The following is a 138,105-nucleotide window of genomic DNA, read 5'->3' on the forward strand; positions in this document are numbered from 1 at the left end:
CTTTCGATTACTTTTTCCAACCTATTTTTGCGCCCCCTAAGGTCGGCGCCCGGAAACACATGTCCCCCCCCCTGCCCCCCCCCCCTCCCCTCTGTAACTAGCCCTAGTTCAGGTGTAGTCGCTTTACTTGTTTCCATTCAATGAAGAATAAACTACACATAAGCTTAAGCCTTTCACTTCCCCCCTCCCAGTGTACATACCACTGCCATCACTCTCTGCATGTGGATGGAAACACTAGCAGATGTAGCGAGAACTGATTACTCCAAAGACTATCATGTAAGTCTCAGGCAAATTCAACACAACAGACAGTAGTTATCAACATTTTATCACTCTGCTTACATCACGTTTGGGAGTTCAGATTTCTTTGTCTGTTAAATAATGTGTTGTGTCACTGTTTTCTGAAAGTTTTATTAACGCAAACGACAGAAGGAATACGCAATAAGCTTATAACCACCTTACATCCTGTCGATGTGTTTTCTATATGTAGTTTCTATTTATAGGCATGCACATTTTTATAATTTTTAACGGAATTTTTAAACAGAATTTTGTATTATTTCTTATTGTTATTTTTAACTAAATGTTGGCAGAATCGATAATATGGCGACTATCAAGTAGGTTACAGGCACATAACCTATTCATTTTTTGTTACGTTATGTCTTGCTAGTGGTTGTTTCGTCTCATTTTATTATGTTTATCGTCGTTACGTCCCTTGAGTGTTCAGTCTGTTTAGGGTTAAGTGTTGCTGATGTTGACTTATGCAGCAGTTAACTAAAGACTAAGCTGTCTGTGTTTCAGAATAATGTAACACGGTTGACTCATACAACTGTGTTTGTTTAGGTTAGGTGATGTAACAATTATAATTACATTTTTTTTTCATTAGTGCCAAAAAAAGATAACTTTTATCCACATTATATGACAGCCCTAACACACGTTCTCACATTAAAGTTATTCAGTCGGTACACCTATTTACATTCAACGACGGATGTGTTCCCGCAAGCCTAAGAATATAACTTCCTCCTACCAGTTTGATAACACTAGTTTTACCGCCCGTGTGGACGACATAACTGGCAGTTTAGCAAGCCGTATGCATTAAACTTATCTCTTTCAAGTCTCAGCCCATTTCAAGAAGCCAGACAGTAAGTTTTCACAATTTCAATGTATTGTTTACAACGTGTTTGTGAGTTATGTGTCTATTAATTCAGATTATTTGTTGTGTTCTTGCTGTCTTTAAGTGGTCAGTCAATAGATATTGCCACACTTTTAGAGGTTGCGGTAGGAAGGGGGGGGGGGAATTTTAGGAAAGGGACTCTTTGATCATAAACGCTGATAACTCTATTTTAATCGTAATGATTGTATTGGTTAAACTGATATTCAGTCGTTATTTAACGTATTTAACATTACTACTCCATTGGTTTCCAGGCCATGCCACAAGTTTCTAACAATACCGGAAGGTTAATGGTTGGATGGATAGTCATGTTTGTAGGATTAATCCTCCACATAGTCGGTCAGGCCATGCCCTACTGGTTCAGTAACTATCTCGATGAATCCCCTACAAACTTTGGATTATGGCAAATCTGCGATAGTTTTCGCTGCGTTAGGATAGCAATGGACAGTGCGGGTAGGTAAATGTTTTCACAGTTTAAGCTATGCTATCTGCTATGTAAAAGTATTTAAATATTCACCTTAATACAGTGTCCTACATGTAACGTTGTGTTGCAATGGCTTGTATAGAAGACAGGGTAATGTAGGCGTCACACTTGCGATACTGCCGTGTTAAATAATGTATGTGATGCGGGAAACAATACGGCAATCTAATAGATCGTAAATTAAATTCCATAGCTCTCTATACATTAAAGAATGAAGTAGAGTTTACCTGTTGCTAAACTTTTTTGAAGAATAAGTCTGACGAGAGCTTTGTCAACCCATCTGTACTAAACCCTGGAACATTTCAATCACTCATGTTACCTGTCTCTAAACTCACCTGGGCCAACTCTTTCAGTGTGCACAGAGTTTCTTCCAGGCATCTCTCCCACCCCCCCCCCCCCCCACCCCCGAAAAAAGTCTACCCCCACCCCGAACGAAACGGAATGTATATAGAGAACATATACTTTCACCAGTGTCCACCCCCACCCTGGAACATGTTGACCGCCCTTCCCCCCCCCCCCCACCCGGAAATTTCAAGTGTACCCCCCCACCCCATCGGAGAAAAAAGTCTGGAAGAAACACTGAGTATGTGGGGTTATAAATAATGACATTCGTGTTGGAAACATAAGCAATCACATTGAAAACTTTTTAACATAATCATAATACAATGTTAACCTACCTACCAAATGTGTAGGCCTACATACATGTTTTCTCACAAATATTGTGTGACAATGTTCTCACATACATTACATGACAGTCCTAACATCCAGCTACCATGTCTGTCGAGCTGCGGCTGTGATAGGAATTATATTAGGCATCACTGCAATGGTCATGATGTTTGTCTATGCGTTCAAGGAACAGCCCATCTACTCCTTGATATCGTCAGTTATTGGAGTCTTGTCTTGTAAGTACCCGTCGGTATTTGAATTTGAAAAGAGTATTCTATAAAATGGACACAGGCTTTCTTGTTGGTGTTAGATAATGTTTTTATTTTCAACTTAGAAACATCTATTTCACGATAAAATCACATCATTTATAATGTTCATATCATAGTCATTTAGATCTACCAGTTCATTTATAAAATAGAAATCAAAGCTAAGATCTATTTTAAGCATAATTACTATTATAGACTATGTTAGTCTATTTTCCTTACCCGGTTGTTTCTGACTTAAACATTTAAAATAGCATTATATTACACACTTATAGATTTATTTTTCTTAAGTTCGCTTAGTGATTCCGTTTTTATCGTAAAAGCTAAATAAAAACAATTCCGCGTTAAAAAAGGATATTTTGTTTTTTCTAAATAGTGCAACTTTATGTGGGGGACACATACAATCAAAGAGACATGTGTTGTTTTTTTCAGGCGTGTTCATCGCTGTGTGTGTCAGTGTGTGGGCGACACATGTGTTTGATACATCCGGGGACTTTTCATACTATGGCGCCTCGTTCTACCTCAGTTTGTTTGGGGGTGTTCTGTTGCTTAAAGGTAGCCTGTGGGTACTTCTTTTCTCTTTGGGACACTACCGTTGGGCATATCGGCCCATTGAATCATATTAGCCACATGGGATATTGCATATTATGGTGACGTAGCTGTACATTTGGCTATGAATTGATTGATTATAATTCTATTTACATCGTAGTGTGGTATAGAGCTACGTCATATAATACTGTCTTCGATCTTTTGTATTTATATTTCTGCTATATTTTTGTTTTTATAAATGATATGATGAAAAATGTATAGTTACATTTAGTTTTATTGCATAATAAAAGACGCATAATTGTTTTAAATAACGATGTTAAAAATACTACTTGCAATAAAATAGTGTTATTTTTTTCAATATAATCAATATGAGCCACACCGTGTGTTAATGGTGATTTATTGTGTGGGGTCATACACATATTATGTAATAAATAGTGGTGAATACTATTGAATACGTGAATACGTTGGGCGGATGATATGTAAAAAAAAAACAACTGGACATAAACCCGCTGGACATAAATCAGTGGACATATATTTTATGGAATCGACAATATAGATGATGTTAAGGAGTTTGGAAAGTGAAACAATTTTGAAGTTGAAGATATATTTTATTTTACAAAGTTATATTAACAAGCATAGTTGTCGCCATTATGATCTCAGCATATGATGGTATGGTGTGGTCAGCACTATGACCTCAGCATATGAAGGGATGGTGTGGTCATCTTTATGACCTCAGCATATAAAGGAATGGTGTGGCCAGCAATATGACCTCAGCCTATGATGGTTTGGTCAGCACTATGACCTCAGCATATGATGGTGTGGTCAGCACTATGACCTCAGCATATGATGGTGTGGTCAGCACTATGACCTCAGCATATGAAGGGATGGTGTGGTCAGCACTATGACCTTAGCATATGATGGGATGGTGTGGTCAGCAATATGACCTCAGCATATGATGGTTTGGTCAGCACTATGACCTCAGCATATGAAGGGATGGTGTGGTCAGCACTATGACCTTAGCATATGATGGGATGGTGTGGTCAGCAATATGACCTCAGCATATGATGGTTTGGTCAGCACTATGACCTCAGCATATAAAGGGATGCTGTGGTCAGCACTATGACCTCAGCATATGAAGGGATGGTGTGGTCAGCACTATGACCTCAGCATATGATGGTGTCGTCAGCACTATGACCTCAGCATATGAAGGGATGGTGTGGTCAGAACTATGATACTCAAGGGGAGGTCGAGTCGGTAAAGCTCATGGTCGCTAAACCGAAAAGTCTCGAGTTCGAACCCTCGGGCAGATGAGGCTCGTTAGCTGGGGACAGCCACTCTTCTAGGAGAGACAACTCCAAAATCAAACAACTGCTGGTTGAACAAAGGCTATGAAAGCAAATCCAAAAAGAAAAGCAGGCTGAAATCGGAGTCAATAGCCTCAATGGCGCATAACCAGTTGACACGTATTGTGGTATTGTAATGTGTATGAAAGGTGAATACATGGAACGGGTCACTGCGTGTGTGTATGTATCATGTAGTGAGACGCGAGGCCGGGTGTGTTGACGTGTATGTTGTTGTACGGAGTGAACGAGGGTACAAGGGAAGCGACTGGTCGGGTGACAGTGGCTGTGTTGTGAGCGAGAGAAAGGTGGTGTGTAGCGATGAATGCGGAGGACAGTTGAAGGTTGAGTGTCAAAGCAGGTAGGTGGATTTTGGGACTGGAGGCTCGGATGGATAGAGAAATAAAGAACACTGTAATAGCCTCAATCGTGTTGTGCTTTCTTTGAGATTCAGACGCCCTCACACGTATCCTTAATTGTGATGGAGGTGTGGTCGAGTCGGAAAAAGTGCATGGTTGACAAAATACGAAAAAAGTCTCGAGTTCAAACCCTCTGGCAACACTAAAAATTAAGAACAAAGAAGACGAAGAACTATGATGGTCTGGTCAGCACAATCCACATGATACTGAACAAGAAAAAAGTGAACCTTGCTGAACCCAAAAAGTAAATAAACACATGATAAAGTATCTCAGGTGACTCCTATTTTGAAAGGCATTTTTAAATTAAATTACCTGGAGTAACGTTGTCGACAGATAAAACGTTGGATGACAGACAGGCAGCCAACATTCTGTAACAGACAGGCGAGGACATGTAGGGCGTGATGAGTTGCTCATGACATGGACATTGACAACTTACTCAAGCTGGAGTGTTATAATTAATTGTAAACAACATGTCGAATATTATGAAAAACAAAAATCAGCTAGTCTGGTAAGTGGAAATAAACACAATTGGTATGGGATTAACAACAAAGAAAATGTGTTTATTATTAAATAATGGTGTCCTATTAGTTATAACTAAAAATAATGGTGCCTTCTAAGTGACAGCAAACACCATGGTGTCTGATTGTATACAGAAAGCACATGATTTAGTGAAGGCGTCATTTATTTGTTCTGGTTAAATGTGAAACGATCACCATAACATAATTTAATGAAGTTAGAAATGTGAACTAGTAAAGTGATCTCATTGGAATTTTGTTATATTGTACAAGATTTCTTAAATTTACATGTTATGAAACTAATTGTAAATGTTTTCCTCCGTTTGTTTAGTCCCTGCTGTAAACAAAACATCGTAACCACTGTCTCACACCGTGTGTGTATGTCATATAAAAACAGTATTACTCATCTTCGTAAAACTAATGGTACGTAGCATCGCCATGTAACACAACACACAAGTTGAAGTGTAGCCGCTAAACCTGTTTTGTAATTCGATGCAGGTATGCTACATACAATCACAATCCTGAGCGTATTACTTCCCCCTTGTTTGTGTGGGTAAGACTGCCTGTAAATAGGTAGTCAAAACTGAAATTAACTATTGATTGCAGACTTCTGGAGTGAGTATGTCATGAAAGAACTTTTAATTGTAAGCTCTATGCCACAAATTTTATAAAAATATCTTAATAAATAAAAAAGTTATGCGATTTTTAAAAAAGCAAAATTTGGTAAAAAACTGATTTTTAAAAAGTGCCATTTTTGAGAACCCATATTTTCTAAACTAAATAACATAGAAGTGTAGAAATTGGTAAAGTTACTGCAAAGTTTGTAATATATATGCCCAATTTTTTTCAGTTATCTAAAATGAGTCTTTCTTTTATTTTTATAATTTTTTTTTTTTTTTTTTTTTTTTTTTTTTTTTTTTTTTGCTTTGTACATAGAATAACTCTAAAACTATTTTGTAGGTAACATTAACAGGAATAATGTGTTCATTATTTTCAAAAATCACATGAGTTAAAATATTATTAAAAAAAAATGCCACAGTTATCTATAGCAGGAGAAACAGAATCAAAATTTAGTGGAGTAATGTAATGTAATCTAATAAAGACGTGATGCCTACAAGTAATGCAGCAGTTGCTGCTACATTCAAACCTATTGGGTTGATAACTGCTTTGGGGGAACAGTTTTTAAAACGACAACTCCACATCTTTGTATGTCTTGTTTCCCCCAACCTTGATCTTGTGGAGCATCAAGAGTAAGTGATATGTTTTGGGAACTGTAGTTGGGGGGGGGGGCTTGGCCTTCTTCCCTTCCCTTGTAAGGAAAGTTCTGGATAGGCCACCATAAATGTCTCCAGCTATGGAATAAATAATTGATTTAGTGATTAAATAAAATATAATTAGATTTACTACTAGCCTATTGTGTAGGCCTACTATTTATCCTGTGACTGTAGCTGGAAACATGAAAAAGCCTGAAAACACCTTTTTGTTAAAAGAAATTTATACTTGATAGTATATTTTGAACATTAATTCTATTGAATGAAATATTCGTTGTTTGTGCCACAATGGTTGAGATATCCAATGATGAAGATGCCATACTGTGGTTCTCAACATCATATAGGACAACTTAACTGTCCTTCAGTGTTACTATATACATATAAAATAAATAAATAATGAGAAATACTACTAGTACTACTTACACTTACAACTAATATAACATTTAAAACTAAGTCACAACATGTACAATCTTGTTAAATTGCACCACCATCTAAAAATTGATCTGGTACATTTTATCAAGGAGACTGGCGCAGACCATTTCACATTATTCAGCAGGGAAATCAGAATCAAAGTGCACAACAGAAAATTAAAAATTAATCACATTAGTCCTTAAAATTTAGTGTCTTTTGTTTTAAATAAATTGATAAAAATTTATAGTTATTACAATTATAAGTTTCTTTTGTGTTTCAATAATATTTTATAAGTATTTTACCTTCGTTCCCTGTAAATAATTGAGTTCGTCCACATAGTAACCAAAAATGTCTGGTGGCCATTTTGAATTTGTCGATTCATAATTTTGACGCGATAGTCCAGATAAACTGTAGTAATACGACCCTATCATTAATCCCATTCGATAGATTTTAAAGAATTAGTAAACACTAGCATCTAATAGTTAAGTGCATCCATATTTTAAGTCCCTAGAATGTCCTGAATTAAATAGCTTCACGTTTAAACACACCATGTGTACAAGCGTAGTTCACGCGCTAAAACCGTGGACTAGTAGGGTTCAAATTTACATTAATAACGTGTGCTAATTAAACCAAACTGACATTCAAACTTAAAATTCATTTATTAAAATGGAAATGAAACTTTAAAAATGATACTTACAACTTGTTTGAAGGCTCTAGCAAGGGTAAAATCCGTTTAGCATCATCGGTCGTCAACCTTTAAAACCGTTCGGCGAGCAACTGACTCGGGGCTGAAAGTTGACTCGAGGGTTATATGCTTATTGAGGGTACGGCTTCGCGACCGTAAATCAGAAAGACTTGAATTTACAACACAAAGTAGTTATAAAAGTGAACTTTACATCGGTGTAAAGATTGAAACAGAATTAGTTTGTTTTCGTGTATATATCGTCATTTAAAGTTTAAAAACTGATTTTTTAAAATGAAATAAGCAAGTTATTTTTTCAATTTATACATCAAACGATAGACTAGAATTCGCTCTTTAAAATGACATTAAGATTATGCTTCTACGATGCTTCGTCGCGAAGCCGCAACCAAATGAAACAGTGTGGGGTCGATCGGTACACGCAAAACGGTGAAATTTGTTGACGTAACTGATACTTTTCAAACAAATATAAAACACATTCAAACATGTGTTACAGATATAAAAATACCAGATTACGACAGATAAAGGCTTAAACTTTATTGACATATAATTTTTATTCTTATAGGACAACTAGAAGTAGTGAAATTTTATTTTTGAAAACCGCAAAAACTGACCCTAAAACGCACTTTTTCGCCAGTTTGGACTACCTACTGTAAAGTTCTTAAATCGAAGACACGATTGACAAGTGAAGCAGCTAAAACCTAGAAATACATCTTATAGAAGTGTACGTTTACACACTAGACAGTAAGTAGTAACAAAGTAGTTATTCTCCTTTATTTGCAAAATCCGCTTCTGAGTCGGACTTACATAGGGTCTATTAAAGAGCTAAATGTTTATTCTATTATATGTTTTCATTTATTCGACTGTTGTTGAACTAGAGCTCAGTCGGCGATATTTTATTAAAAACTTGGATGCACGGGATTAACTTAGTCATTACGACTAAATAGATAAATTAGTGTACACAGCTGATAAACTGGAAAAAGTGACCAAACGATCTGAACAATGGTGGAAATTTTATTTACTTCTACACATTTTCATAACATGAATTCTACATACTTCTCATGTTAGTAGACGATCTTATATAAATCTGAAAAGTTTGACAGATGATCGTTCCTTTCAAAATTAAACCGTTAAGCTACAAACACAAGCTCTAAATATACGGGACGATGTTACATTATTTATAATGATTGAGAGGTAAACACAATGACAAACTTAGTTCCGAATAGGTGACAACTTTGTCTAGCGGATAAGCATATAATAATTATTGCTGACTGCAAAAGTTTTGAGTTTAGACCCCCGAGGCAATGACTAGGGTTACAACTTTTTCTAACGGACGAGCCTATGATTGCTGACTCAAAAAGTCCTTAGTTCAGACCCCAGGGCTGTATGAAACAACTACCTATCTAAGCGAGGGGAAAATTAAACAGCTTCCGCCTTACACTGTTCTCGATTAGACTGATGCAATGGAAACAAACCCAGAAATAACAGCAGCATAATGAACTTAATGAGACATATAATTCATAACATGTTAGCACAAAATACTTGTTTTGGAGGAAATCTGCTTCAATGTTAATATTATGGACACACTAGAAAAAAACTAAAACATGTTTATTTTAAAAAGACACGGAATTTGTTTTGATTAAAGACGTGAAATACGACTTGCGCTAAATAATGTGATTCTGTTATTTATTCAAAAAATTGTTAAATCTTGAACGGAATCATGGCTTGTGAGTCGAGGCTATTGGTGTGGTATGTAAGGAGTCTTAACCTGTCACATCGTTAATGTTCCATAGAAATAGTAAAGAGCATAACGTGAAAAGAGCTATTTGTCATATTATTTTGTTGTATTATCGGTATCCACATTAAGTGTGGTTCAATTTCGGAATACTCAGAAATGTGAGAACAGTGTTTTGACTACTTAAGAAATATTTTTGTTTCATTGATTGTTGCATCATTGAATTAATGATTCTTTTTGTAATTTGCTTGACTAATATGGTTTTAAGCTATGAAAAAATAATATTATATTAATGAAATCAATATATTTCATTCATTTTTTTTGTTTAAATTGTCTGAGAATAAAAAATACATCGCATTTTTTTCTTTTTTTCAAATGGATTTAATTTTTCTGGAGGTTAGATTCGTATACCAACCGCTACCTTCATTTAGACATCGATAAAATGCTTGGTAATAAAGTGGATACGTTGCTACGACAGCTGCAACATGTCACTATAGATAAAATACTAATTCAGACTCTTTGCCAGGCTCGATCGCCAACACCGCATAAGCCATTTCATCTATTACTACATACTAGCACATACCACCATTCTCACCAGCAGAGCTCAATTGACCGTCTTACCTACAACACGTCATGCCGTTGTATAAACCAACATTCTAGCCATTGTATAATGGCTGCTCTCAACACGTCCCAACCAGCAAGCACCACCAGACTTTACAGCAAGTGAATGTACTGCAATGTACAAGAGTTGGTGACTCCCGAAGGTAAGGGCATGATACGTTCTTGTATCACTGCTGTCGGGATAAGCTTTTGTATCACGGCTGTCAGAAACTCTCAGTTCACACGTTATAAGCTTGACTTTATTCAACTTCTGATAACTCACTGCTATATTATTTGAAATAAAGAGGCTATTTACAATGAACTTTTGTTTGTTCATGTAGCTTTTTATAAATCGACTTTGTATGATCATTTTTTACTTTACCCATATATGGTTAGCATAGTTTCTTCCAGACATCTCTTCGGGGAGGGGGGGGGGGGGGGCGACCCCGGAAGAAAGTCTGCCGCCCCCCCCCCCCCCAAACGAAATGGAGTTCATATAGAACCCCCAACCCCCCAAAAAAATTAAGTGCCCCCCCCCACCCACCCACCACCACCAAAATAAAAAAGTCCCTCTTGGCCTCCACTTGTTCTCCTTCTAAAATAGGTTTACTGGCAAAAAAATTATAAAGTGTGTCATTATGAAAGCAAAATTAAACAAAATAAATAGCACATACGGTTGTTTTATTTTGTATAGCTTTTTTCGTCAACAAACCGTATAGGTTTCAAATTATTACGTTAATTAAAATAGATCTATATTGTTTTGAAAAATAGGGAATGGAAAATAAAAGATGTAAACAATACTATTTTATTTAACACTAAAGTCCACATATACCCTTAGAAGTGTTTCTTTCGGACATTTTATTCAGGGAGGTCGAGATTATGGTTGGAGGGGCGGGGGGGGGGCATTATAATTTTCAGGGTGACGGCCATTTTTATGTTACTGTAACATCACACAATAATATTTTATATGTTAAAATCACATGCATTCAAACCAATTTCAAATGTGGACCTAGATTTCTAGATCTAGAATCTTGACTAGATCTAGATCTAGTGTGGAAAAATGAAATAACTAAACAGCAATCAGAGCCGCCGTCCAAATATTTAATTATGTTGATATATTTAGATTTAGTTTGATAGCCATACTCCCCCCCCCCCCCCCACCATCACTTTTTTTCATAACGGGGAAATTTTTTGGCTATTAATAGCTGGGGGTTTTCCAAACAGAAGTAATCGGGGAAAGCCTTTTTAAAGTTCAAGGCAGTGCGAACACAAGTAAGAACAAAACAGGTAATTACTAATTAGTGAATTAGGCTTAGGCAAAACTAATTGCAATATATTATTCGACAAACTTAAACAAAATGGCGAATATATTTATTTATAGTGCGAATCACTATTTAATTTGAGAACTTATTAATATAGGCCTAAATTAATACTATTATTAGACTAATGATTATTATTTAATAATTAGAATCTAGATTCTAGATCTAGATCTAGTAGAATCTAGTAGTACTAGTAGTCTAATGATTAGATTAGCCCCAAAAATATGTTGTTTTTTTTGTATTATTATTATAATTAAAAATAATTTTAGGCACTAACCAATTTATTAGTAATATTTTATTATAATGCTTAGTTACTTACTACTTAGAAGTTAGGCCTATCCTGAGGCTATAATAGGCTGGCTATGTCTATCCTTTTAATAATTAAATTAATTTGTTTGTTTTTTGTCAGCATGGTTAATCAATAAATAATGTTAGATCTAGGCCTAATTTAAAAAAACAAACAAATGGATGCATAATTAAATAATTAATCATTCATAGAATTGCTTGACTTTTATTAAACTTTTTTTAAAATTACAAATAATATGAATTTCTAGGAATTTTGGCTTAGCCTACATCATTTACTAGGTCTACATTAAAACATTTGATTGACAAGTTCCAACAGAACTACAATAATAAAAAGAATCTAGATTAGATCTAGTCAAAAGTAATATAATAATGTATTGTTTGTATTTAAAATTTGTCTATTTTTCAATTATATCCCATCATGTATAATACTGATTTTGAAAAATATTATTAATTATTATTAATTGATTGTTTTTATTCTTTTTTTTACTTAAGATGAGACATCTATTTATTACATTGAGTTGATTGAGGTTATAATATAACTTTTTTTCCCTTAGCTATGAACTCATGCTAAGACATGTGAAGTGAAGAATGTTGTAAAAATTGAGATTTGCTTGTTGCATACTTTTAATAAAACTTGTAAAACATTTAAAAAATGGATGAAACAACGTTGGATCACGTGTACTTGAAAAAATTGAAGCCTAGATTTAAAGAGCTTTTTATACAGTTTATCATACCAGACAATGTTCTTCATGTGTTTCATAAATACAACAAAGACATTTTGACAGACATTGATCTTGTAAGTATTTGCTTAAGCTACAAATAGAATAATAGTGTTAATGAATAGTAGTAAAAAAAATTGCATTATTAATATTAATAACGACCCTTATACAGTATACACAGTTGCTATTTGTCAATAAAATATAGGCTCTACTAAAAAATAAATCTGACCTTTAATATATCAGTCTGTTGTAAATCTATCTTTGATAATACTACATTTTAAATGCATAGAGTTATTGATATTGATACAGAAACAGATATGCCAATTAATACATGTAATTATTTTTTTAAAATCTATTTCTAAAAATCATAGCAAAACATTGCTGCTGAAACAACAAACCATGGTCCAATAGCAGGCAGTATTTTACTATTTGAAAGACTTGTGTTATACAAGGGCTGGTACCCATGTTTGTTAAAAGTTCTTTATGATAGAGGAGTGTGTTTGTCTCATGTAGCGCAAGGAATGGAAAAGATCAAAGGTATAAGAACATGGCAAATTTAGCATTATTTTTAAATTGTTTTTTTTTGTGTGTTGCCAATTTATAAAACCAATGCAATTAGAAATTAACATTGATAATACATATAGAAAAACTGAACTGAGACTCATGGTGTTAAACATATTATATTATAGGTTTACTAGATGATGAGATTTTACAAGAGGAATCTGATGACCAGGTAAAAAGATTTTGGCTAAGATACAAAAAAATCTTTCTTTTTATTAACAATATAAAAATTCCTAGTTTTACGCTTGTTAATGTTGCTTTAAATTAGAGTGCAAACAAAGATAAATGGTTGGCTGGTCTGTCTTTGTACACCAGTGGATTGACCAGAGTCCTGCATGTTCCTCCAAACACAACAAATTTAAACAAGTTAAAAGGTAACATTTTATTTTTAACATAATGAAGAGATAGAGACAAAAATGAGCAGTGGGGTAACAATCCCCATTCTTTTCAATTATAATCTGATCACTTTTAACTTATCCATTATGTCACCAGAATAACACATTTCATGTTACCTATTTATAATTGTAATTACCTAAAAAGTAAAAAAAAAATTAATTATTGTCTATTGCTGACTACAACGCATTAACTTAAATATAGTAAACTTATTTTAGGGTTGCAATTATGTGAATAGGAAAAAATTAGGATTTTAATTGTGTTTGTATGTACAAAGATTATGTTCTTTGTGTGAAGCTCTGCTCTATAAATTTTTTAAACATATTTTCTTCCAACAGTGGACCCAGTTCTAGAGAAAAGATTACTAAAAAAGAAGGTTGAAAATGGTAGGTAAAATTACATGTTGTTTGCTTTTATTAATCTCATTAGCATAATGTTTTAAAAAGTAAAGTGGATAAATGTTAACATTAGTCATACGATATGGATTCACACATTGGTTGTATATGCTGTAATATAGAAAAAATTCAGTTATGTTTAGCTTGTTTTTATAAATAAAATGTTTTTAAGCACATAATGTTGTAGTACACAATACACATATATATTTCAAACAGTCATCAATACAATTATTATAGGCCCTGAATTGATGCAAGTTGGTACTACACAATAATGTTATAAAATGAATTTTATTTTGAATTGCATAAGTTTATTAAGGGTGTTTTTTTTAATAAAATAAACTCCAAATGCATTAAATTTATGTAGGCCTATATAGCGAATGATTCACATACTAATTGATTTCCAAACAGAAAGACTCCAAAAAGAATTAGATGAGGTAAAACAAAGTCTAAGGGAACTTAACCAATCTTATGAAGAGTTACAACAACAGACAAACTCAGTTCTGTCAAGTGATGTGGGTAATTAAAATAAAACACTGTTAAAATAAATATTGATTCTCTAAAAATATATGATGATTAATCTAGACTCATTTCATACTATTTTATAGCTACAACTTAAAAAAACATAAAGACTAATTCTATTTTTTTTCACTAAATAGCGCTAACTAATACATACAGCCATCAGATCATAAAAAATGTATTCACTGTAAAGACTTCTCGGAAGAAGCTTCTACACTTCAAATCACAATGACCTTATTAACTATGCAATGGGCTGAAATAAAATACTATTAATAGTAGCCTTTTTAAACCTATTCTTCTGACAAAACTATAGGTACCGCTTTGGACAGGGTGGGGGTTGAGGGTTCATAGTATAGTTATAGAATATCTAGTAAAGAGATTTAGTCTGTAAGCTGAGTTTAGAATTCTTTTTTTTAAAACTTATTTTAATAGCCTATTTAAATCATCTTAATTTAAGACAACACATAGGCCTAAACCAATAAACATTTAGATGACAAGAAAAACCAGGCAATTGTAGCACATGTGCATCCTCTTCTGGCTAGAAATGGCCTAAAGACTTTCCTAAGCTTTAATCCTGGAAACATTGATGCCATAATAAAATTTTATGTATTCTTGTATGTTTATTAGAATAATAATAAAAAAACCTGACAAGAAATGGTTCTGTAGGCCTATATTTGAGCAAGACACTATTGATTAATGTATGATAAAAATTATGTATATCTCGCTGATTAAAATTAAAACATTTTTTATGATATATAAAAAGTGTGTTATCCATCTGATATGTTAATAGCATAGAAATTGTTAAAAATCTAGTAAATTTTATTCTAATATAATTTGCTTATTAAAAATAGAATACTTTATTAGCAAATAAAATAATAATATAAAATTATTTTTAGTTTTTGAAAAAATTCTCAATAGATATCGCAGAAAAGCAGCAAGAACAATGCAAAGATTGTAAGGAAAAGCTCAAACAAAATGGTAAGGAAACTAACAAATATTTTTATAGGCTATTTGTAAGATGTAAGGTTCTTTTGATGAAATGATATAATGAATGTGCTTATTGTGGTGATGTAATGTGTATGAAAGATGAATACGTGGAACGGATCACTGCGTGTGTGTATCTATCATGTAGTGAGACAAGAGGCCGGGTGTGTTGATGTGTATGTTGTTGTACGGAGTGAACGAGGGTACAAGGGAAGCGACTGGTCGGATGACAGTGGCTGTGTTGTGAGCGAGAGAAAGGTGGTGTGTAGGAATGAATGCGGAGGACAGTTGAAAGTTGGAGTAAAAGCAAACAGGTTGATGTGGCGTTTTTAAAGAGAAATTAAGGATACTGTGATACCTAGCCTCAATCGTGTTGGTTGTGTATTCGTTGAGGTTCTGACACCCTCACACTTATAATATATAATTTACATAAATTAATTTTCTTTTGTTATATCTTGGTTTGAAACTGCCACATTAACAGTTGTAATTTTATAAATTATTAGCAATTTAAAGTGGAGAACACTAGCTAATGAGTATATTGTCATTGTTTAACTGAACAGAGAAACTAAAAAATGAACTAAAACAAGCCAAAGTAGTGCAGGTTGACTTGAAATCATCTAATGAAGAGCTGTTATTAGAGAAAGGTGAGAATATTGATGATTTATAATATATATATATATATATATATATATATATATATATATATATATATATATATATATATATATATATATATATATATATATTAAAAATTAAGTTATTAAAAATGGATTAAAAAACATGCCTATATCCCGAGCTGCAATCCCACTTTGTTTTATATAAGTGCTTTCTGTTTATATATGTCTATAATAAGCTTTGCAATCATTTACTAACACAGTGTAAAAAGTGAAATACTTGATATTATTCCAATATTTTTATTGTATCACATGGTATTGTTGTTCATTAGGAGAGGACAGTAAGTAACAAGTAGTTTTCTGTTTAATGATTTGACTGTGATACTTATTATATTTGTATAAGAAAGCATGCTGTCGAGGAACGACAGGTAATGCATAAGTTAAATTTTAGAATCAAATTATAAAGTATAAGTTGCTGCTTTAAACTAAGCTTAATATTAAAGTATTGCTGTTTATTTTTACATTTTAAACACATATGTTTCAGTTATCATTTGAATTTAGACATGGCTATATATAGCTGAAGCAAAGCCTTGCTGATAAATGCTTGTATAGATTTATTGTTGAATAAAAATTAATAATGAAAATTTTCTATTTCTTGAACGAAAATGCTACATCAAAGCTACTAAAGACCCCATCATTTAAAGATCATTATTAAGAAAATTGTATAATAAATTATAATAAAATACTAAATTTCACTTCAACCAGAGGCGTAGCGACCCTTCCCGGCGCCCGGGGACAACCTTTCGATTTGCAACCTCCCCCTCCTTCAAGATTTTGATTTGCACCACCCCTCCCCCTCAAACTTTCGATTTGCACCCCCCCCCCACAAGATTTCGATTTTCACCCCACCCCTCAAAACTTTGATTTGCACCCCCCCCCTCAAGCTTTCATTTATATTTTCCAACCCATTTTGGCGCCCCCTAAGGTCGTCACCCGGGGACATATGTTCCCCCCCCCCGTTCCCCCCACCCCTCGCTACGCTACTGACTTCAACAACTTTATTTCTAAAGTCAGTAGCTATCTAAACTATAATTTTTTTACCTTTTCAGTCTAACACAATAACTTTACATACTTTGTCTAATCTCTCACTCATTACCTAGTTTGATGAGTATGTGTGAGTGTGTGGGGAAGGGGGGGGGGGGGAATCTGACAAAGCATGTGAACAAGACAATTATTACATCTGGTTACAGCGTGTTGGATAGTCACTCTGTCAATTTAAATTAATTCCGTATTTAATCATGTTGGATTAGTCCAGATTATCACAAGTATAAAATTTACATCAGTTGTCTGTATCAAATTGTTCTTGTCGTTTTATATATCTAGGCTTATTTTCTACCATTATGTCAATTTTTTTATTATTCTCAGATAAAAGTTAATGTTTACATTAAGTACCTTCTACATCTCGTTATCTTTGATTCAGTCTTATATATGTATCTCAATTCGCAGAAGTCGACAGGTATATGATACCTCATATAATCTATCTTTTTGTTTTGTTTTTTTCTTTAGATTAACTAATTGTCTAAAGATTAAAATTAATATATTTATTTTTATTACTTGACTAATACAGAGGATCTCCATATTAAAAACAACCTGTTTTAATAATAAACTAATTATTTTCAATTGTGATTGTTATTTGTGTTATGTTATGAAACCTAGTGGTTGCATTCTTCAGCCAGGGGGTCGGCGTGGTCGAGTCGGTAAAGCTCATGGTTGCTAAACCAAAAAGTCTCGAGTTCGAACCCTCGGGCAGATGAGGCTCGTTAACTGGGGGACAGCAAAATTAAACAACTGAAGCAATCCAAAAAGAAAAGAAGGCTGAAATCTGAGTCAATGGCCTCAATGGCACATAACCAGTTGACACGTATTCCTTAATTGTGATGGCCGAGTCGGCAAAAGCTCATAGTTGATAAATTCGAAAAAGTCTCGAGTTCAACCCTCTGGCAGATAAGGCTCGATCCCTTCCAACACTAAAAATTAAGAACGAAGAAGAAGTTCCTAGCCTATGTTTGGGTATTATTTGTAAAATTTTGTTATTTTTTTAAATTCTTTTTCTGAATTAATATCATTACTACTTCAATACAATAATTTTTCTATTACAATTAAATTAATTGCCAGCAATTTAAATTTGCCAATATATTATAACACATTTAAACCAAACACAAATGTAATAGAATATTAATCCTATATTAAAACCTTTACCCCTATTGATTTATTTTTGTAATTCTAACAGAGAAACAGAAGACTGAATTAGACAAACTCATGAAAATGTATAATGAACTTAAGGTGTCCCATGAAGAGCTGAAACAAATAAAAGGTTGGATTTTTAAAAATCATGTTACTCATATTTGCGCATTATGGAATCAAACTATTTTGTGCTTTACACAGTCTATAGCTAGTGTTAGAGTACTATATGAATATCTTTGTTTTTTATCTATTTATTTTTCTCACTTGATATCATCAGTACTTGTATAACATATTTTCAAAAATGTTGCCCATAGTTAAGATGTGATATTTATTTATTGTGTATTACAAACCATACACAAGTAGCATAACATTTGCTCATGATATATTAAAACTTACATCCCTGATGTTTCTTTTGTGCAATCTTAACAGAGAAACAAAAGACTGAATTAGAAAAGGTTACAGAAATGTATAATGAACTAAAAGTGTCACACCAAGAGTTACTACATGTGAAAGGTTGGGTTTTTTACTTTAAACTTAAAGTTTATTAGTAAAATATATTTATCTAATATAGGCCACAGACTTAAGTTAAGCCAAAAATGTACATTTTAAACCTCTGGTTGTCTACTTCCCTTCTTACATTACATGGGCAGAGAATAGAATGTACCTTTGAATATTTTAACCCCTGACCCTAAACATAACCCTAAGAATCACTAGATAATGTGAGGGTTAGGTTAGTGTTATAAAATGTACTAGGTGGGAAATGGGGGGGGGGCAAATGCATAGCTAGGTGAGGGCAGGTGGACTAGCTGCCTCGGGCGCCGACCCTTAAGGGGCGCCAAAAGCTGTTAAAAAATAAAGCTAATTTTGTAAGCTGAGGTATTGAATTATACTCAATGTGTGGCATCAAAGCAAAAACTAGTGACTGGTAAAAATCGCCACGAACCTTTTCATTTGAAGTGGGGCTTTTTTACTAAGGGCGTAATTTCTCAATAGAGAGAGAGAGAGTAATAATGGATGAAATTGTGAGGGGCGGGGGGGTAATTGACGGATAGGTATTGTCCTAGACCCTTCTCACCCATTCCTCCATAACTGACAAAAAGTAATATCTTAATGCACCTCTTATTTATGATAATAGCAGTAAATCAGTAAAAATGAAGAGCCAGATTCGCTAAATTATGAACTGCACTATTAAATAATAGTCATCTGTATTCATATCTATCCGTCTAACGCAATATAATGCGAAAATGACCCACCTTCAGTGCAGGATTGACACATAAGCCAAACAAGCCATAGTGTAAGTCTCCCACTTTCACGACACGTCCTATCAAAGACCATTGTCTGAGTGAGCAATTGTCAGATAAGTTGCAGCATATTTTTCATAAAGGTTAACTATGATGACCACAGAACAGCTTCAGTAACATATTATGTGATTAGATACTGTGGCTCAATAATTAACTGCCAACTAACAGTAAAAAGTAGAGTTCCCTTTCCAAACCTGACGGTTTATGGGGCAAGTGAAGTAGAGTTCACTTGTTTATGCACTTGCGATCAGCACTATGCCCAGCCGCCTTTACTTTCTCTAACGTTAGATACCCATCAGAGTTGGGTAGACTCAGGGACGGTCTACTGACTTGAACCCGGATTCGAACTCGATACTTACGGGTTAGCAGTTCAGCTCTCTACCGCTAGACCACGACGTCCCATGCCAACTAACAGAACAGATATATATTTGACAGCAGTACTGGGAAAATATTCATGAAGTTGTAGGAGCTGTGGGCAGTCATAGCTATTGTAGAAGAACGTGGTTTTCCTATCAGATAATATAATTAAGCTTGTGGATGTACGCATAATGATAATTTCTTGGATTATTCTAATTTATAGGGAAATTCAATCATCATTTCATCAGCCATTCTACTGTTGACATTCTCTAAAGACAACTCTTAAGTGTGCAATGTTTTTACAAGCTTTTAATTAACTCACTTCCTCTGTCTGTCTTGACGGAAACGCAGGAGTGAAAATTCGGACAGTTCTACTTGACCGATACGATTCACAGTTGGCACGTGGGTCAAGACATGAAGACAATGCAATCTGAAACTAAATTTGACTTAATTGGATGCCTAATTAATTTTTTATGAATTAATAAAAATTTGGACCGAATTAGTAGGCATGTCTAGCCAACCACACCACACGCGTCATCACCTTCAATAGCTGCGCCATCACGTAATGGCTGCGTTCAAAAACCATTGCGCGCCTACTGAACGTGATGTTCAGTAGGCGCGCAATGGTTTTTAGTCATGTAACTCTATTGTAAATAAAACATGTAAAGTACTGAAAAAAAAATCATAAAAAACGTTTTAATAACAAGCTTTTATGTAATGATGCACTAAAAAGTAGAAAATAAATTATAGACTACTATTTAAATAACTATAAAGAAAAGCGTGGGTGTCTTCCTTAACATTAGTAAAGGTATCCAATAGATACAAAAGTGACCCACGCTTTTCTTTATAGTTATTTAAATAGTAGTCTATAATTTATTTTCTACTTTTTAGTGCATCATTACATAAAAGCTTGTTATTAAAACGTTTTTTATGATTTTTTTATCAAAGTCCAGATGAAAGGCTATATTATATTATTATAGCGTATTGATATTATAGAAAAAGGCGAAAAAAATATCCAGCTTTAAACATTTTCAATATAATGGAGGAGTTTGGAATGATGGCGCATTTTGCCAATATAATAACTATATATATAGGCCCTACATATTATTATGTAGGAGAAGCAAAATTGATAGTTCCCACCCCCCCCCCTGGAGTCGCAATGGGTCGCTACGCCCTTTCCTTCCTTATAATTTACACAGGCTCTCTCAATGTTTAGTCGCACTTCATCCGCTTGCGATTTGTTGTTTCTAAGTACATTTTCAAATTTTATTTTAATAGAAACAATTCAAAAGGAAACTGCTGATATAAAGGAGCAACTCAACTTAGCAAAAAAGGCGAATGAAGAACTCATGAGAAAGGTATGATTTTAGATTGTCTCTATTCTTTTGGTTGTAAAAATTAAAATGAATCGTTATAGTCAATATTGTACTAATATATATATATATATATATATATATATATATATATATATATATATATATATATATATATATATATATATATATATATATAAGTATGCATATACAGTGAATGGATCACAATCAGCTTGTTAAAGGAGGATGCAAGTATTTTCTTTTAACTTGTATATATCCTTTTCTTAATAGATGAATTACTAAAAATTATGTCTAAGTGGCATGAAGTCATGTACAGTGGACTGATGTGAATGAAACAAACAGCCACATATTGACTACAGCAGCAGACTAATTGATATTTATCTAATCAAATATTTTAAAATATTGTTTTTAAACGTAAATGTAATTCCCATTATATCTTTATAAAATCATTTCAGGTATTTGCTAAAGATTTGAATCTATTAATTGTTGGTAAAGACGGAGCTGGCAAGAGTGCTTTAGGAAATTCGATCCTTGGACGTCAAGCTTTTGAATTATACCACAATTATAGAACACGCGTAACCAATGATTATCAAATAGAATATGGTGAATACAAGAACAGAAAATTAATGGTCGTAGACAAACTTGGTCCATACACGAAGTTTGATGAACCCTTTAGAGATTTAAAGAAGTTGACTGATCAAATAAGACAAGCTTTGACTATACAATTTCAAGGCTACAGTGCACTCATTTATGTTATAAGATATGGAGGTAGATTCACAATGGAAGATGAAGATTTTTTTAAAGCGTTAAAAACTATTTTAGGAGATAACTGTATAAAACAGTTTGGTATTCTAGCAATAACATGTGGAGATTGTTTTGAACTCGATTCTGATGAAACCAACATTACGTTTGATAAATGGTGTCGTAAACAAAAAGGTCTTTTAAAATATCTAATTAAGGAATTCGAACAACGCGTCGTTTTATTTGACAACAGGACACGTAGTGAAACAAAAAAGGAAAGACAGCTGGACCAGCTGATTGCATTAGTTGATTGTTTACAAGCCAAATGTAGCAAGTTCACGGCAAAAGATTTAACACCTACCTCAGGCATTTGTCCCATACATGGTCCAGATTATTGAAATGATGTAGTAGCTGTACTGACATTGTACAAAATTTCATCTCCATCAGTCAAGTATTTTGCAAATTATGGCATGTGTAAAAAAATGTACAACGTGTCAACATAGAGTAAAATGTTAGTAACCGCTTATTTATATCATGCCATTCTGGAATGATATTTACTATGTATTAGAATATAACAATCCAATTGAAGAATAAAAAATTCATAAGAGATCTAAAAAAATGTTAATTAATTTATCGACATCAACACTTTCCGTAACAGACTGTGTTTGGTGAATTGTATTTGGAGTAAAACGTGTGTGTGAGTTGAATACCTGGCCAACGGAAGAGAATGCGTGAGCGATCAATCACTGTATTTTGCATGCTTTTTGGAGATCGCTCACTGACTGTAGGGCCATATAATCGGTGTAAATGAGATGTTCGGGGGGACCACTTAGATGAATGCTAGTGGATGCTTTGTGAGTTGATGGTTAGGACTTGGAATGTTTTGATTGCTGAATGAAGTGTATTCCTTATGGATCTTATTACTGTAAATAAAGTTGGAATATAAAACAACAGTTGATCGTCTATATTTGAAGACATAACTCACAATAACATCGAGTTGCCACATGAAACAACTAGGTATCGCTACACTTTCAATGAAATTTTATTAGGCCTTTAGTATAATGAACCCAGATCTGACTTTTTGACCTATGACTATGGGGTCATCCATTATCGATGTCACGTATTTTAATAATTTATACCTCACCCCCTCCCCATCATCACTAAACTCCAAACCCCCACCCCCATCCAATTAGAAATGACGTAACACTTCAGTTACTCCCTCCCTCACACAAAGAGCGAATTAAAATTGTTATGTACAACGTACCTGACTACTTCAAGCTTTGATGGGTACCTAACTCACGTTAGGAAAAGTATAGGAGGCTGGGCATAGTGCTGACAACATCATCCCTTCATATGTGGCAGACAAGAAACAGATTCGCTCTACTTCACCTGCTCTATAGATCGCTATTTTTTAAAGTGAACTTGGCTTAACTTATATCTCAACAATCTAGACCAACCAAAATGAAATTTCTAAACTCTCTCAACATTATGTCACTCCGTCACAACGTCTCTTCCCACATTGTCCCCGTTTTCTTAACACAGTATCTTTTGTATTTTTTAACACAATTCTTCTAATACAAAACTCTCCCTAACAAACACACTAGTTGATTTCACTTCATAACAGTTCACACATTTTCTGGGTTAAAACAATGGAGAGCACGGATTTAATACATTTAATGACTAATATTTCAATGTATATCAGCTTTGTGGATTAATATACACCGTCATTAAACAACAATATCAATTCTAATAAGAAAACTTTTATGATAAGTAAAATGTAAAAGTTAAAATGTATGTATAATTGGGTCTACGACAAATTCCATTGTCACATTCGGGCAAGTGTCCATTCGGGCATTTGTCGCATTCGGGCAAGTGTCCATTCGGGAAATCGGCCTTCGGGCAAACGGCATTCGGGCAAGTGTCTATCGGGAAAACGTCCGGCTCCCTGTATAATTAGTTTGAAAATGTAATTTTCATATAGTAATTGCGTGCAGTATTGTGATCTTCATCAGAAACATTTACAACCTATGCTTCTATGAAACGTACGCAGGGTTTGAAAACACTTTTATATATGTCTTGATAAAACATCCTGAAAATTCTAAGATTTCTGATAATGTGTACCATGTAAATATGCTCATATTTGAAAAAAGAAAGGGATTTAATTAGTTGAACATTAGAATAATATCGAAAGTTGCATTAGCTCCCTTGCCATAAGGTAAAGAAGAGAAGATCATTTTTTTACTTTTATTTCATTAGACGAGTGAAAACATTGCCGTATATTCATACATGTGTTATATACATGTATACATAGTTACATATATTTATTGAATTTTTAGTGTCCCTTAGTGTCCAAAGTTTTAAATTATGTTCTTATCAAAGTTTAAAGCCTTGTTTTGTTATTACAGATGCAGTGTTTTCATTGAATTAAATATTCCATTCACTTTATAAATATAATTCACATTGGCTTTTAGTTAGTTTCAATTCAACAAAATGTGTGCTTAGATGAATTTGGCTTGAGGGTTATCTTAATATTTGGTTTACTTCATATCTTTTGTAATGTTTAGTTTGCAAATCTCAGAAAGTTTTGCAAACATTTTATGATATCCTTATGATAACGCATATTAAATATTTGTCCACATTTAAATTCAGATATGTTAAGGTTTATGTTATGCTAGGGTTGATTTTACAATATATTTTCAAGATCACGTGTAAGGAAGAGTTGACACACTGGGTAGGTTTATGTTTAGTATGATTGCGTGCCTGTTAGTTTTTTAAATATCTTTTTTATTTTATGTTTAATATTTAAGACAGATGTTTTAAAGTTAAAAAAAAAAACATTCTTAAACGTTATATATACACACGATTTTTTAAATTTACTTTTGTTCAAGTAAAAAATGCCAAGCTTCTTCAAATACAAACTGTAAGAAATTGAATTTTTGTTTGTTTGAAATGGTACGTGGTACGTGAAATGGTACAGGTAAGTGTTTCCGGAACAAATAATGTAGGTTTTCGGCAAAATACTGTACTTCACTTTTGGGTGTAAATGTACAATTGTATTTAACCACAGGTGAACACAGGGCCATTGACTAAGCCTGAAGTTGTTAACTTAACTGATCAAAAAACTAAGAAAGGTAAGTCAACTGGGCCAGATGGTATCCCACTTAAACGGTCCCATCTGCAAGAGCAGAAATGCTGCTAACTAGTGCTTAGGGTTTGGGACCAAGAACAAGCCCCTGTCAATTGGAAACTGGGATATTTAGTAATCTACCAAAGAGATGGTGAACTTTCTCAATACAAAACAGTGGAAAAAAATTATGCTATTATCTGCCCTTAGCAAGGTACCCACGAGAATTATACTTGAGAGGCTGAAGAAGGTCTTGGACAAGAAATTAAGACCAGAACAGGCAGGCTTTCGCAAGAACATAAATTAACAAATGCCTTCGTCGCATATTGAACATCACGAGGCCTAAAAAAAAAATACCAATGCCGAATTGTGGAGAAAAACTAGGGAAGAGGATAATAGGTATGCCAAAAAAAAAAAAAAACAAGAAAATTCAGTTGACAGTGAAGCAGAAGCACCCAGAATGTCGTGAACCCAACTTGAAAGAATTGCCCAAAACTGAGTACGATGGAGAGATATGAGGGGGATCCTCATGAATATAGATGATGGTTTTTTAACCAATGAGTATAGAGGATTAGGTCGCAGAAGGAAGTCATTATTTAAAAAGAAAACTACATAATTTTAAAAAAAAAATGTACATGATTTTAGTCGGAAAAAGATGATTTTGACAACCTGCAACCTTTCGTTTATCGATACATGAGCAGTTAAGCCGTAAAACTTCTATGTTTTTTGAAAAAAAGGTGGAGGGGGTATTATTATCCTGGAATGTTCACATTACTATATAAAATAAATCTTTTTAGAGAAATAATCAGTTGAATTCGTTCAAAAATTAGTTAAATTCGGTAGCCTCCTTTACCTTATCAAACATTTTATAATAATGAGGTTATGTAAAGAAGTTATTTTTAAAATAAAATTTTATATCATATACAAGTATAAATAATAATAATGTGTCTGTTCAATTTATTTTAGTTGCTGCAATGTTCAGTATGTTTGTTATCAGAAGTGTGAAAAGCCACAATACATAACATTTATAAATAGCAATTTTAAATACACATATCTAATTACTTATGTTTTACTCACTTAAGAAATTTAAGAATTAAAACTAATTCAAAAATTGTCAAAAAATGTACTTGAGTTATAATAAATGAGTTTTACTATAAGCATGACGTTCAAAAATTATGCATGTATCATATGAAAACAACATTAGTCTACGTAAATGTAGATTGTTTAAATCGATTTACTGCACTTTCTGCATTTTCTTATTAGAATAAAAAATAAAATGTATTTTCCATATATTTAATAAAGTTTCTTTCACGCATTAAAATTCTCCAACATGTCTTCTAAGGATGAAGAGAAATAAACCGTGCTATGTTAATTATAGTTCATTTATTGTTGTTGTTTGACTGCTTAACAGATAGGCCTACAGTTTTGAATTTAAAACGATACTTATCAATAGTAGAGTTAGGTTTCGCAAAAAACGATTTCTATATATTTTGGAAAAAAATAAAATACGATAATTGAGACAGAATCATTTAATTAAATGTTTGTTTTGTTTCATTATATACAATGTTTTAATTGCTTTTGTCATGTATTGTTTGGTTGCCTTTATGTAACAAACATTGAATTATCAGAATATTACATCTATAGTTGTATTTCGCTGATACAATCATTCAATTAATAATTATACAAATATTCAGAAATATATAGACATCCAAATTAAGGATGCTGCAAGCCTAGTTGGCATACCGACATCTAAACAAGTTGATCACCTTAGCTAACCCTTACAAGGCTGCACTCGTGTATAATGCCGCTATACATTTTAAAAACTCGTGTTGTGACACGTTTTACACTGGCGCGAAAATAATTATGTAAGTAACATAAAATAAAAATCAAGTTTAGACTAGCTCGATTCGGCCAAGTAAATTTAATTATTAAAATATATTATTCACAAGGTCGTCTTCGTTCTGTTATGTGACTTTGTAAATACGTTTGTCATTCTTAACGCGCTGCACAATAAGATTTTGTTCCAAGACATTTTATGATTGAATAATTGTGTGTTTACAGATACGGTAACCAAAGCAGTGGTAATGTGACTTGAATGTTTAACTCAAGGTCTTTGTTCGACACATTCACACCATGGCACAACACTCATAAACCTGTACACAAAGCAAACTTTAAAATATATGACCCGTTGCTAATAAAATAAGTTTAGGCGAGCTTCATACTTGGCCCAAATAACACAACATTTCAAGTGCAATCGTTTCTTCAAGGGGAATGAAAATCATGGAGTTATTTAGAACTTGTTATCAAGGGCAGTAATAAAACAGTGTATTGTAAACGTGTTCGCCCCGATACGTTGATATACGATTCAACTTGAACAGCCCTGTATGAAAAACAACTTGTTATTACGTCATACACCTGTCATTTAAAAACTAAATTTTTAATGAAAAGCTGCCGCCTCAAAAAAATTTTTGTTGTTACATACCCAAAAGTAACCATTAGATAAAAGTGTATTAAAGCTTATTCTTGTAGCGACATGTTTTGCCCTGGCGGGACTTTTAAAACTTGTGAAAATGAACATGTCAATATTATTTTATCCTAAAAGATTTCCTAGTAAAGGTGAGTCAAGTCGGATCATGCATAATAAACAAAAAATTTAATTTAAGCACAACCATGAACTAAATGACTTTGCAAGGTGATTTATTGTGTGTATAAAATTCGACCAATGAAATATTTATAGTATTGAATAGCTCATTGACATATATGGTAACTACAACAGTGGTAACCATATACGATCATGCAACCTCAACATGATCGCGCGAAAATGACAAACATGACACAACGTGTTGTTTTTTTATTTTTAATAGGATTTTATACAACACGATACTTATTTCGCATTAATTAACATAATAATATGAATGTTGTGTTTGTGTTGTGTTGTGTTTGTGTTGTGTTGTGTTTTGTTTGTGTTGCGTTGTGTTTTGTTTGTGTTTTGTTTGTGTTTGTGTTTTGTTTGTGTTTGTGTTGTGTTTGTTTTGTGTTGTGTTTGTGTTGTGTTTGTGTTGTGTTTGTGTTGTATTTGTGTTGTGTTGTGTTTATGTTGTCGTTGTGTTGTGGTTGTGTTGTGTTTGTGTTGTGTTTATGTTGTGTTGTGTTTGTGTTGTGTTTGTTTTGTATTTTTGTTGTGCTTGTGTTGTGTTTTGTTGTGTTTTGTTGTGTTTGTGTTGTGTTTGTGTTGTGTTGTGTTTGTGTTGTGTTTGTGTTGTGTTGTGTTTGTGTTGTGTTGTGTTGTGTTTGTGTTGTGTTTTGTTGTGTTTGTGTTGTGTTTGTGTTAGGTTGGGCAACGCCGGTTATATGATGATCACTAAACACACAGGTAATGGTCCTTAACAGATAGGTTTTTCACAGAGGCCATAGCAGGGCCTGGTCGGGATGGCTATTAACTACTAAATCCTAGACTAGTTGAGACACGTTTTACATTGGCGAGATTAATATAACAGAAACAGATTATATGAGCACGTCCGTACTGGCCTATGCTATAAAGATTCATAAAACAAAATCGTCACCAATAAGCTCTTTAAAAAAAAAAAAACATTTTTTTTACTAAAGTTTAATGTTTAACTCAATGTGACATTGAAACTTGATTTAATTTCCATACAGAATTTGCGTAAGGTCGAATTGATGTTTAATGAGTTTTTATTATAGCGCCGGATCACGTAACCAAAACAGTGGTAGCCTGATATGAATATGTAACACCTGCAAGATCGTGCTAAAAATGTTAAACACGATACAACCTGTTGACGCACATAAGAAATCGTTAGATTAATCAATCTATATCAAATTTATTACACTGCCGAAGTGCTAGTACGATTAACGCTTAATAAGTGGCCTAAATAACTTATAACATTTCAAGGGCATTTGTTACATGAAGGTTACTGGAAATCACGGAGTTATTTATAACATGTTGTCAGGGGCAGTAACCAAAACAGTGACTGGGTGATATCACAGTGTAACCTCAACATGTTGCACTGAAAACTTAAATCATGATTTGTCGGATACAGCCCTGTGTGAAATACAACGTGATTAAATGTCCTCTAACTGTCCCCAAATCTTTAACAAAATTAAATTCTTAATTTAGAATTACGTAAGTTGAGCTTGGATGTGTATTTTTTAATTTTAAAAATGATAAAATTAATATTTAGTCACTTTTTACTTAAATATAACGTTAAATTGAACGGTTCATTAGTTATACTAAATCGATATAACGTAGCCGTTGTCCAAGCTTGTTCAATGTGTCTTTATAATAAGTAAGTCTGTCATTTAATTTGATTATGTGTATTGGGGTTGGTCATTTACTCATACACATTGAATGCTTCAAATAAATATCAATATAATAGCTAATTTTAGCTACACACATGAAGGCACCAATTAACAAGTATTCTTTTTCTTTATTCTTAATTGTAATGTTTGACGGAATCCCCTCAAACACTATTAAGTATTACTTGTCAACTTGTTAAGCTCCATTTGACCCGTTGACTCCGAGTTTGGCTACTTTATTTTCTGGATTTGCTTCCATCGCCTTTGAACAACCAAGAACAAACTACAAGGCAGCAGTTGTTTGATTATGAAGATTAATCTACTAGATTGGTTGCTGTCACCAGCTATTGATTCTAATTTGGCTTGCGTTTCGTATTTGGACTGCTTAGTTTAACAATCGAGATTTGCCTGCCTGATCACACCGAGCCCTATAGAGTAATTGTGTTAAAGCTTGCTCGAGTCTCGACGTGATTTCTCCTGGCGGGACGTTTAGAACTAGTGCACGTAAACAGGTAAATATAATTGTATGTCAAAAGATTTCTTTAAAAAATCTAGTCAGGTCAAATTGTGCAAGATAAACAAAAAATTTAATTCAAGCATAACCTTGACCTAACGACTTTGAAACTTGATTTATTGCGTATATAAAATTTGACATAATGCTCATTCATAACATTGATAAGCTTACTGACTGATTTGGTAACCAAATCAGTGGTAGCCATATACGATCATGCAACCTCAACATGATCGCGCTAAAATGAGAACCATGACACAACGTGTTTTTGTATGATTTTCTACGTGCACTTTATATAACAGCATTAAAATTCATATTAACATATTTATGTAGACTGCTATATGTGATGTTTTGAATAATCTTTCTCAAACATTGTTCAAAGTTAATAAGAGAAGAACTAGCATTAAATTTAAAACTAAAAAGTATGAAAAATGTAACGGAAGATGTAACATCTCTCTAATCTATAAATAAAGCAAAGTGGTCAGGTGCCCGATAGGGCACTTCACGGCGCCGCAGTTGTGTCAACTTTGGCACGATGGTGGTTGGGGCAACAGGACACGAGGGCCGGTGACGGTTGGCCGAAAATCCACGGAGAGGGGGTCAAAACCGACCATGACTGACCTGCGCCTTATATGGGCTATATTACGAAAAAAACTTTTGCCGAACGACCCCCCTTGATATTTTGTGAGGTGGTAGGAGATTGCCTAGGGGTGTCAGAAAAAACTCGGCATATTTGGGAAAACTTCGTAAAGGGGTCAAAACCTACCAGTTGTATTTCACTATATAATCTTTGTATTTTATGGGAAAAACAGGGTAATTTCAACAAAGAGTTCAGGACACTTACCTTTTGTACATCTAGCTAATTTTTGGCATGCATCTAGGTAAATGGATTGGCCTTTTAGGAAAACTGTCGGTTAGACTCAAAGCCCTCGACGAGGGCTAAAACATGACCGCGAGTGAAAATCTCCTTATTTGAGCTATATAACGAAAAAATTCTCGCCGAACGACCCCCCCCCCCCCTGATATTTTGTGAGGTGGTAGGAGAACACCTAGGGGTGTCACAAAAAGCTCGGCATGTCCGGAAAAAATCCGCAAATGGGTCAAAACTGACCAGTCATATTTCCCTATATAATCGTTGTATTTTATGGGAAAAACAGGGTAATTTCAACATAAATTTTAGGATACTCAACCTCTATTTATCTGGCCATTGTTTTGCATGCACCTCTATACATGACTAGGCCGTATGGAAAAACTGTTGGTCAGACTCAAAGCACTCGACGAGGGCTAAAAAGTTACCGCGAATGAAATTCGCATTATATAAGATATCTATAAATAAATTTACGAACGATCTCCCTAATATTTTGCGAGGTAGTAGACCGACCCCTGAGGATAATAAAAAAAAAACATTATTCCCGTCGGAAAAAACCCTTAGGGTCGTTAGATTTGTCAAGATGATGTATTTTCTTATAATTAATTGTTTTGTAAAGAAAAAGTAAACAAAGACATAATTCATTCGTTAAATTTTCAAGGGAGGTAACTTTTTAAAAATAATTATTTTTCAAACAATTGTATACTATTTTAAACATAAACAGAAAATGACGAAGTATAGCATTTGTTTTAGTAAAAAATTAAGTTGTTAATTAAGTTAAGTAGCCTAATTAAATAAGTTAATTAATTTTAAAAGTCAATGTAATATAAATTATGAGATATACTCTTCATGGAACCTCTGTAGTTCTAATTCCATTTTAGTCATGCATTTCGAACTTTCCAATATTTTCTCGGAAAATGGACTGTAAACAACAAAGAACAACAACAACATTTTCTCTAAAATTAGCAACAGTTTTAATTTAAGCACTCCACACCTCCGCCGTCACTAAATAGTTAAGTATTCAATTCTCAAATGTTTTTGAAAAACTAAGCGAAGCTAGGTAGTATACCTAGTTTAAAATAAGTCCACATGAAAAAGATTAGCTGTGTTGAGTATATTCAATGTACATTATTTACTCATCCAATTTGTCAACATTCATGTACAAAGGTTTTAAAATGGATGTAATTAATCACATCATTTTTTTTCGCTTGAAAATAATTTGAAAATTTTATTGAAATAAACACAACTTACCGTTAGGCATACTAAATTGCAAAAAAAAATGTAAAGTAATTGTCTGTGTCTGTATAATTGTAACGACACAACCTACATACATGTAGTTTCAAAGGCGGAGATCACCATTTACTAGTTACAATCTTTATTACATTGTCTGCCAAGGTATACCTAGTTGAACTAATGTTGTAATTTGTTTTAATTGGATTTTTTTTTAAACCCGATCAGGCCAGAATTGAGTATCATATGTTCGTATTTTGTGTTTGTATATATAAATATAAATATAAATATAAATACATATATATATATATATATATATATATATATATATATATATATATATATATATATATATATATATATATATATATATATATATATTACAGGGGGGGGGCAATTTTTTGCGGGGTGGCCGTTTTTTCAAGTTACGCCACTGATCTAAAGTAACGACTCAATGCATTTAAAACCATTGCGATCTTCTTATGCAAAGATACGACTGTTTTGAAAAGATTTAACATACCCAGTCAATACAGCATTGTGTGGTAATCTACTCACCATTTATAGTTACTTATTTGACAAAAAAGAACATAATTTATTAATTTTAAAGTTAGAAATGTTTGTATTTTATTTGAAGAACAGCTATGGACTTAAATTTTTTATTACTTCACATGGTACCCACGATAACAGACAAAACAGGATACTAAAAATATGTCAAGACCGTGCGTCAAGCAACCCATTTGTCAACTTTTGAAAATATCTAGCTCTTCAATACCCAAGAAGACACGCACAAAAAGAACCCTTTATTCGAATGAAAAAATTGCTTTAGCCAATTGATTTACACATAACGTATAATTTTGAATTTCTAATTCATGCAACATGAATAAGTTTATTTTCGGAATATGGTTTCTTTATGAGCAAATCATATTTATTATCTAGTATCTTTGGGCAAGGTAATCGTTATAGCGGTTAAATGATTTTACTAAGGGACCTGCAGTGGTAGGCGGGTTGTATCCAAGAGGCCCGAGGAATTTTAAAAGGAACCCTCCAACCCCAGATAATAATTTCAGTTGAATTTGTTTTTTCCATCAAAGCCAGAATTGTACACCTTTGCATGAAGGAATGGTAAAATAGCAAAATTTTAAATCAATACTCGAATGGGACTACTACAGCACCGTTCCTGGTGCCAACGAGAATTTTCCTCGGTAAACCGGCAGACCTGTCTAACCCGGGTGATCTGTATGTGTTGAACCAGCAAGTTAAGTGGCTTATGTTTAGCCTCATAAATGTTAACATAATAGTGACATTGAAACGTTTTATTTGAAATATTATCGTTTACTGGACATTTCTTGTAAATGGAGATGTTAGGCTTACACTACAAAATTCAGCAAGGGGAGGGGGAATAAATAACTACACATGTCCGTAGGGTGACGCCTAAGGTTTTAAACTTCATTATTGTTGAAAATGAATAAAAACCAATTAAGAACTACATTTATTTATCTTTAATTTGATATCAATTTTAATTATCAAAATAAATCAGTAGTATAGAAAATGATTTTTGAAAAAAAATGTGTTTGTTTTTAAAAGCTACGATGCTATCTTTATATGGTGGGTTAGGTTTTGAGGAGTGCTGTTGTGACGCGATACACCGCTCAGCACACATGTGTCGTCTGCTGGAGTTCTTCCTGTACAAACACAAGTCGGGCTTAATAGCTTAGTGTTGAATATTGTCTCGATGGAGTATGTTTTTAATGATTATTTTATTACGGCACGACATTTTAATTTCTATCTGTTATTCTAAGCTTTGGGGATGTTAGAAAATTATGTCTATGCAACAAAATGATAGTTACTACGCTGTGTAGGCTAATCAGCGAAATGAACGAATATACCGTAGATGGAAAGTGCACTGCAAGCACGAAACATTCGTCATTATATTCTAATCAGTATTGTTTGCGAGTTAGTTTGATAAAACTAATTAAACTATATAGTTTTGAAATGACCACTCAACTTAGTATAAAAAAACGATAAGGATTATTGATCTTTTTCTGACAGCCTTCGTTACCAAGGCAAGTTTTAAGAAGTAGGTCAAGCGACAACCATCAACGTAATCTTCATACACATGGTAAAAAGAAATTCTAATGAGACGGGGGGTTGCCTCCTGTACGTTTATTTGAACACGTTCATAAATTTAGCACTTGGTTTGTTTGTTTTTTGGAGTAAAAATTATTTTCAATATCTGGGATTTCAGAAGCGATATTGAGGTACATTTTTTAAACTCCACCTAAATTAACATAACTTAATTATGTGGTGGTTTCTATGAAGGTCATCTGAGGTATATTGTTATCGGTAAAGACATCTTCAGTGTGTGAACCAGTCCCTTCAACCCTCAATAATAACCTTTACCTACTCAACATTTTCTATTTTATGAATGTTACCAATAGTGTTGCTCTTTTGTCAGTTTAGTTTTTCAACGAACAAATTAAATTAGGATACGATTTCTAATGTTTCGTAACATGCAATATTAAGAATATTGTTTTAATAGCTTATCTAGTTTTACTCATTTTCTTATTTAAATACAAATCTAAAAAGCGAAATTCCACTACTCGCATGTATCAGTTACATTAACCACCTCACCAACTTGTGCACAAATGTCTGTACAATATACCTGAAATCCGATTCTTAAATATAAGGTCAATATTTGTGTATTTTGTATCAATGACCACTGCCATAACACAATGGTAACCTTCAAGCAAACACACAAAAGACGATTTAATTGTAATCTTGTAATATGCAGAATCCTTCCTGTGTACAAACTGTACTTGGCAACATTTTTCGAGAAAACTAGATGAATGGAACGTTTCATTCAATACAAAAACAAGAGGCCAAAGTAGTATTAAGAACGGTAGGCCTATTTGAGTTGGCTGATCGCCAGCCATGTTGTATATTGACTCGTGATTGGCTACACAAGCAGTGACTTGTACTCGTTTAATATCAACTCAGGTTTGGGGACTCTATCAACATAAGTGTCCAACATAAGCATTTATTTCCCTCATAGTAATTTTGGGTTTGGGATAATGGTAGACAAAATATTATTTTGTCTGTTTTAAAATATAAGATGGAAAACGTAATCGAGTAAGAATGGGGTAAAACCCCTTACGAGTACCTCAGCTTACAAAATAGTATAAATACTAGCAGATAGGTTTTTAGTGTAGGGTTACGAGAAAAAAGAAATGTGAATTTAGTAAATGTTTTTATTGTTCATTACTCATTACCTAATAGTGTATTACACCAGTCTCGAAAAAAGAAAACTAGAAGAACTTAGCAAATGTTAATATGTTGTATTTTTTTCAAGCAAACGGTTTCGAGGAAAAGCGCTACTGAATAACAGAGATATTAAAAAAAAACAGTCTTTGTTATTCAAATGTTGACATATGCAAGTGTATAGCGAATTTTCAGGAAAATCCTTTAGAGCATTTGTATAGATGCTATTTTGTTTTTTATAAGACAAATACACGAGTTTATAGGCGTGTATGATTAATAAATTAGCTAACAATTTTCTATTCAAATGATAAGTGTTGAGCAAATAGTATTTAAATTAAATAAAAAGGAGTTACATTGTATTACTATCTATTATATCGGCCAATATATATTTGTTTTTTATATTAAATATAGGCCTATAATTATATATTTAATATATAATATATAATTTTATATAATTTATATATATATATATATATATATATATATATATATATATATATATATATATATATATATATATATGTATATATTTATTTATTTATTTATATATATAATATAAAGTTCAATTCTTTATGTATTATGTACATAATCCGTTTGCGGATAAGCTTGGAGTATTATAGTCGGTCTCTAAATTGCATCAGGCGCGACCGCCGGCGCCCCGGCAGGGTTCTTTTTTGCGCCCTGGGCTATCCTGTGAGCGCTATGGTGCATAATTTCGTTTTAAATTGTGCGATAGACCATGGGTAAGAAGGGTTACATTAGTGTTTCACTGAATTAAATCCTGGCATCCTCTGGCGCCCCGACAGGGTTGTGTTTGTGTTGTGTTTGTGCTTTTGTCTGCTTTTGTTTTTGTAATTGCGTTTTTGCTTGTGTTTGTTTTTACGTTCGTGTTTTTGTTTGTTTTTGTGTTTGCGTTGTATTTGCGTTTATGTTTGTGTTGGCGTTTGAGTTGGCTTTTGAGTTTGTGTTAGTGTTAAGTTTGGGTTTTTTTTGGGTTTGTGTTTGTGCCTTCGTTTGTGTTTGCTTTTCTTTTTGTGTTTGTGTTTTGTTTTTGGTTGGTTGTGGTTATGGTAAATTCGAAAAGTCGTTTATTTCCTAAACCCGGGCAATACCGTGTATATGTTTCTTACTATACACACAAGTAATAGTCTTTTAAAGATTGGTTTTTCAAAGAGGCAGTGCATGGCCTGGCCGGGACGGCTAATATATATATATATATATATATATATATATATATATATATATATATATATATATATATATATATATATATATATATATATATATATATATATATACATGTGTGTGTGTTAGTGTATGTGTGTGTGTTTGTGTCTTTGTATGTGTGTAGCATCATCAATTTCCGTGAATTGTGACTAAAACGGATTTTCTTTTCCAAATATATTTTTGGATAACGTATTTTGTATCTCTGATTTTATGTTTCTAGATACTGTAGCTAAAACAATGTCTACCTGATTTTACTATATATAACTAACGACGTTTGTATAGCAAGCTATAGCATTGTGAAATACACTTATTAAAAGTTGTTGCTGAAAAATAAAAAAAAATCACATTTTGCTGGAGGCCCACACAATAAAGAAATAACCAGAAATGTCCGATAAGAATGGAATTGACACAGTACCTGTGTCAAAACCACAAAAAATAAGACAAAATTAAAATTACAGTAAACCCAGGCGAGAAATAGAAGCTCATGACAGATTGTTCTGGTTGAGTTAGCATGTTGTTGAAATGAAACAACTAGGTCAGTTATTGAAACAAAACGCTATATTTGAAGGGGCCAATGACAAATACAGTTTAAAATGCAAGGTGACTTATGTATGATTTAAATTTAGTATTAATCTAAAAACAAAGTTGCTTGTAATGTAAGATATTTCTTGCGATCTAGACTAAAAATAAACCTGTCATGTCTAGTTCTATGTATATGACCTCAATACATTTTGCACTATAGATGCAACATTTTATCGTCCTTAACTAGCGTTGTGTCTAAGGGATGTTGACATTTTGAAAACACTAATACCACCTTAGGTCACACTTAAACGTGACCTGATGATAAACAGAAAGATTTATTTTAATAAAACATTTGAGAGATGAATGGAATTTGAAGAAAAGCACACACTATTTACACATTAAACATATGCAAAAATGTATTTTTAGTATATTCAGGTGTAAGTTGGACTTTAGTGAAATAGCGATGTGAGAAATAACTGCTCTTTTTTTAGATATAGCAACACCTCATAGAACATAATATATGAAATACAATTACTAAATATTTTAATGGACACCAGCGAGAAAAGTCTCAAATGCATTTGAGAGGTCCATACATTAATTTAAAAATCATGCACGGCATAGTTACAATTAATATATTTACAAAATCCTGTCTGTCTGGTTTTTTTTCGGACTTTACTAAAGATTGGATGTATTTGATGTTTTTAATATTTTTGGTAACTAAATAAAAATTTAAAAAAAAAGCAAAAACAATTTGGTTTTCACGTGTAATGGCGACATAAACAATGGCATCCTGCTATTCGATAGGTCGCCGTAAATTTTACTGTACACATTGTAAGCTAAAAATAGAAAAACTAGGTCATGGGGTTTACATTTGCATTGTTATTTAAAAACTTGATCTGCAAAGTTTTGTAAACAAAATAACTATAAAGTGGGGCTGTAAGAAATCGATCACGGAGTTCCTTTACAGCCAATCAATGTTTGTCTTACGAAAGTGAAACATCGGGTTATAACTTAGGCTTGATGAAAATAAATAGAAATGTAGCCTTAAACTCAACAAATTATTTTCAAGTTCTCTGGATCTGCAACTTGTATAGCATTGATTCTAAAATATTAAATTTCTGAATTAATTTTAGGCTTAAGTTTTTAATAAAATTTTATCTTTTATTATTTTTACGGTCCTAAATCTAAAAAAGCACATTTTTATTCCATGTCAACAACATTACGGAAGGATTTTCGTCAACTCACTGGTGTCCATTAGCCGAGATAAATTGCAGAAGCTTATGTATTGAATGTGTCAAAAACAAATTGAATACTACGTGGAAATGATGCATTTGTTTTTTTTTTACTTTATCGTAAACAAAGTAGGGGGTAACCCGGGGTAATTCCATACACTACTTTTCTAAAAAAAATGTAAAAAATCTAAAATTAACATTACCACAATATAATATTGAGGGTATAATTAGACATGCATTACTTGTATGGTGGCAAACAAATATAGAGATAATTCACAAAATAAAATACAATTTTTAAATATTTCACTTTTATTGCAAAAACATGGCAAGTGGGGTAATTCCACACATTATGAAAATTTAAAATTCACGTATTTAAAAATTTGTAAAAAAAATTTTCCCCTTGGAAACAATTTTGCATGGGGGCAACCACTCTTCATCACTGGATGAAGAGAAAGCCTCAATTTCTTCCTCCTGAATTTTGCTCTCATCTGTCATAGGCCGCCATCCTGACCGGAAGCAGTAATTTTCGCTATTTTCGATTTCTCGTAAAATGCATGTGCATTTATAAAGTACTAATAAGATTCCGCACTTTAATGCACATTTTATTTGGCGTTTACTTCGTGTGCAATTCTTTTTTCTACGATATGTTATTCTTTTTTAAAGTGTAAGCATTTAAAATGGATTAAAAATCATGTCGATATCCTGAGGATCCATCCCCTGTTGTTTCATATAAACAATATTCAAGAAAGTTTAGGGGAGATCACTTCCGGTTTATTTTGAGAAGAAATCAATATTTCCTATATAAAGTTCTTGTTATCCGCACTATTATATCCACACGAGAAAAATGGCCCGTTGAGAAAGGATACAACGGTCGCTAGGTTGATAGCGCTGTCTATTTTCTCGGTACTTTAATTTATAAAAAATATAGTCATAGGCATATCCCTAAACCATGCACCTAATCTCATTCATGACAAAAGTCGGATTTAGAATTTCTTTCAGGTAACTCTACTTGGGAGGAGGGGGCTTCGCCCCCCTCCCTCCCCCCCCCCCCCACACACACTCCAAAACATGTCTACCGTCCCATTCAACTAAACATATTTATATACTTTTTCCAGTGTCCGCCCCCTCCCAGAAAAATCTACCCCCGCCCCCGAAAATTTCAAGTACCCCCACCCCTCTCCGGGGTAAAAAAGTCTGAAAGAAACAATGGTCGCATTTGTAGATCATACAAACTAAAGGAAGAATCTGGGTAGGGCTTCGCACGCTAAACACTTTTTAGATTAGAAAAAGTTCCCCCCTCAGGGGAGGAAAAAGTCTGAAAGAAACACTGGTGTCGCGCTAGGCCACTACCCGAAGAATTACATTAAAGAAATTGATAGAAAACCACTTTTTAGATTAGACACATTAATTAGGCGGTAATTTTATTATAGAGTATCGATAAAGACATTTCTTTTGAGTTGGGGAGGGGGGGGGGGTATCAGACGTTCTTATGCGGGGGTGGGGCTTCGCCCCTACCCGAAGAATTGTATGAAAGAAACTCTTCACGCAAACCACTTAGATTAGACAAAATTGCCTTTTTATTCAATGTTTACTCTAGAATCAATGACGTCATATTACTGTGTGCACTCTCCGGCTTGATATTATTTTCTACTCTATGCTAAATGTGACGACATATTTCGTTTTCGTTTCACTGTGAAAGTTTTTAAATTGCTTGTGTTTTCTCTAGAGCGTTCTTGTCAGACAGATAGATAGATACATACACAGACAGCGAAACTATTAGTATTATTGTATGCGTTCATTTAGTATTAAAGAAACAAAACAAAAATAATAAAACCATATCTATATCCCAATTCCACTGGAAGTGGGATCTCACTGAGTGTAATTTACAATTTATTTGTTTTATACTTCTTGTATACAGATTATAGAGGAATCGTGCACAAAGATCACATGAAGTTTTAACGGCTTTACACCTCAGTGCGTTATCATAGGGGACAAATCTTAATCTGGCAAATATTCTAAATCTAAATTTATCAAAATCTCGGTGTTTTACACGTCATCGAGTTGGAAATAACTGGACTTTGCAATATTGTTTGTATGTATGTGTGCGTGTGTGCGCGCGTATTTGTGTGTCTGTCTGTCCGTCCGTCCGTCAGTTCGTCTGTCTGTCTGTCTGTCTGTCTGTCTGTCTGTCTGTCTGTCTGTCTGTCTGTCTGTCTGTCTGTCTGTCTGTCTGTCTGTCTGTCTGTCTGTCTGTCTGTCTGTCTGTCTGTCTGTCTGTCTGTCTGTCTGTCTGTCTGTCTGTCTGTCTGTCTGTCTGTCTGTCTGTCTGTCTGTCTGTCTGTCTGTCTGTCTGTCTGTCTGTCTGTCTGTCTGTCTGTCTGTCTGTCTGTCTGTCTGTCTGTCTGTCTGTCTGTCTGTCTGTCTGTCTGTCTGTCTGTCTGTCTGTCTGTCTGTCTGTCTGTCTGTCTGTCTGTCTGTCTGTCTGTCTGTCTGTCTGTCTGTCTGTCTGTCTGTCTGTCTGTCTGTCTGTCTGTCTGTCTGTCTGTCTGTCTGTCTGTCTGTCTGTCTGTCTGTCTGTCTGTCTGTCTGTCTGTCTGTCTGTCTGTCTGTCTGTCTGTCTGTCTGTCTGTCTGTCTGTCTGTCTGTCTGTCTGTCTGTCTGTCTGTCTGTCTGTCTGTCTGTCTGTCTGTCTGTCTGTCTGTCTGTCTGTCTGTCTGTCTGTCTGTCTGTCTGTCTGTCTGTCTGTCTGTCTGTCTGTCTGTCTGTCTGTCTGTCTGTCTGTCTGTCTGTCTGTCGGTGAACACGATAGTTTAAGTACCTTTACAGCCATATTAACGAAATATAATGAAAAGTATTATATCAAATTATATAAAGCTGTGAAAACTATTTAGCCTTTTAACATCATTTACATACACATGAACAGGGCATTACCCCCCCCCCCCTTCAATTACCCCCCTTACGTTTCCCCCCGTCTTTATCCCCCGGATTAATTGTCACCCCCCCCCCCCCTTGTCAATTACCTCCCCGCCCAGTAGGGCATCACGCCCTGGTCATATCTTAAGGTTCAGCTAGGGTTAGAGCTAGGGTTTGAGTTTGGGCTAGGTCTAGGGTTAGTGTTAGTGTTAGGGTTAGGTCTACTGTTAGGGTTAGGGTTAGAGTTAGAGTTAGAGTTAGAGTTAGAGTTAGGGCTAGGGCTAGGGCTAGGGTTAGGGTTAGGGTTAGGGTTAGGGTTAGGGTTAGGGTTAGGGTTAACGTTAGGGTTAGGGTTAGGGTTAGGGTTAGGGTTATAGCTAGGATTAGGGTTAGGCTTTCATGAATGTTGGGTTTGGTTTTCGGTTAATTTTAGGGTGAGTCGAATTCTTAGGTTTTTCGTCTTTGTCTTAAGGTTAGGATTGAGGTAATATATAGGTATAGAGTTGGATTTAGAATCAGGATTCTATTTTGGAGGATGGGAGGATGGGGGGGGTAATTCCCCAGGAGGGTAATTGACAAAGGTTAACTTACAGGGTGGTAATGGCTGCGGGGGGTAAATACGGGGGGGGGGGGGGGGATGTCGGGGGGGAGGAATGTCGGGGGAGGGGGTTATGTCCCGTAGCCATTATCTTCTAGGTCAGTCGACCCATTGGTAATGTCGTACTGTATTTTTCTGGGACCAGGTTACATTCGGAGTTTTTTTAATAGAATGTAATTGATCTGTTAAAATGTTGTGGGTGGAGTAATAACTGAGGGTAATTGACAAGGGGTAATGTCCCACTGCCAAAATAGTTTATTGTGTAACAAGCTGTAAATTCACAAGATATAAATCGTTCAACAGATTAAGTTTTAATTTAAACAATTAATTGTATACATTCATGTATGTGATTATTTATATTACTTTTAAAAATATAAAATAATAGTGTTAACAATAGTAAGTAATACATTATTTTGTTTGTTTTTAATCCAGTTTAAATAAAACTGCTACACGTTATGCCTTCAACAGAAATATTGATTATACCTACGCCTCTATTACTGGCTCGATATTCTTATATAAACATGATCTATTTTTAGAATATATAATTATTTGTGTCAAGCTATTTTATGTACGCAAGGTTATCGTTTATGAAAGCACGCCGGATGATTGTATTTTAGCAGCTTTCGGATTTAGCATAACATTTATTAGAGAAGGTACTCATAATGTTTTCAAATAATGACATTAATAAATCGCGCGGTCACATTTTAGAAAAGTGAATTTAATTACTTATAACTTAGATTCTGTATTTGTTTTTCAAAATAATTTTTGCGTTAAAACAATTTTAAGCATAATAATACAATAATTATAACTAGGCTCACTTTTCTTTTTTGTGGTCAGTTAATACATTTTTATAAACATGGTACATTTTTTTATTTTTTATTACTATCCTATTGCTATGGCTACATTTTAGAAATGAATATGGAAAAAATTACTTCTACCGTAGAACAACCAGAACCTATCATTGATCCGAAAGCCAACATTTCATGTTTAGAAAGTCTAGTCAAACCTCCTGGAAGCAAAATTGCTGACTTCGAGTTCCACGGAAAAAAACACGTCTGAAAGTGATAAAAACAATTGTGGCCCTGAGAAGTTAACTATTACACTTGAGGTTTGTATATTTTGCTGCTTTTGTAATTTCAGTGATTTCACATCGGGTTTTATACGTATTTTATATTCTCACAACTATAATGAAGTGTTTTTTTATGTCATAGAAAACTAAAGTGACTCTGCTGGTTAATGCTAAGAAGAAATATTATTTATTGGACATCGGAGTCGAGCGGTTAAGCGAATGCGTTCTATTCTTGAGATGGTCGATTAATGCACTTGATTCCGTCGGCCTTTAACTGTTTCTTCCAGCTTTCATGGGTACCCGACTAGAGATAAAGTAAGCAATAAGACTGAGCGAAGTACTGACCACACAACCCTTCCGTAAAAGAGACAAGTGTACCTTTCTTCATCAGATCTAATGACTTTAAAAGTTATCTTTTGTTTTACTTAAAACCAAAAAATCGAAAAAAAATTCATCAGAATTTTATTTTATTAACAATCATAAAGAAATTAAAATACAGACAACCTGCATACATTAAAATTTACTCAAATGTTATTTTTCTATTTAGTTTACATTTTGGATGCGTTAAATATTTTTTTTTTGAGTTGCAGCCTTCAAATATGACCTTTATTTTTGTTAAGGACTTTGACTTCTAACACCCGGTTTAATTTTCATAACACTATTTTCGTTTAATCGTTCTAGAAAAATAGGGCGGTATAAAAGCTGTAAACACACTGTTTTCAATAGCCAACTAATTAAATAAAAATTAAAGGGTTATCTCTACATACTCAGGGATATAAAATTAGTTGGGTTATATTTTTAATAAATAGCTCACTATCAGTTCATTCTGAGCCATACTTTTGTAAGCTCTTTATATAAATTGTATCGGCTATATTCCACTTTTCAAAAACAGTTTTATAAACTACAAATTCAGTAGCCATCGGAAAGTTAACGAAGACTATTGAAAAGAGAATAACGTTCTAGTTCTCTAATTTAATGACATCGGCAACTGCCGTCTTTTAAATCTGACGTTGCATGGTATTCTTATCTAAATTGTGCAATTTTGTGGTACTAGTTTTACTTTTTGGTATTTAGAATACTATACAAAACATAGATTTGTGTTTGCCAGAAGTAAATTTAAGTAATTTCTATTATTACTATCATTAGGAGAGCTTAGGGTAGTCTTTTATGATCCTCAAATATGAAAGCATGCACTTAAATGTATGCACAATTGTATCTAGTAAAGTTAAAACAAGTTAATTAAAAAGTCTTGTGACAATTTAAGCGCAATTTCCTTATGTTATCTAAAAATAGCTCTGTCGTAGCGTAAATCAAGAGCAGGGTTAGTAAAACCATTGGTTAGTTATTAAAACGTTTTTTATTTATTTTGTTTTCAGTATTTTACATGTTTTATTTACAATAGAGTTACATGACTAAAAACCATTGCGCGCCTAGCTACCGAACGTGATGGCGCAGCCATTGAACGTGATGGCGCAGCTATTTAACGTAATGACGCGTGTGGTGTGGTTGGATAAAAATGCCTACTAATTCGGTCCAAATTTTAATTAATTCAAAAAAATGTTTGTGACCGAACGAAAGGATATTTTTTAAAACTTTCTTCGGCAATATTGTTCTAAATTATGGCAGGAATCGATTGGTAATGTTTCAAGTCGCTAAGTGGTCTGGTTGCCGAGATATGGGCCAAAAACTGCATTTTTTCGAGGTTTTTTGGCTTTTCGGGGAAATCCATGAAAGAAACCCGGATTTTTTTTTTGCCTATGTTCATCCTCATAACTTGCTTAACATAATTGCTTTGGAACTAGTCCTCGATATTGCTTCGTTGAGGAGGAGATACGACTTAAAGCTGCGGACACACATCCATTCATTCATACATTCATACATCCAGAAATGACGGGTTAATAAACGCAATTCTCCAGAATGGAAATTGCGCTAAAAAAAACTTCTTGGTTTATAAAATAAGGTTATTAAGAAAGATAAAAAAAAATCTCTAAATACATTTTGAAAATTATTTTGGATATTGTGGATAAAATTAGCAAAATTAGTAATGAGATTAGGAAAAATCTTGGTCTTGTAGTAGAAAACGCCTTCACCAAATGAATGTTCTGTACCTGGGCTGATAAACTCTTGTACAGCTTAGACCGACCGAAGAACCAAGTAGGTGGTCACATTACATTAAGACTTAAAATGTAAAGAGACACTATAAATTACATTAAATAAAGATAATATATAATATCCCCAAAAAGATAATTATAAATCTAAATAGGATTTGTCAGTAGCCTTTGAATGACATTGCTATAAAGCTGAATCTAAGTTTTAGCCAGCACAAAACTAAAGTGAACAATTACGTTTTGTTAAATTAATAAGATCGTTCATTATGTTACAGATACACCAGAGACATAAAGAAACCATTTGAAGAGTTCTCTTAAAAATATCTTTCGGATAATAATTCTTTAAAAACTAACAAATAATTTAGTTGTTACATTTCGGTTACTTCATTCGCAATACCAGTATTCCAATTACCTTTAAAAAATTATTAGCATTGTATGTTTATTGTAAATACAATTATGTCACACATTTCACAATTTTTTAATGTTGCTATACTACAGATTTCAAAAGACATTGACCTTCTGCTAATTGGAAAAACTGGGAAAGGAAAAAGTGCGCTAAGAAACAGTCTTTTAGCGAGAAAGGCTTTCGTTTCGACTGCAGATTTTTCCTCTGTAACCGATGTCATTAAAGCTGAGCAGGGTTCATTTAACGGACGTGTACTGAAAGTTGTTAATACTCCAGGTGTATGTGATATGAGAATGAGCGAAGAGGATTCAGTTAAAATGGTTACAGAAAAAATGAATGATGCTATTGAAATCAATCCAGACGGGTATCATGCGTTTATTTACGTTTTAAAATTTGGAGAAAGATTTACAGAAGAAGATGTTAATGTCTTGCTAATACTTAAGAACATATTTGGAAGTGAGTTTGTAAACAAATTTTGTATTCTTGTACTGACATGTGGTGACAACTTTGAAAAGCAAGTTACTAATGAAACTGGAGAGACATTTAAACAATGGTGTGATAAACAACAGGGTGTGTTTAAACAGCTGTTAGACGAGTGTGAGGGTAGAGTTGTATTGTTTGATAACTTTACAAAGGAAAACGAAGAAATACAAAAACAGAAAACTGATCTCATCCATGTAATAGACAGGATGCAATCCAGTGGTAAGCGATACACCGACACATATTTTGTTCAAGCAAAGGAGACAAGAGATAAACTGCTGATAGAATGTAAAATTCCAGCACTAAAAGACAAAATACTTAAAGAAATGGGCATTATTATGTCAAGTTACAATCAAATGAACTTTGAGGATCTCGAAAGTAAAAGAAAATCATTATTAGATTTAAATGAAAAAACGAAGGTACTGCTACACGATATATCAAAAGAGGACAAGGAAAGCGGGGCATTAAGTACGATATTAAAAACTGTTAAAAAAACGAACAAAATGGTTGAAAATGAAATTCGTGTATGTGAGATTTTAATACACGAACATAATAAATATAAGGAAATGAGAGAAAGTTTATTACTAGAAATAGATACATGCAAAACGAAAATAGATATTTTAGACAAAAGCGAAAAACGAAATGATAAAAAAATCACAATAGAAATCGATGAACTTAAAGCAAAACTAGAACAGGCTAAAGCTACTATAAAGAAAGAAGAAGAATCAAATAAGAAGAAAGTATCAGAAATGACTGACAATTTTGATAAGAAAATCGCGGTTTACAAAAATTTGGAGCAATTTTACAAAGAACAAACTGAAAAATTCGAGGAAAAAGTAGCGCATTTAGAACAACAACTGAGGAGGCAAAGTAACCAATTATGTGAAAGCATAAACAAGTTCAAAATGCCAGATAATGTAGATAGATATACACATAAGGAAACATGGGAACTTCACTTAAAAGAGTTAAATCTAAGAGCTGAAAATGAAAAAGTACTATACGAAAGTAAAATAGCAGATTACGAAATGAACTCAATGCAACAAAAGATAGATTACGAAATAAAGGTAGCACATTTAAAATTAAAAAATAAAGACCAAATGACGACTCACAAAGAAGAAATAGTGTATTTAAAATCTAAATTAAAACATCAAAAAGAAACTTTAAAAGAAAAATTAGAATTTTCAGAGTCAAAAAATAAAGACCAAAAAGAAATGTTTGAACACAAAATATTACATTTAAAATCGGAAAAAAAAGAACTAATGGAAACCAATAGCCATAGATTGAACGATTTAAAGTCAAAAACAAAACAACTTAAGCAAGAATATGAAACTAGGATGTCTGTGTTAGAATCAAACGCAGTTGAACAGAAATTGAAACTTGAAAAACGTATTGCAGAACTAAAATCAAACGCAAAAGAAGAAAAAGAATTATACCAGCGAAATCAAGCTTATTGTGAATCAAGAGCTAAAGAACAAAAAGAAAATTATGAACAAACGTTAACCGACATAGAAACAAAAGTAAAAGATCAGAAATATATTTTTGAACACAAAATTGCAGTTTTAGAATCAAAAGCAAAAGATCAGGTCGAAATTAATGAACAGAAAATAGCGGATTTAAAATCAAAAGCAAAATTTCAGAAAAAAATTAATGAACGAAAACTTGCAGATTTGGAATCAAAAGCAAAAGATCATATTGAAATTTATGAACGAAAAATAGCGGATTTAGAATTAAAAGCTAAGTTTCAGAAAGAAATTAATGAACAAACTATTGCAGATTTAAACCTATTAGCTAAAGATCAAAAGGAAACGTTTGAACTGAAACACAGTTATTTAATCTCAATAGCAAATGAACAAAAAGAATCTTACGAACAAAAAATAACAGATTTTGAAAAAAAAATAAAAGAACTGATAGCATCGCATGGACAAAAATTAAAGGATCTAGCCTTACTTGAAGACGAGAAGCAACACATTTACAAATGTAACCTAGATCGGAAAAACAAATACATCGATGATTTAGAAAACAGGCTTGTGCAGCATATTGTAAGACGAACTATGTATATGTTTGATCGTGAACATTAGTGCCAGAATGTTATTACTATCCTAAAACATAAATAAAACAGCGAATAATAAAAAATGATTTCCAAATCAATTTAGGAATATTTAAAAGCTATTAACACAATTAATATTTAAACTAGTAAACTCACCCTTTAAGAGAACAAAAAAAAATGTCTTCTCTAAAACATTTTCCTTCAACCCTCACTCCTCAATCTTCAACCTTGAATCCTCAGTCCTTAACCCTTAAAGTGCTTCTGCTTGTGAAAATGTGATACTATTACTGGCTAGTAACAATTTTAGTTTGATTATTATGTAGTTGTTTATTTTTAAGGGCATGGGCGGGTGTACTTGTCATAAATCCACTAAATCATCGTTAAATCTAAAAATGACATTGTTATGACCCTGAAAACATTATTTATTTATGAAAAACCGGGTTCAAAGTAGTTTGTTCAGGGTCATTTGTTCACTTTTTTGGTAAAAATAGCCATTTTTCTACCTAGAAAAGTACTATTATACTTCGCGGAAGCCTAATGTATTTCATATCAATGAAAAGGCCGTGACCTCCTTTCTTTATTTGTTCTAAAATTAAAGGACCAGTCAAAATACCTATTTTAATGTGATTATTTTTCTACGTCATAAAGTTGTTTATTTTACTCAGTCGGGTTTTTCCGGTATGCACATTTTTTACCTCAATTTTTTCATTGGTATTCAACGGCGGAAGCTAGTTAGCGATTGGTCGTTTCGCTTCGGAAGTAAACATTCCCTTAGTTTCAGCGCGTTGCTAAGTTTGATCTAGTTTTGTTTCTCTAAGCTTCTGTAAAATACTTACATTATTTTAACATATAATTATTTTAATTAAATATACTTTTAACAGTTAAGATTAGTTTGTGTGAATTATTATAAGCAGTAAGACGATTTAATTTGTTTCTCTTTCGATAATGGGTAGAACAAAACACTCGCTAAAAATAGATACATACATCTAACGAATTTACTAAAGCAAGGGCACGACCGAGTCCAACTGATTGCATCTACCTCTACTCAATCTAGCACTATTCAGACCAGCACTGGTGCAGATGTAATATGCACATTTACTAAGAAACTGCGGCAATGTAGGACAGTTTTTACAGACAGAAGAAAGCACTGTTACATCTAGTACTGGTAGTGCTAATTGTAAACCACAGCCATGCAGAATTATTGTCGACTGGGATTTGCTTCTTGATGTTATCAATACATTTCCTTGTCCGGAGTGTAACTGTGATGTAGTGGCTACTATTGATGAAAAAAATGTAAAGAGTTTGCTTCAAGCATGGTGTGGCAGTAATAAAAATGTTGTAAACCGTAAGTATATGACTGCATAAGAATCCAGAACAAAGCCATTCACAATAAACAAAGACATCGTCTTATTATAATTGGTTTAGACATGAGACCACGCAAAATGTACTGCTGTTGCTGCGATAGCATAATACAGTATTGGGCCCATGCATGCTATGGCATTGCTGTCAAAAGGAGGAAACCATTGTCGAAGACTCAGTGAAGGACGCGAAAACAGACGCCTTCACAACAGCTTTACTACAGCTCTAGGTAAAACAAAGAAAGCCAGAAAAAAGGGAACTAACAGCTGAACAAGCTCAGAAGGAATATATTCAGCAGCACCATACTTCAGGCAATAAATGTGGTCAATTTTAGTGACACACAGCGGTAAATTTTCTTTTTTTTTTTTGCAACATTTTGTTGTTTTTTTTTGCGTTTTTCTCACTTTGATTCTTTTGTGTACAATTATTGAAATAACTTTGTTAATAATTATCAGAACTGAACTAAATTTGCTCCAGTTACTCTGTATATATGTTCAAATAAAACTGACAGAACACTTGGAAATTTAAAAAAGAAATTTATTGTTGAAATAGTGAAAAAATTGGACGAAATAATAATTAAATTTTTACAGTGATGTATGAAAAAAAAAGTAAAAAAAAAACTATTTTCTTTTTTGAAAATGTAATCTATCAGAAGTCTTAAACACATGTGTCTCCAGAATATATTAAGTTTTTATAAAATTTGTACAAACCATTTTTAAGTTATTTCCATTTACAAATTGTCAATAAAATCCATTATGGCCGCCGTCACCATGGCAACGGAGGATTTAAAAAATAAAAAAAAAATTATTTTTATGCTTATGCCAAGTATTACATCTTTAGACTCGGAAATAAGGAAGTTGGTACTCATCACCCACCCATGCCCTTAAGTGAGGCTAGGCTACAAACATGTTTTAAGAAGGTATTTACCTATGAAGGTTTCACATTTTTAGTGTGAATTTTAATTTCAAATTTAATTTACAGTTTATTTGTTTTAAATATAGTGTATTAATTTCGTTAGCTTAAATTTATAGACTATTAAAGTTGCATTTTACTTTAAATACTCTGTAGTTATTGTAGATATGCAGATATAATCCTAAATAATAATTGGCCTATTTCGTCAAAACAGGTCAACTCTACTTCACCTGCCAAGTGTCCTCCCAACTCAGACATGTTTATGTCTGTGAATACACAGATTTTGACTGAGCGTGGGTCTGACCACACTATCTCTTCATATGCTGTCGTCACAGGTGAACTTTAGACCTACCCAACACTACTTCACCTGCCCAGTGTTCCGCCAAGTCTAAGACAACATGTTTTATCTTTTAAAAAAAAGATTCCGGCCGAGCATGGCTCTGACCACACTATCCATGGCTCTGACCACACTATCCATGTTATATACTGAGGAAAAAGAAACAGGTAAACTCTACTTCACCTGCCCTGTATCCCGCTAAGTTCCAATAGGCAAAGGCAACATTATCATTCACAACGAAAAACGAAAAAAAAATTAAAATAAAAAAAAACAATTGACATGTCTAGAACCCATGCCACCCGCATGGTAACCTAATGTGCTAACCTCATAGGTATCTAGGCTCGTACTCTGGAGAAGTTAATAACTTATATAGTTTACTTCTAAGCCGCTTAAGAATCTACGCGAATCAGCCCTAGAATTAGATCTAGAATTATTTCAAAATAAATTTTATCTTAAATTAGCCAATTTCATAACTAAACAAACAAAGATTTATACAAAATAATTGAGGCCTGAAATAGTTTAGTATATTATGATTCTAGTTCTAGATTCTAGATGTAGAATTTACATTAAATCTGGATCTAGATGTAGAATTTAGATCTAGAGTCTAGGTTGAGTCTAGATCTAGATCTAGAAGAATCTAGAACCGAGATTTAGATCTAGATAGATCCCATGCATTCTCGAATTAGATGATCATTGAAGCTAAACAAAGATGTATTGAAAATAATTAAGGCCTGAAATAGATTCTAGATGTAGAATCTACATTAAGTCTAGATCTAGAATTTACGTTAAGTCTAGTGACCTAGATTAAGATCTAGATCTAGATCTACATCTAGATCTAGATTCAAAACTTTTTAATTCCTTCGACAGCTGATCTGCAGGCCTAGATCTAGAGAAATGTATTGTATAATAAAATAAAAAGAAGTGTTAAATAGTGATAATAGTGTTGAAACGTAATGAAAATAGCTAACGGACTTACTGTTAAAGTTATAGCCGACAGAAAATTAGTTTAAGAACGCGTTAAACAAATGAATCGGTAACTAAATCATGGATTGAAGCCGCCATTTATTGTACTCAAAAGTAAACAAATCATGTGACGTCACTATTCCCACAAAATAAAGTCAATGTTTTAAACTTTTAAAATTAATGTTGTTAATCTAGCTATGAATAAATCAATAAATAAATTAACGTCTTTAAATAAATTTGTGATTAACAGTCTGTCTGAAAACAAACATTGTTCTCTACCTACATACAATTTTACAGCTCTCCACATAGTGCAGATTCTCTCCAGTAGCCAATCAGACAAACACAAAAACAAACAAAAAACAAATAAATATTCAAATATGTAAACAAACTTGAGTTTTAGTAGTAAAGAGATATTAATGGGATACACTAAAAATTATTTATACTTAAAAAAAACCCCACACAAGTATAAAATCTTATGTAAACAACACGGAATGACAATATTAAGAAAAAGATTTTTAGGATCATTGATATTTAATCCATGCCCGACGTCCGAGTGTCTTCAGAAAATGTCATGCTTGTTTGTGTTGCATAGTATAATAAATGCTTAGGCTTACCTATTAATGTTTACAAGTTAAATGGTCCTACACTGCGGTAATATTAAAATTCAACATAATGTTAAAACTGTTTTTAAAAACTGCCTACTACTTCAACAATGTATTTATTGAAAAACAATGTGTTATTAAATCCTTCAGATTTGACCTAGATAAAAAGGAATATTACGAATATAAGATTACAAACACAATTTTTTCCTGTGATCCGAAAGGCTTTGCAGCTAGTAATATAATAATAGTAATTGGGCTATGCGAAGGCCCATGTAAAAGGTAAACAGTAACATACCGAACCCAGAACAATCCACTAAAAGCTATTGTTAAAAGTAAATATGTGGTTTTTCAGCTTTAGTATTTGCATTTCTTTTTTTAGCCTGTCATCCTACAGGATTTAGAAAATGTCTTGGACGGAATCAAATGTGAATAGAAAAATAATAAAAATGAAAATGTTTTTAGCTTACGTTGTTAGTATTTTATATTAATAAACATACTACAACAAGATTTTATTAATTTGAAAGCGGAGAATATCTAAATATGATAAATTTTAACAATATAAGTTATTGATGTTATTTTTACATTAAACTAGCATGCCCGTCCTTGCGCGTTTCCGCGGTGTTAGAAGCAAGTCTGACGAAATATATAAGAAGGGTTTCACCAATGCGTTACCAATCCTATATTCTTAGAAATGTGACCTTGTTTTCTAATACTGAGTTATTTAAATGTAATCAATGGCTGAGCTTGGATCGTATTTATCGGGGCACGGGTTAACCTACACTACCGCACGAAAGCATTGAGTGTACGTTAATCACTTACTCTAATAGTGAGGTAGAACCCACTTGGGTGACCGCCCAAGTGTTAGGGACGTAGAGAAAACTAACACCTTTTCAAACCTCTATAACTTTGTTTCCGTAAGAGATTTTTAAAAGCTGATGAAAGATTTAGATTTCTCAAACCAAATACATCTCTACGTTTATTCATTGCGATAGCTCGTACTCAATTTTTAATACACATTTTTACATACATTGATGTACAAATTAGGGGGTGGTGCTACATAAATATCACTATTTCCTAAAGTATTGTATTAAGGGGGAAGGCTCCGGTAAAAAAAAAACTTTTTTAATTCTCGTTAGAAAACCGTTATTTCTTTACAGCTTTATTAAGATACATCCGCATATGCATTTCCACTAAAAAAAATTGGTGGAAAAATCTTGGTAACTATGACAACGGCGGCCATCTTGAAAAATTAACCCCTAGGTAGGTTTTCCACCATTCATAAAATATTACATTTTAACCCTATATTGCACGCTTTTTTATTTGAACATGGAAAAATTTTTCTATGCTGTGTTTATGTTATGGGTAGATCATAGATCACTTCTGTATGGATAATTTGTAAGAAAAATTATGGGATATTGCTTTTGTAGGTATGTTGCCATGTGGCAACATGGTGCGTATAAGGGTAAAAATTTCAGTAGTTGCCAAATGGCAACAAACTAATAAATTTTAGTATAAACAAAGACAAACAAGCTCTAGGGCAGAACAAACTAAAGATTTATTAAACATATCAATAATATATGTATTTCAACACATAATTGATAATTTTCACATACTACTAAAACACATAAAAATGTATTTATTTATATATGAAACTCATAAGAAAGAGATAAACTTCCAAAACTTGTGTTGGATGCTTGGTATTGAAATCAATGATCACATTATTTAATTTCATTATAATCCTAACCCTTATTTTGGACCTAACACAATAAGTACCATTATTTATCTGTTTATGTAAATTTGGAAAGTATTATGAGTAACTTAGTAAAACATATCTTTATTTTTTATCACATGAGAATATTGTAGCTAAAATAAGTTGCTATAGCAGTTTTCCTAATGGGATTGACACAAGTGTGTATTTCTTGAACTTGCTTGTTGTAGTAAGTTTCTGGTAGCTAAGAGATTCATAAAAAAAACTTATACAAGCACATAAATTGTCTAGTGATAGTTGTTCTTTTAGCCGCACTGCATGGTACAATACACTTTTTACCCCCTTACATTATTGTGATTACTAAAATATCTGCCAGATAATAACCATGTATTCTAGCTGCTGTAATATTTACACATATTTACAACACTAACATATTTTATGATGGCTAACAAAAATGTTCCTAGCACTTTTAAAAAATTTTTTTTTACAAAACTGAATTTCAAAATTTTATTATTTACACAATTCCCATACAACTATCACTTTACAACAAGAGAGCCAATTATATTATTATAGTAGTATCTTTTATATCCTCATAATTGTCCACAACTTGTAGATTTTATTTGATGCTCCTACAATGGTGTGGTGTCAGACACTTTATTTCTGGTGTGGCATATCTGTTTCTTCTGAGAGAACTTGTGCAGTGTTTCATATTTCTTCACCTGAATAACACAAATAAAAATATCAAGTTACCAACTATTCAACTGTAGGCTACTGGAATAAAACTTACTGTGTCAATAGTACACAAACATTTGTTTCCCTATAAGAAAAGGTTAACATTTCTAACAATAATTAGTCAAATAAATATGCTCGTGTCGTCAATAACATTTCTGCGCTAAATAAACCCTAAGGTATAATTAATTATATTGGTAATTCAGGCTAGATATCCTGACATGCAGTGTGCACAATCAATAAATACATTATCAATAGATAGTGTCATTGATTACTATCTTGTAAACATTTTGTTATGATTACAGAGCTCCTAAATCTATTTGTAACTAACCATCATAATTTTGAAATGTATCTAAAGTGTTTCCTGGTCATCTGTTTGGTGATGCTTCTAACTTTCTTTTCATGTTACTCTAATAAAATTCTCTAAAATCCATTTGTATCAGTAACTAGCAGCTTCTGAAAAAATAATAAAAAAATTAAAAACTAAATCATATAAGCTAGGATTATATTATAAATTTTATTAGCCTATAAAATATATTGTAAAGTTTATATAAGTAATACTACTACTATTCTAAATCAGTAATGTTCTTGACTAAATAATATATTGCATTTGCCAATAACAGTTTATATATATATATTTTATAGTGATATATGTGCTAAAATAGTTAGATCTATTTACTATTTATTTAGTAGTTATACTAATCCTAGTAAATAGGCCTATTATTAGTAGGCGGATAAATTTAGTAAATTAATTTTCTTTCTGTGACATCCTCTCAACAAAAGAACTTAGGAAGGAATTGGTAATAGGAGCATTATTATCTTCTTTGAATATAACTAAATACATAGAAAAATCTTTGAAAAACAAAAAATAGATTTATTGTTGCCATTTGGCTACAGATCCTGAAAGTAACCTCTGTTGCAATATGATGCCATATGGCAACAAACCATTTTCTATCTAAATAAGTATGTAAATCATATTACATGATACATATGATAGAATATACACAATTTAGAATAGTTTTGAATTATCATTATATTTTTTTTATAGTGAAGTAAGAAGTACTTTATGAAAAAAAAAATTAAAAAAAAAATACCAACCTTCATGGTGATCAGCCGGCCCACATTCTCACGAAAATGAAATCGGAAATGGAACAAAAATGTTTCTGCTAAAAAGAGTTCGCATTTATTTTGTAAGGGAGATTATAATAAAGGGATGAAACACTATAGTAAATGTGTATCTGTAAAATTTAACATTTGTGGTTGTTCAAAATGGTGCGTTGCCATATGGCTACAGTATGCAATATAGGGTTAAGCCAAATAAACAATCTATTCATAATCTTCATCCATATTTTGGGGCACTCAGCTAAAAGTTTTAAGTGCATATCTTCAATCTAATTTTTTATGAATTTTCAAAATGTGTGTCCGTTCAAACACTTAAATTTGGGGAATTTTGGGGCATTAAAACTAATGTTTTAAACGGACACAAATTACAATCTGCCGAGACGCGCCAGTGTAAAATTGAAAATGGATTTTTTCGTAGAAACTTCCGCAGGAGTATTCTCAACAAATTCACAAAGTTTTATGGCGATCTAATGAAAGGTTTAGCAATGTATAAAAGAGAAATAAATCAGAGAAATATTATATTAGGGTTTCATCAATGCTTTACCAATGCTATATTCTTAGCTGCGTGACCTTTTTTTCTAAAACTGAATTAAATGTAAGCAGTACTTGCGCTTAGATCAAATTTATCGCGGTACGAGTTTACCTTCACAACCGCCCAGCACACATTGAGTGTAAGGTATTCACTCATCGCATTATCAACGTTAATCACTCACCTCCTTAGTGTCGGGGTTGTAAAGGGCGCTTTCGTGAGCCCCCAAATACAAAACCGCAGGGGCGATGCGTACACTCCTTGCTCGGTTTAACCATCGAAAGTAGTGTGCCGCTTTGTAAATATTGTAGGGTGCTCTTTAAAACGAACGTAGGCGCCATAGTGCTCATAGGATGGCGCATCCTGCTGTTGTGCCGTCGGATGCGCCTGATTATCTTTAGTGAAAGACTCTAAAACCTAATCTTATCCATAGTTTAGTGCACTGTTTAAAACTAACGTAGCGCCATAGCGCTCATTGGATAGCCATGCCTGGGCGCCGGCTAATTTGCCTGATTCAATTTAGAGAATGACTATAACGCCCTATATTATCGATACTCTATTTCACTGTTTAAAACGAAAATAGACGTCATAAGCTCCACGGGAAAAAAACTATTCTCGCATAAACTTCCCCAGGAGTATTCTTAACAACTTCCCAAAGTTTCATGGCGTTCGGATGAAAGGTGTAGAAATGCATAAAAGACAGATACACAGACACACATTCAGACACACACACACACACACACACTAACACACACACATACATATATAGAGAGATCAGTATGCGCGTTTCGTGCATAAGTAATAAGCATTTTTATGTCATCAAAATAAATCAAGAATAAGGGTTCCTTGCAATATGTCAAAACAATTATGGACATCTAGAAGAGAAAAGTGAAAAAACTAGTCAATTTAAAGGGGTAGGCTCCGGTTAAAAAAAAAAACTTTCTTTTTAAATACTAGAGAGCCAACATTTTTTTCTCTACAGCTTTGTTAAGGTGCATCCGAACACGCATTTCCACAAAAAAAAAAAAAAATTGGTAAATTTTGTTTGGTACCTATGACAACGGCGGCCATCTTGAAAATTAATCTCTTCGTAAAATTTCAAACCATTCCTAAAATATTACATTTTAAGTCCAATAAACAATTAATTTCGTTCTCCCTATTGCTATTTTGGAAACAGGGCATTAACTCCCGACATTACCCCCCCCCCCCGGAGAAATCACTCACCTATCAATTACTAGGGGGGGGGGGTAATTCGCAGGAGGCTAAAAACTGGGGGGGATGTCCGGGCTAATTGACAGAGGGGGGGGGGGGAATATGTCCCGTATCCCGCTATTTCATATATCTTACCAATTCCTGTAATTATACCCAAACCTGCACCTGTGGATGCATACGTTACTTTAGTTTTACCAATTATGTAACGAAAACGCGCTAAAACGAGAGAAGTGAAAAGAAGAAAAGAACCTCTCATGACGGCACTGAGTGTTCTGTTCACAGACGGGAAAGAAGAAGATGATGATATCATACTATTTGTCAGTTAAAATTTAATTGCTGTTTTACGATGGTTGAATTTCAGAAGGTTAATAGTCACTTTTATTATTCAATCTTTGAGGGCACATTTATTTTAAGCTTTAAAATAAAATTCAAATATGATGAATTCTCATTTTCAAACCGCGAACAAATTTTAGATTTTAATTTATATTAATCTTTATTTTGTAATGTAGTTCAGTGTCCCATAATTTAGGCAACATTCAGCAGTACACCTCTATTGCATTCATCCGCAGTTCATAGATCTGATCTCTTTTCCTATTGGCTCTAACAAGATTAATAGCACCCACCGTTTAAACACAGCCAGCTAGTCGTGAAAATGTAGGCCAAAGTTTACTTCTGTAGAGTAACACATAAATAGTGTGAGGAATCATAATTTATTTAGATCAACTTACAGGATTAACAGGTAAAGCAACTATGTCTTGTCAGTATTAATAAAATTTATTTTATTGGTATTTCACTTTTACAAACAGGCAATGTTATTTTCGAGTTATTCTTTTCTTATTCCTATATATGCATATACTCATACGTATAAGTGTACGTATACGAAGGTGTATGCGTATGCGTATGCGTATGCGTATGCGTATGCGTATGCGTATGCGTATGCGTATGCGTATGCGTATGCGTATGCGTATGCGTATGCGTATGCGTATGCGTATGCGTATGCGTATGCGTATGCGTATGCGTATGCGTATGCGTTTGCGTATGCGTAGGCGTAGGCGTAGGCGTAGGCGTAGGCGTAGGCGTAGGCGTAGGCGTAGGCGTATGCGTATGTGTATGCGCATGCGTATGCGCATGCGTATGTGTATGTGTATGTGTATTTGTATGTGTATGTGACTGAGATTCTTGCACTACAGTACAACCCGGGTGGTACTTTTTACTTCGAAAACAATTAGCAGATAGTTGGCAATTGCTAAACTTTTGTCGGAATACAAAAACCATTTTTGTACGTGCAGAAGAAAAATATAAGCTGTGAAATACTAAAAAATCGCTATAATTTTCTAACTATTAACACATATCTTTTGAAAACGATAGAGTATACTCGTGAATAATTTTTTTCGCTAAATCATTAAAAATAGTTTTAATTTGAGCGATAGGGAATGAAATAGTCAGTTTATATATGCCGTGGATACAGAAGAAAATCAGACAAATATACAAGAAGCGTTTCATCCATGCGTTACCGATCTTATACTCTTACACGCGTGACCTAATTTTTTAAAAAAGTGAGTTAAGTAAATGTAAACAATGCCTGCGCTTAGATCATAAATATTGGGACACCGGTTTACCTACACTACCGCATGAAATCTTTGAGTGTACATTAATCACTCAACAAAATGAAATGGTAGATCACACTTCGGTGGCCGCCCGTCCATGACGTAGAGGGACGCTCTCAGCAGCCCCCCCCCCTCGGTTACACTACCAAATAGCCTTTCTCCTTAAAACTAACAGGCGCCATCGTGCCAAATAGCATCCTGTTAACAATGATGCAGATTGCGTCACTCGCTATAGTGACACAAATGAACAGGATTTTTTTTTCAACACGTAAAAAATATATTTGACGTGTTTTAAACATCAGTGTGACTGATGTAATATGTTAGCGTTACTAATGGTCTATTATTAGATGCTCGATCTCAATTTCTGATTGAATTATCTAAAAATAGATGCTTATTGCATCATTAGCAAATTGACGAAACTGTTTGGATTTTTTTACGGCCAAAAAGAAACATCCCAGTTAATGATCTAACCTTGTTTAATTGTTCTGATTATTAAAATAAAACGTATTACATGGCCCTCAGACATTTTTATTTGCAGCCTAATCACACCCTACCAGGGCGCCAGAGGACACGCCTTATTCAATTTAGTGAGCGTTTGTAACGCCCCATTCTATCCATTGTCTATTACACTGTTTAGACCGAACTTAGTCGCCATAGCGCTCACGAGAAAGATCAAGTGCCAAATCGCATCCTGCCGGGGAGCCGCACATGCAAATTTAAATCCCCCTCCTCCACCATCCACCCACCACCACCCCCCTCCCATCCCAGAAACCTTCTCAGGAGTAGTTTTTTACAGAACCTTTCACTGGAGTGTTCTAATCAACTACCCAAAGTGTGATGGCTTTCGGATGTAGGCCTACGTTGTGAGACCGAAATCGACTTTTATTTTTATATACCATAATAGAGAGAAAACAAATCGCGCCCACCGGGGCGCCACTCATGCGAATTTGAAAATGTTTTTAGAGCAGATACCTCCCCCCCCCCCCCCCCCCCAGAAATATTCTTAGTAACTTCCCGAAGCTTCAGGCGATCTTCCAGGCAACTCTTCGGGAGGTCTATGCCCCCTGAAGAAAGTCTCCCCCCCCCCGGAACGAAATGGAATTTATATATTTATATATAGAAAATATATACTTTTAACAGTGTCAGCCGCCGCCCCGCAAATTTCCAGTGCCCCCCCCCCCCCACTGAGAAAAAAGTCTGGAAGAAACACTGCAGGCGATCGTGTGAACAGTGTCACAGCAATTCACTTTTATTATTTTAATATACCGTATTAAGAGAAATATCGCACCTTCCCGTGGCGCCGCCCTTGCGAAATTAAAAATGATTTTCTACACAACCCTTCCCCAGAGTGTTCTTATGAACTCACCAAAGTTTGATGGAAATCGACTTTTATTTTTGTATACCGTATATAGAGAAAAATAACAAATCGCGCCGCCTGAGGCGCCAGCCCTGCGAATTTGAAATTTTTTTTCGCAGAAACCTCCCAAGGAATATTCTCAACATCTTCCTTCTTTCACGGCGGTGTGATGAGAGGTGTAGTAATGCATAAAAGACAAACACACAAACACACAGACACACATACATTGCATTATATATATATATATATATATATATATATATATATATATATATATATATATATATATATATATATATATATATATATGTATGTATATATATATATATACTCTTACTTATTTATTTTTTTATAGCTTAACAACATAGATCTGAGCTGAGACAAGAAAATGGCTGAATTTTTAGTTTCTTCTGAAAAGGTCAGTAAAAAAATTGTTTTTACATCAATTAAAGTAAGCTTTAAACTATCATGATTAAACTAAATTAATTTTTTGCTAAGCTAGATAACAATATTTGATTTTTAACTGTTTGGCATTAATGTGGGCGGAAGTACAACTTAGACATAGCCCTCAACGAGGTGTTTATGTACAGGGGGTGGGGGTGTGAGACAGATTGTTTAGTTGATGCACATCTGTCAATAATTAAGACACATTTATTTATATTACAATTTTATTGTACTTGCAATTTTGCTCTTGCATTGTGGCTAATTTAAAAAAAAATTCTACATTTGCAATACCAGGCTCTTGCATAAATAAATAAAAAATTGCAACATAAATTTCAATTTAAAGATCAGCAAAACTAGTGTAATTACTTTAGTGACGTATTGCTACCATTTGAAAAGCCGATATGGGGTCTCATACAATGGCTTAATAAAAGTTTAGCCGAGAGGTATTGTTAGATCCATTAGTGGGCCGAAATATTGTCAACAACTTTATTTCGTAGAAAGTTATTTGTAATTTTCTAATTTTTTAAAGTGTGTTGACCGCCAAGTTATAAGTATATATATATATATATATATATATATATATATATATATATATATATATATATATATATATATATATATATATATATATATATATATATATAATTATAAAGATATAACATGTTATACATACAATATTATATACTTATATAATATAGGTATGGTCCTTAAAATATTTAGCGGGAAAGCCTTTTTACCTTGTTCCACCACTAATGACATAAAACAATTTTGTAATTTTATTTTCCAATACAACTATTAATTTTCTATTTTGGATACAATATTTTAGTACTCAAAAGATTTAAATATTCTTCTGATTGGAAAATCTGTAAATGGCATAACATCAGTAGCAAACACAATTTTTTGGAAAAAGAAAGATTGCAAAACCACTTCTCAATTATCAAGCAACGAAATCAACACTTATCAAGGCTCAATCGGTACACAGAAATATATGGATCGAAAACTAAATGTCATCGACATACCTGGTATAGCTGAAACAAAAACTAAAATGGCAAGGATCCGTTTAATTGAACAATTAACAAAATCGATTGACATTTGTCCCAATGGTTATCATGCTGTTTTACTTATTTTAAAATTTGGGAGTCGGTTATCAGAAGAAGATAAAACGATATTCAGATTTATAAAGGCGATATTTGGAGAAAACGTTTACTCAAAGTATTGTATTGTAATAATGACATATGGTGACAATTTTCACATTCAAAGAGAGAGTATGAATATCAAAACTTTTGAAGAATGGAGTAAAAAACAAACTGGTATATTTGAAACAATTTTACAGGATTGCTGTGATAGAATTATTTTATTCGACAACTACAACAGAGAAGAAAACTCAAGAACACTTGTAACTGATCAGCTGATAAATGCAATAGATCTGTTAAATGTTAATCCGTACACTCTAAATGATTTTCAAAGTGCGTCTCAATCACGGCTATCAATTGTAGTAGAGCTGAAAATACCTCGCTTAAGAGAGAAAATACTTCATTCAAAACAAAGACTGCTAGATGACTACGTTAAGGCAAAGCATTTAGATAATGATAGAACAATGTTTAATTTAGAAATTATTGTTCATTTAGCCAAACATTTGCAAGAAAAAATAAACCGAAAATTAAAGGACACTAATATACAATTGGAAGAAACAAAAGTCATCGAAGAATTTATTAATAAATTAAAACAAGATTTGCTTAAAGGACTGGAGAAGAAAGAAAAAGAGATTGAGTCTGCCACGTTGTTTGAGACGACGAAAAAGGAAACAACAGAATCTAAACTACGACAACTTGAAAAGCAACTAGAAATGGCCAACGAAACTGCTGCCAAGGCCAAAGAATCTGAAAGGAATATCATTGAAGAAAATGAGAAAATTAAAAAGGAACAATGGAAATCTAATAAAACCGAGGCGGAACTTCGATTACAACTAAAACAAAAATGCGAGGAAATACAAACACACATCCAAGAAATAAAGATTATAAAGAAAAAAGCTGAGGAAGATTCCGCTAAAAACGATGAAAAACAAAATGAGGAGCAAGCTATTAGAAATAAAATCGCTACATTAAAATCAAAATTAAAAAACATCAAGGAGGAGAAAAATGAAATGTCAAAGCGAATAAAAGATCAGGAAAATAGCATTTCAAAGCTAATAAATGAAATACGTGAAGCAAAACAAGAAGCGGCATCAATGAAAATTAAAATAGATGAATATGAAAAAGACAAACGTTCTAAGTCGGAAGACTCCGACCGTATAAAAGACCTTAGCAAACAATTAGAAGAACAACAAAGTGATTTGAAAAGAGCGGATGAAATGCAATCTCAGACAGAAATAATTATGTCATTAAATAAAACCATAGAAAAACTACACAGAAAGATAGAGAATCTTACGAGCAAATTAGAAGATTGTAACATATCATTCAAATACCTTCAAGATGAAAATGAAAAATTAAAAACGGTCATTGAAAAGAGGTTCGTAGCATATAAATAAGAAACAATTATTGTTGTGTGGTGTGGTGTAGCGTAGTGTAGTGTAGTGTAGTGTAGTGTAGTGTAGTGTAGTGTAGTGTAGTGTAGTGTAGTGTAGTGTAGTGTAGTGTAGTGTAGTGTAGTGTAGTGTAGTGTAGTGTAGTGTAGTGTAGTGTAGTGTAGTGTAGTGTAGTGTAGTGTAGTGTAGTGTAGTGTAGTGTAGTGTAGTGTAGTGTAGTGTAGTGTAGTGTAGTGTAGTGTAGTGTAGTGTAGTGTAGTGTAGTGTAGTGTAGTGTAGTGTAGTGTAGTGTAGTGTAGTGTAGTGTAGTGTAGTGTAGTGTAGTGTAGTGTAGTGTAGTGTAGTGTAGTGTAGTGTAGTGTAGTGTAGTGTAGTGTAGTGTAGTGTAGTGTAGTGTAGTGTAGTGTTGTGTTGTGTAGTGTAGTGTAGTGTAGTGTTGCCTGGTCTGCTCTTGTTTGGGCTGGTTTTGGCAGGATAAAGTCCAACCTATTGTTCTTTATACAAGTAGAATATAATAAAGTTTTTTATGTTAATAATAAAATCATAATATTTTTGACAGTTCCTACAACAAAAAAAGCCATAAATTGCTTTGATTGGATTCTTGTTGCCAGGCTATCAAAAGCGGAGATCTTCAAACATCACCCATTACTAACATTATTGAAATATTATGAAGAATGTATTTAAAATTAAAATCTATATTTTGATGGGACTAATGTAAAAAAAAATGTGGTGCACCAATTTAACCTGATTTAAATATTTATATAATTCCTTGATAAAAACTAGTTAGCTTATAATAAATAAGTAAATTGCTTGCTTGTGCATGCATCCGTAATTAGTGCTTGTCTATCTATCTAATCTACATATTACAAAAACTTGAGTTGTTTACAAGCTTTTAAATGTATCTTTTTCTTTGTTTGTCTGTTCCAAAAGATGCGAGCATCTGCACAATGTATAGAATTCTAAATACGTACTTATGTAGAGCTAAATGTTTGTTTTTTTAAATGTTATACACACATTTATTTAAAGATGATAGTTAATTTATTGATATATTCATTTGTAGAAACACACTTTTCATTATAAAATTTCAGAACAAATACTTTACTTTCACTATTTCTTTTTAACAGGGACTTGTAATAAAACACAACTTATTCTTAAGGCCAAACCAAAATTAATTAGTTAAAGAAAAACAAGTATAAAATACAATAAATAACTGAGTTTTTATATTAAGCTATTTTATTCTTTAAATATTGTGTATCATTTTTGCTATTTAGATTTACAAATCATCCAATTTAAGAGCACATGGAATTTATCTAGAGCTACCAATAAATAAAAATTAAGACATTTTTCGTCAGTCTGTAGATTCTATATAGTTTTTTTTTGCAAACTTCAAATGTAAATGCAAATACAAACACAAACAGAGACTCAAAGTCAAATAGAAACACAACACGTTAAACTCAACCCCAAATGCAAACAGAAATACAAAAACCAAAAAGAAATCACAAACGCTAAGAAACGCAAACGCAAGCTCAAACTTAAACACAAACTCAAACACTTTATCAAATTACGCTTTCACTGACATCTGCGCCCTGATAGAGGCTTTAAATCAATTTTAAAATCAACAAATATTGATTCTAAAGAGATCATATACATTTTTAAAAATATCATAAAACACTTTGCACACTAATTAGAAAATGATATAAATAATTTTGACATTAATCTATCTTAATTATGAGCTTTAATATATAATAATCAATGCAGTAGGAATAAAACATTTTGTTAACTTATTTACTTTAATAGCAATATTTAGCGTGAGTTGAATTTCTTTTTAAATTACCTTTCCTGGCATAATTATTAAATTTTGTAATTGACTAGTTTTATTGGACACTACTTTACAAAAATTAATCCATTTTTTTCTAAGCATATAAGGGAAAATATTATTTGACATTGATCCGCTTAATACGTTTTAGCAATGTGCGTGTATTATATATTTTTTCACGTTCTATTTTTGACGTATGCAAAAGAGTTAATACTTTGCCAACAATCAAAATATGTAAGTCGTTTCATAAATAGACCCTTCTCCATTACTTAAAAAAACAATAAAAAAAATAATGCGAGGCAAGAAAAATGCATGTGTTGTTATTTCGTTTTATGGTTCTAGAATCTTAAGCGATGAAGGAATAACGGACGGACTGACAGACACATTAAGCATTATATTATAGATTCAATATAATATTCGCTTTATTTTATAACACTGGTTTAACTAAAATAACGCACTATATTTTCACCTAAATGCTGTGTGCTTAGCTGGCCAAGATGATAGTGTAATAGACAAAATGTATGCGGTACGGGCTCGAAACACAATGTGAATGTAAAATTTTTAATTAAGTTTTAATTTTCCCTCAAAGAATATGCATGGTGCGAAATCAAAACAAACGCGATTGGTTCTAGTACATTTTTATTATTAGTTTGACGTTAGCTTTAATATTTTATTCACTCATTATTCATATGAGGTTCGAGTTCAGAAAATATTAAAGAAAGAAAACGATGTTTTCAAAAGAAAAAAATATGTAAGCTATGTATGCTGAGGTGTGGCTACTTTTTAGATGTGAAAGATAAAGGTGCTTACGGAACTTGGCAGGACACAGAGCTTGTGAAGTAAGTTCATATGTTTCTGTGACCTCACCATATGAAAGGATAGTGTGGTTAGACCCATGCTCAGCCAAAATCTGTGTTTTTAAAAGACAAAAACTTGTCTGAGGTGTGATGTCTTTTTCAATTAAATTCTGGCTTTTTGAGACGATATGTGACTTGGAGAGGGGAGGGGAAACATAAAAATCGTCAAATAATCTTGACGTAGTTATTATATGACCCCAAAAGGCTATAGGGTATTATTATAAAAAATCACTTATCTTGGTGTGTGTTTTTTTTAGTATTCGGGGTCATCCATTTATGACGTGCACAACAATTTTGGATTTTAGAACCCCCTACTCCCCTCCTCCCCGTGTGGACGCCGACACAAATTTAATATACATGTACTACCACTATTCCATCATGTATTGTGCACCTACTTACTTATAAAGGGCTTTAATATTTAGGCCTAGGCATTAAAAGTCGAATCTAGAGAGTTGAGAGAAAAATAGTTTTTTTTAAACGTCAAAGTATTAATAATTTTTCTTCAAGGATTTCTACCATTACCAACCCAAAACGCAAGTAGACTATACATAGCTTATGTGCTGGTGGGTTGGTGGGGGTGATAATTTTATCCTTCTCTGTAATCATTGAATGCATCTTAAAAAAATTATATTAGCATTTTGGCCCATAAGGTTAATAAGATTCCTCGGGTTCATGATTTCTATTTCTGTTAATTAATTTTTTAGGGTTCGTCCATAAATGACGTCATACTCTGTTAGAAACCAAATTTGCCGTTGTTTCGCGTGGTTAATTTTGTATTTAAATTCAATAAAAATCAATCTAAGCCTTTTCAACATTAACCATGCTCAGTGAATATTTTAGGGAGGAAAATGTTTTCATTTCTTTTTTAAATACAGTTTTGAGATGTGTAGTAGGCTGAGTTTTGACTTGACATAATTTTAGGCGTTCGGTCTTGGTTTGTAGTGATTATTAGTGTAGGTATAAATCCAGTGCTTTATTTACAAGTTTCGATAGCTTTTGTTTTTAAACACGAGCACTCTCGTCTTACATGCATGATACGAGTTGGTTTTAAAATGTAAGCACTTCACTGTTAAATTCAACATTTAGACTACCACATCGACAAGAATCCACCCCTCCCCCAGTCCATACGCGTCCACAAAAGTCGATTTTTTAAACCCCATTCCTCCCCTGTGTACGGACGTCACAAATGGATGACCACTTACTTGGAAACAACGTTTGTATAACTTAAATTAGCATTTTTCTGTTTAAATCTTCTTTGTGAAAATTGTATAAAACTCAAATGTCTAAATCAAATTATAATATAACTTTTGTCTTTTCCAAAGTTTTGATTTTGATGTTTCAAACTGCTTTTTTTATTATTACCAGAGAAATCACCATATAGAAAACTAAAGTAGTTACTTTGTTGAGATTGGGTTAAGGGCTCCGGATGTAGAATCAGTTTATGTCTTCTTCTTCGTTCTTAATTGTTAGTGTTCGAAGGGATCGAGTCTTATCTGCCAGAGGGTTTAAACTCGAGACTTTTTTTTTCGAATTTATCAACCATGAGCTTTGGCCGACTCGACCACGCCTCCATCGCAATTAAGGATACGTGTCAACTGGCTATGCGCCATTAACTCCGATTTCAGCCTGCTTTTCTTTTTGGATTTGCTTTCATAGCCTTTGTCCAACCAAGAACAAACTACAAAGCAGCAGTTGTTTGATTTTAGAGTTGTCTCTCCTAGAAGAATGGCTGTCCCCAGCTAACGAGCCTCATCTACCCGAGGGTTCGAACTCGAGACTTTCCGGTTTAGTAACCATGAGCTTTACCTACTCGACCACGCCTATTCAGTTTATAAAAAGAAACAAATCTTTTTATAAATAAGTGGCAGCTAAGCGGAAAAGAAAATAGCAGAAAGTGTAAGTTCAATCATATCGTTTTAAAATATACCGATTGGAACTGGAAAACAGTCAAAATACCTATATAACATTGAACGTTAACAAGGCTACACAAATTGTGGCCATATTTCTACGCATTAAAATAGTCAAAGTACGACACATCTAGCTGCACTAGAAAATATTTTTAAAAATGCAATTGCAAAAAAAAACAGAAAATTCATAATACAGACTCGATTTTAAAAGTGTATATTTAACAAAGAGAAAATATGAACTACATAAATAAAATGGAAGAATATTTATTTTAACAGATCTTATTTAAAAGTTATTTTTTATGTATTCAGTACTACTACTAATGGCGAGAAAAAAAAGAGGATATCACAGATGAGAGTGAACGGTTCATCCCCAGGATAACTTTTCTCACCCCCCCCTGCCTCATATATCGTACTATGCTTGCTCTGAGGGTGGGGGGAAGTAGAATACCTACCGCCAGTTGTGAGGGTGGGGTAAACAGCACCACCAAATGTGAGGGTGGGGGTGATTAAGATGATACCAGCCTGGTTATAGTTTGGAATTAACACACACACGATCCAAGAGATAATGTTTTTTTTATTAAAAAAAATCAACTTCCTACCTAACTAATCCTTGCTGTACTACTACTACTTCTATCTACCTGTTCCATATCTCCTACCGTCTCTACCACACTATCTACCTCTAATTCTCTACATATTGCTGTCCGTTCTCCTACCCTACCTAGCTATCAACTGCCTGATACAACTACAGACCCACCCTTCAGTGGTCAGCAGAACGTACCACATGACCGGTCAAGTCCTGTATTTTCATTGGTCTGTCAAACCAACTAGCTGTAGCCTGTTTCTACTATCTACCCTGAACCAGCGTCATCACACTTACATTCATGAATGTTTAAAATTTCGGTCCTAAAAAGAGAAATTTGTTTGGGAGAATATCATTTATAGGGTTGTAAAAACGAAGTGGGATATTGGTTTTGCGCAGTGCAGCGGAAAGACTGTTTTCCAAAGTTACACTGGGAAGTCTAGGATACTGCTATAAGTCAACTATTGTTTGAATATATTGATATTTTTGCAATTTCTTTTTCGTTATCGCAATAGTAGAAATCTGCAATATGTGTAGAAGTTTAAACGATGTAGCCTTCTAATGTAGAAAAACAATTTTGTTAAATATGATAGTATTAATACAATAATGTATTATATAAACTTAATACAATTAATTTTAAAATTAAAAAAAAGACACATATACATAAGTATGCAAAAAAAGTAATACTAAAGTTTCCGACAAGCAGGATGTACGTTGCCTCCAGTAAAAATATAAATGCCGTCTTTTTACAAGCTTTTATTTAACTTGCTTCCTCTGTGGTCAGTCTGTCGACGGTAAAAGTATCTAATAGATAATATAGTGACGTTTAAGTTCGTTTTAAAGTGTGCGATGGTTTGCTAAAGTAGCTCAAGAACTCAAATCAGACGCGTCATTGCCACCTCTTAGTGAGCTATTTGGCTCTCCTAGTTATCCCGTGAGAACTATAGCGCACGCGTTCGTTTTAAACCCTTACTACATATTTCATCAGACTTTCTTCTATTCCAGCGGCAACGCGCGGGGACGGGTACGATAATATATATATATATATATATATATATATATATATATATATATATATATATATACATATATATATATACATATATATATATATATATAAATAACTAATTAGCTAAAAATCCGACACATTTGACATAACACAGGCACACACTGATTAAGTACCTTAAATGATTCCGTTAAAAATCTGGCTATTCAATGGTCATTATGTTGTTTTTAAGTAACTTGTATTAGTTTGACCGATAAAATTGTATATATTTCATAGCGTAGATATAAATCAAATTTGAATGAAGTAGTTCCTTTCTTTATAGTCTAAAATCGGAAGATTCACATATAAAAAAATAAAAAAAATAAGTTTGACTTGGTTTGTCTCGATCCCGCACCACCTGCGTGGTATTAAGTACACTATCATCTCAGCTATTATAGAGAATGAAAGACACATTTAAAAAGTTAAGCTTACGCGAGCATGCCTATTCTTTCACATTAATTTTTTTATCCCAAATTAGCAAGTTCCATAGTTAAACAAAGATTTCTTTAAAATAAGTCCGATAATGGAATCTTCTTTAAAAAAGGGGTGTAAGGTTACTGGTAGTTAACTAAATACACACTTGGCTGGCTAATGTCAATGCTAACCCTGTCCCTAACCCTAACACCAACCCTGGTCCTACCATATGCCTAACCCTAATTTCTAACCTTAAAATTAGTCGAGAATACAATTATACTAACAACCCAACACCCCCTTTTTTAAGGAGATTCCATTAACGGGCACATGTATCTAGAAACATCCGAGTCAAAATCTAGATCTTAGCGACTTAGCGTCTACGTCTAGTTTTTGCGTAGATTTAGATCTAGTCTATATCTAGAAGCTCTAGATCTAGAATCCAAATAGATAAAATAAATTTTATAAGTTAAGGCCGGAAAAATTGTATTGTATACATTTCATAGCTTACGTAGATCTAGATCTAAATCAAATTTGAATGAAATAGTTCATTTTTTAAATTCTAACCTCGACAGATGACGTCATTATTTAATGTAGAAACATTAGTTACGTCATTGTTTCATGGGTTCTTTTTCACAACTATAAACGCTTTTCCTGTTGCATAATTAAAACTGTTTTTCTACATTCGAATATGCCTTTATTTTTTATTTTTCTTCTTTAAATAAAATGTTAGTTATACATTTAAAACATCTACCATATTATTTTCAACCAAAGTCCGTATCAAGCTCTCCATATATCGCTGCAGATTCTGATGTGATATCCGGCGAAAATATTTTGTGGATAGAGAGAGAGTGAGAGAGAGAGAGAGAGAGACAAGTGCGCACATGGTCTTTTATATATTAGGATAGTAGCTTATTATTACTATTGTTTTTTTTTTAAATAATTGTTTATAATCAGAATTGAATATATTTCATTATAAATGAAAGAACATAACAGCATAAAGAACATTTGTGAAAGCGGGGTTGGTATAACAACGTGCTTTTGATTCAAATGGAAAATTATATCAAAGAGGTTAAACATTTTGAACAATAGTTGAAGAAAACAATAATTTATCTAAACTATTAATTTTCATTTGAAATCTTTAAATTTTTGAATTAGCTATTGCTTTTTGTATTCTCTAAATATTATTGCTATAACAAAATGATAAGGCATGGGTTAGATCACTGTATTGCTCACACACTTCTTTACTGGTAATTGCAAATTAATATTTGCAGAGTTTTATTTTTCAAAAGAGCTGATCTTCGAGACACTTAGCAAAGTTCTTGCATTTGTGTTTATTTCTTTATGTTATGATGTATATATAAGATATATATTAGCACGAATGCAGGTTGGTGCGAAGAGTATGTTGAACACATTGGAATGATGACACGATTGAAAGATAGTGACGTTTAGGGTAGAGAGTTGGTTGCTGTGAGTTTGTGTGTGAGTTAGTCTGATCTTGATCGTCGGTGTGAAAGAACGTGTGCTGGTCGGTATGACTCAAGTTGGGAGATAGATTCTACAGATATATATGTAGATACAATAATAAAGTATAGGACAAAGAGTATTGAGTTCGTCTTATTTGTGAGTGTCATCTATTCGTCTGAACGTGAAATAGCCTTATGGGTTCTTGAGGTTGTAACCTCTCTAGATGGTAGTGGAGATGAATTAAAATGGTATCGAATCAAATCAAGTGACTCAAACCTCGCACACTAAGCAGCGTAACAATTTATACATTTATTCAGCTTCCCCTCCCCCATATAGTTAACAATAAACAAAATTCATCTAAAAATGTGTGCATCTGCACAAGATTCCTTTTGAACAATTTCTAGATCAGCTGACAAACAAAGGATTTACAGTTTCCCTTCCTGCTGGTAAAGAAATATCAAGATAAAAAATAGTACTCTAAAGGGCACGTTTTAACTGGTTGACGGTCTATCTGTATTTGTATTTGTATTTGTATTTGTATTTGTATTTGTATTTGTATTTGTATTTGTATTTGTATTTGTATTTGTATTTGTATTTGTATTTGTATTTGTATTTGTATTTGTATTTGTATTTGTATTTGTATTTGTATTTGTATTTGTATTTGTATTTGTATTTGTATTTGTATTTGTATTTGTATTTGTATTTGTATTTGTATTTGTATTTGTATTTGTATTTGTATTTGTATTTGTATTTGTATTTGTATTTGTATTTGTATTTGTATTTGTATTTGTATTTGTATTTGTATTTGTATTTGTATTTGTATTTGTATTTGTATTTGTATTTGTATTTGTATTTGTATTTGTATTTGTATTTGTATTTGTATTTGTATTTGTATTTGTATTTGTATTTGTATTTGTATTTGTATTTGTATTTGTATTTGTATTTGTATTTGTATTTGTATTTGTATTTGTATTTGTATTTGTATTTGTATTTGTATTTGTATTTGTATTTGTATTTGTATTTGTATTTGTATTTGTATTTGTATTCGTATTTGTATTTGTATTTGTATTTGTATTTGTATTTGTATTTGTATTTGTATTTGTATTTGTATTTGTATTTGTATTTGTATTTGTATTTGTATTTGTATTTGTATTTGTATTTGTATTTGTATTTGTATTTGTATTTGTATTTGTATTTGTATTTGTATTTGTATTTGTATTTGTATTTGTATTTGTATTTGTATTTGTATTTGTATTTGTATTTGTATTTGTATTTGTATTTGTATTTGTATTTGTATTTGTATTTGTATTTGTATTTGTATTTGTATTTGTATTTGTATTTGTATTTGTATTTGTATTTGTATTTGTATTTGTATTTGTATTTGTATTTGTATTTGTATTTGTATTTGTATTTGTATTTGTATTTGTATTTGTATTTGTATTTGTATTTGTATTTGTATTTGTATTTGTATTTGTATTTGTATTTGTATTTGTATTTGTATTTGTATTTGTATTTTTTCTGCGTATTTTTTCTGGGGTATCCTGTGATCACCCTGGCGCCTACGTTAGTTTTTAAGCATCCAAAGGTCGTACGCAGTGCCCCTGTGGTAGTGAAACCGTCAGACTTTCTTCTTTCCCCGCGACTTCGCGCAGCGACGGGTATGCGAGTCTTTACTATTTTTTTCATTTTTCCAATTAAAAGATCGTGTTTCAAAACAAACAAAGTATAACAGAGGTAGTTGATGGATGCCAGGATAAAAATGTTATATCTGGAAAAAATTGTAAAATCGCTCAACGTTGACCAGTCTTATTTTTTTTAAAAATAATCATTCTAAATTGTGTAAAAAAACAGAGCTGAATTTCCAAAAAGAGGTTATTAATGTTTTGTACATATGGCTAAGCATTTGAATGGACCTTGAAAATTTAAATCGGCCATATTGGAAAGCTATCGGTCTGACCCAATGACTTTGGTAAGGGCCAACATGTGAGCATAAGTAAATTCTCTTTGTTGAGTTATTTATCGAAAAAAAATTAACGACCCCCTCCCCCCCCCCTCCCCATTCCGCTCTGTGATGAGTTTCCATGAGAGATTAAACACATCGTTTAAGATCGGTGGTTTTAGTATTTTTTTTCCGACCAATTAAAAATATTGAGTAACAAAATAATCTGTCTTGCCCAGCAGAAAAACTATTTACTTTTAAATGACTGTTCGCAGTGCAAGCGAATATAATGTATCTATTTATGCGTCTTCGGCATATAAGATACTAGCCGTCCCGGCCAGGCCCTGCTCTTGCTTCTGTGAAAAACCTTTCTGTTAAAGACCATCACCTGTGTGTTTAGTAATCATCATAAACCCGGCATTGCCCACCCAAACCACAACCAACCAAAACCAAAACAACAAAACGCAAACATAACGCTAACACAATTACAAATACAAACGAAAACAAAAACCTAACAACAAACCCAACCACAACCACAAACACCAATACAAACACAAAGAAAAAACAAACAAAAAAGCAAACGAAAACAAAAACCTAACAACAAACCCAACCACAACCACAAACACCAATATCAACCTATAACAACACAAAAAAAACGAAAAAGCAAACGAAAACAAACCAAATCCAAACGCAAAACCAACCAAAAACACAAATACAAACCCAAAGAAAAAAACACAAACAAAAACGAAAAAAGAAAGAACAAAAACGAACCAAATCAAACCGCAACCACTAACGCAAACCCAACCTAAACACAAAGAAAACACTAACGCGAACGTAAACGCAAAATGCTCACAGTCTAGCCCGGGGCGGAATCGCCTGTTTTAGCTTAATAAACGACTATAGTACCCCAACTTATTCATAGTCTTTTGCACTCACTTAAACAAACGCGCCTGTTTCAATTTATTGACCAATTATAATACTCCAAGCTTATCCGTAAAATACCTACAACATTTGCACTTGATCAATCCCCGCTAATTATGTAATTATTTTTTTCCCAACACCAAAACAAAGTAATAAAAAGTAAATTCTCTTCCACTAATGTAATGGTTTTATAAAGGGAAGTAATTGTGTTTTCCTAATTTATCAAAGGGAAGTAAGTGCTATAGGACTAAATAAAGACATAATTAGAATTTTTGTAAAAGACGACATTTTTTTAAAAACTTGTGTTTAATGAACATGCCGAAAATTATTACTTTCAGTTTGATAAATGAAAATTATTTCCCAAAACTTTCAATATTAATTTTTTAACTCATAAATTTAGACCATAAGGACTTTAATTATCTAACACTTAAATCCATCGTAGTATGTCAACGACAAACTTATTACATACAGAATTGAGCTTTATATATTAGATAGCGTAATAACTGTGATATGATCCATGCTCAGCCGCCTTTGATTTCCCTAACGTAATATGTACCCGACGTTGCTAAATGGGATAAGGTGCGTCCTAAAGAATTTTGTACGGTATCATAGCTTGATACTTTTGGGCTAGGACACCATTCGGGCTCTAACCCCCTCCACCCTACCACGCTTTCGCACCAACAAGTATTTAATCGGTTAGGGAATCTAAATAAGCTTTTGAATGAAAACAGTATTATTTTAAAATTCGTATTTAATTGGAAATAGTGTTAAATTTAGAATTGGTTACTATTAGCATAGGGGATATGTATAGGGTAACATTTTTTTCGAAACCTTAAGCGAAGCTAGGCTGTATACCTAGTCGTATATGAGTATAGCTAACACTAACAGGCACATTACGATATTGATTTTTAAGTCTCGCTTTATCCAATCGGCTCAGTTTTTTTCACTGTATGTAGTATAAATAGAATCGTTCCTTGTTTTTAAATTATTGCTGGATTGATTCGATTGCATTCGTAGGTTGTGGATACAATATAGCTATTCTTGTTAATGTTTATAAGGTGCTATTCTTTCGTCAAATTCAGTTTTCATTTTATATTGTATGATATATTACAAGTTGCATATTATTGTGAACAAAATGCATCATTTTAAACATCTAATTTAGTAATATTTGTTATTCGCAATTAATTTGTTAAAATGATGTAGTTTTAAATTGATATTTGTCTTGTTTTTTTTTACTTTCATGTTTTTATATGTAGATCTCTTAGGTAAAAGGTAAAGATAACATGGCAGATACAGTTGTTGATTTCAAACAGAGCATGGATCAGAGTCTTGACAGCAGAGTTAAAAATGAGACGCAGAAAAAGACTATCACTATAGAGGTTCGTTGATGATTTAGAATTGTTAATATCGCCTTCCTCTAACTGTCAGTCCAGATGACTGTCCGTCTGATGGTCTGTCCCCCTGTTTGTCTGTATGTCTATGTCTCTAATTATTTTTAGTATCCTTCTGGTAGAAAAAGTATTGTTTTTTTTTTTTTAATTATTGTATCAGGTGTTTCTGTTTTTTTTTTTTAGTTTTCAAAGAACATCGACATCCTGCTAATTGGAAAAACTGGTAGAGGAAAAAGCGCATTGGGAAATAGTCTTCTATCTAGTAAAGCATTTGTTTCATCTGCTGACGTTACTTCTGTGACAGACGTAATTAAGGAGGCTTATGGTGTGTTTGAAGGTCGTACATTAAAAGTTGTAGATACACCAGGTGTGTTCGATACAAGGATGAGTGAAGAAGATGGGTTAAAAATGGTAACGGAAAAGATGGAAGATGCCATTAACATCAACCCAGATGGATATCATGTGTTTATTTACGTTATAAAATTTGGAGAAAGATTTACAGAAGAAGATGTCACTGCTTTGCAGGTACTTAAAAAAATTTTTGGTAACGACTTCGTTAATAAATTTTGTGTTCTTGTATTAACATGTGGTGACAACTTTGAAAAGCAAGTTACTAATGAAACTGGAGAGACATTTAAACAATGGTGCGATAAACAACAGGGGGTGTTTAAGCTGTTGTTAGACGATTGTGAAGGGAGAATCGTGTTGTTTGATAACTTTGCCGAGGAAAAAGAGAAAATCCATAAACAAAAAAACGATCTGATCAACGTGATAGACATGCTGCAGTCAAGTGGTAAAAAATACACAAACAGATATTTCGATAAAGCAAAGGAGGCCAGAGATAAACTGCTGATAGAATGTAAAATTCCAGCATTAAAAGACAAAATACTTAAAGAAACGGGCATTATTATGTCAAGTTACAATCAAATGAACTTTGAGGACCCAGAAATAAAAATCAAAGAATTAGAAGAAATGCAGCAGAAATCTAACACTCTATTAACTGAAATATCTGATGAAGATAAAAGTAGTGGAGCTTTGAACAGTTTACTAGAAAACGTTCGAGATATAAACAGGACAATCGAAGAAGAAATAAAAACATGCAAATTATTAATACAGGACAGCAGATGCTAAAAGACGAAGAGCAATTAGAAATGCAAGAAGAAAAAGCCAAAAGAGAATACGAGGAGCGTTTACTAATGATGGAATTACATAAAAAAGAAATTGAAGAATTACAAAAAAAATGCACAGAGGAAAAGGAAAAGTTTGAAAAAATGCTGGAAGAAAAAGCAAAAGAAATCCAAGAACAAAAATTAAAAGAGGTCGAGGCTCATCTGGAGGAATTGAAATTAAAGAAGTTAGAAACTGAAGCAGCAGAAATAAAGCAAAAACAGGAAATTGAAGAAATGAAAGAAACGATTAGACAACAGAACGAAATGCACATGGCAGAAATACGCCGTATAGCAGAGAATGAAAAATTGGAAAAAGAAATTCAACGAAAAAAAATGAAAAAGAATGAAAAAAAAGTGAAAGAATATGAAAAAAAACTAAGAGAAGAAAGAGATGAAAAACGACTGGAGGAGAAGAAAATGATGATGGAGATGGAGGAGAAAAGACGAGAAGCCGACAGAAAAGAAAGAGAGGCTGCTGATCAGAGATACAGGGATGGACTTGCACAAATACAAAGGGAGTATGACCTACGTCTACAGATAGAGGAAACGAAACAACAAAAGGCTTTAAAAGATCGTCAGGCCCTAGAAAATAAGTTTATGGAAAGGGAAGAGAGAGTAAAACGTGAAGCAGATTTGAAATATAAAGAGATTCAGGCCGAGACAGCAAGAATGAGAAAAGAAGAGCAAGAAGAAAGGGCGAGAAGAGAAAAGGAAAAGGCGGAAGAAAGTAAATGCAGTATTCAATAATTTATGAACTACACTATTTGTATATTTAAAGATTTAAAGCATATGTGTATTTACTATGCTACTTTTACATCATTTACTGTAAAGGAATATTAATACATTTTGAAAAATCATTATTTATCATCAAAATCCTTAAAGTAAATTTATGAATATTGGTGCTGACATGTTAGTGAATTTTATGATTACTTTAAATCATACAAACTTTTAAATTCTAGAAATTGCCTTACCGGGCATTCAGTCTATCTTTGCTTAGATTTTGAAAATATAATGCTTAAATGGTTTAAGATAATCCCAATACTAACCAATACTCCTAGATCGATGTGTGATTCTATAGGGAGGGGGGGGGGGAGCGCATAACTGCTAAACACATAGCTATTAATGTAAGCATTTTACTAAATTTATGAAATTTAAAAATTATTATTAGTTAAACATTAATTAAAAATATTACTTTAACTGTTAGTAAAAATCGTTAGTTGTTTTTGCCTCATAATAGTAAAAAGTCGAATGACAAAATAACATTTTAAGAGTCTGTCTTACTGAGTAATAAGCCAGATGAAGCCGTACTTGGTAAGTTTCGAAAGAGCAACTTTTTAGCGCAATTTCCATACGGACAATTGGGATTTGTCATTTTTGGATGGATGTGTGTCCCCAGATTTAAGTCGTATCTCCTCCTCAACGAAGCAATATCGAGAACTAGTTACAAAGCAAATATGTTAAGCAAGTTCCAAGGATGATTGTGGGCCAAAAAAATTACCGGAATTTCTTCCTGGATTTCCCGGAAAAGCCAAAAAACCTCGAACAAATGCAGTTTTTGCTCCATATCTCGGCAACCAGACCACTCAGCGACTTGAAACATTTACTAATCGATTCCTGCCATAATTTAGAACAATATTGCTGAAGAAAGTTTTCAAAAATATCCTTTCGTTCGGTCACAAAAAATTAATTAAGAACATTCAAACTGAGCATCGTGTAGGCCTAGGATGATATTTACTACTTTTTAAAACTGAGCATCGTGTAGGCCTACACGTTAAAATAAAACTATTTCCGTTGATATAGGTTAATATAGTTGTCTTTTTTTTAGCGCAATTTCCATATTTTGTTTTGAATTATTAAAACTAGTGTGTTGCATTATTTATTTCCTGAATATATGATTTATCTCGATTTAAAATTCTTATGGACAATAAGGAAATTGCGCTTAAATTGTCACTAGACTTTTTATTAACTTGTTACCATAAACTAGGAATTTGGTCAACCATTTTCGACATCAAGCTTTAGAGAACGTCGTCGAGGAGATTTTGTAACAGTATATAGGTTAAAAAAATATTTTAAGTGATGTGCTTGCTCACATTTTCTTTTTCTTGTTTTCAAGAATATACAAATATGGCCGTACGAGATACTTTAGTCCGTACAAAAATTAAGACAGATGTTTAAAGTGTTAGCACGATACATTTTTAACTTATTCGTTATTGCCAAATATTCATAATTGCATTATTGCTTTTTTTTATAGTTTCATTTTTTATAAGTATTTTGAGTTTTTATGTTTATGTTCTGATTGGTATATTTTCCGTAAGTCAAGTGTTTGTTAATGTTAGTAAAACATTTAAGAAAAAGATTATGGTTTAATACAGGGGTTCCCAACCCTATGCCCGAGGGCGCCATGGCGCCCGCAGAACGATTCGTATGTGCCCGCCTCTCACTATTCGACAGAGACATAATTTTTTTCATAAATATTATTTTAAAATTTGATTTGTTTTTATTCATTTGTTACAGTTATAATTTTTTTGACTGCCTAGGTTTATTAAATATGTTCGATACTTGTCCCAACTTGAATCATTTTTCGGTTCGACATATTTATGCGAATCATTATTTTCAAACATGAACTTAATAAAATCAAGATATAGATCTCTACTCAACGATGAGCATCTTTATGATTGTCTGCTAACAGGATTATCGTCATACGCTCCTAATTATGAAGCTCTAGCCCATGAAATGCATGCCAAAGATCACATTGACTTTATTATATTTTTTAAAATAAATGTTGTCTTTGTATTTATGTGTTTTGTTTACTTTCTTTACGTTTTGTAAATACATTTCTCTGTGTGTATGCAATTTGAAAAAAATGTCAAAATTTTTTATTATTTTGAAACATTTTTGTTTATTATTTATTAATACATTATGACTTTAAGAAAATAAATTATGGGAAAATGACAAGTTATGGAAGGAGTTTGTCGATTTAAAATAGGTGGTGCCCGCCACCCTACAGATATTTTAGAATGTGCTCTAGAGTAAAAAAAGGTTGGGAACCCCTGGTTTAATAAGTTGTAAGTGTAGTTTTTTTTCCGAATCAGAATATCGAGGGTTTGGAATACTTGTAAGTGTTATACGTTCAACGTAAGTCGGGATTTTGTGAACTATTAGATTTAGTTTCTTAAAAAAAAAATGTGTGGTTTATAAGATATGCATATTTTAGAATGCTGTTCCTTCAGGAATGTTCTTTGTATAGCCAGGCACGAGTCAGACACTGGCCCCTGCCAACCCCACTCAGGGAAAAATTATATGGGGCACCTGCCAAACTGGAGACCACAGTCCGGTTTGTTCACGGAGTTGGACTTGTTGTCTGAATCCTCCACCATATTCTCAATTAAGAACGAAGAAGAAGAAAAGAATGTTGTAATTAAAATTTAGATACGTTTCATGGTGTTTGTCAAAAGAAATAATATATCACTAAAAATAACATATTAATCATCCGCTTTTCATAACTTTTATTGAACGATGCCGTTAAGTCCGGGTTTGATTCAACTCAACAACGATTCGTGAAACATATAGTATATTTTTATTTAGTTTCACGTTCAACGTTACAGGGTCGCCCTTACCCTAACCGCTACCAACTCCTTACAACCATTCACTCCTGCTTTTATACTGCATTCGACCTTGAGTTTCTTCCAGGCATCACTACGGGGGGAACAGAGGCCCCCCCCCCCCCGAAGAAAGTCTAACGCCCCCCCCCCCCCCGAATGAGATTGAATTTATACAGTAAACATATACTTTTACTAGTGTCCGCCACCCCCCCCCGGAAAATGTTGACCGCCTACCCCCCCCCCCGGGAAATATCGATTGCCCCCCGGGGTTAACAATACTCTAGGTTACACTCAACTCACACACGCACTCTCCCTTAATTCTAGATTATTCTAACGTATTTCTATCTAACCTACAACTGACCCGTAACAGATGCGTTTATTAATGCGCCAAAACGTGAAATTACTTGTCACATTAATGTACATTTTAATAACAGTGACATGCTAATTTGAATAGATTTATATTCGATACTAAGCAATATGTAAACAGATTTGTTGGAAAAGTATTGTCAGGTAACCGCATTTTATAAATGACTAGTTTACACGTCCCCGCGCATTTGTAAATTTGTAAATCTTGCAGGCAATAGCTAGACCATACATCTATATACAATACCCGTTTCTTAATTTGGGGCGCTAAACTTTAATCGTGCAGACTTTCAGACTTTTTACTTTCTCGTATATACCAAGTATAGAGAAAGTCTTGTAATCGTGCAAAAAAAAAAAATAATCGAGATTTTTATAAATCTCGACGTTTTACACCTTGGTGCTTGGTGCGCAATTCTTTTTTTCTATGAGATTCTAATCTATTTTTCAAAAGTTTAAGTAATTAAAAATCATGTCTATATTCCACGTTATATAAGAATATTCGAAAAAGTTTAGAGGAGATCACTCCCGGTTTATTTTTAGATTTGCGTTGCCCTCCAAATTTTTTTTGTCAGAAACATTCCTGGTAAACCTGTAGGCTTTGTTTTTTTTATTGAATTGTGCATGGACTAACGAAAATAACTAAGTTAATATTTTTTGTAAAACAAGCTAACCATGATTGATTGCTATAAATATTCCAAGTTCAATACTATCCCTTAATTTATTATGGGGCCATCGGAGGCGCTTGAAAGCCCTTGTGGGCAGAAATTGAATTTTCCCCCGCAGATACCCTCCTTCTCATCAACTCCCCAAGTTTCACGGCGATCGGAGGAAAGGTGTAGTGATGCATAAAGGAAAAACAAATTCACAAATATACAAATCCAAAAACATATTTTCATGTATATATATATATATATATATATATATATATATATATATATATATATATATATATATATATATATATATATATAGGTAACAGTTTTTGTCCGCAAGACATCTAATGTATTATTAAGCGTTAATAACTTTATAGTTTGTATTAATTTTTTAAAATAATAAAATATAAATATTTTAAAAAATATGTTTCTTTATTTTTAATAAATCAATAGTTACAGTATTAATCGTTTTATGTAAACAATTGCCTCTATATATTTATGGTAATAAAAGACAGCTTTACAGTTAACAAAAGAAGGGATTAGCTAAGATTTTTTCAAACGTGTACAGACTTTTCAAAGTGTTTGTTTGCTTTTTGTGGACTTGTAGCAAATAATGTATTTCAGTTTTGACTCACTTCTAATGCAGCGATTAACAATTAATTTAATGATTACCATATTTAAAAATAAAAGGCAGGCAAATAGATACCAGTCTAGCATTCCTTTGATCAGAGGGAGAAGAGAACAGCTTCAATTGCAACATTAAATAATATATAGGCATATATATATATATATATATATAACTATATATATATATATATGTATATATATATATATATATATATATATATATATATATATATATATATATATATATATATATTTATTTCCTTTTGTATATGTAAATGCATGTTCATTGCAGAAATAAGAAATAATATTTAACTGTAAAAGTTAAATGATTAAAATAATGTGTTTCCCTTGACTCTTCGGTAATGGACATTTGTTCAACCTGCATATGATACATGTCTTTTAGACGATTGCCTTGTTCCCATTTAAATATATCTCGCTATTTAATAAGATACATAACATTAGAGCAAATTAATTGGTCTAGTATTTCATGCATAGACCTATGAGAAATGTTATAAAATGTATGCTAAGTATTTTGGAAGTGCACCACATTGAATAAGATGATTCTAAAAATAGAGTGGCTTTTTGTAATATCTGAGAAATAACATAAATGTTCATAGACTAAGGGAATTAATTGCAAATATTAAAGCTAATGTAAAACCCATAAGTAGATAGGCTACACTTAGAATGAACTGAATGTTATGATAGTTTTTGCTTTTAAAGATCTGGCCATATATTTTTCAAAATTTATGACAATTTTCATCCACAATATAAACCATATATTGTTTGTAATATTTTTTTTATCAGAAACAATTTATAAACTACCCTATCCAACATGCAAAAATTGACCGATTTAAAAAGCTAACCGATTTAAACGGTAGAATGTCTTATCTAGAAATAAACAAATTAAATCAAAAGCTGTGTTGAATAGACTTAACTGTACATTTTGAAGCCAATGTGGGACCGACAGGTCTAGAGCCTCTGCATCCAAGTGAACAACATCAGTGAGAATATTTCAACCACTGAGCCTGAATGGTTTGTCAGAGCAATGGAGACATTTTCTGACTGAACCCAGAGACAACTCACCGCACTGATCACGTGCCACAAACTGTTGCTGGACGCAAGTTCTGCACAAGTCTCCAATACATTGTGTTACAAATGGGAAACTTATTGGAAAACTGTACTCTATTGAACATATTTGTATCTATTCCTACCATAGTGTGATCCATAGCACACATGCAGTTCCTAAGGAACAACGATGTATCTTGAAATTTTTATCTTATTTGTTGTCATCCAGAATCAGCTTTTTGCTCAGAAATAGTTTTGCTGTTAGTTTTTTAACTGCCTTTTATTTAGAAAGTTTGTGTTTATATTTTAAATGAAAAACAACACTACCCAAACAACAGATTTGTGTAAGAACAGGCTGCATATATTAACTCCATAAAACTGATGCATTGTTTAACTTATTGATAACAGGATGTCAAGTTGTTTAAGTTGATGGTTTTTTTACCCCAGAGAGATTTATGTAAATACAAAAAATGGTTTATTCATTAAAAATCTCTTCAGAAATAAAAAAAAAACCTGGTTATAATATAACAATACAATATACCACACAAATAATTAATATGTATATGCTTTCAAGTTGTTGTTATACAGTATGTACGCGATACCAAAACTTACAATTTGTAATCTGTTATCACTAGTAGGATGGGACGGCGTGGCCTAGGTGGCAGAGCGCTAGGTTGCTAACCTGAAATTATCGATTTCGAGCCCCGGTCCAAGTCAGTAGAACGTCTCTGAGTCCACCCAACTCTGATGAGTACCTAACTTACGTTACGGAGAGTAAAGGCGGCTGGCAAAATTGCTGACCAAACCTTCCCCTCATATGCGTGTCCCAATGGATCGCTAGTTCTGAAGAGGATTATTTTTTATCCTAATACCAAATGAGTGATTTTCTGTTGATTAGGACTCGATTTAAATAAATGTAAACAATATCCGCAATTTATTTTTCTAACCATGGAAGCTGGGCTTCGTCCACACTTCCGCAAAGATGGCCCAGATGGTTATGTATGAAACCTTAAATGTACGTTGATCATCATGCGTAATATTGAGACAGAACATCCTTCGGCGTCTGCCAAGGGGCGTCAGGGGCGTTGCCGGAAGCAATTTTTATTAAGGAACCCAGGATGCTTGAAGGGCCAGTTTGAGGATTGATTCAAGTACCTTTTAACTCCTCTGCATGACGTCAGCCGCAGGTGAAATCAGGGCGTTAAAAACATCACTACGGCGCCACCCCAACGTTATTTAAGCAATTGTATGACTTTGGCGCAAGACTGTAGAAATACACAACATTTAAAGTGAGGCAACTCAACTAATATTTGAGAAAAATACTTTTAGCTTGGTTAAATCCCTTGATTGAACGAGAACTTCGGTCAAAGCTTTGCGATCTGATTGATGGTATCATCTTCAATTTTTCCCAAGACACATGGGACTTATGATGTACAGTTCAGTGTTTCAGTGATCATCTGCTTATGAAGGGATTGTGGGGTTAGCACTATGTCAAGCCGCCTTTTCCCGCTAAGTTAAGTCAGGTACCCAACAAAGCTGGATGGACTCAGTGCCATCTTGCGGACACGAACCCAAACCGAGATCCGAACTCGATACCTTCTGGTTTTCGGCCAAATTATCTACCATTCTACCACACCGAATAATAGTATATCACTACATAAAATCTGAAACATGAATTTACTTTCTTCCCCCACCCTCCGTTAATTACTTCCCTCCCCTTTATGGCCAAGCCATAATGCTCTAGAGTGCTAACCCGAAAGCCTCTAGTTCGAATCAAGGTTCAAATCAGAAGAAAGTATCTGAGTCCACCCAGCTCTGATGGGTACCTAACTCATGTTACAAAAAATATACGGGCATAATCAAATTGATCATAGGTAACACATTCCATTTATTAATACAAGGATGAGAGGCAATAAAACGGATTAACTTTTAAAATCTATTTCGCTCATCTTATTTGTTAACATGTTCGTTCGTGGTATTTTTTAAATTATAAGACAGTGTTCCTGTCGGCAATTACATTCGCTTGGGCTATACACACAATGCAACATAACACAAATATACGTTATATGTTACCACCGCCAACAAGCCACACATTACACAAACCGATCTGTGGAATAGCTAAATCTGGTGTCTCTAATAACATTCCAATCAATACAACACAATCTAATCAGAGACAAAGAACCCACCGTTGAATTAAATTATTGATACCTCTATAGTATGTCAGACACAATACCGTCTTAAGTGTCTGTTTAGTCTCGTCAGTCGCGTCAGTGGCGTCACTGGCTTGCAAAAGGTATGTTGTGTTCACTTAGGGTGTCAAAATCCTTACTTGAATATGAATAACATAATGCTTATATACAAAAATATACACCTTTTAATGCACATTCAGATACAAACACACGTACATTTTTAAATAAAAAACAGACACACGTTTCTAAAAACCATATCCTACTGAGAAGAACCACACCTCTGCACAAAATGTGGTCTGCCATTTGTCCTGCTTAGCAGTACAGAACGTCTAGACTAAAGTCATGTGTGAATAGCTCTAACGTCAATTTGAGTCGAATCATTAAGTAAGTTACCTCTATTTGCATTCTTTAATATACTAAACTGTGGTTTTATTCTTTGTAAAATGTTGTTTGTTATTGGCATATTATCTTGCATAGGTTGAGCAAACGTTTGATATAAGAAATGTTTAGGTTAATTATTGAATGTATGAAATTATAAGATTGACAGATCAAATACTGTACCTAAAGAACGCCTTAGTAATAGCAAAAGTCAAAATTTACAATAATTTAAGATGTACAATTATAGGCGTCTACCACCTCCTCCCCTCCCCACCCTCCCGAAATTACCCTGGCGATCCCCCCTCTCTGTCAATTACTCTACTGAGGAATTACTCCAAGTCCCGGAAGTTCAAGAGTCCTGACTCCAACTCCAACTCTAGACATATATCTTACCTTAATCATAACCTTAAGAAAAAGCCTGCAAATTTCTGTTTCGAAAACGTTTTCTTTTTTGCATTTTCAGATTTCTAATCTTTTATCAAATATTTTGTTGACCATGCATTCTCTTATTCAGACAATTGATACAACCATACATTTTGCCTTTGTTAACATAACATATTCGCATGGTTAACGTGATCAAAGATTTTTTGCTGATGTGTAGGCTTACTAGCTAAATAGACAATAGCATTAGCAGTTGAAATAGAATAAGTTATTGTACCAGCAATATGTTAACATTTGTGTATTTTATACTGCTTTTTTTTCCAAAAGAAATACACAGAAACCTACCATGGACCAAAAACTGTTTATTGGACCAGGTGTTATAGCAGTAGGTCTACTCCTGCACACTGTTGGTCAAGCTACGCCATATTGGGATAGTTTCGTTACAGAAGACTCGTCTGTCAAGGTCAACCTAGGATTGTGGGAAGTCTGCAGTAAATTTGAATGTGTTAAAATACCAATGGACAGCCCAAGAAAGTTAACGGTTTATGGTATATTGTTTTGTTGGCCTCTAGTCCTTAAATGAGTGATAATTTTATCTTATTCAATTTTATGTCGCTAGATATAAGAATAAAAAAGGATTAGTAATGCTAAATATATTTAGTGAACAAAAAAAAATTAACTTCAAAATATTTTATTTATTCTAACGAAAAATATATTTTCATTTGAACTATAAGTAGGCTACATATATAATGCATACTCAGATTTTAACTGCGATTGTGTATTTATTGATTTAAACGCAAAGCATGATGCAGGCATGTGGTTTTAAGTAAATGGTATAGCACACCACAGCTGAGTTTGCAAATTTTATCTAAAATGAATTGTAATACACTTTAAACAGCAAGTCTGTATGCATTTAAAACCAAACACAACAACAAAAAGTCTGTAACTGTTCCAATATAAATGTTACCACAGTGCTGACCCCCCTCTACCACGCCAGCCGAGCTTTCGCCATCATGGGGGTTGTGTCCGGAGCTGCAGCGGTTCTCACGATATTTCTCTACGTGTTTCAAGTCAAGCTCATCTACGCCACAGTCTCGGCAGCTTTGGGTGCTGTATCTGGTAAGTTGCTGGTTCAGATAACACAGGGGCTGATGGCGTTCTGATTTAGACTAGAATAAGTAGCACAATGTGTACACACAAAGGGGCTTTAAGACATAGTGTCTTGCATTATGTTACTGTATAAAACAGTTTAGCTTTTGTATTAAAATAATTAAATGTATAAAATTGAAATAGTATTGTGATTGCCCCCCCCCCCCCACCCACCTTCACAATATTGACACATTATGTTATGTTAAAATGTTGATCTGTCTCCAGGTGTGTTGATTGCCGTGTGTGTCATTACGTGGGCGGTGTATGTAGGTGATACCTATCCAGTGAATGAATTTGGTTACTCGTATGCCCTTAGTTCGGTAGGAAGTGGTTTGTCCCTGAGTGGCAGCTTCGTTAGCTGCTTGATGATCAGAAGTCACCGCCGTCTGGGTTATGTGACCATCGCCTCAGCTTAGTTAAGTCTGGCTGCGAGACCAACTTTTCTACATGGATTTGTGTTGTCGAGTGCACAGCTTGTCTTGTGTTAGTTAGAGAAGCTGATTTTCTTTTTAATTTTATGACGCAAGTTGTTAGTTAAGATTACCTTCTTGTGTATCAAATTATGATTACTTTAGTTCTAATAATGTATTAAGGTTAGCTCACAAATCATGCTCTAAATGTAACTTTTTTCATTTAAAAAGTGTTCCGTTTTTTAATACAAATAAAGAATGAACTTTATTTACAATCATTTTATGTTATTATTAGGTAGCTCTGACATTTAATATTACACACAAAAGGTATGACATTCCTAACTGGTTAGCAATGACGGCAATTAATTAGGTGGCAATCCCACTGTAACCCTTGGTGTCACTCGCAAAACACACACACATATATATATATATATATATATATATATATATATATATATATATATATATATATATATATATATATATATATATACATATATATATATAAAAGTAGGCCCATATATATATATATATATATATATATATATATATATATATATATATATATATATATATATATATATACATATATATATATATATATATATATATATATATATATATATATATATATATATATATATATATATATATATATATATATATACATATATATATAAAAGTAGGCCTATATATATATATATATATATATATATATATATATATGCGTGTGTATGTGTGTGTGTCTGCGTTAAACCCGGCTTGACACTCAACTCAAAACAAATGTAACCTTATGATTAGTCATACACGTTCGTTTAAAAAGTCATGCTGTGACCTACTTAGGTCGAGTCAGGTTCCATTTTTATTTTGACATTGTATAATACCTTATATGGAATGATTGTGTAACTCCTGGGGTTTTTCCACTGTCTTACCAAGGGTGTCTCAGACGTAGAAATTTTCCATTAAGATCTGATTGAATGATTCTGATCATATGACCCTCCCAACCAATGGCTACATGAGTTGAGGATGACCTCCCCTGTGGTAGAAGTCTTTAACTGCCCCGCACACTCGCCACACGTGGCAGTTTTACCTTGATCAGGCAGTCTACCAGGATCAAACGGTCCATTACGACCAAGCCGTCCATATTGTCCGGCAATAGATTCTGACCATTTGAACGGGAGAGAACTTAAGTCCTGTGTGTGCCTTGCTTTCTTAAGTTGATTTAGTCTTCTAGTATAATATTACTTGTCGCCAAGTAATTCTTGAAGCTATAGCAGTGTTGTGTGGCCTGTGGCTATTATTAGGCAGTGTTGAAATCTGTGATAGTGTTTTTTCCTACATTTTGTAAGTTGGGTTTTGATATTTTATACATTAAATATTTTATCTAGTTTAACCTTGTGTTCTGCCACAACTGTGTTCGCTTATTAAAGGTTGTATGCAGATTGGATGAGTGTTAATTACAATAGTATCACTAGTTTTCCCTAGACATCGAATTCGAGCCCTAGTGTGTCGTTGTGTTAGTGTTCATCCATTTAGGCCGTAAGGCATTTGCATATAACCCCGAAAAAAGAATCCGGGGACGTTCACCTTCTATCTGGCTGATAGATAGGTAAGCGTTACAAAGTGGGGGCTCGTCCGGGATTTAATCTGTCGTTCCAGTTGTGGGTTATATCAGTAAAGACTAAGTTTAGTTTGAGTTAGTTGTTTTTATATCCAGTAGCGCAGTGTTCTTACAACGCGCGCAAGCATAGAGGTATCTAGGTCAATAGCCAGACGTGTCGTCCTAGATTGAAGAGGTCAAGTACACGGCCCAACGCACCGTGTTAAGTTAGTGAACCTAGGCTTGTTGTGATTTGAAAGTTAGTGTTATGGAGTCTTTTTTGGCTAATCCCACTTTTGAGCAGGTAGAAAAGTTGAGTAGAAAAAGTTTTGATTAATGTTGTTAAGGAATTGAAATTGGATTATTCTGTTACGCAGAAGTCAGAGGTGTTGAGAGATAAAATTGTTGTTCATTTTATTAATGAAGGAGTATTTGATGAAAGTTTGTTGGCTGGTGTGTTACTCCGCGAGGAGAAACCTCTAGAGAAGGTAGAATTAGAAGCTAGAATTGCTTTAGAGAAGGAGAAAGTTGCTTTAGAGAAACAGGAGTTAGAGGCTAAAATTGCTTTAGATAAGAGGAGGTTGGAATTAGAGTTTGGTCAAGTTAGTGATGTTACTTCTCTGGTAGATCCAAAAAAGTTGTCGGTAGGGCAAGTGATTGCCAAATTTGGGAAATTAGTTCCTAAATTTGATGAAACAGATTTGGTCGTTTTCTTTAACTCATTTGAGAGTTTAGCGAAGACATGTGAATGGCCCGAAACTTCCATTACTGCTTTATTGAGCTCGGTCCTTACTGGGAAAGCTGCAAAAACATACCAGGCACTCTCTCACGACGTTCAAAATAACTATAGTTTGGTCAAGACTGCCATTTTGAAGGCCTACGCACTGACGCCCGAGGCCTATCGGACAAAATTCCGAACACTCCGCAAGTTACCCACTCAATCATATGTGGAGTTTCTCTTTGAAAAGGAGAAAATATTCTCAAGGTGGCTACACTCTGAAGAAGTTTCTGAGTTTGAGAAACTCAGGTCACTTATCCTAAGGGAAGAATTCCTATCGTCCCTGCCTGAAGAGATACGACTACACATACTGGATAACAAGATAATTGACATCCAGAAGGCTGCTGAGTCGGCTGACACATATATGTTGGTGCATAAGAAACCACCAGTGTCAGGAAACCGCCTCAACCCCGTGCTTCCCCTTTTTGGCAGCAATCCTCCTGTTGGCCAACACGTGAAGGCATTACAGTCCAGAGAGAAACCGAGATCAACTCTCAATCGTCGAGCGGTATGCCAGTTCTGCAAAAGACCTGGTCATCTTGTCAAGGACTGTTACAAACGTCGTCAATATAACAGAGAGGTAGTGCGTACTTCTGCGCACTATGCTCTATCCCCTCAAGCAGCCAGTTCAACTATGAACTCTAGAATTCTAAAGGACGCTAACCCTAAGTGTCCGCAAGAAGGTAGTCAAGTCTCCACACATTATGTGCAGTCACATTTTGACTGTTCTCGCCACCATCCAGTTTCTTCCGAGTCTACCGATCTCGAGGGATCGAGAAAAGTTGACTTTTCATCTTTTATTGCCGAAGCCATCATTAGCAAACCAGGTGATCCGTTGTCTCAGCGGAATATCACCGTCCTAAGAGACACAGGAGCGTCACAATCACTCCTTTTGAAAAGTTCAATGGACATTACACCTGAGACGAACACCGGAAGGATTTCCATTATCCAGGGAGTGGGGACAAAATCAACTGTCGTCCCTTTACACAAGTTTGCTCTGAAACATCATCTCGTCGAAGGTGAGGTCATTTTAGGTGTGATAGATAGTATTCCTGTCCCAGGAGTACACCTACTTCTAGGGAATGACCTTGCGGGAAGCAAAGTATACCCCTGTACGGTTTCAGACCCTTGGTCAACAGTTCCAGATAATGATTATGAACTGTATCCTGCATGTGCGGTGACAAGAAGCCAGACCAAACAATTGGCTGACATAACGTCTGAACCACACCCGCCATCATCGTCAAGAAATTCGACTCCCAAATTGGAGTCTATGCTTCCAGAAAACACAAGCCTGGGCTTACCCCTGAGGATATCTCAGGAAGACATCATTAAAGCTCAACAAGTCGACGCGGAACTCAAAGCAACGGTCGAAAAATCTCTATCATCTGACGATGGAGAATATTTCTCCGAGAACGGCCTCTTCTTTCGTCGCGCTATACCAGTGAATGCCTCACCAGCCAAACCATGGTTGGGTAAAAACCAGCTGTGGGTCCCTCCACCTTATCGGCATGAAATACTTAAGCTGGCACATGACCATCCAATGTCAGCACACCCAGGAGTCACTAAAACGACGGCGAAGATCAAAGAACTGTTCTTTTGGCCCAAAATGAGAAAAGATGTGTCGCGTTACTGCAGAAGTTGCACGAACTGTCAGTTGGCCGGAAAGCCAAACCAGACAATTCCTAAGGCCCCTTTGAGTCCGATTCCTGTATTAGAAGAACCCTTTTCAAAAATCGTCATGGACTGTGTAGGTCCCTTGCCTAAAACCAAGGCGGGCAACGAGTACCTACTTTCCTTTATGTGTTCAAGTACCCGTTTTCCCGAGGCGATTCCCTTACGGAACATTAAGGCTAAGACTGTAGTCAGAGCCATGACCCGGTTCTTCACTACCTTTGGATTACCTAGAATCGTGCAAACAGATCAAGGCAGCAACTTCACCAGTCACCATTTTCAGGAAGCACTAGCCAAGCTAGGCGTTACCCACATCACCAGCTCAGCCTATCACCCTCAGTCTCAAGGCGTACTTGAGAGGTTCCACCAAACCCTCAAAACCATGCTAAGATCGTTCGCTAACAGTAACACCCAATGGGATGAGACTGTTCCTTGGATTATTTTCGCCGCGAGGGACTGTGTCCAGGACTCTTTAGGCTACTCGCCTTTTCAACTTGTGTTTGGACATTCTGTCCGAGGTCCCCTGAAGCTGATCCACGAACGTTGGACAGGTACCAGCGATCATCCTGTGGAAAACTTTGACGATTTTCACGTTCGACTGAAAGCCGTGTGCGAAATGGCTCACAAGAATTTAAGAAAGGCCCAAGTGAGAATGAAAGGACTGTATGATAAGAGTTCTTGTAAACGAACATTCAATCCAGGCGACAAAGTTCTTGTGCTAGTGCCTAATCTGAACAATGCGTTATCCTTAAGATATTGTGGACCCTTTACTGTGCATTCAAAATTAAGTGATTTGAACTATGTTGTCAATACGCCCGACAGAAGAAAGAAACAGACAGTGTATCATGTTAACTCACTGAAAAAGTATTATGATAATTGTAACAATTTTCATTCCACAGCTAAAATTACTTTACCTGTATGTTCAAATGTTTCTGATGATGTGATACATGATAAATTGAAACCCCCAAAATTGGTAAATTCTTCCTTTTTAGATAATTTGAATGTCCACCTTATGCATTTGTCCACAGAGGAAAGCCATAGATTGTCTCAGTTATTCGAGACATTTCCCTCTATTTTTGGGGATGTCCCCAAAGAAGCGAAGGTTCTACCTCATGATGTAGACGTAGGTGACGCAAAACCCATTAAACAACACCCCTATAGAGTTAATCCGGAAAAAGCTGCTTTGATAAAAGATGAAATTGATTATATGCTCAAGAATGATATCATTGAGCCCAGTTTCAGCAGCTGGAGTTCCCCATGTCTCCTAGTACCGAAAGACGGTGGATCTTTCAGGTTTGTGACCGACTTTAGGAAGGTCAATGCGCTCACCAAAGCTGATTCCTATCCTTTACCTCGAATAGAAGACGTTATTGATAAAGTTGGTCAGGCTAAGATAATTTCCAAAATTGATTTACTTTCAGGATACTGGCAAATCCCCTTATCTGACCGAGCAAAAGAAATATCTTCTTTTGTAACCCCTAATGGTTTTTATAGATACAAACGTATGCCTTTTGGTATGCGCAATGCTGGTCAAACTTTCCAGAGGGTCATTAACTCTGTCATTGCTGACATAGACTAATGTGAGGCCTACATAGAGGATATAGTTGTATTTTCTAATACTTTTGAAGAACATATTGTTCAGTTGACTAACCTTTTTAGAAAATTGTCTGAAGTGAATTTTACGGTAAACTTACATAAAAGTAATTTCTGTAAAGGTTCAATTACCTATTTGGGTTATCAAGTGGGAACGAACCAAGTTCGGCCCATTGAAGCTAAAGTAGATGCTATTGTAAGGTTACCTCCTCCCAAAAAGTGTAAAGAAATCAAAAAGTTCCTTGGGATGGCTGGTTACTATAGGCGGTTCTGTCAAAACTTTTCAGCTATTGCTGAACCTCTTACTGCATTATTGAAAAAGGGTGTTGAGTTTGAATGGTCAGATAAATGTCGAGAAGCTTTTTTAACCATTAAGTCATTTTTATCTGATGCTCCTGTTATGGCTACGCCAGATTTCAGCAAGCCCTTTAAACTTGCCATTGATGCTAGCAACTTAGCCGTTGGCTCAGTCCTATTTCAAGAAGACAACATGGGAATTGACCATCCCGTTGCTTTTTTTTCCAGGAAGTTAAATGAGAACCAAAAGAATTATTCTACTATTGAAAAGGAGGCTTTAGCTTTGGTTTTGTCATTACAACATTTTGAAGTCTATGTCTCTTCTTCAACCAATCCAGTCAGAGTGTTTTCTGACCATGATCCCCTGAAATTTACCTCTAAGTTAGGACAGACAAATCAAAGAATATTGAGATGGTGCTTATATTTCCAAAATTTTAATCTGGAAATTTCACACATTAAGGGTAGTGATAATGTTGTGGCTGATTGTTTGTCAAGGATGTAAAATCTTATTACACACATTGATTATGTGACATGTTTTGTGGTTCATTAAGACCATACCCAAGTGTTGTGTTTTAACATGGAAATGAGTGGTATGATTTTGATTTTTTCAAAATTCCATTCCTGTTGAATATTTTGTTTATTTTCAGGTGAACCTTAATTAAAGGTGGTTTTTGATTATATGTAATCTTTTATAATAATATGTCTCATATGACTCAGTTGATATTGTAGCTAGTCATTGAAATAAAGGCTTACCCTGGCGGGTTTACCACTTTTAATATCCACATGGAAATATGGTAATACCCTTTTTTGAGGGATTTTGATGTATAATTACCTGTTGAAGGGTTACTTCCCTTTCACCAATTGTAAAAGTTTGAGTTACTTACCTTTTATGTTCAGGGATATTTTCATCTGGTATTAAGATTTTGATTGCCTACATTTGTAAAACATTTTTTTTATTTCATTGCCAGATTGGTTCCTTATGTATGCTTTTGTGGAACCTATCTGTCACTTCCAAAAAGGGAGGGGATGTGACCTACTTAGGTCGAGTCAGGTTCCATTTTTATTTTGACATTGTATAATACCTTATATGGAATGATTGTGTAACTCCTGGGGTTTTTCCACTGTCTTACCAAGGGTGTCTAAGACGTAGAAATTTTCCATTAAGATCTGATTGAATGATTCTGATCATATGACCCTCCCAACCAATGGCTACATGAGTTGAGGATGACCTCCCCTGTGGCAGAAGTCTTTAACTGCCCCGCACACTCGCCACACGTGGCAGTTTTACCTTGATCAGGCAGTCTACCAGGATCAAACGGTCCATTACGACCAAGCCGTCCATATTGTCCGGCAATAGATTCTGACCATTTGAACGGGAGAGAACTTAAGTCCTGTGTGTGCCTTGCTTTCTTAAGTTGATTTAGTCTTCTAGTATAATATTACTTGTCGCCAAGTAATTCTTGAAGCTATAGCAGTGTTGTGTGGCCTGTGGCTATTATTAGGCAGTGTTGAAATCTGTGATAGTGTTTTTTCCTACATTTTGTAAGTTGGGTTTTGATATTTTATACATTAAATATTTTATCTAGTTTAACCTTGTGTTCTGCCACAACTGTGTTCGCTTATTAAAGGTTGTATGCAGATTGGATGAGTGTTAATTACAATAGTATCACTAGTTTTCCCTAGACATCGAATTCGAGCCCTAGTGTGTCGTTGTGTTAGTGTTCATCCATTTAGGCCGTAAGGCATTTGCATATAACCCCGAAAAAAGAATCCGGGGACGTTCACCTTCTATCTGGCTGATAGATAGGTAAGCGTTACAATGCCCTTTCATATTAAGAAAAGACAAACTGTTAACATAAATACCCAAATGCTCCACTATTTTTAGCAGATGATAATTTCATTGTGTAATATTGTCCACGGACAGATGAACAGCTAAATGTTTATTAAATTAGAAAACTAATGAATAATTTATTGTAATTCATGTTTTGTATACAATCCCAAAGCTTAAGCACGATTGGCCAAACTGTAATTTCTTTTACCTCCATTTATTCAAAAACAATCAATAATTATAGACATAGATACAATGATTATTGAATAGATTATAAAGCACAAGGAGATATTTGATTATAAAGCACGATGACTAACTTTAACTGTATATTAAATCAGGAGCAGTTCTACCATTCATACATGAAGCACAACTGCAATACGAACTAGTAGGTACTAGCGCCTGTAACTGTGCACAATAACACGCCAAACTCGAGTCTTACATTCTTAACACCACAGCTCCACAACACAGGTCAACAAAACACACCTACACACACCTACACACACAAACACAAAGTACCAAACATCTTGTAAGATGCATAAAACATGTATTCACCATCTTTTGTGTCTAGTGTATTTAGACACAGTTTTATACATGGGTTATTTGTTTTCTATTTCGTCAAGCATTATAAAGGGGATCTAACTGTGGTGGCCTTTATTAAAATAACTCACTATCCGTATGCACACCCTTTAGAATTATATAAAAAATAATAAACATGATTGGTGTTACTTAATCTTATTATAAGCCAACTTAACTAATATTTTAAAATTGACATTTATATTGTTTTTGACTTATTATAAGAAATCCACAACTTATACTGTATTTTTTTTTTTGGAATTCGAACTCTGTCATGTTAAATTAACTAAATGAAGAAAAAAAAACATCCTAATATATAAAAGTCCTTGTGCGCACTTCTCTCTCTCTGTCCTCGAAATATTTTCACAGGTTATGATATCAGTATCTGCAGCGATATATGGAGAACGTGATACGGGCTTTTGTTGAAAATAATATGTTATCAACAATATTTTATTTAGAGAATACAAATAAAGGTATATTCGAAAGTAGAAAACCAATTTTAATTATGCAACCGGAAAAAATCTTTATTTTTGTGACAAGAACGAAATGAACAATGACGTCACATGCCAAATGTTTACACTAAGGAAAGAACACAAAGCTAATGGCGTCACTTCCGATTTTAGAATGTAATGAAATGAACAATTTCATTCAAAGTTGATTTAGATATACGTACGCTATGAAATGTATACAATACAATTTTCTCAGACTAAACTTATTAAATTTACTTGATCCATTTGGATTCTAGATTTAGATTAGATCTAGAGATTCTAGATCTAGAGAACAAGTCTCGAGTTCAAACCCACTGGCAGATAAATCTCGATCCCCTTCAACACTATTAACAATTAAGAACGAAGAAGAAGAAGAAGATCTACGGAAAAACTAGATTCTAGATAGATCTAGATCTAGACCCTATCTAGATTTAGAATCTATTCCAATAATACATTTCTATACTAAACTATTTGAGGCCTTAATTATTTTATAGAAATCTTTGGTTGTTTAATTATGTAATTAGCTAATTTGGGATACAATTTATTTTGAAATAATAAGGCCCATTCGCATAAGTTAAGTTTCGTAAGTACCTCTTTTATTCTTCTTGAATCCTAAGGTGCCTGAATAGCATTTGATACCATGCGGTGGTACCGGTTCGGGACACACCAAGTCAATCTTAATTTTTTATTTTTTTTTATATCTGAATGATACAGTTGCTTATCGGGACTTGGTGGGACACGCGGCAGGTGAAGTAGAGTTCGCCTGTTTCTTTCCTTTCAGCAAAATTAGGGATAGTGTGGTCAGACCCATGCTCAGCCGAAGTAGGTGTTTTTAAAAGACAAAAATAACATAACTACTAATGAAATCTTTTAAGTCTCTTAATTTTAAGTCTCTTAATCAGCGAGTAAATTTAATATGGTATTGTTTTGACTAGTGCTGTATATAATTTTGTTTTAATTTTTCTAATAGGTATTGGTAGTCTATGTTATTTTAAACAAGTATAAACATAGACAGTACTTAAAACAAAAACCCTTTTTTATAATATTAACAATGTTTCATTCTAATGCTTTTGATCAATAAAATGTTTATTTTCCTAAGTTTCAGATAATGATTTTTTAAAAGCTGAATTACAATTAATTTCATTACTCACTTGCCGTAGGTATATATATTTTCTTCAGGCATCTCTACCGTTTCTTCCCTTTCACCTATGAAGGAAATTGAAAAAAGTAATTCATAAAAAATATAGAAAAACCTGTATCCGCTAGCCCCCCCCCCCCCCCCCCGCACATACATCCCCCACACCCTCCACCGGACAGTTTTAAATGCCGCTCCCCGGTGATAAATATCTAATAGAAAAACCGGGTAGCCTATTTGTAAAGAGAAGAGAGCTGAAAGTCACCAGAATTGCTTGTGCAACGGGTACCGATGGCTAGTGAATATATATAAAGAGATAGAGACGCCACGTGATTTGGGTAGAGAGACTTATCGCAGGACAGACATATTGAGATTGAAGCCTAAAATGGCATTGTGTACCACGTGATAAGTCGCTCACACCTCGCTTGAATGATAATAATATGAGAGTATCACTGTGACAACAGAAAATTGACATCAAAATTTGCCGAACTGAAAACTTAAACATGCACTTACATGGTTTAACCATAACAGTTATGATCCCTTTTAGCGTTACTCAAAACATATCTAGATATTTTAGTTTTACATTTTGGCCAACAGTTTTTCAAAATAAGCCACCAAAATCAATGTATCCATTGGTAATTCATTCCATTTTTTTATGCAAGGATTGACATGTTCCTAAGGTAACCTTAAAATCTACTTCATCTTTCTTTGTTTATATGTTCGACCATGTTACTTCCCTGTTATATGAGTTATATTACGTGTGTTCCAAGAACTCTAGTCCACTTTAACCAAGAGTCTACATCTACTGTGGTGGTGTCAAACTCTTCAAGCGGAACGACAAGCACAACTGCTGAAACGTGTGTCAATAGCTCTAACGTCAGAGGTGCATCAAACAGTAAGTCGCCACTGTTTATTTGCATTTTTTATAAATACTAAAATTTCATCTTGATTTTATTTAGCATCATAACATGTATGTAACTTAGAGTTTATACAGTAGTTGTTCTTAACCTGGGTTTGATCTCAGGGCTTCAGCGGAGGTCAAGGCACACACCTGACTCAAATGATTGATTCAAGATCAGATGTTGTCAGTGTGGACGATACAACTTTTAAAAAGGGTTTGGTGAATGCGCCCACCCCCGCCCCACCTCTATACCATCTTGGACAAAGTTGGTAGAGCTGGTTTTAACGTAATTAACATTTTTTTTAAAAATGTTACACAATCGAACAATACGCTTTAGAACAATAATAATTAGTCTCTTTTCTAAGTGATAAAGGTTATCTACTCACCAATCCAGTGTAAATCCTTGCTACTTTACTTGGCGAAAATGCACGCCACCCTGCAGGTAGAAACAGTTAAATCAGTATATAAAGCTTGCAGCCATTAAACTTCGTAATTTAGACTACTTATAATTCAAAACTTCAGCATAAAATCAGCTTTTACATTTTTTGCCCACCCCTTTTGACGCCTACCAAGGACCGGCGCCCGTGCGGCATCCCGCCTCCCCAAATCCAAGCTACGCCTCCGCATACATACGCATTCATTTTGTATAGGTTGCCCATGCCCGTTGATGTAAGGGCATTCAACCATTTGGATTCTCCAGATCTCTTGCAGATATCTAAAAATAAAATGTTAGCTCTATTAATAAAAAAAAAAATATATGAATATAACATTGTCGAATAGCGTTGCTGTATTTGTGTTGTTAAAAAATATGGTTACTTTTTTTAACATGGAGAATATATATATATATATATATATATATATATATATATATATATATATATATATATATATATATATATATATATACATATATATATATATATACAAAATCAGAACAACTTGTTTAAAAAACAAAAATACATTTATACAAAACAAACACAAATGTTCCTTATAATTAACACATAGACCTAGTAATTATTTGGTTATTATTAGTGTGAAGGTGGATGCTTGTGTTTTCCGTCTATTTGTGAGGACGTGATTATAGGTTTTAGTTAATGTTATGATAGGAGCATATTTTGTTTTATGTTTTAAGGTTATGTTTCAGACTAATTTAATTGTCTGTCAGTTTCGTCTTGCATGTCATATAGAATAGGGCTAGAATTTCCAAGACTGTATTTTAAATATACAATTTACGATCGTTTGGTACGCCCGATCCTCTTATATGCCGGTACAATTGGTACATATTTTACGATAAACGGATGTGTTTCAAAGAGTCTTACAGTACGTAATCTAAGCCACCATTCCATCCCCTCTAGGCGTAACCAGGACGTGTTAGCAAATGTTGTTTGTGTCTGCGACATGTTAAACGCAGAAAGCAACAAGTGCTGAAAAGTTTGCCAATATTTCTATCGACAACTTTCAAGTAACTAAAAAGTAAGTTAATACAACTGTTTTTTTTTTAAATACATAACTAAACTGTTATTATAATCTACTTTTTTTTTACAAACTATTTTATTTATCTGTAACGGACACCTATCTACCAGCCAGATAGATGGTGAACGCCCCCGGATTCTTTCTTGGGGTTATATGCAAATGACTTAAAGCCTAAATGAATGAACACTAACTCAACAACACACTAGGGCTCGATTTCGATGTCTAGGGAAAACTAGTGAAACTATTGAAGTTAACAACTCATTCAATCTGCATACAACCTTTAATAAGCGAACACAGTTGTGGCAGATCACAAGGTTAAACAAGATAAAATATTTAGTTTAGAAAATAACAAAACCCAACTTACAAAGCGTAAGAAAAAATACTATCACAGATTCTAACACTGTATAAAAATAGCCACAGGTCACATAACACTGCTATAGCATCAAGAATTACTTGGCCGCAAGTAATATAATACTAGAATACCTAAACAACTTAAGAATGCATAGCACACTCAGGACTTAAGTTCTCTCACGTTCAAATGGTCAGAATGGATTGCCGGACAAAATGGACGGCCTGGTCAAGGTGGACTGCCTGGTCAGAACGGACTGCCTCGTGCTGCCTGTGGGCGATCTAGTTATAGACTTAGGCAACAGGGGAGGTTACCCTCACCTCATGTGGCCATTGGTTGGGGTGGTCATCTGGTCTGAATCAATCAATCAGATCTTGATGGAAAATTTCTGAGTCTTAGACACTCTAAGTAAGACAGTGGAAAAAACCCGGTTGTTGCACCATCGACCATATATGGTATCATGACAATGTCAAAATAAAACATTAGTAGACCTAAGTAGGTCAAATCCCCTCCCTTTTTGGAAGTGACAGATAGGTTCCACAAAAACATACATAAGGAACCAATCTGGCAATGAAATAAAAAAATGCTTTACAAATGTAGCCAATCAAAATCTTAATACCAGATGAAAAAAAAACCCGGAAACAAAAGGGAAGTAACTCAAACTTTTACAATTTGTGAAAGGGGAGTAACCCTTCAAAAAATAATAATACATCCAAATCCCTCAGAAAGGGGTATTACAATATTTCCATGTGGATATTAAGAGTGGTAAACCCGACAGGGTAAAACCTTTATTTCAATGACTAGCTACAATATCAACTGAGTCATATGAGACATATTATCATAAAAGATTACATATAATCAAAAACCACCTTTAATTAAGGTTCACCTGAAAATAAACAAAATATTCAACATGATTGTCATTTTGAAAAAAATTCAAAACTCATACCACTCACATTCATGTGAGTGTCACCTAAACAAAACACTTGTGTATGGTCCTAATGAACCACAAAACATGTCACATGATCAATGTGTGTAATAAGATTTTACATCCTTGACAAACAATCAGCCACAACATTATCAATACCCTTAATGTGGGAAATTTCCAGATTAAAATTTTGGAAATATAAACACCATCTCAATATTCTATGATTCTTTTGTCCTAACTTAGAGGTAAATTTCAGGGGATCATGGTCAGAAAACACTCTGACTGGATTGGTTGAAGAAGTGACATAGACTTCAAAATGTTGTAAGGACAAAACCAAAGCTAAAGCTTCCTTTTCAATAGTAGAGTAATTCTTTTGATTCTCATTTAACTTCCTGGAAAAAAAGCAATTGGATGGTCAATCCCCATGTTGTCTTCTTGAAATAAGACTGAGCCAATGGCTAAGTTGCTAGCATCAATGGCAAGTTTAAAGGGCTTGCTGAAATCTGGTGCAGCCATAACAGGAGCATTAGATAAAAATGACTTAATGGTTAAAAAAGCTTCATGACATTTAGTTGACCATTCAAACTCAACACCCTTTTTCAATAATGCAGTAAGAGGTTCAGCAACAGCTGAAAAGTTTTGACAGAACCGCCTATAGTAACCAGCCATCCCAAGGAACTTTTTGATTTCTTTACAATTTTTGGGAGGAGGTAACTTTACAATAGCATCTACTTTAGCTTCAATGGGCCTAACTTGGTTCGTTCCCACTTGATAACCCAAATAGGTAATTGAACCTTTACAGAAATCACTTTTATGCAGGTTTACAGTAAAATTAACTTCAGACAATTTTCTAAAAAGGTTAGCCAACTGAACAATATGTTCTTCAAAAGTATTAGAAAATACAACTATATCATCTATGTAGGCCTCACATTGGTCTATGTCAGCAATGACAGAGTTAATGACCCGCTGGAAAGTTTGACCAGCATTTCGCATACCAAAGGGCATACGTTTGTATCTATAAAAACCATTAGGGGTTACAAAAGCAGATATTTCTTTTGCACGGTCAGATAAGGGGATTTGCCAGTATCCTGAAAGTAAATCAATTTTGGAAATTATCTTAGCTTGACCAACTTTATCAATAACGTCTTCTATTCGAGGTAATGGATAGGAATCAGCTTTGGTGAGCGCATTTACCTTCCTAAAGTCGGTCACAAACCTGAAAGATCCACCGTCTTTCGGGACTAGAAGACATGGGGAACTCCAGTTGCTGAAACTGGGTTCAATGATATCATTCTTGAGCATATAATCAATTTCATCTTTTATCAAAACAGCTTTTTCCGGGTTAACTCTATAGGGGTGTTGTTTGATGGGTTTTGCATCACCTACGTCTACATCATGAGGTGGAACCTTCGCTTCTTTGGGGACATCCCCAAAAATAGAGGGAAATGTCTCAAATAACTGAGACAATCTATGGCTTTCCTCTGTGGACAAATGCATAAGGATGTCATTTAGATGATCTAAAAAGGAAGAGTTTACCAATTTTGGGGGTTTCAATTTATCATGTATCACATCATCAGAAACATTTGAACATACAGGTAAAGTAATTTTAGCGGTGGATTGAAAATTGTTACAATTATCACAATACTTTTTCAGTGAGTTAACATGATACACTGTCTGTTTCTTTCTTCTGTCTGGCGTATTGACAACATAGTTCAAATCACTTAATTTTGAATGCACAGTAAAGGGTCCACAATATCTTAAGGATAACGCATTGTTCAGATTAGGCACTAGCACAAGAACTTTCTCGCCTGGATTGAATGTTCGTTTACGAGAACTCTTATCATACAGTCCTTTCATTCTCACTGGGGCTTTCTTAAGTTCTTGTGAGCCATTTCGCACACGGCTTTCAGTCGAACGTGAAAATCGTCAAAGTTTTCCACTGGATGATCACTGGTACCTGTCCAACGCTCGTGGATCAGCTTCAGGGGACCACGGACAGAATGTCCAAACACAAGCTGAAAAGGAGAGTAACCTAAAGCTTCCTGGACACAGTCTCTCGCGGCGAAAATAATCCATGGAACAGTCTCATCCCATTGGGTGTTACTTTTAGCGAATGTTCTTAGCATGGATTTTAGGGTCTGGTGGAACCTCTCAAGTACGCCTTGAGACTGAGGGTGGTAGGCTGAGCTGGTGATGTGGGTAACGCCTAGCTTGGCTAGCGCTTCCTGAAAATTGTGACTGGTGAAGTTGCTGCCTTGATCTGTTTGAACGATTCTAGGTAATCCAAAGGTAGTGAAGAACCGGGTCATGGCTCTGACTACAGTCTTTGCCTTAATGTTCCGTAAGGGGAACGCCTCGGGAAAACGGGTACTTGAACACATAAAAGTAAGTAGGTACTCGTTGCCCGCCTTGGTTTTAGGCAAGGGACCTACACAGTCCATGACGATTTTAGAAAAGGGTTCTTCTAATACAGGAATCGGACTCAAAGGGGCCTTAGGAATTTTCTGGTTTGGCTTTCCGGCCAACTGACAGTTCGAGCAAATTTTGCAGTAACGCGACACATCATTTCTCATTTTGGGCCAAAAGAACAGTTCTTTGATCTTCGCCGTCGTTTTAGTGACTCCTGGGTGCGCTGACATTGGATGGTCATGTGCCAGTTTCAGTATTTCATGCCGATAAGGTGGAGGGACCCACAGCTGGTTTTTACCCAACCATGGTTCGGCAGGTGAGGCATCCACTGGTACAGAGCGACGAAAGAAGAGGCCGTTCTCGGAGAAATATTCCCCATCGTCAGATGAGAGAGATTTTTCGACCATTGCTTTGAGTTCCGCGTCGACTTGTTGAGCTTTAATGATGTCTTCCTGAGATATCCTCAGGGGTAAGCCCAGGCTTGTGTTCTCTGGAAGCATAGACTCCAGTTCGGGAGTCGAATTTCTTGACGATGATGGTAGGTGTGGTTCAGACGTTGTGTCAGCCAATTGTTTGGTCTGGCTTCTTGTCACCACACATGCAGGATACAGTTCATTATCATTATCTGGAACTGTTGACAAAGGGTTTTGAACCGTACAGGGGTATACTTTGCTTCCTGCGAGGTCATTCCCAAGAAGTAGGTGTACTCCTGGGACAGGAATACTATCTATCACACCTAAAATGACTTCGCCTTCGACGAGATGATGTTTCAGGGAAAACTTGTGTAGAGGGACTACAGTAGATTTTGTCCCCACTCCCTGGATAATGGAAACATTTCCGGTGTTCGTCTCCGGTGTAATGTCCATTGAACTTTTCAAAAGAAGTGACTGTGACGCTCCTGTGTCTCTTAGGACGGTGATATTCCGCTGAGACAACGGATCACCTGGTTTGCTAATGACGGCCTCTGTAATGAAAGATGAAAAGTCAACCTTTCTCGATCCCTCGAGATCGGTAGACTCGGAAGAAACTGGATGGTGGCGTGAACAGTCAAAATGTGACTGCACATAATGTGTGGAGACTTGACTGACTTCTTGCGGACACTTAGGGTTAGCGTCCCTCAGAATTCTAGAGTTCATATTTGAACCGGCAGCTTGAGGTGATAGAGCATAGTGCGCAGAAGTACGCACCGCCTCTCTGTTAAATTGAAGACGTTTGTAGCAGTCCTTGACATGGTGACCAGGTCTTTTGCCGAACTGGCATACTGCTCGACGATTGAGAGTTGATCTTGGTTTCTCTCTGGACTGTAATGCCTTCAAGTGTTGGCCAACAGGACAATTGCTGCCAAAAAGGGGAAGCACGGGGTTGAGGCGGTTTCCTGACACTGGTGGTTTCTTATGCACCAACATATATGTGTCAGCCGACTCAGCAGCCTTCTGGATGTCAATTATCTTGTTATCCAGTATGTGTAGTCGTATGTCTTCAGGCAGGGACTTTAGGAATTCTTCCCTTAGGATAAGTGATCTGAGCCTCTCAAACTCAGAAACTTCCTCAGAGTGTAGCCACCTTGAGAAAATTTTCTCTTTTTCAAAGAGAAATTCCACATATGATTGAGTGGGTAACTTGCGGAGTGCTCGGAATTTTATCCGATAGGCCTCGGGCGTCAGTTCGTAGGCCTTCAAAATGGCAGTCTTGACCAAACTATAGTTATTTTGAACGTCGTGAGAGAGTGCCTGGTATGTTTTTGCAGCTTTCCCTGTAAGGACCGTGCTCAATAAAGCAGTAATGGAAGTTTCGGGCCATTCACATGTCTTCGCTAAACTCTCAAATGAGTTAAAGAAAACGACCAAATCTGTTTCATCAAATTTAGGAACTAATTTCCCAAATTTGGCAATCACTTGCCCCACCGACAACTTTTTTGGATCTACCAGAGAAGTGACATCTCCACTAACTTTACCAAATTCTAATTCCAACCTCCTCTTATCTAAAGCAATTTTAGCCTCTAACTCCTGTTCTTTTAAAGCCTTCTCTAAAGCAACTTTCTCCTTCTCTAAAGTAACTTTCTCCTTCTCTAAAGCAATTCTAGTTTCTAATTCTACCTCCTCTAGAGGTTTCTCCTCCCGGAGTATCACCCCAGCCAACAAACTTTCATCAAATACACCTTCATTAATAAAATGAACAACAATTTTATCTCTCAACACCTCTGATTTCTGCGTAACAGAATAATCCAATTTCAATTCCTTAACAACACTAATCAAAACTTTCCTACTCAACTTCTCTACCTCCTCAACGGTGGGATTAGACAAAAAAGATTCCATAACACTAACTTCAAAATCACAACAAGCCTAGATTCTCTAAATTAACACGGCCCAACGCTGCGTCATGAACTTGACCTCTTCAATCTAGGACGTGACACGTCTGGCTTTTGACCTAGATAACTCTAGCCTTGCGCGCGTTTTAATAACACGGCTCCACTGGATAGAAAAACAACTAAATCAAACTAAACTTAGTGTTTAACTGATACAACCAACAACTGGAACGACAGATTAAATCCCGTACGGGCCCCCACTTTGTAACGGACACCTATCTACCAGCCAGATAGGTGGTGAACGCCCCCGGATTCTTTCTTGGGGTTATATGCAAATGACTTAAAGCCTAAATGAATGAACACTAACTCAACAACACACTAGGGCTCGATTTCGATGTCTAGGGAAAACTAGTGAAACTATTGAAGTTAACAACTCATTCAATCTGCATACAACCTTTAATAAGCGAACACAGTTGTGGCAGATCACAAGGTTAATCAAGATAAAATATTTAGTTTAGAAAATAACAAAACCCAACTTACAAAGCGTAAGAAAAAATACTATCACAGATTCTAACACTGTATAAAAATAGCCACAGGTCACATAACACTGCTATAGCATCAAGAATCACTTGGCCGCAAGTAATATAATACTAGAATACCTAAACAACTTAAGAATGCATAGCACACTCAGGACTTAAGTTCTCTCACGTTCAAATGGTCAGAATGGATTGCCGGACAAAATGGACGGCCTGGTCAAGGTGGACTGCCTGGTCAGAACGGACTGCCTCGTGCTGCCTGTGGGCGATCTAGTTATAGACTTAGGCAACAGGGGAGGTTACCCTCACCTCATGTGGCCATTGGTTGGGGTGGTCATCTGGTCTGAATCAATCAATCAGATCTTGATGGAAAATTTCTGAGTCTTAGACACTCTAAGTAAGACAGTGGAAAAAACCCGGTTGTTGCACCATCGACCATATATGGTATCATGACAATGTCAAAATAAAACATTAGTAGACCTAAGTAGGTCACATATCTGTGAACTAAACTTTTCTTTAATATGTCGGGTGAGCATGTTCGAGACTGTAATGGCGAAAAGGATGCTAAGCGTACAGTGTTTTTAAAAATAGGCGATTACAACAAAGCTATATCAGTTTCGTGAAAGTTTAACATAGAAATATCGGATGTGCACTTTGTAAATATCCTAATTCTTGTTTACACTTGGTATACAGTCATAGAGTTTGAGCGGCTATTGGTGTCGGTGTATTTTACTTATTGGGACGGTGATATTAAATGTTAGAGATTACTGTATCGATTAGTGTTGTTTTATGTTTATAGTTGGGGTTGACGTTTAGATTATGTTTAAAGTAAGATCAGATTATATGTATAATTTATAAATTAGTATTAATATTTTTAAAAATCTGGTTTTGAAGTAATACTTTCATATTCTCTGATTCATCTTGAGATAGATAAAACAAAATATATTTACAAGGGCATGAGAAGAAAAAAACCCCAGAAAGATCAATGTTAAGCTAGTTAGCTGTGCACTAAATAGGACAAAAGAAACAAACGATTGAGTTAAAGAATGTTTATAGCAGACAAATAATTTTTTCCACAGTTACAGCATGCATTTTTATAGCATACAGATATTTTTGCACACAGTTAAAGAATATATGTTTATTTATATAGCATACAAATTATTTTTCCAACAGTTAAAGAATACATGTTTATAGCATACAGATATTTTTCACACAGTATTTGTTTATGTTTATAGCATATAAATATTTTTCCCACAGTTAAAGCATATTTGTTTATGTTTAAAGCATCTACATATTTTCCCATTAACACTATCACAAGAACCAGCCATGGACCAAAAGCTGTTGATTGGACCAGGTATTATAGCTATAGGCCTACTCCTGCACACTGTTGGTCAAGCTACGCCATATTGGGATAGTTTCGTTTATGATGACTCGTCTGTCAACTTGGGCTTGTGGGAAGTCTGCAATACGTTTGGGTGTAATAAAATACAAATGAACAGCCCAAGTAAGTAAAAGTTTTATACTTAAATGAATATGGATGCCGTACGTTTAGTAAGAGACTTGCTAGAACACCTTTTGCACGGGAATTTGTCCTAGACAAATTTATTGCCCATGGCCAATTAACGTTTAATATTATAAAAATTTATATTATAAGATAAGGTAGTAGAAACGTGCACACTAATTATCTGTAATGTAAATTCCAGGGTGTTGCTACAGTTTTGAAATTAAATATACTATACAAATATAGTACATATAAACATAAGAAAACAAAATGTATACAATGTAACATTCTAAATTAAGCGATGAACATTAAAATCGAAACAGTTCATTTAATCTGAATGAATTGTAATACACTTTAAACAGCGAGTCTGTATGCATTTAAAACCAAACACAACACAGAGACTGTAACTGTCCCAATATAAATGTTACCACAGTCCTGACGCCCCTCTACCACGCCAGCAGAGCTTTCGCCATCATGGGAGTTCTGTCCGGAGCTGCAGCGGTTCTCACGATATTTCTCTACGTGTTTCAAGTCAAGCTCATCTACGTCAAAATATCCGCAGCTTTGGGGGCTGCATCTGGTGAATTGACATTCCAACATTTTTATAGGCCCATTTCGTTATATGATAAGCCTAGACAAATTTAGAAGAAAATTAGTGGATGAAGTAAATTAAAACATATTTTTAAGTATTAGCTTAAAGTATATAAAAGAAATCATTACACTTTTATCGTGAATTCATTCGACATAAGTAAAAGTTATATAGTAAAACGATGTAAATAACCCTCCCTTCTTAACACTATTTTTTTCATCAATATTTTTCAGGTGTGTTGATCGCTATATGCGCCATTGTGTGGTTTGTGTATGCAGTTGATATGTATCCAGTGAATGTGTTCGGTTACTCGTTTATCCTTAGCTGTGTGGGGTCGGTTTTGTCGATCAAAGGCAGTATCGCCAGCTACGTGATGGTCAGGAGACACCATCGCTTTGGTTATGCGACCATCGTCTCTCCTTAGTAGGGTCTTGTTAGGAGATTAACATTTCTAACTAGTTAGGTTTTAGCTGTTTCTTTCATGTTAGGTTTTAGCTGTTTCTTTCATGTTAGGTTTTAGCTGTTTCTTTCATGTTAGGTTTTAGCTGTTTCTTTCATGTTAGGTTTTAGCTGTTTCTTTCATGTTAGGTTTTAGCTTTTTCTGTCATGTTACGCTTGGCTGATGTTGTAATTTATGGTATGCCATGAAGCAACTGTCGCTTGGCATGTTTACATGGGCGAAAGATGTGTGTCCCTATCTATCATGAGCCCAATAAGTTCAATCATATTTACCTTCATTTAAATTAGCTAATAAATCGTTTTCTGAATATAAAGTTTATTTTTTTAGAAAGTCTGTTTCTTCTATTTTTATATTTTGTTTTAATAAAAACAAAATGAACACACTTGTTTTTCTAGAACGAGTTAATCTAATCCCCCCGCCCCAACACACCACACCCTTCTCGGGTAGTTTTTGGTTATTTTTTCCCACGTTTTCTTTAACTTGCTTTCTCTGTTTGTTTTTCCAATCAAATCTTGCGATCGAAATTTCTGGCACTTATCAGTTAGCTAGCGCGCTGAAATTTTCAGTGAAGCTTTCTTTTGGATGACCATAGAATATTCAATTGTTATTATTACTAAATTGATCAATGGAAACATTTTATTGAGCATTTTAGACCGCTATATAATCTATATATATAATTCTCCTCTGCGAGCCATTAGAAAAAAAACGAGCGACGCGTAGCTCGCCTCTCTCTTGCCGCGCGCAGTGACGCGAACGATCCCACGTCGCGACAGGCTTAGGGGCAGATAATTTAGTTTGAACCGACTTTAAACTTACAGGAGGTAACTATTACCACTGGTGGCCAGTTTGGGGGAGACGATATGGTCGAGTGGTTGGGCACACGATTGCTATCCCACTCGACACGGGTTCAAATCTATGTGTTCTAGTCAGTAACCAGCCCTCGTCCTATCCGCTATCAACTAACCTCTGACAATCATTCACTTGCGATTGAGACCGAAGAAGAAAGGGTCTCTCGTTTTTTACGAGTTGTCTTTTTACGAGTTGTCTTCGTTTACCCAAAAAAAAAGTGAAAAGATAAAATCGATAGCAAGATTTCAATGCAAACAAACAGACAAAGACTAAAAAGTAGAAAATAATAATCATTAAAAAAGTTTAAAAAAACCCACGTTTTCTGATTGAACTAAAAAGTAGAAAATAAATACTATACATCACAATAATGCAAGCGATCACTCTTCTATAAGCGATGAAAAACGTGGGGCGCCGTGATTTTCTTACAGTTTCTAATACTGTTGACTCTCTACAAGCTCCCTAATAAAAGTCAATAGTATTATCTAATCAATAGTAATATAACTTTTACTTCGGCGCCCCACGTTTTTCATCGCTTATAGTAGAGTGATCGCTTGCATTATTGTGATGTATAGTATTTATTTTCTACTTTTTAGTTCAATCAGAAAACGTGGGTTTTTTAAAACTTTTTTAATGATTATTATTTAAAAATGTAATGATATTTAAAATGTTAATGCGCATTCTTATAAACTAACACACACAAAATCTATAAATGTAATTAAATAAACACGTTTAGAAGTGTGTTAAATGAGGAATCGATAGTTGAATAAGTAAATAATTGATTTAGGACAAACAAAAAAAAACCACGGATACAATAAGTCAGTACAATAGCTACACCGTTTCCTTACAATCAGTTATAAAGCAAATCTGCATTTCAGTTTTTTAAAACGGTATTATTAATATATCCCATGCCATGACATAAAGATATTTATTCAAATCAATCCGCCAAACAACACATACAAAGTTTCAAATCATATTATTGATATTTTATAAACTTAACATTCTGCAAAATTACTATAGCCTCGCCATGAATTATTACTTCACTAAAAACATTATACTAGCTACATTTTTATAAATAAATACCAGCACTCACCTCGTAAAACATCTACCAATCACACGGATATTTGCCTATAGCGTCTTTTTTTGCTTGCTGGAGCTTGAAATATCTAAAACAACTTATTTATTTTATTTTCGTCAAAGAATATTACTTTTACAAATCAGATATTTTAAAAATTAAGGGTAGAAGACAACAATAAGAAATAATAAAAAACGCACCCCAACCCGTACAACACCATAAACCACAAACCCAACCCCACATTACCCATTCCACACCCCCAACATTCCCCCTCTAATATTATTATTAACACGACACATTCCATTGCAACACATACCACAACCCTATTCCACCCCACTAACCCCGCTATCCAAACTCATCCTATACCATAAACACAATCCATCATACACCAAACAACACAAAAAAAAATACAACACATGGTTTAGATTAAAACATACAAATCAAACCCCACTAAACCCCCGTCAAAACTTCACGACATGCTCCGAACGTTACAACCTAACTACACAACGTACGCCCCACCCCGCAAAAATACAACAAACAAACATAACAAATTACAATGTACAATAAACCACACAGTCCACATCGCAAATCACGCTACCTTATATAGCACAAACCACACTTTAAACTACTAATTTCATATTACATACCAATCATTTATTCATCTCCATTCGCAACACACAACATCCTACTCTACTTTACACATGCATTGTGCAACAAACAACAGTCTACTCTACACAGTGGCGTAGCAAGGTCGGGTATCACCCGGTGCTGCACTTAATGGTGTCACCCCGCAATGGCGTAGCGACCCTTCCCGGAGAAAAAAAGTTTCGATTTGCACCCCCCCCCCCCAAGTTTTTCTCTATATATTTTGTTATTTTTTGCCTTTGTGTCACCCCCCCCCCCTAACTGGTGTCACCCGATGCGATCCGCACCCCCCGCACCCCCCCTCGCTACGCCTCTGACTCTACAATACATCTCACAACAAACAAGTCTACTCTACATATACATCCCACAACATAACAACAGGCTTCTCTACACATACATCCCACAACATAACAACAGGCTTCTCTACACATACATCCCACAACATAACAACAGGCTTCTCTACACATACATCCCACAACATAACAACAGGCTTCTCTACACATACATCCCACAACATAACAACAGCCTACTCTACACATAAATCACACAACAACACGCAGTAAATACAACCCAAACCCACCCCGTCCCGAACCAATTCACACCCACACCTCACGACACATAAACAGCAATACGAACAAAAGCCAACACAATCCCGCCACACACCTAACTTAAACCCCTAACCACCCCGCACCCCATTCTCTTGGCCACACTACCCCACCCCATACCCTAACCCGCAAGCATAACGACACCCACTAACCCAAGAACCTCATACAATCATTCAACTTAGACCATACACACTACTTCTCAATGCAACACACAACACACACATAAATCACACATCAACACGCTCCACGCGTATATCGAATACATGCACTTTACTGCGTGATCCAAATCTGTAAATAACACCGTATTATTATAGTAAAGTAGTAATATATACCGTGTCTATTGCATTTAGATATATTTAACCCTGCTATTAAAAGCGATAACAATATAACCGAAGTCTCTTACATCACTGTATTATCCAAATTGCTGTATCTATCATGTGTTTGTCATGCTGATATAGAGACCAAAACTATAACTCTGATGTTTGCATGAATCATAATGGTCTATTATGTCTAATTTAACAATCGCACTTTACGCTAACACCTAAATCGACAGGAATTATTTAAACAAATGTATATTATTCTATTGGATAACACAACTAACTACAATAAAAAAGTAGTTTTAGTCTATTCCTGGAATTCAATAATTTAACGTAACATTAATTAATGCAACGAGATTTAAAAAGTGAAGGTAAATATACTATACAACATGTTTGTTTCCTGTTTAATTATCTTCGCTGACGTAAACAATGAACAATTTGTTTAACTGAATGATATTATTCATAAAATTTAATTAAACTTTCCCTTCAACTAACAAAATAATCGGTGGGATTTTGAAAAAATAAATAACTAGTCTAAATATTCTTTACCTTTCATTTATTTCAATTAAGACCCGTAACATAATACTCAGTGCGTAGGAAAAGAATAAAAATGAGGGAGATCTAAATAAGTAAAAACTTAAATTGCAAAAATGTGTTTCCCGTTAAATTACAACCCCTGTCATAAAAGGTATACATAAAAAATGTATTATCGTTTTCATGTAACTGTTATACAAATGAGTTAATTACTTTCTGTCAATCTACACCAGACAATTATTCGACATTGAAACAAATTATACAATTTATCAAAGTGCATGTGCATACTATTTGCTTTATGCTCTTTGGTTGACGAATGGAAGAGGAATGCACGAAATTTGCCGTCAACCAAAAGAAACATTGCAGTACATTAAAGACCAGAATACTTTATTTGAAATAGACAGAAAATGTGTGACAGTTTTTTATCTCTATTTTACGCGTTGTTCCCCAAATAAATGGTACTTAAGTGATCCGATGTGATTGATGGCAGCAACTGGTGTTTCTATGAGAAAAAGACTCATTGTTCCAACATTGACGAAGAAAACGCTGCTATATCAATGACTGACGGAATGACACACTACCTAGCGGCGTGTATTATAGATCAGACTTATATTGACCACAGAGCAAAATCTATGGTATATTAAATTAGAAAGCTAATGAATATTGTAATTGATGTTTATCTATCATTTTATTTAAAGTTCCTTTAACTGAAGTTACCTTTACCTCCGTTCCTACACATAAAACTCAATAGATCATAGACTTATCAAGAGATATTAAAGTATGAGTCTGTACGAGGTTTTGCTTCGTTGAACCTATTGTTGAAGTGTTTTCGTGTTGAACAGTGCAGATATAAATGTAGGTGACTTTCACGATACAATAGTCAACCAGGATGTGTTCAGTTTAATGTGACATTTTTTATGTACATAGAACACTGTGCAAAACAATTGAGAACTGGGAAACATTTCAAGATAACAGTGCACAATATGTGTGGATATTGTCTTCAAAAAGAAGTCAAAGTGGGGTAGGGAAGGGGGAGGGGGTACACGAGCACCGGATGGCAATTTTTTTCGTAAGGGTGTCATAAGACTCACTGGATCTAACCCTAGTTCAGGTGTGGTCGCTTTACCTGTTTCCATTCAATGAAGAATAAACTACACATAAGCTTAAGTCTTTCACTTCCCCCTCCCAGTGTACATACCACTGCCATCACTGTCTGCAAGTGGATGAAAACACTAGCAGATGTAGCGAGACTTGATTACTCCAAAGACCATCTGTAAGTCTCAGGCAAATTCAACACAACAGACAGTCGTTATCAACATTTTATCACTCTGCTTACACCACGTTTGGGAGCTCAGATTTCTGTGTCTCTGTTAGATAATTTGTTGTGCCACTGTTTTCTGAAAGTTTTATTAACGCAAACGACAGAAGAAATACACAATAAGCTTATAACCACCTTACATCCTGTCGGTGTGTTTTCTATATGTAGCTTCTATTTATAGGCATGCACATTTTTATAATTTTTAACGGAATTTCCAAACAGAATTTTGTATTATTTCTTTATTGTTATTTTTAACTAAATGTTGGCAGAATCGATAATATGGCGATTATCAAGTAGGTTACAGGTACATAACCTATTCATTTTTTGTTACGTTATGTCTTGCAAGTGGTTGTTTCGTCTCATTTTATTATGTTTATCGTGGTTACGTCCCTTGAGTGTTCAGTCTGTTTAGGGTTAAGTGTTGCTGATGTTGACTTATGCAGCAGTTAAATAAAGACTAAGCTCTCTGTGTTTCAGAATAATGTACCACGGTTGACTCATACAACTGTGTTTGTTTAAGTTAGGTGATGTAACAATTATAATTACAATTTTTTTTCAATAGTGCCAAAAAAAAAAGAAAACTTTTATCCACATTAGATGACAGCCCTAACACACGTTCTCACATTATATTTATTCAGTCGGTACACCTATTTACATTCAACGATTGATGTGTTCCACGCAAGCCTAAGCATATAACTTCCTCCTACCAGTTTGATAACACTGGTTTTACCGCCCGTGTGGACGACATAACTGGCAGTGTAGCAAGCCGTATGCATTAAACTTATCTCTTTCAAGTCTCAGCCCATTTCAAGAAGCCAGACAGTAAGTTTTCACAATTTCAATGTATTGTTTACAACGTGTGTGTGAGTTATGTGTCTATTAATTCAGATTATTTGTTGTGTTCTTGCTGTCTTTAAGTGGTCAGTCAATAGATATTGCCACACTTTTAGAGGTTGCGGTAGGAAGGGGGGGGGGGAATTTTAGGAAAGGGACTCTTTGACCATAAAAGTTGATAACTCTATTTTAATCGTAATGATTGTATTGGTTAAACTGATATTCAGTCGTTATTTAACGTATTTAACATTACTACTCCATTGGTTTCCAGGCCATGCCACAAGTTGCTAACAATACCGGAAGGTTAATGGTTGGTTGGATAGCCATGTTTCTAGGATTAATCCTCCACATAGTCGGTCAGGCCATGCCCTACTGGTTCAGTAACTATCTCGATGAATCCCCTACAAACTTTGGATTATGGCAAATCTGCGATAATTTGAGCTGCTTTAGGATAGCAATCGACAGTGCAGGTAGGTAAATGTTTTCACAGTTTTGGCTATGCTATCTGCTATGTAAAAGTATTTAAATATTCACCTTAATACAGTGTCCTACATGTAACGTTGTGTTGCAATGGCTTGTATAGAAGACAGGGTAATGTAGGCGTCACACTTGCGATACAGCCGTAATAAATAATGTATGTGATGCGAGAAACAATACGCCAATCTAATAGATCGTAAATTAAATTCCATAGCTCTCTATACATTAAAGAATGAAGTAGAGTTTACCTGTTGCTAAACTTTTCTGAAGAATAAGTCTGACGAGAGCTTTGTCAACCCATCTGTACTAAACCCTGGAACATTCCAATCACTCATGTTACCTGTCTCTAAACTCACCTGGGCCAACTCTTTCAGTGTGCGCAGAGTTTCTTCCAGGCATCTCCCCCCCCCCCCCAACCCCCGAAAAAAGTCTACCCCCACCCCGAACGAAACGGAATGTATATAGAGAACATATACTTTCACCAGTGTCCACCCCCACCCTGGAACATGTTGACCGCCCCTCCCCCCCACCCGGAAATTTCAAGTGTACCCCCCACCCCATCGGAGAAAAAAGTCTGGAGGAAACACTGAGTATGTGGGGTTATAAATAATGACATTCGTGTTGGAAACATAAGCAATCACATTGAAAACTATTTAACATAATCATAATACAATGTTAACCTACCTACCAAATGTGTAGGCCTACATACATGTTTTCTCACATATCTTCAGTTAAAATGTTCTCACATACATTATATGACAGTCCTAACATTCAGCTACCATGTCTGTCGAGCTGCGGCAGTGATAGGAATCATATTAGGCATCACTGCTATGGTCATGATGTTTGTCTACGCGTTCAAGGAGCAACCCATCTACTCCTTGATATCGTCAGCTATTGGAGTCTTGTCTTGTAAGTACCCGTTGGTATTTGAATTTTAAAAGACGTATTCTATAAAATGGACACATGATTTCTTGTTGGTGTTAGATACTGTTTTTATTTACAACTTAGAAACATCTATTTCACGATAAAATCACATCATTTATTATGTTCATATCATAGTCATTTAGATCTTCCAGGTCATTTATAAAATAGAAATCAAACCTAAAATCTATTTTAAGCATAATTACTATTATAGATTATTTTAGTCTATTTTTCTTACTCGGTTGTTTTTGAAATAAACATTTAAACATTAAATTACACACTTATAGATATTTTTTCTTAAGTTCACTTGGTGATTTGATTTTTATCGTAAAAGCTAAATGAAAACTATTCCGCGTAAAAAAAAAAAGAGATTTTGTTTTTTACTCAATAGTGCAACTTTATGTGGGGGACACATACAATCAAAGAGACATGTGTTGTTTTTTCAGGCGTGTTCATCGCTGTGTGTGTCAGTGTGTGGGCGACACATGTGTTTGATACATACTTTACCAACTATGGCACCTCGTTCTACCTCAGTTTATCTGGGGGTGTTCTGTTGCTTAAAGGTAGCCTGTGGCTACTTCGTTTCTCTTTGGGACACTACCGTTGGGCATATCGGCCCATTGAATCATATTAGCCATATGGGATATTGCATATTATGGTAATGTAGCTACGTGCATTAGTCTATGATTTGATTTATTATAATTCTATATACATCGTAGCTACGTCATATAAATACTGTCTTCGATATTTTGTATTTATATTTCTGCTATATTTTTGCTTTTAATAAATGATGAAACATGTATAGTTACATTTAGTTTTATTGCAAAATAAAAGACGCATAATTGTTTTAAATAAAGATGTTAAATACTACTTGCAATAAAATGGTGTTATTTTTTTTAAATATAATCAATATGAGCCGCACCATGTGTTAATGGTGATTTATTGTGTGGGGCCATACACATATTATGTAATAAATGGTGAATACCTAATATTAGAAAGAACATCAGCTAGTCTGATAAGTGGAAATAAACCCAATTGGTATGGGATTAATGAAAAAAAATCTGTTTATTATTGATTACATAATGGTGTCCAATTAGTTACATCTGGAAAAAAAACAATGATGTTTTATATTTGACAGCAAACACCATGGTGTCTGATTATATACAACAAGCACATGATTTAGTGAAGGCGTTTTTTATTTGTTCTAGTAAAATATAAAACGATCACCATAACATAATATAATGAAGTTAGAAATGTGAAGTAGTAAAGTGATCTCATTGGAATTATGTTATATTGTACACGATTTCCTAAATTCATATTTTATGGAACTAATTTTAAATGTTTTCCTCCGTTTGTTTAGTCACTGCTGTAAACAACACATCTTCACCCCAATGCCACACCGTGTGTATATGTTATATAACATCAGTTGTACACAACAGCTTCATAAAACTAATCGAACGTAATATCGTCATGTTACACAACACACAAGTTGAAGTGTAGCCGCTATACCTGTAGGTAATATGATGCAGGTATGCTACACACAATCACAATCCTAAGCGTATTACTTCCCCCTTGTTTGTGTAGCTAGGACTGCCTGTAAAGTTCTTAAGTCGAAGACACGATTGACAAGTGAAGCAACTAAAAACTAGAAATACACCTGATAGAAGTGTACGTTTACACACCAGACAGTAAGTAGTAACAAAATATTTATTCTTTTACTTCAAAATCCGCTCCAAGGTCAGACTTACATAGAGTCTATTAACGAGCTAAATGTTTATTCTATTTTATGTTTTTATTTATTCGACTTCTGTTAAAAAAGAGCTCAGTCGGAGGTATTTTATTCAAAACTTGGATGTACGGGATCAGCTTAGTCATTACGACGAATTAGATACATAAGTGTACACATGTGATAAAGTGGAAAAAGTGAAATAGCAATCGCGATTCACACAATCATTTTATACGTTTAATACGTGAATACATTAATACCAGTATAGCATTTGCAGGACATGCCAGAACTGGCTACTATCAACTGCAGGCTACTGTTTGGGTGGGTAGCCATGTTTGCAGTTGTAGCACTCCAGATTACTCCAGATTTACCCCACTGGTCCATCTACACGGACGGATGCATTGGTTTATGGCAGATCTGTGACGCTGATAGTTGCCTTACACCGGCCATCGACAGCTCGGGTTAGCAAATGGTGTTTGTTACTTACTTAATATTGTGTTGTTTGTCTTGTGGAAAAATAGCGGTAATCATTTACCTTTGTATGACGCGACTAGTCAATGTTGTGTTGTAAAGTCCTGAACGTCCTATATGGCGATATGGCAGCGCTAAATATTGTTTGAACTATAGCAGTCAGTAGGTTTCATGTCATAGCCATCCACCAACAGACATAAAGTAGAGTTCATTCTTTCCTGGGTTATTTTTTTCTATTCCTATGGTATCTGAATGCTAAACTGGTCAGCCTTTTGACCTCGGCGTGTGAAAAATTAGAGTGGTGAGAGTATTATACCTAGCAATCTGAATTGAGGCACAAAAGCGAGAGTAGCTGTTAAAGAGTTGTAAGCTGTTTTAATTAGTTTATACAGCTTATATCGTTCTTATCATAGCAATATAAGAATAAGAAACATAAATATTGGAAAAGAGCAGAATAAGAATAATCCATTTAGAGAGATTACTGACTCTAACCTTGCCCTGTTCCTAAATTGTATATTAACGCTACCCTAATTTAATCCACAAGCTTATCCATGATCTTGCTTTTACCCTAATCCTATTGGTAATTCTATATAACCCTAACCATATCCCTATTCCTATCTATTCCCCATTTAGGTTTAGGGTCAGTTGGTAATCGGAGGTGGGTAGTGTCCTACTGCAAATATGTGTGCGTTGGGTTGAATAAACAAGTGGGCGGTGAGTGGTGGTTACGTCACGCTTCTGTACTTATCTACCAACTCTGCAGCATTTCTTACCATTTTTATTGCGAATTTCATTTTTCCATCAAGTAGGCTATCTATTGAAATTAGGGGACGGCGTGGACTAGTGGTAGAGCGCTAGATTATGAACATGAAAGTCTCAAGTTCGAATCCGGTTTCAAGTGAGTCGAAGGTCTAAGAGTCCACACAGCCATGATGGGTATCTAGCTCACGTTAGGGAAAGTACAGGCCGCTGGACTTAGTGCTGATCATCTCTTCCTATGTCAAGGTCACAGAAACAGGTGAACGCTACTTTATCTGCCACATAGAACCGTATGTTTGAAAGGGAACTCTACGGATGCTTTGAAAAATGTCTCCTAACATAACTAAATGAAAATAGAAGTGTAATGGTATGACTCACAAACATCCCTTGCATGCATATACACGTGATTTCACACACATTATGTGACAACCCTAACACCAGCTATGTTTTCACATACATTGCATGACAGTCATAACACATGGTAACACAATATATGGCAGCCCTAATACATGTTCGCACCTTATATGACAGCCTTAACACAGGTTCTCACATAATTTACACGCCAGCCCTAACACCAGCTATGTTCTCACATAATTTATACGCCAGCCCTAACAACCAGTCACCACGTCAGTCGAGCTACCGCTGTTATGGCACCACTCTCTGGCTCTGCAGCGGTTCTTATCTTGTTTCTCTACGTATTTAAAGAGCAACCCTACTACCCCGTGATTTCGGCAGTTTCAGGAGCCGTGTCGAGTAAGTAGATTAGCTAGTTGTTTTAAATTTGAAGGTCGTAATATTCGTATGAAGTTGAGTTTTTTACATGTTAATAAACTGTTCCTGGTAATAGTTTTATTTTACTTCGATTGTATGTAAACTGTAATTTCGATTTAGAAGATGCTCGATTAAATGCTATTATAGTAATTCGATTTTTAAAAAAAGTTAATTCAGACCATTTTACGAGCCATAAATGTTAATCTCAAATATTTAAACTACTTTAATTTTCACACAAATACAGCCTAGATTCGTTTTGCGTTTCTATCTGTGCTCTAGTCATTTGATTTGAAGACATTTGATTTTTTAAACGCTATTGTAAAGCTCAACTGTGATACATATAACTATGTTGTTTTGTGTTGCAAGTATGTTGGTCGATGTGTGTCTGATTGTGTGGGCTACATGTAGGGTTCACACATCCGGGCTCTCGACACACTATGGCTCCTCATTCTACTTCAGTTTAGCTGGGGGTGTGTGTTTGCTCACAGGTAGTGTGGGGGTGTTTGCCTTCAAATTTGGACAATGTCGGTTGGGGTATCAGCCTATTGAGGCTTAGTAGCCATAGAAGATAATCTATAGTATTGTATATAGCATCGTCGACATTTCTTCCCGTTCGTGCCCAAGACACATTGGGCACATGAAGTAGAGTTCATCTGTTTCAGAGACCTCTGCATATGACGAGATTGTGCGGTCAAAAATAAGCCCAGCCGCCTTTATTTTCCCTAACATGAGTTAGGTACCCATCAAAGCTTGAAGGACTTTAAAACATTCGAACTCGAGACAGTCAGTTTACCACTAGGCCATGCCGCCCCATATTATATAACTACATAAATAATTGGAGGTTTATAATTTTGTTATTTTGTTATGAGAGGTAATGCGTGTTATAAAGAAAAGTCATAAAACACTATTTTAGTATTTCTGTAATTGTATGGTTGGATAAGTATATTGTTACAATTTCCTCACATGTATATAAACATTTGCATTTCAATATAACAATTAAATCTTTTCAATTTTTTTTTCAATGAAAAAATAAATAAGAAATTGTGGCGTTGCTTGTGATATCTAATATGGGTTTGAGCTTCTATAGATGTTTTATAAATTGTGTTGATCAGTGGAGATGATAAGTAATTTAACAGGAGACGCTCGTTTGGTCTTATTTCGTGTTATAGAATTGGTTGACGATGTCTACACATGCTACGTTGTATTTCTTTCAGTAGTGTTCAGCCTTGAGACAAAGTTGGGCGTGGTGTATTTACAATGATTAAAAGTTTTAAAAAATGAGATAAAAAAAAGACTTGTTTTCCAATTGTTTTCAATGGGTGAATCAAGCAGTGGTAATTATGCATACATTACAGAAGTTTCGGTCATAATTTAGCCGCTTATTAATCTCATATAAAATAGCCTCTATGGGCATTTAAGAGAATTGGAAAACGTGAAAGGGTAACAACATATAGAAATTTAACTCACTTCAAAATTAACTAAACACACACACTCACACACACTCACACACACACACATACACACATATATATATGCATATATATATATATATATATATATATATATATATATATATATATATATATATATATATATATATATATATATATATAACTGTGACCTATATAGAAATCAAAATATCATAGTCTATTAATATCCCCAAAGTGTTAATAACATGTATTGCTTTATTATAGTTTCATCATAGTTTATAGTTTATCATAACTGTTATTGGTTAAATGATTTTTCATACAAAATATATTAATCAGATTTTTTGAAAGCGCATCATTTTTTTATGGTACAGATAATTTAATGTTACGATAACTTTCAATTTAAATAAACCTGTGATGTTTTATTTTTTAGTTTATCATTTTAGCTACAAACGTGTCAGTTAGTTTAAACAAATTTTTACATCGTACGTGCATGATTAAACATGTATAACATTCATACGTACCAACGTATAAGCACACATACACGCTCTCTCTCTCTCTCTCTCTCTCTCTCTCTATATATATATATATATATATATATATATATATATATAGAGAGAGAGAGAGAGAGAGAGAGAGAGAGTGAGTGAGTGAGAGTACAACAGTGCTACACAGTTGTACGCAAGACAGGGGTTTTATTCGTTCCGTAACGTATGTCAAAATGTTTGTATTTCAAAACAATTGTTTCTATTTTATGAAATGCCATGAATTCGTTTGAGCCCTTAATGTGCTACAGCCGCTTCTTTATTTTACGTAGCAATAATAAGAAAAATGTATTTATAACTACCAACTGTTGCATAAAACATAATACATGAGAATGTGAAAAAATTAACTGCTTTTATAAAGTGTATATTCAACGGAAATCAGCTAGGACCCAGCTGTGTAAAACAAGCGGATTAACTAAGTCTCCCCACTATCGTTTTAATATATTTTGTTGTCTCCCCTGTGGCACATCAGTATTTGTAAGTATTCGTAGAGACGCAAACAACTGCAGCGAGCAACGCGTCGTGTTTCAGATAGCCCACACCGTCTCTGACAATGTGTGTGCACCAGCCAATGTACCAATCCCAGTAGCGGCTGTTCAAAGCTTGTTAACAGAACGTTTTTTTTTAATATTGTGTTAATGCAGAAGTTGTGCACAAACAATTCATTTGGTGTTCCCGTTTTGTGTTAAAAACTCAATCTGTAATAAAACAAAGACTTGATTTAATCTGATGCCCATGTAGACGATCACCCATCATAGGTAGGCTCACTAATTAATCTAATGTATGTATGTTTTACGTAATTTCCACTTCACATATAGATACTATTTCATATTGATCTATCTTTTCCAAAACAATTTTAGCTCGGAATGTTATTGTTATATATATATATATATATATATATATATATATATATATATATATATATATATATATATATATATATATATATATATATATAAATATATACATATATATATATATATATATATATATATACTAGCCACCCCCGCGCGTTGCCGCGGGGATAGAAGAAAGTTTGACGAAATATATTAGAAGGAATTCACCAACGCGTGAAATTATATGTTCTTAGACGCGTGACCTTTTTTTCTAAAAATGAGTTATTTAAATGTAAACAATACCTGCGCTTGGATCATAAATATCAGGACACGGGTTTACATACACTACTGCATGAAAACCTTGAGTGTACATTAATCACTCGCCGAAATAATATGGTAGAACACACTTCGGTGACCGCCCCTGTGTCAGAGACGTAGAGGGGCGCTCTCAGGGCCCCCACCCCCCGATTACACTACTGCATAGGCGCGACGTACGACCCCTGGCTCCTTAAAACTAACAGGCGCCATCGGCCAAATAGCATCCCCTTAATAATGATGCAGATTTCGTCATTCGCTAAAATGACACAAATGAATAGGATTTTTTTCTGTAACACGTAAAAAAATTATGTGACGTGTTTTAAATATCAGTGTGACTGATGCAATATGCTAGCGTTACTAATGGTCTATTATTAGATGCTCGATCTCAATTTCTGACTGGATTATCTAATAATAGATGCTTATTGCATCATTCGCAAAGTGACGAAACTCTACAGTAGGCTCCTCCGCATATTCAAAAAGTTATTTTTTCATCTTTCGCAATTGACGAAACTTTACAGAAGGATTTCCTCGCGTTACAAAGTTATTTTTAGAAGCCTGTCGTAGTTTTACCGCTGAATATAGTAGTACCCCTTACTCGCTATGCAGGACGCTCGATTAACGGATGCCAAGTGCCAACATAGTCGCTCTAAAACTCTGGGCGCCAAACCGTGTATTGACGAAAGTTGTACCCTATATGGCGCCGCCTATAAGAAACCTTAGTTTTCTTTTTCGCAGAAATATTCTCGGGAGTATTCTCGTCTACTTCCTAAAGTTTCATGGCACTCGGCGCCGCCCTTGCAATATTAAACAATATTTTTTTGCAGAACCCTACCATTGAGTGATCTAATCATCTCAGTTTCATGGTACAACGATGAACGGTGAGAAACCGAAATAGACTTTAATTTTTATAAACCGTATATAGAGAAAAATCGCAGCCTCCCGTGGCGCCGCCCTTGCGAAATTAAAAAAGGATTTTTTTTACAGAACCCCTTCCCTGAATTGTTCTAATTAACTCCCCCAAAGTCTCATGGCTATCGGATAAAGGTGTCACACCAAAATCGACTTTTTTAATATACCGTATATAGAGGAAAATCGCACCCTCCCGTGGCGCCGCCCTTACGAAATTAAAAAATATTTGTTACAGAACCCTTCCCTAGAGTGTCATAATGAACTCCCCAAAGTCTCATGACTATCGGATGAACGATGTCAAACCAAAATCGACTTTTATTTTTATATACCGTATATTGAGAAAAAGAAATTGCGCCTTGCGGGGGTGCCACCCCGGCAAATTTGATTTTTTTTTCAGCAGAAACATCCCCAGGGATATTTTCAACAAATTACCAAAGTTTCACGGCAATGTGATGAGAGGTTTAGTAATGCACAAAGGACAAACAGACAAACGGACAAACAGACACACACACAAACATACATTGCTTTATATATATATATATATATATATATATATATATATATATATATATATATATATATATATATATATATATATATATATCAATGGATATGGCTTAATGCTATTATGGCTACATCCGTACTAAAAAATATAAATGGTGCTTTTCCTTAGGTCGTTATATTCTCATTCGAACATCTTTCGCGATTTTTTTTTCAAACAACTCGATTTCACTTAAGACATAGCGGTCCATTGGGCGGCTAAAGTAGAGTTTAAATGTTTATTTTCCTCTGCGTATAAAAGGATGGTGTAGTCAGTACTATGCACAGCCAACTTAATGTTCCCCAACTTGAGTCAGGTCCCATCCAAACTCGACACATTCGAGCTAGCTGCCAAACGAGTTTTTCTTGAAACGATAATATATTTTGGAAATGTTGTTTTGTATCTGTAATTCAAGCCCGCTAACTGTCTTAATATATTGCTTTTTATCTATTAGTCTACATTTTCACAGAGAGAAGATCTAAATATGGCTGAACCTGTTCTTTCAAGCAAGGTGTGTTTGCAATTTATTCCACGCGCTTAAATGTGTCTTCCGTTGAAAGATACAGAATATTTAGTAACCACATTATACATATTTTATCAGCCACAATTTATTTTTTAAAACAAAGTTTTTTAAATAAATTATTTGAATACGTCATTCTATTTTTTTATGTATAAACATAACAATAGATACATTTTTTTAATGCATATATTTTAGATATCAAGTGATATTCATCTTCTTCTAGTTGGAAAATCTGGAAATGGTATAACATCCATAGTAAACACAATTTTGTGGAAGAATCCTCCATGTCATTCAACCTTGGATCAGATAACTAAGGAAATAAACACTTACAATGGAATAATTGGTACACAAAAATGTATTGGGAGAAAACTAACTGTCATAGACACTGCTGGCATTTGTGAAACTAAAACAAAAGTTGCAAGAACAAATCTAATTCAGAACATGTCAAAAGCCATGGAAATTAGCCCCAACGGTTTCAATGCAATTGTCATTGTTTTAAAATATGGCAGTAGACTATCAGAGGAAGATAAAACTATATTCCGATTTATAAAATCAATATTTGGTGAACAAGTATACACAAAATATTGTATCTTAGTAATGACCCATGGTGATAATTTCAAATGTCAAAAAGGAAGTTTGAAACTCAGTAATTTTGAAGAATGGATCAGAAACCAAACGGGTACGTTTGAAACGCTTTTACGTGACTGCTGTAATCGAATAATTTTGTTTGACAACTACAGCGAAGACGAAAAAGAAACACTGACTGATCAACTCGTTTTATTAATTGATACGTTAAAGGCAACTCCATATACAATGGGTGATTATCAACGCGCTGCAACATCACGGCTTTCGATTTTAAAAGAGTTGAAAATACCTCGTTGGAGAGAGAAGATTTTTAAATCTAAACAAAGCCTATTTAATGATTTCATAAAAGCTAACCGTCAAGATAATGACAACATAATTTTAGATTTAGAAATAATACATTATTTAGCGAAACAACTGCAAGAAAAATTTACCCAAAAATTAAAGGGCACAGATATCAAATTGGAAGAAATAAAACTTATTGAAGAATTCATAGACAAAATAAGTAAAGATCTACTTAAATACAAAGATAAAAAGCAATGTGATATTGAAAGTGCCAGAAACATTCAGAAGGCGGAAAAAGAAGAAATGGAAACTCGGTTAATCAACCTTCAAGATGAAATTAAAACATTAAAAGCAACCATAACTTTAACTAAAACATCAGAAAAATGTTTGATTGCTGAGTGTACAAAATCGAATGAAGCTGTAAAAATAGGAAAACAAAAAGAAGAAAATCTTTGTCTAGAATTAAAGAAAAAACAAGATGAAATACAAAAACAGCTTAACGAAATTAAAATACTGAAAGAAAAATTAGAAGAAGGAGAAAAAAATATTACGCAAAGTGAAGAGAAACGAAAACAAGCAGAAGAAAAAGTTGAAAAAACTGAAACCTTACTTCGAATAGAGTTAAAACAAACACAAACGCATGTATGTACAATTAATAAGCTTACCGAGCAAATTCAAATTGAAGAACTAAACGTTGAAAATTTAGAGAAAAGGATTGCTCAAGAAAAACAAACGATTTTAGAAAATCAAAATGAGTTAAGTCATTTAAACCAGGAATTGCAACTAAGGCTGAAAGAAATTCAAAGCTTGAACGAAAACATACGTAATAAAGATCATAAAATTATCGAGGCAGAAGAAACACACACCACTGAGAGTCGAAATGCGAAAAAAAAATATAAAGAAATGAAAGAAAAATATAAATCAGATTTAAAAATATCTCAAGAACAAATGGAAAAGGCCAGGGTAAATTACATAGAAGATCTAAAAAAATTGTCACAGCAACACAGAGAAGAGATACCCAGGTCAGAAATAATACCCAATGCTACAATTGAGAGATTGACACAAGAATTGAACAAAGAAATCGATCTCTTACAAAAGACAAAAGAACAAATATCAGGTTTGGGAAAATTGCAAGAAGAAATAAAACTACATAAGGTAAATGAACTCAAATTGGAAAATGAAAACAAACGTTTACAATCGGAAAATGCGCGTTTGCAAAAGGAGGTATATAATACTATTTTTTTTTCAAATATATTGTAGCAGCGTAGCGTATTCTATAGCTTGTAGCATGTAGTGTAGCGTGTTGAGTAGTGTAGTGTACTAGTGCATAGTATTGCGGCTTAATGAGAAGAGTGGTGGGTTGCAGAGTTTTTTCGAGGTATCCCCTCCCCCGAAAATGTCTATCACCCCCCTCCCCCTTCCTGGACGAAATATAATTCATAAATAGAAATTATTTACTTTTTTCAGATTGACAAGTTTCGTCAAAATCGAACTAACAAGCCGAAAGAAGAAAACAAAACCAAAATGGTAATTATTAACGCTCTAAGAACACACAAAAAAATAATAATTTGCATTATCTGATCGTCCTATCTAATCTATCTGATCTCATGTCACTGATTTTATATTTTCAGATCTGGCCAAGAACTGTCTCGTGTCGTATAGTTGTTTCTTCTATGGTCACGTCTGTTCTTGTTGTATGTTATCTCTTCTTAACTCGTCTTTCCTGAGCTGATCTCCTGCGTGTTTTTTGTTCTTTTCTTGATTTGTATAGTCATCGAAAACTATCATTGATATATTATATCATCATATGCCATTGATCTTTTTAAAAAATAATATACCTAATTTGTTTCACTTGTGTTTCATGTCAAACCTACTTTATTAACAGGATAAAGACCAGAACTGTAGTAACATGTAAGACTATGAACTGTTTTACACCATAGCGATTGAGTTCTTATGTCCATCACCTTTTTGGAGAAAGTCGGAGTTTCATCACACGAGCCTTATACAAAGAATGAAGAACTAGTTGTTTCACTCTTTGAGGAATATTTAAAATGGATGCTAGGCTGTGGATGTTTTTATTTTATATTCCTCTATTGGCAATTTTACAGGTTTTACAGATAGGTGATGCAATAATTGACACTTTCCTTGTCGTACGCAAATGACGTAACATATTTGCATAATATGTATCCTAAGTATTAGATAATATAATATAATTTTTATATCATATATTCTAAGAAAATGTATGTATTTATTTAGCCAGATTCGATCCAAACCCTTCATGATTATATGAATACAACAGTAATTGTAGTGTTTTGCACTTCTTAACAGCGTCGTAGAAAGACTCAAAAAGCGTTACATAAAGAAAGATACAATCAAACAGTAATGGCATAGTACACAGCTTGTATAGAGAACGCAATATATACTACCAGCCGACCCGCGGCATATCATATGCCGCTATTTAGTTGTTTTATTTTCTACTTTTCAGTAATTCATAATTTGTGAATTCGACAGTACCAATGCTGCCACTGAAAATATATTTGCTTTAAAACACTACCCCCCCTTTCCCCTAACACCGACCCTACACCCCCCCCCCCCCCCCCCCCCCCGTGAAAGCAGCCTCCTCTTTGTTATTTCTTAGTTACCTCCTGTAAGTATAAAATCGAACTAAGTTATTGCTCCTAATAGAAATTCGGCTCTACGGCTCTACGATTTGTAAACATTTAGCTATGTAAACATTTAGCGTGACCACAGCTCACCAGACAATGTGGGGGTGGGGTGGTAGTGATAGTGATAGAGAGAAAGGGATGGGACTGCAAGGAGGCGCTTGCAGCTTGTTTTCTAACGGCTCCCAGAAGAGAATTATATATATAGACTAGGCATACTGCCTAGCTTCGCTTAGGTTTTCAAAAAAAGTTGAGGAATTGAATAATTAATTAATAGGTGATTGGCTGCTATCTTAAATGCTTATTTTTTTTATTTATTTTTTTAATGAAATTTCTTTTATTAAACTTTGAACAACTGTAGGATTGATAACAAACAATAAAGGCTTTCTTGTGACTAGATTGTCTAAACATATGATCAAGGACATTTTTTTAAAAAAAAAACAGTAATAAAAGAGTGGAATTAAGCAATGTCAGTTGGAAGTTTTCAAAATAAAACTAAATATATAAACATGTTTCACATGAATGATAATTACAGAAATTCTTTCTCAACTACAAATTAAGATGAGTACACATTTTGTGTATTATAAATGATTAATTTTAACGCAAAATACAGGGAACATAAAAGTACAAAATATTTTTAAAACAGAAAAAGTCCACAAAAAATAAAGTGCTTAACAATACTAAAATAACATTTATAAATTACAAAAATTACTATTTTTCAACAGTGAAAGCTTAGGTTAAAGTTTTTTGAAAAAATTAATTTGAACAATCAATTTTTGCCAATGACGGTTTCCAAGATTTTAGCAAAATAATTTATCTTCAATTTTGAACACCACCAGTGAAATAAAACTAACAATTTAATTTTTAAATAAATCAGGAGTGATATACACTTTTTAATAACCAGATTTTAAAATTACTAAACACAGGGCAAAAGAGATATTTTGCACGTTACTATTCTTTGCACTTAGTGTTTACATTTTCTTTATGTAGATACACCATTCTAAGTAAAATTAATTTGTAGCAAGATTTGGAATGTATATTTGTAATTGGTGATTCACATATAAAAGATGAATTTGCATTCCAAATAGTTGATTTTAAAAAAACATATTTTTTGTGTTTTTCTTGCAATTAATTGCAAAATTATTATAAATAGGAACTTCACATTTGCAGATAGATTTGGAATGTTTAATTTGCAATAAGTGATTCATGCATAAAAGATCAATTTACATTATCAAAAAGCCTACCCCTTGTTGACCAAGAAGTAAAAGAATGATCAGGTTTCAACTGATTGCAATATTAATTTTAATGTCATTTTTCCTTCCATTATTAACTAAAAGATGACAGTTTCATATCTTTACTAGAAAAATATAATGAAAGTAAAATAAGACAATTATGGTAGTAGACAAGAGCATTAGTCATGTGAGAGAAAAAATGAAAAACTGTCTAGAGCTATAAAAATAACTGTCAAAAGTTTGCAGAATAGAGCCCATCTATTCAATTAGGAAAACAGCTTACTCTAGTGACATTTACTACAACAATTTGTTTGACAATACACATGTAAATGCTATTAAAAATACCACTGATGGATAATAATTATCAGCAGAAATATTCATTATATGTAAATCACATACCATTCATCAATATTTAAGTTTTGTTTTAGATTCTACATTAATAAACAAACAGTTTAACTTTTTTAACTAAAATAAAAATTCAAATTAGAAAAAAAAAATACAAAATGGCTTGTCCTAATATCAGTGGTACAGTATTTTCATCTGAAGCATCATGGTGAGACATAAATTTATGAGTAATATCCTGGTCACATGAGTAAACTATTTGTACAATGGTTCCATGAAATGCGGGGTCTTCAGATTACAAAATGGCTTGTCCTAATATCAGTGGTACAGTATTTTTATCTGAAGCATCATGGGGAGACATAGGCTCTAATCTAATTGAGTTTCTATTTCTTTAAACGGTTTAGTAAGCCTATTTGTAATGAACGAAATAATAACTTTGAATTAAGTCTAGATCTCGCCAAATAAATTGGTCAACCATGAATCATTGCTTTGTGAAATTAATTGATGTTGTGCGTGCGAAAGAATCAGCAGTGCCAGCGACTCAAACAACTTTGAAAAAAAAAGTTCACTTTAATTAATGATCATATAGATCTGTTAGATCTTGAAACTTTAGAAAGTAAAAAATTTAATTTGCAGGATGCAATAAAAACAGATAAAAAACAGAACTATGAAAATAAAAGACCAAAAAACACAGTTAAAAGAAAAAGGAGGTACAGTTCAGGTAAAGGCAGAAAAAGAAATAAGTCTGAAATTAAAAAATCTCCAGTTCTCCCGTTAAAGCCCCATCAATCAAATAACAGCAGAGCTAAATATGAACTGGACACTAACAAAAATACATGCATGATATTACAACATGGTTCAAATTTACCAACCATGAAAAACTGCTTTGTTTTACTCAAGAACGTTTTTACTGAGTTGAACACTACACATGACCTACCAAACTCTGATATTTCAACAGGATCCTCAGATGTAATAAAAGAAGAAAAACTTAAAAATGAAACTACCAAATCAAGTATGTCTACACCCGCTACGCTTTTGAGTCCAAAAATCAAGGAAAGTTTCCATCCAAAACGTCAACTTACACTAAAACTGTTTAAACTAAACAACACTAATATAAGCAATATCATGGACAAAAAGGAACAAAACATATCTTAAATGCTTAGGGCCTAAATTTATACAGTGGAATAATTTCATGCTACTCAAATTTTGATGGAATATTCGCAAACTTATTACTCGCACGGTTATTAGAACTGCAAGGGATTTCTCAATAGTATCAATCAAATATTATAATAAATTACTTTCGCAATTAATTTTTACAATTTCAGTACAATACAAAACTTAATTTATAAAAATTTTTTATTTAAAACTATGCTATACTCTATGATTTTTGTTTTTTTCTTGAAAAGAGAATACAATTTTTTTAAAATTATTACATTAAAAAGTTACTTCCCCTGTTCATAGACCAAATGACCAAATCTCGTATAATGAGTATTTCACTCGCGGTCACTTTTTAGCCCTCGTCGAGGGCTTTCAGTGAAACCGACAGTTTCCCCTACAGGTCAAGCCATTTACCTAAGAGCATGCAAAAAATTAGCCAGATGTAAAGACGGTAAGTGCCCTCAAATTCGTTTTGAAATCACCCTCTGTTTTTCCCATAAAATACAAAGATTACATAGGGAAATACGACTGGTCAGTTTTGACCCATTTACCGAATTTTCCCGGACATGGCGAGTTTTTTGTGACACCCCAAGGCGTTCTCCTACCACCTCACAAAATTTCAAGGGGGGTCGTCCAGGGAAAAATTTTTTCGTAATAGAGCTAGCTCATATAAAGAGAATTTCACTCGCGGTCACTTTTTAGCCCTCGTCGAGAGCTTTGAGTGAAACCGACAGTTTTCCCTAAAGGTCAAGCCATTTACCTTAGAGCATGAAAAAAAATTAGCCGGATGTAAAGAAGGTAAGTGCCCTCAAATCCGTTTTGAAATCACCCTCTGTTTTTCCCATAAAATACAAAGATTATATTGGGAAATACGACTGATCAGTTTTGACCCATTTACCGAATTTTCCCGGACATGGCGAGTTTTTTGTGACACCCCAAGGCGTTCTCCTACCACCTCACAAAATTTCAAGGGGGGTCGTCCAGGGAAAAATTTTTTCGTAATAGAGCTAGCTCATATAAAGAGAATTTCACTCGCGGTCACTTTTTAGCCCTCGTCGAGAGCTTTGAGTGAAACCGACAGTTTTCCCTAAAGGTCAAGCCATTTACCTTAGAGCATGAAAAAAAATTAGCCGGATGTAAAGAAGGTAAGTGCCCTCAAATCCGTTTTGAAATCACCCTCTGTTTTTCCCATAAAATACAAAGATTATATTGGGAAATACGACTGATCAGTTTTGACCCATTTACCGAATTTTCCCGGACATGGCGAGTTTTTTGTGACACCCCAAGGCGTTCTCCTACCACCTCACAAAATTTCAAGGGGGGTCGTCGTCGGAAATTTTTTTTCGTAATATAGCCCATATAAGGCGCCGGTCAGTCGAGGTCAATTTTGACCCCCTCTCCGTAGACTATTCGGCAAACCGTCACCGGCCTTCGTGTTCCATCGCCCCAAGGCACCATCGTGCCAAATTTGACGCGCCTGCGGCGCCGGGAAGTGCCCTATCGGGCACTTGACCACTTTGCTTTATATATATAGATACTAGCGTACCCGTACCCGCGCATTGTCGCGGGGATATACGAAAGTCTGATATAATATATAAGAAGGTTTTCATCAATGCGTTACCAATCCTATATTTTAAGACGCGTGACCTTCTTTTCTAAAACTGAGTTATTTAAATGTAAACAATGCATAGGCTTGGGTCTTAAATATAGGGACACGGGTTTACCTACAATACCAACACTACCGTATGAAAACCTTACGTTAACCACTCACCAAAATAATGAAGTAGAACACACTTCGGTGACCGTCCATGTGTCAGGGACGTAGAGTTGCGCTCTCGGGAGCCCTTGAATGCACTAACTCAGAGGCGCCGCGTACAACCCCTGGGTACACCTAACATAGGCGCCATAGTGCACACGTATTAACCCAGAGCGCCAAATAGCATCCGAAAACAATGATGCAGATTGAATCAAAAATCAACAGGATGTTTTCTTTAACACGTAAAAAAACAAATATTTGACGTGTTATAAACGTCAGTGTGGCTGATGCAATTTGTTAGCGTTACTAATGGTGTATTATTAGAAGCTCGATCGCAATTTCTGATTGGATCGTTTAAAAATAGATGCAAATTGCATCATTCGCAGAAGGATTTCCTCGCGTTACAAAGTTATTTTTAGAATTGTGACTTTTCATTTTCATTTTAGTAGCCCTTCTGAACATATTTTTTTGTTCAAAAATATTTTCATTATTTTAAGAAGTGTAGGCTTTGAAATTGTTTGGATTTTTTACGGACAAAAGGAAACAACCCAGCAGAGGCGTAGCGACCCTTTCCGGCGCCCGGGGACAAACTTTTGCTTTGCACCCCCCTCAAACTTTCGATTACTTCTTCCAACCCATTTTGGCGCCCCCTAATGTCGGCGCCCGGGGACATATGTCCCCTTCTGCCCCCCCCCCCCCCATCGCTACGCCTCTGCAACCCAGTGTTAATAATCTAACCTTGATTAATATTCCTGATTATTAAAAAAACGTATTACAGGGCCCTCAGCAGCCCGCGTGAGCCTTTGGAGTCCTACCAGGGCGCCGGCTTACACGCTTGATTCAATTAAGTGAGCGACTGTACCGGCCCATCTTATCCAATATCTATCGCACTATTTAGAACAAACGTAGGTGCCTTTGCGCTCACGGGAAAGCCAAGGGCGCCTTATTGAACCCTGCAGGGGGGCCGGGGGACGTGCCTGGTTCGATATAGTCACTGATTATTGTAGCCCATCGTGTCTTTAGTGCATAGCCTTTTTTAATTAACATAGGCGCCATAGTGTTCGTTTTAACGCTGAGTATAGTATTATTCCTTACCCGCTATGCAGGGCGAACGATTAGCGGATGCCACGCGCTAACATAACCGATCTGTAACTCTTGGCGCCAAATTGTGTTTGACGAAAATGGCACCCTCGCAGGCGCCACCCATATCATATTTTCATTATTTTGTTCACAGAAACCTTCTCGGGAGTATTCTTATCAACTCCTTAAAGTTTCATGGCACACGGATGAAAGGTTTTCAACCGCTTCTGACTTTTATTTTTAATATACCACATATAGAGAAAAGTAGAACCCTCCCGAGGCGCCGCCCTTGCGAAATTACAAAAGAATTTTTTTTTGCATAACCCTTCCCTGTAATGTTCTAATCAATTCCTCAAAGTTCGATATCGATCGGATGAATGGTGTAAAACTGCAATCTACTTATATTTTTATATACCGTATATAGTGAAAAATCGCACCCTCCCGTGTCGCCGCACTTGCGAATTTTTTTATTTTTTTTTCGCAGAACCCTTCCAAAGTCTCATGGCTATCGGATGAACAGTTTCAAACCAAAATCGACTTTTAATTGTATATACCGTACATTGAGAAAAATCGCACCCTCCCGTGGCGCCACCCTTGCGAAATTAAAAATGATATTTTTACAGAACCCTTTCGTGGAGTGTTCTAATCAACTCCCCAAAGTTTCATGGCGATCGGATGGAAGGTGTCGAACCACATCGTACTTTTATTTTTTATATACCGTATATAGAGAAAAATCGAACACTCCCAGGGCGCCGCCCTTGCGAAATCAAAAGAGTTTTTTTTTGCATAAACCTCTCCGAGAGTGTTCTAACTCCCCTGAGTTTGATGGCAATGGGATGAACTGTGTCAAGCTTCAATCGACTTTCATTTTTATATACCGTACATAGAGAAAAAACAAATCGCGCCCTGCCGGGGCGCCACCCCTGCAAATTTGAAAATGTTTTTAGCGCAGAAGCCTCTATGGGAATATTCTGAACATCCCAAAGGTTCATGGGGATCGTGTGAACGGTGTCACGGCAATTCACATTTCTTATTTTATATACCGTATTTAGAGAAAAATCGAACCCTCCCCTGGCGCCGCCCTTGCAAAATTAAATATGATTTTTTTTACAGAACCCTACTGTGAGTTGGTAATCGTATTGGTAATACTTTAAAATGCGCTACGAAAAATGTGGTTATGATATTTACTCTTAATATTAATCTCTACATATACTACTTTACGTATAAGTAGAGTTAAATGAAATAGTAATGAAATTAAAAAGTCTATTAGGTACCCTAATACACTCAAGAGAATAATATAAACATTACTGAAGTAAAACACACTTCAATTAAATGTCCATTCCACCTTATATTCTTAGAAGGTACAACATAACATGAGACACTATAGCACAACGCACAACTTCTCGCCATTCAAAATGCGATACATTTATTATATTACTAGACTACCCGTCATCCGTTGGATAACTGTGGGTTTCGGGGGTCATCTATAAAAAAACATCACGTCTGTCACTCAGAGGCGTAGCGACCCTTCCCGGCGCCCGGGGACAAACTTTTCGATTTGAACCCTCCCCCCCCCCCCCCCCCCCGCAAGATTTCGATTTGCACCCCTCCTCAAGATTTCGATTTATAACCCCCCTCCTCAAACTTTTGATTTGCACCCCCCCCTCAGCCTTTCAATTTATTTTTCCAACCCATTTTGGCGCCCCCTAAGGTCGGCGCCCGGGGACATATGTCCCCACACCCCCTCGCTACGCTACTGCAGTGTCACTTATCGGTATCGTCACAAAAAAAACAGACCCCACATTAAAAAATATGTTTTTTTATCTTTTAAAAACACCGAAAACACCGATTTCGGATTATCCCTTCATATACTGACGTCACAGGTGACCTACCCAACTCTACTTCACCTGCCCAGTGTCCCGCCAAGTCTCAGACAACACGTTTTTATCGTTTAAAAAACGATTCCAGCCGAGCATGTCTCTGACCACACTATCCCTTCATATGTTTAGGACAAAGAAACAGATGAACTCTACTTCACCTGCCCTGTATCCCGCCAAGTTCAGATAGGCAACTCTATCATTCACATCTAAAAAATAAAATTAAAATTAAAATCCTATTGGTCTAGAACCTGTGCTACCCGCATGAGAGCCGATTACACTAACAACTTAGCTATATACTCGTAACGTCACAAAATAATTTTTTATACTATACTTTAATACTTTGAGTCTCCTTATGCAACTTGATTTTCGCGCATAGATCTAGATCTAAGTCTAGTAGTAGTAACTTTCAAATTAAATTTTATCTTAAATTAGCCAAACAAAGATTTATATAAAATAAAGAAGGTCTGAAATTATCTAGATCTAGATAGAATTATCTAGATCTAGATTCTACGACTCGTTTGCTTAAGTCTAGAATCTAGTATAAAAGTATTTGCGTAACTCTTGCTTGATCTAGATCTAGATCTAGATAGATAAATCACAAAGATTTATATCAAGTATTTAAGGACTAAAAATGTATTATGATTATAAAATGGATTTTATTTTTATTTAATTAATCTTTGGTAAGTATCTAACTAATCTTTTGTTTGACCTAGATTCTAGATCTAGATCTATAAATAACTTGCTTGGTCACATGATATTTTTAGATCTATAAATAAAAATTAAGGAAAAAAAGAATTATATTGTTTATTTTATTATTGACAAGTTTTTAGACATTTTAAGCATAAAGTCTGTTTTAATGCAATGTTATAATTTGTTTATTTGCTTACAACTTTTACTGTAACAAGTGTTTGGCCTGAAATGATGCTTTTTTATGTCAATAAAAATATCTACTTCTTGGTCAAATCACATAAAGGTGGGGTTGATTAAAAAAATAATTCTCCATATATAGCCTCAATTAGAGTATAATGTTTGTGTTCAAATATTTCTGATCGGGAAGTAAAAGTTTGCCATTTTTTGTTATTTTTGCTATTTACATTTGTAAAGTGAGGTCACCTAACTATCATAATTGCTAGAACATGTCAATATATTATATGTTTAATAGTCACACATCTAGTTTTCTCGTTAATGCCATAAAATGACCGCTCTGAAATACAGATTTCTTACATGTCAAATTTTAAATTATATGATTTTTTAAAATTCTCGACTATATTTGTTGGTGCTGTTTAAATCTTGGTTTTCTTCTATAACCATGTTAAAAATAAATCACCGTGAAATTGTTTATAAAAAAAAAACACTAGCCATCGGTACCCGTTACACGTGAAATATAAGCCTATATATTTTGGGGGGTTGTAGCGAAATGGTCTGGAGAGCGAGAGGGGGCTGGAAGAGGGTTGCCCATGAAGAGAAGTTTGTATTTTGATAATATACAGCTCTTTGGTTAATTGCCAAATTTTGACCGTGTGAAAGGCGAGGAATGATTCGTGTCTAAACATGTTGGTGTGCTTTACTTTTACACAATCCTTCTTTATTCGTCTTTATACAACTAGTCGTCGGTTACCGTTACACGTGAATTTCAGGCCTGTATATGTTAATGTTATACTTGTTTGAGAAAATAATTTATAAAACAGTTAGTGGTCAAAACGCAACGAGCTTTACTACACATTGAACGATATTAATGACAAATCAAAGAAATTATTAAATAGCTAAACATCCGACACATTTGAAATAAC

The 138,105-nt window shown here is 34.4% G+C and overlaps 8 protein-coding genes and 1 long non-coding RNA gene across 12 annotated transcripts; 8 read left to right on the forward strand and 1 right to left on the reverse strand.

The window, feature by feature from the left end:
• The first annotated feature begins 1,023 nt into the window (after positions 1–1,023).
• LOC131943666 (uncharacterized) lies at positions 1,024–3,388 on the forward strand. Its single transcript, XM_059303874.1, has 4 exons — positions 1,024–1,136; positions 1,420–1,618; positions 2,402–2,548; positions 3,008–3,388. Exons 2-4 carry the CDS (start codon positions 1,423–1,425, stop codon positions 3,199–3,201), a joined length of 537 nt encoding a protein of 178 aa, XP_059159857.1. The 5' UTR covers positions 1,024–1,136; positions 1,420–1,422; the 3' UTR covers positions 3,202–3,388.
• Positions 3,389–11,356: 7,968 nt separating this feature from the next.
• LOC131943670 (uncharacterized) lies at positions 11,357–22,763 on the forward strand. Of its 2 annotated transcripts, none has more exons than XM_059303882.1 (13): positions 11,357–11,402; positions 12,295–12,536; positions 12,831–12,996; positions 13,149–13,192; positions 13,289–13,394; positions 13,752–13,799; positions 14,217–14,324; positions 15,243–15,302; positions 15,869–15,952; positions 18,213–18,296; positions 18,596–18,679; positions 21,103–21,182; positions 21,614–22,763. In XM_059303882.1, exons 2-13 carry the CDS (start codon positions 12,393–12,395, stop codon positions 22,295–22,297), a joined length of 1,692 nt encoding a protein of 563 aa, XP_059159865.1. In that variant the 5' UTR covers positions 11,357–11,402; positions 12,295–12,392; the 3' UTR covers positions 22,298–22,763. The 2 variants fall into 2 exon arrangements, with proteins under 2 accessions (XP_059159865.1, XP_059159863.1); XM_059303880.1 differs by lacking the exon at positions 11,357–11,402 and adding an exon at positions 12,032–12,098.
• Positions 22,764–45,329: 22,566 nt separating this feature from the next.
• LOC131943691 (uncharacterized) lies at positions 45,330–47,837 on the forward strand. The gene is made up of 2 exons (XM_059303905.1): positions 45,330–46,751; positions 47,076–47,837. The coding sequence occupies exons 1-2, from the start codon at positions 45,330–45,332 to the stop codon at positions 47,835–47,837; spliced, it is 2,184 nt and encodes a 727-aa protein (XP_059159888.1).
• Positions 47,838–53,512: 5,675 nt separating this feature from the next.
• LOC131943673 (uncharacterized) lies at positions 53,513–55,565 on the reverse strand. The gene is made up of 3 exons (XR_009386931.1): positions 55,515–55,565; positions 54,748–54,872; positions 53,513–54,406 (listed from the first exon to the last, which is right to left on the reverse strand). It is a non-coding gene; the product is annotated as an uncharacterized LOC131943673 (long non-coding RNA).
• A 6,350-nt stretch (positions 55,566–61,915) lies between these two features.
• On the forward strand, positions 61,916–63,214 carry LOC131943693 (putative leucine-rich repeat-containing protein DDB_G0290503). Its single transcript, XM_059303906.1, has one exon. It carries the CDS (start codon positions 61,916–61,918, stop codon positions 63,212–63,214), a length of 1,299 nt encoding a protein of 432 aa, XP_059159889.1.
• An 11,940-nt stretch (positions 63,215–75,154) lies between these two features.
• LOC131943694 (uncharacterized) lies at positions 75,155–77,589 on the forward strand. The gene is made up of 4 exons (XM_059303907.1): positions 75,155–75,212; positions 75,411–75,533; positions 75,729–76,569; positions 76,662–77,589. Exons 2-4 carry the CDS (start codon positions 75,438–75,440, stop codon positions 77,459–77,461), a joined length of 1,737 nt encoding a protein of 578 aa, XP_059159890.1. The 5' UTR covers positions 75,155–75,212; positions 75,411–75,437; the 3' UTR covers positions 77,462–77,589.
• A 20,741-nt stretch (positions 77,590–98,330) lies between these two features.
• On the forward strand, positions 98,331–109,260 carry LOC131943672 (uncharacterized). Of its 2 annotated transcripts, XM_059303884.1 has the most exons (5): positions 98,331–98,389; positions 99,751–99,868; positions 107,711–107,896; positions 108,327–108,473; positions 108,716–109,257. In XM_059303884.1, the coding sequence occupies exons 3-5, from the start codon at positions 107,719–107,721 to the stop codon at positions 108,904–108,906; spliced, it is 516 nt and encodes a 171-aa protein (XP_059159867.1). In that variant the 5' UTR covers positions 98,331–98,389; positions 99,751–99,868; positions 107,711–107,718; the 3' UTR covers positions 108,907–109,257. The 2 variants fall into 2 exon arrangements, with proteins under 2 accessions (XP_059159867.1, XP_059159868.1); XM_059303885.1 differs by lacking the exon at positions 98,331–98,389 and having other exon boundaries at positions 99,711–99,868; positions 107,677–107,896; positions 108,716–109,260.
• A 5,519-nt stretch (positions 109,261–114,779) lies between these two features.
• LOC131943671 (uncharacterized) lies at positions 114,780–117,383 on the forward strand. The gene is made up of 4 exons (XM_059303883.1): positions 114,780–115,104; positions 115,388–115,586; positions 116,356–116,502; positions 116,961–117,383. The coding sequence occupies exons 2-4, from the start codon at positions 115,391–115,393 to the stop codon at positions 117,146–117,148; spliced, it is 531 nt and encodes a 176-aa protein (XP_059159866.1). The 5' UTR covers positions 114,780–115,104; positions 115,388–115,390; the 3' UTR covers positions 117,149–117,383.
• Positions 117,384–122,823: 5,440 nt separating this feature from the next.
• LOC131943669 (CAP-Gly domain-containing linker protein 1) lies at positions 122,824–128,724 on the forward strand. Of its 2 annotated transcripts, XM_059303878.1 has the most exons (5): positions 122,824–122,971; positions 125,287–125,328; positions 125,533–127,428; positions 127,672–127,731; positions 128,090–128,724. In XM_059303878.1, exons 2-5 carry the CDS (start codon positions 125,302–125,304, stop codon positions 128,117–128,119), a joined length of 2,013 nt encoding a protein of 670 aa, XP_059159861.1. In that variant the 5' UTR covers positions 122,824–122,971; positions 125,287–125,301; the 3' UTR covers positions 128,120–128,724. The 2 variants fall into 2 exon arrangements, with proteins under 2 accessions (XP_059159861.1, XP_059159862.1); XM_059303879.1 differs by lacking the exon at positions 122,824–122,971 and having other exon boundaries at positions 125,273–125,328.
• The last annotated feature ends 9,381 nt before the right edge of the window (positions 128,725–138,105 follow it).

Source organism: Physella acuta, unplaced genomic scaffold (genome assembly GCF_028476545.2).
Source record: "Physella acuta isolate Inbredline_101_S28 unplaced genomic scaffold, ASM2847654v3 ptg000464l, whole genome shotgun sequence".
In the NCBI taxonomy this organism is placed as follows: Eukaryota; Metazoa; Mollusca; class Gastropoda; family Physidae; genus Physella; species Physella acuta.

Coding starts and splice junctions, on each gene's coding strand:
- LOC131943670 (XM_059303882.1), top strand. CDS start 12,393: ATGGATGAAACAACGTTGGATCACGTGTACTTGAAAAAATTGAAGCCT. Junction 13,395..13,751: donor AAATTTAAACAAGTTAAAAG/GTAACATTTTAT, acceptor TTCTTCCAACAG/TGGACCCAGTTCTAGAGAAA. Junction 21,183..21,613: donor ATGAAGAACTCATGAGAAAG/GTATGATTTTAG, acceptor AAATCATTTCAG/GTATTTGCTAAAGATTTGAA.
- LOC131943691 (XM_059303905.1), top strand. CDS start 45,330: ATGTCACACATTTCACAATTTTTTAATGTTGCTATACTACAGATTTCA. Junction 46,752..47,075: donor TAAGAGCTGAAAATGAAAAA/GTACTATACGAA, acceptor AAACAACTTAAG/CAAGAATATGAAACTAGGAT.
- LOC131943671 (XM_059303883.1), top strand. CDS start 115,391: ATGCCACAAGTTGCTAACAATACCGGAAGGTTAATGGTTGGTTGGATA. Junction 115,587..116,355: donor GATAGCAATCGACAGTGCAG/GTAGGTAAATGT, acceptor ATTATATGACAG/TCCTAACATTCAGCTACCAT. Junction 116,503..116,960: donor AGCTATTGGAGTCTTGTCTT/GTAAGTACCCGT, acceptor TTGTTTTTTCAG/GCGTGTTCATCGCTGTGTGT.
- LOC131943672 (XM_059303884.1), top strand. CDS start 107,719: ATGGACCAAAAGCTGTTGATTGGACCAGGTATTATAGCTATAGGCCTA. Junction 107,897..108,326: donor AATACAAATGAACAGCCCAA/GTAAGTAAAAGT, acceptor ATGTTACCACAG/TCCTGACGCCCCTCTACCAC. Junction 108,474..108,715: donor AGCTTTGGGGGCTGCATCTG/GTGAATTGACAT, acceptor AATATTTTTCAG/GTGTGTTGATCGCTATATGC.
- LOC131943669 (XM_059303878.1), top strand. CDS start 125,302: ATGGCTGAACCTGTTCTTTCAAGCAAG. Junction 125,329..125,532: donor AACCTGTTCTTTCAAGCAAG/GTGTGTTTGCAA, acceptor CATATATTTTAG/ATATCAAGTGATATTCATCT. Junction 127,429..127,671: donor ATGCGCGTTTGCAAAAGGAG/GTATATAATACT, acceptor TACTTTTTTCAG/ATTGACAAGTTTCGTCAAAA.
- LOC131943666 (XM_059303874.1), top strand. CDS start 1,423: ATGCCACAAGTTTCTAACAATACCGGAAGGTTAATGGTTGGATGGATA. Junction 1,619..2,401: donor GATAGCAATGGACAGTGCGG/GTAGGTAAATGT, acceptor ATTACATGACAG/TCCTAACATCCAGCTACCAT. Junction 2,549..3,007: donor AGTTATTGGAGTCTTGTCTT/GTAAGTACCCGT, acceptor TGTTTTTTTCAG/GCGTGTTCATCGCTGTGTGT.
- LOC131943694 (XM_059303907.1), top strand. CDS start 75,438: ATGGCAGATACAGTTGTTGATTTCAAACAGAGCATGGATCAGAGTCTT. Junction 75,534..75,728: donor AAAAGACTATCACTATAGAG/GTTCGTTGATGA, acceptor TTTTTTTTTTAG/TTTTCAAAGAACATCGACAT. Junction 76,570..76,661: donor AATATCTGATGAAGATAAAA/GTAGTGGAGCTT, acceptor TTATTAATACAG/GACAGCAGATGCTAAAAGAC.
- LOC131943693 (XM_059303906.1), top strand. CDS start 61,916: ATGACATATGGTGACAATTTTCACATTCAAAGAGAGAGTATGAATATC.